This window comes from Mixophyes fleayi, chromosome 12, assembly GCF_038048845.1.
Source record: "Mixophyes fleayi isolate aMixFle1 chromosome 12, aMixFle1.hap1, whole genome shotgun sequence".
Taxonomy (NCBI): Eukaryota; Metazoa; Chordata; class Amphibia; order Anura; family Limnodynastidae; genus Mixophyes; species Mixophyes fleayi.
Window position 1 is genome coordinate 41,537,851 of NC_134413.1, and position 144,179 is coordinate 41,682,029.

Sequence of the window (144,179 nt, forward strand, 5' to 3'; positions counted from 1 at the left end):
GCCCAAAGGTACGTTCTATCACATCTCTAGTGGATGAATGCGCCTCATTATATCTGTGTGCAGGAGTCTGTGGATTCAACAGAGGTGTCATTAATCAGGATTGACAACCATATCCTGAATCACTGAGAATGATACATAAATAATAAATTACAAATGGAAAAAACATACAAAAAAATGGAAACATATATATCATACATTTTGTTACATATTATGATTGAAAGTGCATATCCAGTAGCCATCACTCTGTGATTTTCCAACTAAGTGTTTAAACACCTAGCCTGCGGGGTCCACACATTGCCACTTTAAAATAACATTGATGTGAGTCACACCGATGTGAAACTGAAGTGCCAGAGTCCTGTGTGTTCGGAATCACTGGCTGGCAGCATGGCGGTTCCATCGGAAAGCTGGAGATTCGGTTTTCAGATAAGTCTTTTTACATTGCATTCACTTTTTTCACAAATCGGTTTTCTTTTGTAGGACTGAAGGCTGTCGGATTTGTCAGGATCGTTAAAACGTACCCAACCCCTCTATGCTACAGTGCACTTCTGTGTTGCTCCCAAGCTACCTGCCTAATTCCCTGGTTATGAACTCGGTTTCTCCTGCCTTGAATTTTTGTTACTCCTTCGGGCTCTGTTTCTCATCTCCGGTATTTGATCTTTGGTTCCTGACTACTCTTCTGGTTCATCCCTGCATATCTCACTGTCCGCACAGCTTCAACTCGGCTTGTAGGACCATCCTCTACCATCCAGTTGATTTGCTGGTAACTCTTATGGAGGACAGTGACCTGCGTCTTTCTCACAGCAAAACTCAACCCTCTTCTGTTGGTATGACAGGTTTCTGTTATAACCAGCATGACTGAACAAGGGCGATCTCGCTGGCACCCCCAGAGTGAACATTAAACACAAAATAATAAAGCAGGTGGTCCATGCTGAATATGGGCACATCCTGGGAGGCACATGCCCCTCGGTCCTGCCTACCCATGTTTGCAGGACAACCTAACTTTGCCAAGGTGCAAAATTACACTGCCTACCCAGATTTACTCCTAACTCTAAATGAGGGTCTCAGTAAGGGACACTTAAAAAATAGCACCTGTTGTACAATTATGCAATACACTTGTAGAGCATGTGCAAGTCTTAACACAAATAATATGCAGCTACACTAAAATAATGCACTGCTACATGTAAAACTTCCACCTTTTTGACATTTAAAATGACAATAAGATACGACAGTCTCAACATAATATGTTATGAAATACTCAAAACATATTTTTTATTTTCCCCAATGAGCTATATTATCCTTTATTATTGAAAGGGACATTTTTAATATAAGGTGAACGTAACAAATAAAGGCTGTCTTTCAGTACACCACATGCACAATTTATGCTGCCCAGGAGGTAGCAGTTTGTTTGCCTGTGTTTTTCTCTGGTAAATTTATGAACAGACAATAGTTTGATAAAGTAGTTAAATAAGTTTAAAAAAAACCCATGCAAAGAGTGCAGTTATTATTATCATTTACAGTTGTGTTTGACCAAAGCTTCCAATGAGGACCCACAAAATGGTCTCTGGTGAAAGACAGACAGGAAAGTTCTACTTAAAAGCTAATAAGTGGTTCATAGTATTTATACTGTGCCTGTTGGATACATTATTGCACTGTATGAATTTTGATTGAATATAAAAGTTAACACAATTGTGTGATATACACTTTCATGTGTTTTTTTTTTTACAAAATTATTTTTTATTGAATTTTTTTTAAATGTGTCATGGAGGGTTGGTAACGAGGTCTCCGGGCTGGTGACAAACAGCAAAATATCGTCTGCAAAGAGACACAATTTATGCTTGGCTTTGGCTACCTCTACACCTGTGAACTGCGTATTTAGTCTAATCTGTTTAGCTAAATGTTCAAAGGCGAGTACAAAGATTAGAGGTGACAAAGGACACACCTGCTTAGTGCCATTTGTAAGTGGAAATCTATCAGAGGCAAAACCATTATTGTATACACAAGCTGAGGGTCCATTAAACAAGGCAAGAATGGAAGCCAGAATCTCGTGTTCGAACCCAAACCGGACCAAGATCTGGTGCATGTATTTCCACTGGAGTCTCTCAAAGGCCTTTTCGGCGTCTAGTGACAGTAACACTAATTCAGAACTGTGTTTATTGGCCTGCTCATCAACGTTGATTATTCTTCGGGTATTGTTGGACGCCTGTCTGCCCAAAACAAACCCGACCTGGTCGGGGTGTACAAGAGTCGGTATAAGGGGATTGAGTCTATTAGCTACTAATTTGGCATAGATTTTTACGTCCAAATTGAGAAGAGCAATAGGTCTATAGTTTTGACACACAGTTGGATCTTTACCCGGTTTGGGTATCGTCACTATACGAGACTCCAGAATTTCTACTGGAAAACACCCTAGTTGAGTTCCCTCGTTGAACACTCCTTCTAGGTTTGGGGCAAGTTTTGTCTGAAATGTGGAGTAGAAGTTGTTGATAAAGCTATCTGGCCCTGGTGCTTTATCTTTGAGCATTGATTTAATGACTGACAAAATCTCGAGTTGTGTCCATGGGGCATTGAGGGACGGTTTGGATTCATCAGGTATCATAGGGAGATGAACCTCTTTTAGAAAATTCGCTTGCAAGGTGGGGGTTGGTTGAGGAGTAAGTCTGTCCTTCTTCAGATTATAGAGTTTCTAATAATATGCCACAAAGGCATTGGCAATATCCTTGGGATTAAAGATTCTAGTACCTGAGACAGTTGTTTAATTATGTGTTTAATACAATTTTGGGCTTGCTGTCCTTGCAGCATCCTAGCGAGCAGTCTACTTGCCTTGTTACCCACCACATAAAAGTTCTGCTTCAATCTAGTCAGAGCTTGTTGGGTAAGGGTGTACAATAATTTCTGTAGTTGGGCTTTTAACAGGGCAATTTGGGATTTCAGATCTGTAGAGGGGTCTGTATTGTTAAGTGATTCAAGGGAAGACAGTTCCATCTCCAGTTCTCTCTGATGGTGGAGGGAGGCACGTTTAAGTCTTTCTCTGGTTTGAAAGCAGAGCCCCGAATCACAGCCCTAAGAGCACACCAGAAGGTGAAGACAGAAGTGTCCTCTGGGGAGTTAGTTTCAATGTAGGTGTCTAACGTTTGCTTGAGTGCACCTGTTGCTTCCAATAAAGAGAGGAGATATGGGGATAGGCGCCAGGAACCTGAGAGGACTACCGGTTTGGGAAATTGCCAGGTCCAGACTATGGGAGCATGGTCAGACCATAATATCGGGAGGATCCCAACTGATTTAGTGTTTTGTAATGACCACTTATCCGTCAGGATTAGGTAAATGCACAAATATGTATTGTAGACCATGGAGTGGTAAGTTTAATCGCGTTCCAGCGGAGCCTGGACCCTCAAGACATCATAAAGGCCGATCTCCGCAAGAGCATTATTTGCAGAGCAAGAATAGGAGGTATGGGAGCGATCTAACTTGGGGTCAGCGACTATATTGAAATCGCCAATGATAATCAATGTGCCTTGCTTATGGGCTTCAATGCCATGGAAAGCAGATCTGAGAAAGGCAACCTGATGCGAGTTAGGTGCATTGTCACGGGCACTAGGAGTCTTTACCCAGGGATCACCAGGTGATAAGCTTACCAGAGCAGTATAGGTGGTAATATGGTACTCTGGTAGCGGGGTGATCACGGAACAGGAGACAGCAGCTGATAGAGATGCTCGGGAAAGTCTATGACTAGCAGCACTGGTAATATATATGTAGTAATACACGAGGAACTGAATGGACAAAGGACACGTGAGGGTAGTCAGTGGTCTGCGGTAGCAAGTTGTACCACTGCTATAGTGAGGAGGAATGTCCAACAGAAACGAGGAGGTGATGAGAGTCAGCGGTCTGCGTTTAGCAAGTTGTACCGCTGTCTGGGTGAAGGAATGGGATCCAGGTGAAGGTATCAGGGAAGTCAGTGGTCTGCGTTAGCAAGTTGTACCACTGCTATGTGGGAGGACACTGGAACAGGTGACACTGGAAACAGGAATCAGTGGTCTGCCTCTAGCAAGTTGTACCACTGAATATATATGTGAGGAGGAGCACGGGGAGAGACTGCAATACAGAGGATACACGGGCACCTTGAACTTGATCCACAATGACATGCACAATATAGTAATGACGAACAGCACTGCAATAATATAAAGTCACAGAAACTATCCGGGCAAAAGATAACACAGTCAATGATGGCAAAAGTCTCAGCGGATAGTAAGCTCCAGAGGAGAACAACTCAGTCCAGCAAGATATGCAATACACCAACACAGTCAATGAGAAGTATGCATACCGTACATCAGGAGCAGGCTGTCAGACAGGAGTGCAGAGATACCTGAACGGCTGAAGGCCGGCAGGATGCGAAGTCCCTGGAGGGTGAAGCGGTAATCAAGTAGGTGCAGCGCACAGGTAGGTAGACCAGCAGGGGAACAAATACTCAGGAAGCAGTAGTATGTAGAACTGGACTCCTGGAGGACCCTGAAGAGTAGCGATGGTCTAGACGAGAGGAAAGCAGTGAAGCGCAGATCCGATGCAGACTGGCGAGTAGAGACCAGCAGGAACACTGAGAGGCACGGAGAGTGGATCAGCTGCTGCAGACACGAGAAGAACTGAGGAGTAGCAGCCAGCAGGACTCTGCAGGTACACGGAGGTAGCGGATAGCAACCAGCAGGTGCAGCCACGATGAACCACGGGAGAGTAGAGCTGAGCTGGAACTGTTGAGCACGGAGAGCAGCGGATAGGAATCAGTTGTAGCAGTCTCTAGGAAACACGGGAGAGTTGAGATGAGCTGAAGACTGTAGCGCACGGAGGCAGCAGATAGGAATCAGCCAAACAGTCACGATGAAACACAGGAGAGTTGAAGTGGTCAGAGGACTGTAGTGCACAGAGGCAGCGGATAGGAATCAGCAACAGTCACAATGAAACACAGCAGAGTTGAAGTGGTCTGAAGACTGTAGTGCACGGAGGCAGCGGATAGGAATCAGCTAACAGTCACGATGAAACACAGGAGAGTTGAAGTGGTCTGAAGACTGTAATGCACGGAGGCAGCGGATAGGAATCAGCAACAGTCACGATGAAACACAGCAGAGTTGAAGTGGTCTGAAGACTGTAGTGCACGGAGGCAGCGGATAGGAATCAGCTAACAGTCACGATGAAACACAGCAGAGTTGAAGTGGTCTGAAGACTGTAGTGCACGGAGGCAGCGGATAGGAATCAGCTAACAGTTACGATGAAACACAGCAGAGTTGAAGTGGTCTGAAGACTGTAGTGCACGGAGGCAGCGGATAGGAACCAGCTAACAGTCACGATGAAACATAGGAGAGTTGAAGTGGTCTGGAAACCACAGGATTAGAAGTGGTCTGGAAACCACAGGAATCAGCAGCGCTGAATACACGAGGAAACACAGGAACACCTTCAGAGGCTCATGGGGAATGAGACTCCAAGATCAGGCCACGAGGTATGGACAGCAGGTGCTTTAAATAGGGAGTGTTGCCTGATCAGCCAATTAAGTTAAAGGAACAGGTACTGAAGGTTTTGAAAGGGCTGCGCATGCGCAGACCCTCAGGATGGTGGACGGCCACGGTTCCTGAACACACGGGAAGAAGCACTCACAGTCTGGTGAGTGACAGTACCCCCCCTTTTAAAGGTGGGCACAGAACGCCTGGAACCGGGCTTGTCCGGATTTTTGGAATAAAACTTCTTAAGAAGAGCTGGGGCGTTGAGATCTTCAGCTTTGATCCATGAACGCTCCTCAGGACCAAAGCCCTTCCAATGAACGAGGAAACGGAGAACTCCTCGCGAAATTTTTGCGTCCAATACATGAGTAATCTCGAAATCTTCCTCCTGATGAACTTGAACTGGCTGAGGTGCTGAAGGAGGAGCCGAGAAACGGTTGATGATGAGAGGTTTGAGCAAGGACACATGGAAGGCATTGGAAATACGAAGGTTCTTAGGAAGTAGAGGTTTGAAACAAACTGGATTTATCACTTGAATGATCCTATATGGACCAATAAAACGGGGAGCGAATTTCATAGATGGGACCTTCAAACGAATATTTTTGGTAGATAACCAAACACGATCTCCAATTTTCAGTAGTGGAATAGCCCGCCTCTTCTTATCTGCGAAAGACTTATATTTGGCAGATGTCTTCTTTAAACAGGTTTTGGCCTGAGACCAAATATTTTTGAAGGTCTGACAAACAGTCTCTACAGCAGGAACTTGGGTGGGAGGGAGGGCAGGAAATTCCGGAAAAGACGGATGGTGACCGTAAACCACCAGCACTTGACTTTTTGAAGATGACTCCTGAGATCCATATTCAAGGTCCGAGGACGTCACGAACGCCCGGTGAGGAGGAAGGCGTTCAGACTGAACCTTATCGCACAGATCCGTAGATGAAGGATCCTGTGGAGGAGGACCTGGTGGAATAGACGACTGCTGTCTTTTGAATGGAACCACTTGAGAGAGACAACGATGATGACATTCAGCTCCCCAAGACGTAACTTGAGAAGAGTGCCAATCAATCTGGGGAGAGTGACGCTGAAGCCATGGAAGGCCTAATACAATCGGACTTGTAGTTACAGGAAGAATTAAAAACGAAATCTCTTCATGGTGTAGCACACCAATCTGAAGCGTTACTGGAGACGTACTCTGGGTGATAAGACCATTGATGAGACGTGATCCATCTATAGCAGTCACAGTAATCGGTGTCTTTAAAGTAATCACTGGTAGGGACCATTGATTCACGAGGGATTCAGAAATAAAGTTTCCCGCAGCTCCAGAGTCAATAAGTGCTTGGGACTTAAAGGATTTGGTAGCAAAGGAAACGGAAACATCAAAAGCGCAGACTTTTAATTTCGTAGAACAAGGAGCGGACTCCAGGTACCCTAACCTTATCTCCCCAGTATTGGTTAGAGCCCGGCATTTCCTGGGACATGAATTGAGCATATGCGTGGAATCAGCACAATAGATACAAAGTTTATTTTTTACTCTTCGGTCCCTCTCCTCTAAAGTTAATTTGGAGCGACCTATCTCCATGGGTATCACCGGAGATGAAGCTGGGTGAAATTGAGGTACCGAGCGAAGAGGCGCTTTGAAAGAAGTTACTTTTTCAGAATCATTCTCACGAAACCTCATGTCCACACGAAGGCAAAGGAAAATCAAATCATCCAAAGAGGAGGGTACTTCTTGTGAGGTCAGTGCGTTTTTAATTTTATCGGAGAGCCCCTGCCAGAAGGCGGCAATTAACGCTTCGGTGTTCCACTGAAGTTCAGAGGCTAGAATCCTAGATTGAATGACGTACTGGTTTACTGTACGAGAACCCTGACGTAGACGAAGAATGCTGGAAGCAGCGGAGGTCACACGACCTGGTTCATCGAACACACTTCGGAACATAGAAATGAATTTGGCACTATCTTGTAATACAGGATCGTTTCTCTCCCACAGAGGGGAAGCCCAAGCGAGAGCTTGTCCAGAAAACAATGAAATAAGATAGGCCACTCTGGAACGATGGGTAGAAAAATTTTGAGGTTGGAGCTCAAAATGAACAGAGCATTGAGTAAGAAAACCCCTACATGTTTTGGGGTCTCCATCATACTTTGACGGAGTAGGCAGGTGAAGCGTGGAAGCCGTAGACACCTGGGATGGCACTGGGGAAACGGAGGAAGGCACAGTAGCATCAACAGTAGCTGTGGCATCTTGCCCAGATGTTCTTTGGGAGCCTAACGCCTGGTAACACCGCAGTAAATGCCGTTGGCGAACTTCCTGTTGCTCAATACGGGTAACCAAATTCCGCAGCATCTCTTTAGCTGTAGGTTCCGTATCTGGGTCTGTCATGGCCTGATCTTACTGTCACGGGCACTAGGAGTCTTTACCCAGGGATCACCAGGTGATAAGCTTACCAGAGCAGTATAGGTGGTAATATGGTACTCTGGTAGCGGGGTGATCACGGAACAGGAGACAGCAGCTGATAGAGATGCTCGGGAAAGTCTATGACTAGCAGCACTGGTAATATATATGTAGTAATACACGAGGAACTGAATGGACAAAGGACACGTGAGGGTAGTCAGTGGTCTGCGGTAACAAGTTGTACCACTGCTATAGTGAGGAGGAATGTCCAACAGAAACGAGGAGGTGATGAGAGTCAGCGGTCTGCGTTTAGCAAGTTGTACCGCTGTCTGGGTGAAGGAATGGGATCCAGGTGAAGGTATCAGGGAAGTCAGTGGTCTGCGTTAGCAAGTTGTACCACTGCTATGTGGGAGGACACTGGAACAGGTGACACTGGAAACAGGAATCAGTGGTCTGCCTCTAGCAAGTTGTACCACTGAATATATATGTGAGGAGGAGCACGGGGAGAGACTGCAATACAGAGGATACACGGGCACCTTGAACTTGATCCACAATGACATGCACAATATAGTAATGACGAACAGCACTGCAATAATATAAAGTCACAGAAACTATCCGGGCAAAAGATAACACAGTCAATGATGGCAAAAGTCTCAGCGGATAGTAAGCTCCAGAGGAGAACAACTCAGTCCAGCAAGATATGCAATACACCAACACAGTCAATGAGAAGTATGCATACCGTGGTTCAGGAGCAGGCTGTCAGACAGGAGTGCAGAGATACCTGAACGGCTGAAGGCCGGCAGGATGCGAAGTCCCTGGAGGGTGAAGCGGTAATCAAGTAGGTGCAGCGCACAGGTAGGTAGACCAGCAGGGGAACAAATACTCAGGAAGCAGTAGTATGTAGAACTGGACTCCTGGAGGACCCTGAAGAGTAGCGATGGTCTAGACGGGAGGAAAGCAGTGAAGCGCAGATCCGATGCAGACTGGCGAGTAGAGACCAGCAGGAACACTGAGAAGCACGGAGAGCGGATCAGCTGCTGCAGACACGAGTAGAACTGAGGAGTAGCAGCCAGCAGGACTCTGCAGGTACACGGAGGTAGCGGATAGCAACCAGCAGGTGCAGCCACGATGAACCACGGGAGAGTAGAGCTGAGCTGGAACTGTTGAGCACGGAGAGCAGCGGATAGGAATCAGTTGTAGCAGTCTCGAGGAAACACGGGAGAGTTGAGATGAGCTGAAGACTGTAGCGCACGGAGGCAGCAGATAGGAATCAGCCAAACAGTCACGATGAAACACAGGAGAGTTGAAGTGGTCAGAGGACTGTAGTGCACGGAGGCAGCGGATAGGAATCAGCAACAGTAACGATGAAACACAGCAGAGTTGAAGTGGTCTGAAGACTGTAGTGCACGGAGGCAGCGGATAGGAATCAGCTAACAGTCACGATGAAACACAGGAGAGTTGAAGTGGTCTGAAGACTGTAATGCACGGAGGCAGCGGATAGGAATCAGCAACAGTCACGATGAAACACAGCAGAGTTGAAGTGGTCTGAAGACTGTAGTGCACGGAGGCAGCGGATAGGAATCAGCTAACAGTCACGATGAAACACAGCAGAGTTGAAGTGGTCTGAAGACTGTAGTGCACGGAGGCAGCGGATAGGAATCAGCTAACAGTTACGATGAAACACAGCAGAGTTGAAGTGGTCTGAAGACTGTAGTGCACGGAGGCAGCGGATAGGAACCAGCTAACAGTCACGATGAAGTCAGGAAAGAGTTGTAAGTCCAGTAGAATCTTCGCGGAGTCAGAAGAACTATCCGCCCTCATGATCCTCTCTTTGATGTGGTAGAAATGAACCCGCATAAGTGTGTAATGAGGCATAGTGTCCGGGCCAGACCTCTGTTTCGGAAGTCCATGTATACGGTCCAGGAGTGGGTCTTGTTCTGAGGTGGTCGGGAGCAATTCGCAGAAAAGTTCCTGAAGAAAGGTAGAAAGCTCAGAAGGAGAGACTGACTCCGGGATGGAGTGGTCCTCAATATGAGCTAGTTTGTCAGGTATGGAAAAGACTTGGGCTTCCAGCTGTTCATGTGCGGTGATGAGCTCATTTATGTGATGCCGCCAGCTCTTCCATTTTATCCTCGATGTGCATGGTGCGCCCCTCCCAGCTCAGTGACTTCCCGTAGGGAGGAGCGCATGTCAGATATCAGATCCACCTTAAACATGGTCAGCATGAGTTGCATGGTTTTGACAGAAAGCGGACCGTCGGGGTCGGTCTGTGAGAGTAAGTCAGTCTGGGGTGCTGGAATTGGAGAAGGTGGCGACCGTGCGGTATTGGATACACCAGAACCCTCGGACTTAGGTATAGCCCCTGTGGTTGATGAAGCTTGTGGTTTAAAGAATTGAACTGCAGAGGGTGATGTCACAGGCTTATTCTTTTTGGCTGCCATGGTGGTGTCAAGACCCAATTAAAAGCGATATTTTTGAAGTAGTGAACTTAATGCCACCGTCTGAAACTGAGTTAGATTAGGAGTGAGGGCTGTATCAGCTCAAGCGCCTGGAGCAGGTACATTGAGGGTAGAATCACATGTGAGCAGAAGGGTCCCTCCCCATCTATTTAGGCTTTATGTAGCATGGCTGGAGAGATGCATGGATGATATTGTAGAGGGAGGATAAAGCACCGCTACAAACGTGGAGAGGTACCAAGATGTAGGCTACATACAGATTTGAGTAAGGTGCCCCAGCATAGAATGATGTGAACTGCTGACCCAGGGACTAATTACTAGTCCTGGTATAAAGATGCCCAGAGTACTCGCTTCTCTCACTTCTATATGGGAAGGTCTCTGTCCCTGGGTATTGTCTCACAGACTCCTATGTCTCTGCTCTGAAAGGCTAGGGAGACTTGCGCTAGGCTTGGTTCAAGCTTGGTAAGAGAACAGCAGTTCCCGATATGTACATCTCAGTGGTCCTGGTCCCGTAGCCGTAAACCAGAAGTGGCCGGCCACGGTCCACTCCAGCAATCACGGCCAAAACAAGGAGCCCACACAGCCAGGTAAGTTCTCAATGGGAGCCGGGAACTCAGGGGGGGTCACCCAGAGGCACCAGGCGCCAGCGTCATGAAGGTCACTTCCACGTGGCAGACAAGGAAGGCAGCATTTGAGGTTGCAGGGGTGGTGCAAGCCACGGCGATACTTGGGTCAGTCAGTACCAGAAGCACTCACAGAAGGGTCAAAGTGTAGATGAGTCCAACAAGGTCAAAATAAGAAATTGCGACCTCAGAAGGGAGATCACTGAGAAAGCACGTCTAGTTAAAATGTCATTCAGGCCACGCCCCCCCACTTTCACGTGTTTTAAGTGGATAAATAAATAGGAAGTTTACCCATCAGTGTAGCGGCTCTTACATATATTTCTTTAATTAAGGAGTTGGGACGAAGTGCACATTTCACAGCACAGATGGAAGAGAGCTCATGGATAAATACGATTCAAGGAAGGCAAATTGGCCTCTATCTTCACCAGACTCCAAGTGGCAGATTGACCACGAGACAAATACTATTTTGACCCAGCTGTTTTTTAAACTAGTATAATTATTAGACTGATCATAATACAGAAATTATATAGACTGTGGAGCATCAATGAATCAGTTCCCAGGGTTTTTCGGATCAATTACAGTAATGGACAAAAAAATAAGAATGCATCTTTATTGAGTAATTACAAAATAACTCCCTGGAATGGCTTTGGGAATATTCAACATGTTTGGGTCCAAACCTGAGGTTTGTCATGCATGTGTATATGATGGCAAACCTGTAATAGCTAGGGATTGAGTTTAATTAATGTTTGACTGGCTCCCCTTTTCCCTGGCCCTCTGGAATTGGAAAGACTCTGCGCACAACAGTATGCTGACTAATGAATTGGTTGTGGTCCTCATGTTGTTTGTAGAAAGCACATACAGACCATTTGGATAGGAATGTAGGGAGAAGCTTTAAATTCTAGTTAAACTTTTTCGACAATATCAGTTGAATTCTTTGATTGGGACACAGATGGTCAAACAAAATTCCACTCACATAGTAGATGCAAATCCATGTAAGTTGTAATAGAGCAAATATTTAATACATTCGGTAGAAAAAATGTTATACAATACTGCTCTCTAGTGGAAAAAGTGGCAGTTAGAAACAACTATGCACTGTATAGCCTAACATAGATGAAATTGAAATGGAAATTGAAAAGTGAAACAGATGTTTCACTTACAGAGGTTAGAAAATAAATACAGACAGAGGCTATAAAGCGCTTTTCACATTTAATTGTTTTACATCCTGAAATCAAAATTGATTTATTCAAAAATTCAGATGAAAAACTATTTTTATTTCATTGTTATTTCTTAATTACAAATAAAAAAAACAGACAATAACTGATGACAAGTATTCACCCACTTGTTTTTACACTTTTTAGAAGTCACCATTACAGATGTGAGTCTATTTGGGTAAGTTTCCAAAAATTTTAAAAGAAATCTGTAAATTCTATTCCATTCTTCTTTATGCTATTGATCAAGTTCCATCATGTTGTATGGGGACTGTAGTTAACAGCAATTTTTAAATCATGAAAAATGGAAAACAGGTTCCCATGTCAAATGTCTAAATATATACTGTTGTAATGTTAGACAAATTTGGAGGTTTGAGATAAAACCACATAAAAAACAATTATTTCCAGCTTGAAATGCCATGCAGCAACAAAACACATGCAGCACATAAAAGCATAAAGTAAGCTAAGTACACTAATATTTCTAGACGTAAATGTCAGCTCAGACATATGGGGACAATATTACAATGCCAGTTTTATGTTGCTCAGGCATAGACATAGCAAGGACTATTATGCTCTCCTAGCTGCCTACAGAAAGGCTGTAGATTTCACCGACACTGTAAGGTTGACAGAGGCTGCAAATACACCAGTGGTTCCCAAACTTTTGCAGTTCACGGCACCCTTAGAGGCTCCATAATTTTTTCAAGGCACCCCTGCAAAATAATTACTGAGCAGTCCCATTTTATAAGTAATTGGGTCAAAAAAGCATAATAAGTATTTAGGTCAGGACAGAAATACTTATATAGTTGTATGCAAAAATAATACACATTAATCCAAGGGAAAATAATAATTTTATATATTTTTTTCAATTATATTTCTGTCAAAGAACAATTTACAGCTAACACACACTGTGCCACCTTCATCTCCACACACTCTGTGCCCCCTTCATCCACTCACTCTGCCCCTCTGCAAGAGCTCGCTCTGCCCCTCTGAATGCTCGTTCTGCCCCCTCTACATCCTCACTCTGCACCCTCTGCATCCTCCCTCTTCCCCTTCCTTCATTCGTTTGCCCCTCCATTGCTGTTTCCTATCACCATTCCCCTCTGTTTCTTTACTTACCATACTTCTTTCTTCTATTTCTTCTGTCTTTTCTTCTGTCTTACCAATTCGGCGGTGCCCGGGTCCCAGCATCCTCTCTTCTGCCGCTTGTCACCGAATGTCGGGTGTGATGATGCAGGGGCGGATCTAGGAAATTTTCACACCCGGGGTGATTTAGGGGGGGCAATTTAGGCCCCGCCCCCTTTCCGATATATAAGGCTGCTGGCGGCTGCACAGTATGTGCAGGTCCGCTCGGCAGTGACAGTGTGCTGCCCAGCTGCTCTGATTGTGTTTAAAACACAATCAGGGCAGCCGGGCAGCACACTGTCACTGCTGGACGGACCTGCACAGTGTGCAGCTGTCGGCAGCAAGCCCCTGCTGCCCCCCTGATCCGCCACTGTGATGATGTCACGCTCGACATTCAGTGAGAAGCGAGGAGGGAGGAGGATGCTGGGTCCCTGGTGGTGCCAGGTTGGTAAGTTTTTTTTTCTCCTCCTGGCCACGGCACCGCTGTGACAGTGCCGTGGCACCCCTGGGAGCCGCGGCGCACACTTTGGGAACCTAGGAAATACACAGTCTGTGTCAGATGTGAAGTATTAATGAGGGGAACTACATGTTCAGAATGAAATTAAACAACCAAACCAGGAATTCAATTATTTCATTAACAATTTGCTTACCATACTTAAATTAATGTGAAATTCAAGTTTGTATAAGATGTGGGCAGGATATTTTGGAGAAGCTAAAGTATTTCCCAATCATGTTTAAAGTAGAGATGCTCAGGCTCGGTACCCAAACTTAGGGAATCTGAGTAGTCGGCTCAGTACTGTCGCGCGCCCACCGAATTGAAAACGAGGCAAAACGTCATTGCGACGTTCTCGGATCTCGGATCACGCGAGTTTTGAATTCCTTTTTAAGGTCCAACATAGCAAGGGGTGGGAGGGAGGCCGGACCCCCATTTTTCTTTTCTGCCACTGCTGTGTGCCAATGTGTCCATGATGTACTATGAACTGCCGTGTGTTTAAGTCATTGCTCTGTCGCTTACAATCCAGCTAGGTCGCTGTGGTATATGTCCGAAAGTGTATGAAAATATTATTATGACCTGTGAGGTGGTCTAAATTGACTGCAAGTGACTTGAAATTAGTGCTATTGAGGTTAATAATAATGTAGGAACAAAAAAAAGAGCAAAATTATGTGATTTTAGCATATTTTAGGATTTTTTCTAAAAAATCCAAAACCAAAACCAAAACACACGAATGTGGTTTTGCCAAAACCAAAACACAAAGCTAATCCAGATCCAAAACCAAAGTCAGTTCATGGGAGTCAGTGAGCATCTCTAGTTTAAAGGAAAAGTCAAAATGTAAAATGTAATTTTGGGTGGAATTTACTAGGGGCCTGATTCATTAAAGATCTTATCTTAAGAAACTTCTTATTTCAGTCTCCTGGGCAAAAGCATGTTACAATGCAAGGGGTGCAAATTAGTATTCTGTTTTGCACATAAGTTAAATACTGACTGTTTTTTCATGTAGCACACAAATACTTGATAGCATATTTGTACACTGAAATTTAAAGTTGATATTTGTGTGCTACATGAAAAAACAGTCAGTATTTAACTTATGTGCAAAACAGAATACTAATTTGCACTCCTAGCATTGTAACATGCTTTTGTCCAGGAGACTGAAATAAGAAGTTTCTTAAGTTAAGATCCTTAATGAATCAGGCCCTAGGTTATGATGTACTACACAGTACTACATGCTTTACAACAAAGCCAGCCAAAACCATAGCCCACTCTTCCTTTGTAATTAGCATGCTGAGGCTATAAAACTGTATACAAACACACAGGGGAGATAAACTAAAGAAAGAACTCATTATTCAGATACAGGCTTATAGTGCTATCCATTCCCTCACAGATCTTATGTTAAGTTGGACATAGACCTGTTTGCTTAGCCAAAAAAAAGTTGTACACAGAGCCAGATGGAGGTGGGCATGAGTGTATTGGGCATAGAACCTACTGGGACTTATCCTGGTAGGCTGGTGTCCTCAGGAGGCTGTCTAGTGTCTTGAATTATTTTGGGGTCGGATTAAGGTTGGGGGTGGCATGTACCCTGAGCCCCGCCTCTGTCAGGGGACCGTCCAGACCAGGTGACAACGAGTCGTGAGATAGTTGGTGGCTGGCCCCCTCCTCTGGGACCACAAACCTTCCTTCTAGTGGCCGCAGATCCCTATATGTGGCTGCCTCCTCCTTTCAGTGTTAAAGACAGGAGGCACATGGGACGCGCATGGTGACGTCCCATATATGCAGAGCGGCAAGAGAGGCTGTCTGCACCTCTCACACTGTGAATGTGACAAGGTAAGTGTGAGGTAAGAGAGGTATATGTTTATATAGTGTGTGAGTGTGATTGGTGGGGGTTCTAAATATAATACGTGAGGGATAGAAGGGAGGGGAGATTCTTAATATAATGTGTGAGGGATGGAAGGGGGGTCTTAATATAATGTGTGATGAAAGTGAGTGGGGGGGTCTTAATATATTGTGGGAGGGAGAAGTGGAGGAACTACCATTGATGCAGCAGTTGTGGTGCACCAGGGCCCATAGGAGTAACGAGGCACGTTGCATGGCAGATGCAGAGGGTTGGGGGCCCCGGTTCCCTCCTCCCTGCACCGGGGCCTACAGTTTGCTAGTTCCGCCACAGGGTGGGAGGTAGGCTATCATCATCATCCACTATTTATATAGCACCACTAATTCCACAGTGCTGTACAGAGAACTCAGATCAGTCTAAATTCCCTAACATACACACACACAGACAGAGAGAGAGACTAGGGTCAATTTGATGGCAGCCAATTAACCTACTAGTATGTTTTTGAAGTGTGGGAGGAAACCGGAGCACCTGTAGGAAACCCACGCAAACACACGGAGAATATACAAACTCCACATGGTCAGAAATCAAACTCATGACCCCAGTGCTGAGAGGCAGAAGTGCTAACCACTAAGCCACAGTGCTATTAAACTAATGTAAATTAATGGTTCAGGTGAGGGCTAATTATTTAATTGGTGCTATTTTATTAATAGGATGATGGTGGGGCAATTTAATTTATTGGTGAGGCCTATTAATTTAAGATGGGGTGATGGAACCATAAATTGAATGCTACGGTGGTTTGGGGGCTATTAATTGAATGTGGGGCTGTTTGGGGAGAATGAGGTCTATATATTAAGCATGAATTATTTAATGGCAGTGATGTATGCGGGAAATAGGTATATTTATTAGACGTAAATGTCTATTTACGTCTATTTAATTTAATAGTGGAGCCTATTAATTTAAGGTGAGGTGGCGGGACCTTTAATTTAATGCTGGGGTATTTTGAGGCTATTAATTGAATGTGGGGTTGAGTTTGGGGAGGAGGGCTATTCATTAAATGTAAATATCCATTATTTAACGTCAAGATGGTTGTGGGAAATGGTTATATTTATTAAGCGTAAATGCTATTAATTTAATGTCAGGGCTGGTTGGAGGGAAATAGAGCTATTTATCAAATGTGAATACTATTATTTTAATGTTAGGGCTGGAGGGAGGCCTAATTATTAAATGTGGATGCTATTTATTTAACGCCTGAGCTGGTTGGAGTTTTCTAACTTTCATGTAGAGATTTTTTTCAAAATAGGGCCCCCAACATTCTAGGATCCAGACAAGCAGCAACTGAGCTAAAAACACCAGCAGCTACAATTAGGGAAAGCGACAAGAGCAGAACACACATATACAGGTACACATACTGGGCACAGATACTCTGATACAGACACTAGGCATACATACACTAGGCACACATACTCAGGTGGAAACACTGAGCCCATAGACACTGGTACAGACATTGGGCACACATACACTGGGCATACGAATACTGGTATAGACACTGGACACACATATATACAAGAACAGACACATTAGGCACACATATATACATGAACAGACACACTGGGCGCACAAATATACAGAAACAAACACAGTGGGCACACGCATATATACAGGTACAGACAGGGAGGGAGCTGTTATGAGAACTATAGGGAGGGGGCTGTAAAGAGAACTATAGGGAGGGAGCTGTAATGAGAACTATAGGGAGGGGTCTGTAAAGAGAACTATAGGGAGGGAGCTGACATGAGAGATATATGGAGGTCGGCAGCAATGGGAGAGATATGGAGGGGGTAATGGTAGACGTATGGAAAGGGCAATGAGAGAGATATGAGGGTAACAATAACAGAGTATTTCTCTCTCTTTTTCATGAATGACACTATGCCCTAAATTTTAGACCATAGGGACCACCCTGTATTACGTACCCCGAGACCCCCAAAGCCTTAATCCAGCTCTGAGCACACACCTACGTATGTAGGTAGATCTGACACTTGCACCTTTGTATGCTTGCATAGGCAGAACAGGGCTGTGCTAACGTAGACCGTGTTCAACATGGGGTCGTGTTCCTGTAATTGTGAACTGAGGCACGCCTACATGGAGACACATATGCGCCTGTCAGTAGTCATATCACTTAACGGTTGTCTACGGGCTGTTGCAAATACACAATGATAATAATGATGGTCACCAGAACTAGCTTGCTGCTTCTGATCGGCTGATTGCGGAATTGCCTCTGAAGTTGATAAGTAGTTTCTTTATTGCTTATGTCTATATTATTTTGTGGGTGTATTTTTTAAATATTTTTTGCTACTTCCATTTGTATAGGAGAAGCAAGATTAAATCTACGCTATTATAGGTTTTTTGTTTAAATCAAACCTAATAGCGAATAAGTTTTTTGGTATCAAACCAAATGTAAACAAACTTTTCTTGTGCTTATGACCTGGTAGGGTGCAAATGTATCCGAGTATAACTACATCTGATGTAAATCTAGTCATATTCAACGTCTGATGCATATTCTACAGGTGCAGAGCTGGATGCATCTTGAGATACGCTTTACATGCAGCTTTTTAGAGCTTACCTTTTGGACGCAATTCAGCATCAGTAGTGACACTGCAACTTGATTTTTCTGTTCCTGCTTCATATATATTCCAAACAAGACTCTAACCTGAGTTTAGTACTCTTACTAGATGATAGTGGAGACGGACAGTGCAATCAATGCAGTGAGTAATTAAACTATACACCAGCGGTGAGGACTGCGGATGCTCGCTCAATTTGGCTATTCCCAGGGGCGGATCTAGGCAACTGCTCTACCCGGGGCGATTTTAGGGGGGGGGGGGGGGGAATTTAGGCCCCGCCCCCTTTCTAATTTCTACGGCTGCTGACGGCTGCACAGTATGTGCAGGTCCATTCAGCATTGGCAGTGTGCTGTCCCGCTGCTCTGATTGTGTTTAAAACACAATCAGAGCAGCCGGGCAGCACACTGTCACTGCTGAATGGACCTGCACAGTGTGCAGCCGTCAGCAGCAAGCCCCTGCTAGGGGGAACGATCGCCCCGATCGCCACCCCCCCCTGGATCTGCCACTGGCTATTCCTAAGATCCTCCGGAAGGCATGAGTAACAGATTATTACCGGTAAGAGAAGTTTTTTTCTTGTGTATGGACCATTGATTTTTATTGTGCGAGGAGAGGAGAGACAGGAAATTAAACACTTGAAATGTCCACTGGAACACTTATATGAAATATCAACAGATTACTCATAGAGACTATCTCAGGATCAGTACTCCAATGCATTATCAATATCTTTGCAATAATTTGTTCTCTAATTTGTCAATGGAGGATTCCAGAAAAGAATTGTGTTGAAATCTTACGTGTATCAGGGACTTATATACTGAATAATATTCACCAAACGTAGCAGCGGCATTAAAAACAGGATCTTTTTTCTACTATATTGGTGTGGTTTTGTATAGGTAATTATATTTTTTTATATGCAATATCTATCTGTATGTAATAAAGTGTGTTTTATCATAAGAAACCAATCCTTTATTTTTATGTAGATTTGGTAAAGTAATTATTACAATTTATGTATATATTTCTACTCTCCACAGCGCTGTTCTTCTGTGAATACTTTCTGCAATTCAGCATCAGCTTCTCAATTTTTAAATATTTATCTTCATTAAAATGACATGCATGTATGACATAAACACAAAATGAGACGTGAATCAACTGAGGATATAAAATTAAAAGTGAATAGGACTTTTAGTTTTAACCACATTACATTCAGCTGGAAGGTAAAGCCACGTTCAGGCAAGAATCTTCATCCTTTGTAAACACTTTGTTATAAGCCTGATCCACCACTCATTCTTTGTACACTTCTCCATCATTTGCTGTGGGAATCATTCAATGTTTGTACTATTTATAAATAAACACATAACAGAATCACAAACCCAGGCATATAGTCTGAATTAGTGACTTTTTTAAAACTTAACTTATGATTGAATTTTCAGAAATTTGCAAATTGATACGGCGATTGATACAACGAAAAAAACAGCTTATTCTATAGGAAGTGCTGTTCAGCTAGTTTTGCATTGTTCACTCTCTCTGCTGTAATGTGAATTATAGGTAGTAAAGTGCTAGCATTCCCAAAAGCAAGTATCCAACCAAGTGGGAAACGTTCGCCAGCCACTGCCCCGTCCTGTCCCTGGGAGTTATCAGAGACCCCCAGAGCCCAGGGTAGAGAAGTGATGCTACAGCTGCGGGAAAACCGGTGACCTAAGGATGGACTGCCCCACAGTCCCAGCAGCCCAGACTCGTGCCCCTAATCCGAGTCTTGGTGCCTAGCTGACTTGCTTAACTGGCGAAGGTGAGCCAGTAGAGACTGTTTCCACCCCTACCAGCCCAACGGAGTGTGGCGTGTCTGAAGGTGACTTGGTGGGAAGAGTCACCTGTGAGTCCAAAAGACCACCCAAAAAATGTGGAGGAACCTGTAGCCAGTACAAGTGGGACCCCTGCAAGGAGAAGGACTTAGAGACTCAGGGGCCTCAATCACTGTAGTGAGTCCCATCTTATAGATCCTGCTGCAGTATTACAGGGTCGCACAACCATAGTTACCGTGGCAGATGGACTAGAGAAGGAAGTGCCTGTAGCAAGGGTGTATCTGGACCGGAGAGATGGCCAAGAGCTGCAAAATGTTGTCATTATGGATGGCCTCCCAACTGATGTGATCTTGGGCAACGATGTTAGGGTGAAATTGTGACCGCATTTCTCAACTCCACTACCCGGGGCCAAGCTGCCCGACAACAGTCTACAACATCTACACCTGCAAAACTCAACCCAGAGGAACAGACTCCATCTGCTATGTCTTCAGGAAACAGCCAGCTCTTTGCTCGATGTTGTCTCCTGCCATCCTGACCTTGTGGAGATGCCCAGTGATGCTCCTGTCCCAAGCAGTTTGCCAGCTGGTAGGGGGGGAGGTAGGGTTAAGCCAGAACCAGTTAAGATAGAGGCAATCCAAGACTGTCCACGGACCACAACCCAAACACAAGTACTGTCCTTCTTAGGGACTGCAGGGTATTACAGACATTTCATCCTGGACTTTAGCACTGTAGCGAAACTTCTGACAGTTCTCACTAAGAAGAAACTCCCCAAAGTAGTTGACTGGACACCTGCTTGTGAGCTGGAATTTTAGTCATTAAAGGAAGCCCTGGTTCGTGCTCCAATACTGTTGGCGCCCAATTATGACAAGGACTTTATTGTGCAAACTGAGGCGCCACAGTATGGATTGGGAGCAGTACTTAGCCAGGTGGGGCCAGATGGGCAGGAGCACCCTTTCATCTATTTGAGCAGAAAACTGCTAAACCGGGAGGTGAGGTATGCTACAATTGAGAAGGAATGTTTGCCCATTGTTTGGGCAGTGGAAAAACTTCAACCTTATTTGTATAGATGACATTTTACTGTGGTGACTGATCATAATCCTTTAAAGTGGCTACAACACACCTCAGGGGAAAATGGCAGATTGTTGTGCTGGGGTCTTGCACTTCAAATTTATGACTTTGACATAAACTGTTCCTTCTCAGTCTCTACACATGACTTCACATTCCCCCCTCTTCCCTTACCTGTTGGTGTTCCTCAAGGTTCCGTTCTTGGCCCCCTGCTTTTCTCCCTCTACACCTCCTCCCTAAGTGTCCTCATCCGCTCCTTTGGCCTTCAGTACCACCTCTATGCTGATAATACCCACGGGTGCCTTCCTATGCCAGGGAAGTCTACCCAGTACTTCTAGGATTCGTATGGTCACTCAAGCAAATGCAGTTATAAAAATACAACAGTATATTTATTGTCATACAAACAGCACTAGAATATTATGTACACACAGTAAATAAATGCCAGGCAGGTTTACCACATAATCTGTCCCTTACCCCACTAGCTTAAGGAGTTATAGTCACCTGGCTGTCCAGACTTCACGACCTATGGATCTCTCTCAGCTGCATATATAGACTCTAGTTAGAGAACGACAACTCAAATCTAAATCTTGCACCTTCATGAATGAAATCCCAGAATGACCACCCTTCCTCCCTGGAGTCGTTCCTTATATCTCAGGTCTAATATCCAGTCTTTCCCCTCCTTGGGCAAACCCCTGGGTCTATTCTTCTTAACCATTGGCCAGTGCAGGACTAGGGGGTTTGGACAGGGCAGTGAAGATGAGCTGTCCTTTCACAGAAGCCCCCTGCTAGGATGCAGACAGAACATCTGGACTAGTCCTAAGGAAAACAATTGATGCTAATTGGCTTCCCCTACTTCCAAGGATAAGGTAGCAGTGAGCCCCTCCTAAAATTAACCCCTTACACTACTTTGTGAAATCACAGGGTTCCCAGCTGTTCCATGCTTCCTGTAGAGGAAGGAGGGGGGAGAATTAATGTATTGTGGACACCACCCTCCTGGCTTCAGTTTAAGGACAATGAATAACATTACTGCAAGTCATCAATATATAATACATAATATACATATTTACATTGAACTACAATGTCCCCTTAACCACATGTAATTGGACAATGCAGTTGTAGTCTGGTGAGCTGAGGAACAAAAACAAGGGCTATAAAAAGTACTATAATCCACATTATGTGAGAAACGAGACACAGAATGGCGTATCACACTTGTTTCGTCACAGTGATACATTGCGGATATCTATTATGGGGATTCATTAAGGTTTTTACTGTGTTTTCTTAAATCTATGGACATATAATCTATGCGTATTTGATCACATGCTTTACATATGTCGATTGATTTGATTGGTGTATTTTTGTTGACATTTGTTTTTTGTTTATATTCATATTTATTTGTTTTAAATGTTGGTCTGGAATTGAGCGCTATAGTAATGTTTTCATATTGTTATTAGAGAATTGGGATATTCTCCCTAAGAGCTGCTCGTTCCAGATTCAGAGTGAGTAATTGGATTGGAGCGCTTTTTCTTTGTTTTTGTTTTCTGAGGTCCATCTTGTCACAATGCTGAACAGGATTGTACTGTATTGTACAGCTAGTCAACATAGAGAAATATCTCAATAAATCAACAACTAGTGACAAACATATGAATGCGTGCTTAACTCAAGCGACAACTTGTGATTTTTTTCAATGGCTATTTGCTAAATCTGTAGGCAAGTTAAGCTCTGCAAACACACTTGGTAATACTGTTGTAGAAACTAGCACACAATTCCTGAAACAAATACACTGTAAAATATTCATATTTACATTTGTCAAAAACAAAAGGAAAATAAAAATTGGGCCAGGATATATTTAATTAACACACATTTCTACTACTTTTAAAGTTGTCCTGTTTATTCAGTATACGTGGTGATGGTGGTGTCAGCTGTATTTAGGGTACATTTTGGGCAGCGCGGTGGCACAGTGTGTGTTTCTGTGGTTACGATTTAGACTTCAATGGGATAGGTACTGAATATTCTATCTGTAGAGCGTTGGTGATGCTATATAAATAAACGAGAATAACACAGGACCATCAGACGACAATACAAGCACTCATTAGGAAACCGCTCCTTACAGGTTTGCATTGGAACGCACAAACTTCTTGTTTCCAACTTCCAAGTAGAACGTGACGTTTCACATATTCTAATCTCAGCCAATAGCAAAAGGGAAAGTCACTTTCAGGTTTTTCGCTCAGCCAGCGAGCTCTGTGTGAGTAACTTGTCTTGTCTGCCACGTCACCGCTGGTGGCGTCACGTCGAGAGGCGGAGGCAGGGAGGCTAAGATGGCGGCCTCTATCCGGGAAAAACAGACGGGTGAGAACCGTTCTAAATAACTTAGAGGAAGAGGACGTGGTATCAAGTCGTATGCCAAGTAGATAATCCGCAGGGACCTGAGCTTGAAACGAGGACTTGGACGGGACTGGGCGAATGGATAGTTTGTTATTGAAGGCAGCTTAACCAGACAGGGACCACTTACAGAAGAGGGATGTAGTATAAGTATAATCTATGATAGGCTAATTAGAATACATTAAATGTATGAAATAGTGACAGGAGGACAGTCGCCTATAGGACAACGACAACATATTTAGGGGTTAGTAAAGAGATTTGTCTCTATAACAGGGGAGTATTTGGAGAGTGACAGGATCATTGGGGGAGTATATTGTCTGTGACATAGTGACAAGGCTTGTACAGAGATTTGTTGATATGTGATAGTGACAGGAGAAGTAGTTTTAGGGATCTATGCATTAAAATCATTCTGTACCCATCAATATGCATCACTGCAAATCGCAGTGATGCATGTTTGAGCACCAGTGAAACGTACCATTCCAGGGCTCGCCTGGGAGCCATGGCGAAGTCCCCACTCTAGCGCTAACTGTTTTTCCTATTTACTGGTAGCCTGGAAAAAGTTCTATCTGCATAGTGCTTCCATGGGCGAAGGATCCAGAGAAGCCAGAGAGGCTTCAGCTGGATCCCATAGACAATGACAGGTAAAGCCATCCTGAGATTTAATTACCTTGCTGCGAAATGCAAAGCTTGATGAATTGCAGCATTTCGCAGTCCCCATATTAATTTGCATTGATAAATATTAAGTGGGTTCTCCTGCCATAAACCCTTTATACATTTTGCGATTGCCGTTTTATGACGAAAACTGCTGTTTACTCCATTTTAATGGCTGCTCGCACTTTAATACATAGACTGCATTATGATAGGAGAAGGAGACAGTAGAGTATAAGAGAAGACCATATGGGGAATTGTAGAGGGACAGTCATGTTAAATAATTCATCCTCTTTTAAACCCGTATTTATATATTGGGGCCTATTTAATAAAGCTAATTTTCATGTCAATTGGAATAAATGCAAATTTAAGTATTTAACTAATCCACCAACAGTGCATTGCAGCAGATATTATAGATATCTGCTGATTTGCATTTTTGTTCAATGTACATAGTAGTCCCCATAGATGTCTATGGGGACTGCTGTGTACAGCAATTTAACAACAGTTGAAAATGCTTTTTCACATATGGTAATGTACGCCAGCTCAGGCTGCCGTACATTACCGTTTTTGATAGTTTTCAGTACTGTTCAGCTCTGCTCCGAAAAGCACATGATCCCTCCCTGTCACACACCGCTCTCTGCAATAGTAAAGTACAGGGATGTTTGTGCGCATGCCCGAGATTTTCAGTCGGCGCATGCCCACTGCAGTGAGAAGAGGACGCCCATGGATCGCAATCTTCTTAGAAAGTGAAGAGGCAGTGCTGAGTTTTGCACTTCACAGGAACAGCAGTTTTTTGGAACTGCTGTTCCTGTGGAGTTTTTTAAATAAATATGAAAGATAGTTCAACCCTTTTCTATGCGATGAGGTTTGAAAACTCTTTCATACAATGCGTTCACTCTTAAACATGCCCCATTATGACATAATTAACAATCATGTTATCCTCATCAAGTCCGAATTGTATTTAGAAAAATAACTTGCATCTTACATTGTGATTATTCAACAAATAATAGGCCAACATGAAATAACCATATGTGAAAAAAATACACCCCATGATTCATTTAGTCGTAGAGTCTTCTTTAGCAGTAATAATTTGAATTAATCATTTTTTGTATGCTTTTATTAGTTTCTTAGATAGCATCATTACAGAATTGTTTCAGTTCATTAATGTGTAAGGGAATTTGGTTTGTTCACAGCTCTCTTAAGGTTTTCTCACAGCATTTAAATGGGATTGAGGACTGGAATTGGATTTAGCCGTTCCAAAACCTTGATTCTTTTTCTGCCATAGATATACCAGTGTGCTTGGTTGCATTGTTCCTTTGCTTGATCCAATTTATACTATCTGACAGATAAAAGGAAGAAAAAGGAGTGCTGAAAAAAATGTATTATTACACTTTATTTAAAGATATTAAAACATAAGTTAAATACAAATATATAGTCACCAAAATCACATCTCAATATAACAGTGCCTTCAGATGATGCCAAACGATACATAAACTCCCCAGTGCTATTTAAAACCTAAAATTCCTTCTTTCAAGCAGTGTTTCTGTATCTTTAGGGTATACATTCAGTACATAGGGTTCTTAGTGATATCAATAGTGGATCATTCTTAGTGGGCCTATTTATGAAGCCCTATACAATGTGCTTTTTCCGTATGGTTTAGGCATTTTTAAGTAAAATGTTCATTTAAGAACCGCTTAACACAGGAGATATCGGAGACATCTCCTCCATTAGGCAAATTACCACACAAATCCCTATAATAGCCATTGAGGACTGCGGTTTGGGCATTTTATCAAGTTCTGAAAAGCCTAGCTTTTCGCAACCTGTTCCAAATAGCTAACGCCATCTGAAGCAGTCATTAGCCATTAAATCTTATGCGGAGAGCATTGCGGTAGATTGATCTTCGGATCCCTCGCCGCAGCTTACCTGCTCTCCTTTCTGGTTACTATAGCAAAATGTCTCTGCACATGCGTGATCTTAGGTCCCACATGCGCAAAAGCCACATTGCGATAGTGACCAGAGAGAGGAGATGGACAATAGGACTTTTAAGGTAAGTGAAGTCATCGCTGGGACAGCCTCCTATCGGGTGTGCTGTACCAGGGAGATTTTTTTTTTTTTTAATGTAAAATAAATGCTTATGAAAAATCATATTGTCACGATGACAGATGATAATTAATGTGGTTTTCCCCGTTAATGTTCCCCTTAATCCGCTTATAGTGAAAAAAAGGAGGAACCACTATATAGAGTGTTGTTTCAAGGTCTTCCTAGCTTCCACTGCTTTGATTATATATAGAAGATTATCATGTTAAAGTGAAAAATATCAGCAATTTAAAGTTATTCTGCAGGTCGTTACCCTGACACCTTTTATTGTGTGCAGAAGAAGCAAACAGTCCTTTGATTTCAAACTGCTCTCACCTTGTTACAAGAAGACTAAATCCATCAGTTCAGAATAAAATTCCACTGATTGGTCTAGCGACCACACTGAATGGTTCATCAAACATCCTCAGTCGAAGGGTATAAGAGCTTACAGGTGTTCATATAAGTACCAATAATAGCAGTATTGATTCCAAACTTAGTTTGTATGCACTTCTTTAGAATCAAATCACACTCGCACTAATGATGACTAAATCCAGCAATTTGAACATAATCCCATAATCCAATGACTGCACTGTTATAGTGCTTTGGGGTTAATAATGAAGGAACATAAAACATCCTCACTTGTTAGCACTGGGAAAGTTTCTATATCTTTTATCACTGTTATATTGAGAATGTTATTTATATTTTTGTGGTAGCTTTATATTTTTAATCGATTCATGTTTTAATATCTTTTAATCAAGTGTAGTAATTAATTTCCTTACAGTGCTCTTTTTTTTTTCTTGTCGTTTAGCGAACTCAGCAGCCTCTTATTGAAGCTGCAGATTGTTATCGTCTACTGTGTTTGTTCAGAATTTTTAGGATGATTTTTTATTAGTATTTATGTGTTTTATTATTTTTATTCAGTGCCAGGTTAATTATTGTGTTTGCTTGTGTCAAACAGATGGACTCACATTTTCCTCTAAAATACGCTAGTAGGAATAGGCAATTATGATGGACTCAATGATTGCGAGTTGTTCAGGTCCTGCAAAACTGCATCAGTTCATCACCTCTCCACCACTGTGGTATACAGCTAGTAATATGTTGTGTTTGTTTTACGCCAAATATAGCATTGTGCATGAACACTACCAATTTGGTCTTATCGGACCAGAGAGGACATTGGTCTAGGATTCTTGTATTTTGTTCGTTTGTTTTTTGTTTTGTTTTTTTAAATAAGGGGTTCCATGAAAGCCATATTTTTGAACATTAACATTTACTGTGTTGGCAGAGGTCTGTGGGTACTTGGATGTAGCTTTTAGTTACTTTGCCATCTCTCACAGCATAATACTGTTTGATATTTCAGTGATTTTGCTGAGATAGCTACTCTTGAGAAGATTGTCGACTGTCTTCACTGTTCTCCATTTGTAAATAACCTTTCTCACAGCAGAATGATGAAATTCAGATTATTTGGAAATGGCCTCATACTCTTTCTAGACTGATGAACAGCAGTAATTGTTCATCATTGCTGATGTCTTGTCTCCTTGGTATGGTGTTAACAAAGGTTCTTATATACATTATATGGACAAAAGTATTTGGCCATACCTGAATTGAGGTGTTTCAATCAGACTCGTTGCAAAAGGTGAATAAATCGAACACCTAACTATGCAGTCTCCATTGGGAAACATTTGTGATACAAAATGGGTCGTTCTGAAAAGCTCAGTTACTTCAAACGTATTTTAATAAGATGCCACATTTGCAATAAGACAGTTTGTGAAATTTCATCCTTGCTGGATATGCCATGGTCAACTGTGGAATATTATTAGAAAGTGGAAGACACCATGCAGAAGACCGCGTAAAATCACAAAGCTGGGTCAATGACTGCTAAGGCGCATGGTGCGTAAAAGTCGCCAATGCTCTGCGGATTTCATAACTGAAGAGTTCTAAACTTCCACTGGCATTAATCTAAGCGCAAAAATTGTGCAGCGGGAGCTTAATGGAATGGGTTTCCATGGCCGAGCAGCTGCATACAAGCCTCACAGCACCTAGATCAATGTCAAGCGTTGGGTGGAGTGGTGTAAAGCACACCAACACTGGACTGTGGAGTGACGATTCACGCTTCTCTGTTTGGTAGTCAGAAGGGCCAGTCTGGGTTTTGCAGATGCTGGGAGAACGTTACCTGCCTGACTGCATTATGCCAACTGTGAAGTTTGGTGGAGGAGAAATAATGCTATGGGGCTTTTTTTTCAGGGTTTAGGCTAGCCCCCTTATCTCCAGTAAAGAGCAATCTTAATACCAAGTCATTTTGTACAATGCTATGCTTCCAACTTTGTGGCAACAGTTTGGGGAAGACCCTTTTCTATTCAAACATGACTGTGCCCCAGTGCACAAAGCAAGGACTAGACATGGTTTGAAGAGATCGGTGTGAAAGAACTTGACTGACCCACACAGAGCCCTGACCTCAACCCCATCGAACACCTTTGGGATAACCTGGAACGGAGATTGCGAGCCAGGCCTTCTCGTCCAACATCACTGCCTGACCTCATAAATGCTCTGCAGAATGAATGGCCACAAATTCCCACAGAAACACTCCAACATCTTGTGGAAGCGTTCCAAGAAGAGTAGAAGCTTTTATCACTGCAAAAGGGGAAGCAACTCCATATTAAAGTATATGTATTTGAATACAATGTCATTACAGTCCCTGTTGGTGTAATGGTCAAGCATCCGAATACTTTTGTCCATATAGTGTCCCCAATTGTAAAGAGCTATGTAAATAAATGTTGATGATGATGATAGTGTAGATTTGGTAGCCCTTCCTGATGATCAAATAATGAAGTGTGCGTTATTAGCAGCACAAGACTCAAATTACCTTTTTACCTGATGTGAAAGTAGTAAGGCTGTAATTGCTTTTTCATGTCCGCTTAATTTTTTTTATGACGGAATAATGACAGTTATTTGTCCCATGTGATTAGATTTCAATTTCTTTGACTTGTTGAGGACTGGAGGATTGTTAATTATGTCCTGATATGTAAAGAGAGATTTTAAAGAGAGTGCACTTTCTTTTTTAAATGAATTTATATCATATATGCCTACTCTCCCAAAATTTCCAGGAGCTTCCCGAATTTCGAGGAGTACTCCCAGAGGAATAGGCAGTTTCCTGGAGCATGGTGGAGGTGGGGCTTAATGCATCATCAAGCCCCACTATGCAGTGCAATGGATTTAGGCATTTCATAATGGGGTGGTGCCATGGTGACACATTGGTGTTACAATGCCCCCTCATGCACTTGTCACATGACCTCCCGTCTATATCTCACAGAGTGGAGGTTTTAATAGTAGGCGAGTATGCTTTATATGCATTGTGACAGTAGAAGGCGACAGTGAAGTATGGCAGAATAACAAGTCCATGGAATATATAGAGTGATTTGTCTGTATTGGACAGACGGGAGAAGGGGCATTGAAGTATAGGAAAATTACATTGTTTGTAGGTTGTAGAGTATCTTGTATATATGACACATTGAGAGTATCACTGGCATTGAAGACTTAATGGTACATTATAGCCATAGAAGGTTGCAGTTGAGCATAGCCCAATGACTGAATCATTGGTGGATGGTGTGTATGGGACAGTAACAGAAGAGGGTAGTCAACCATAGGACAAAGACAGATTTTATTATGGGGGATTGTATAATGTGTTATGTTTATGAAATAGTAACAGGAGAAGTTGACAGTTAAGTATAGAAAAATTACAGGATCATGGTGAGGTTGTAGAGCCACTTGCCTATACTCTGTGTATGGATACACTAAGCAATATATATTGTCACGGACTAACATGTGGTCACATGCTCTCGTATAAGGAAGGTTTCAGAAATCGTTAGCTCCTCTATCTATTCTTAACCACCACCTTTGGCAGTAGAACTAATCAACAACATTATATTGCGCACAGTCCGTATATATTATTTTCCTTGTCATTAGGTTTGTGATGTAATTTATCAATTGTGTGCAGCAGGTTTTCACTTATTTTTTTTTTTTTTTTTAATTTGCTGAAAATGTAACTGCATTGTCACACTTACACACAATAAAATGCAAACGTATATAATGTATCAGCAAGCAAACTCTGTGTTTTGCATTCATACATAGAAGACAAAGTATAACAGAAGAAGCTGTCCTATTGTCAATTGCTGCTCTCTTTGTTTTGCAGTTGCCTTAAAGCGTATGCTGAATTTTAACGTTCCTGTTGTAAAGAGCAGCACAGGGGAACCAGTATGGAAGGTAAGAGCTTCCGATTTTGAACATACGGCATAAGTTGTTCATCATTCACTCCTTCTTCATTGAGATTATTTAATCCATTATTTTATATTCGGAAGTTTAAATTAAACGGAAAGATGTTTCTTCCATAACAGGTTCTTATTTACGATCGGTTTGGCCAAGACATCATCTCTCCTCTGCTATCTGTGAAAGAACTACGAGACATGGGGGTCACCTTACACCTGTGAGTTTTAATGTAATTATAAATTATATGTATAGTCGAAGTTGCTTTTCCTTCTATTGACATTAACAAATCTTTGTTAAAAAGGTTCCAGTTGCTATCAAATCATTTGTTAATGATACCATCCACTTTATACATTGTAGTTATGATATTGCTTTTGTTTCTGACAGGCTCCTGCACTCTGACCGTGATGCAATCCCAGATGTTCCTGCTGTATATTTTGTCATGCCCACAGAAGAAAACGTGGACAGGATTTGTCAGGTACACAGGAATGATGTTGTGCATTGTCATCTGCTCCACTGACTGTCATTTACTTTTATGTGAAATGTTACATTTTTCAGTGACTTCTGTGGTGCTTCGTAATGCTAAACTAAACCACAGAGTGCTCTCCTTTATTACAAATGCATGTTTCTTTCTCTGGGACCAGTTGATATAAAGATCACCCCCACATGTGTTTCCGAAACTTGTAATATTGCATAGCAAGAGCTGCACACAGAAATTAATTTATTATATGTTTACATGCACTTTTATAATACAAATGTGTTACATTGTATGTGTTACACTGTGACATTGCTTTGTGCATATTAAATTCACATGACATTTTAATACTTATGTGATAATTGTTAATGAATTGCCATTGTTGTAATGACTTTATTCTCACCTCCTACTTGTACTCACCAAGCAGCTGACAAATGGGGCAGTCACCCGCCACTCAGGAAGGTGCTTGTTGTGCTAGGATAAACTTACTCCTGCTCACTTCACTTCTGTGTGTAACTCTTGGAACCCATTACTCTAAGTCATTATCTTTCCATCTTTATCCATAATGTTCTATATAAATAGAAGGTCTGAGTTGTGTTTTGCATCCTTGCAATTTTAATAATAAAATTACTGGGCTACGTGACTAAACACCAACACAGTAAATGAATCTTCGCTACTGATCTTTGCATACGGTTTATTTTTTTAATCCCCTGAAAGCCGCTTATTCAAGTTTCTGCTTAAATAAAATAATGTGTGTGGGCAATTCTTTTGATCTAAGAGCTGGGCCCTATCCAGCAAGCCCATAGTTTACACATGAACTGCAATCGATATGACTATATACCAATGTCAGTCTTTCAGCAATATTTGTGAATCTGTAGCAGTATACATGTTATCAGACTCATGTGTGTTCCATATTTTTTTCTTATTACAGGACCTGAGAACACAGTTGTATGAGTCCTATTATCTAAACTTCATTTCTGCCATTTCCCGCAGTAAACTGGAGGACATTGCAAGTGCAGCACTTACAGCCAACACAGTGTCTCATGTCTCAAAGGTGATGTTGGCCTCAGCTTTATAATATTGGAAGTCATTAAGAACAGCCAGGTGCAGAGCAGGACATGAGAATTGTATGTTGGTGACATCATTACTACAGATTATGTGCCCATGATGGCAACTGTGGATGAATAGGACATCTTTGCAGACACAAGGGCTGTAGGTGGATTGGGGTCTTCTGTGGGCTGGATTGTCTAGGATCAATGATTGCATCGGGCACCGTGCAAGTACAAAACCAAAATGTCTGGTCACCATGACATTAGCTTTAACTAAAGGAATAGATGAGGCAAACCTTGGGTCCACCAGATTTGCCTAGTTTTTCATGAATATGAAGAAATTGTGTGTTTTTTTATGCAGGAGCAAATGTGTACGTATTGTGCCTTCATTACACTAAAAATCAATTTACTGCAAACACTAAAAATTAAGGGTCAATTAAAGCCAATTTAGGACATTATATATTAAAGGCTGTGTATTACTGAGCTGAATAATATGCATTAAATAACTGGAGTGGTCCCCTAGATAACTTTCTCTCCCCTACAGCAGGGACAGTGATGTTACAGTAACGCAACTGACTGCATTCTCTGTTTTTGAACCTATATCAAATTGCACTAGTGCACCGTTCTAAAGATGTGGGATGAACTGCAGCTTTCTGTAATGGAGTGATAATCTAATACTTTACTTGTTAACAGAGCTGCAATGAAATGTCAGCCTGACAGCAAAATATTAATTTTACTTTGTATCTGAAAAATAAAACTTGGGGGTTTAGGGATCTTAAAATACCAGACACATTAATTAAACTTGCAAAGATGGTAAGCTGTTAGAAAACACTAGATACATTTATGCACCTGTGATTATTTGATAACTGTGCTATTGCTCAACAGTTCTACACTATAAAAGGTTTTTTTATTCTGTAGCTGTTGTAGGTGCAAGTAATAAAGGTAATTGGCTTTACTAAATGGTTTAATTTCAAAACACAATTAATAGACAATTTACTAAATCGCTGAAATGGATTTTTGTTGAACCCTCTGAAGAAGCAGCCAAATGATTCGATACAAACATGAATTCTCTTTCTTCTAGGTCTTTGACCAGTACTTGAATTTTATTACATTGGAGGATGACATGTTTGTGCTTTGCAATCAAAATAAGGAGCTTGTCTCATATAGAGGTAGGAAACTGATCTTTGTGCTTTGCAATCAAAATAAGGAGCTTGTCTCATATAGAGGTAGGAAACTGATCTTTGTGCTTTGCAATCAAAATAAGGAGCTTGTCTCATATAGAGGTAGGAAACATTGCTCTATGTGCTTTGCAATACCTTTAATTTTATTCTTTACTCAGTGGTAGAGCAGTTGTTTAACATAAACTAAAGGTTGTATGGTGTTTACTAAATTTATAGATATTAATGGTTTACATATCAGAAAAAACCTGCTTCATACACGGTTAGATACATTTTATAGGATACTATGAATGTAACTGGCCGCACTTCCACTATCCCAGCTGACATTGGTAAATTGTCTCAGTATTGCAACATGTGTGGCCCCATAATGTCAGACTGTGTGCGCAGTCTTCTTGCACCTGCACTAATGAACTGCAGTGAAGTCAGAAGTGATCCATTTGCTTGGCCAGATCTCCTCTGATTTGGCCAAATATAATGATTATTCCGTCGCTGAACTCTTGCTTCGGGCTGCAGTTTCATTGGTGCGTGGCCACCTTATGTCCGCTTTAGTACATTCTTTCACACCCATAGCTACTGTAATACTATTGTCTGTTTCATTTGCCTGTTTTTTGGGGGAACATTTTATCCAGTGTCTTTAACACTTATTTGTTGCCCAGTGTAAAATATTGACCAAGATCCCGCACATTTTGTTTACTCAGCTTTGAACAGACCAGACATCACAGACACAGAGATGGAGACGATCATGGATACTATTGTTGACAGTCTGTTCTGCTTCTTTGTCACACTGGGTAAGTTTGAGCAGATGATTGAATCATATCATCCCCTATGAAATGTCTAGTATTAACTAGAGTATAAATTCATTAAAATCTAGATTATATTGGGATATAAATTTGCTTTAATCTCTAGACGGGACTACTTAGTGTTGCTGTGTATAGATGTCAAAATCACATCATCTAGAGGCTGTTAAAAGATACTGTATTCTATTAAAATTGCAAAGAAGCATGTATTGATTTTCAGTGATCTTTCAGATGATGCATCTTCCTTCGTTTTAATCAACCTTTCAGAAAAGAAACCAAATTTGTTCAAAATTATATCAATGAAAATCATGTTTGCAGTAGATTGTGCACCTCCATAAGCAGAGGTGAGAGAGATGAGATTCAGTGCATGGATTTTAGAACTCACTCTATTGCTGCAGTAACAGTGTTTCACTTACAGCACATTTAACACCTTATCAAAGTGAAGCATTACATATTTAAACTTTTAAATGATACCCTGACACTTATCATTTTCACCATTAGTAGTCTAGTAAATCTGTAGACCGGTGCATAATCCTCATGCAGTTTAGAGGCTTCTGCAGCACTGGCAACCGACATCACTCAAGATATGTCTATAAACACAAGGGCAACATGTTGGACCTTATGCATGTTATCAAACTACATTCTTATGGGAAGTTATTACTTCCTAGAATACATGTTAAAAAAAAAAACAGGGAAAAAGCTCAGTCAATCACTTTTTTTTAAGTGGTTATACTATAAATGCATAAAGAAAAAAAATAGAATGGCCATATGTATTTAAAGTGCCATGTCTTTATAAATCTTTTCTGTAAATAGATGTAATTTTGTAAAATGCTTAGATAGTTTGCTTTCATAGGATTAATGTATATTTGCCATTGATAATGTTAATGTGCGTCTCATTGATTTTCCCTGTTTCTCTCAATTAGGCGCGGTGCCCATCATAAGATGCGCAAGAGGGAATGCTGCAGAGATGGTGGCAGTGGTGAGAACGATGACATTTTTGGCTCTTTTATTCGGTTAGGTCAAAAAGGCATGGTGAGGTCAGGTGACGCCTTATTCTTTTGTCATTTTAGCAAGTAAATGTTCATAACACCGTGTTCAGTTTTCTCTGACCTGCATGCTTCTGTTTTCCTGTAAGGGTAAAATGTTACTTATGGGCTTGGCCTAAAATAATTAAAATTAAACTGTTTCCTAAACATAGCTGTGATAACCATGTTGTAGGATGATCCATTTTTTTTACAAAAATTCACAACTGGTAACATCATCGATTTGTACTGTTGGTAACTACTAGGATAGAATTGCACTCTTAGTACATCAGCGATGTCGCCAGTTCTTGGTGAATGATGGTTGTAGGTTTACACTTGTGTGTTACGAGTGGCATGGTGCCAAAGACATCAGAGAGACTGCTGGGTTTCGTTCTGTAGATGGATATATACCAATCTCACACCCTTTTCAATGCCGAAAAACTTGATTAGTCTGTGCGACTTGGTGCTCACAGCAAACTATTGAAGTTTTCTGCAAGATAATTTTCTACATTTAGTGAATATTGGTTCAGTGCACATAATGGCCTACACTACTATGTTTGAAGTGGTGTCCACTTTAAATAACTTTTGCATACACTCATCTGATGTCTGTCTGCTTCTCACTGTTGTGTTTCCTTTTAGAAACTAGATAAGAAGCTACGTGAAAATCTTCGAGATGCCAGAAACAGTCTGTTCACTGGGGATAACCTTGGTGCTGGGCAATTTAGGTAACTTACACAAGAGAGTAGATTTCCATCATGTGTTTCTGACCTGTTGATGTTGCCTCATAGGAAACACAATGTACAGAATAGAGGTTAAAGCGCTGTTGTGTATGATTTGTTGCTGCTGCAAAAAACATAGGCTGTCATATATTATTTACATTGGGAATTCAGAAACTCAGAACTGACTTTAAATGACTAGGCAAAGTTTTCCACTATAGAGCAACTGTTTCAGTGAGGGTTATTTACTAACCTTGCTCATAGATGCAAATGTGTATTGAACCAGAACAGCCAATGTGATGCGTGCTTTCATTGCCTGACTTGTGCTTGACAGATAAAAATGGATTCTCTTCTAGTGTGGCTTTTGGCCTTTGAGCAATGTTAGATCTCACCTTGCCATGTATTATATAATGAGTGTTTTTACTGTCATGTACATTTTGGGATTTGCTGGTAAGAAGCATTTTAATTGTACTGTGTTTTTTTTTTTGTTTTGTTTTTGTTTTGATCCCTGTGCTCACATTTTGCATTCAGTTTCTTTTCTTTGAGTCGGTATACTGTCAATTTCTGCCTGGAGTCAAAGTGTAAATATCACAACGAAACAATTGTATAGTACAACCAGGTTGCTGTGTGTGATCATCTTTAGAGCTTATTGCAATATTCTGGAGCTCATTTACAGAGAGCAGCCAAAGTGCACCTCAAAGTGATTTTGTACTGGGGCATCTCGAGAGCCCACCCACCACACATAGAGGTGCATGTCTGTCCTCCAAACTTGCAAGGAAGCTACACCTACTAATCTGGAAGTGTTCATCAGCATACCCTCCAGAGGCGCACTGCAAAAGTATAAATGTCACATTAAACTCTGCCTCCTGCCACTTTAGTAGCACACTTTTCCATAAAATAAAGTTTTGCATCTAAATTACTGCATATTTAAGCTTCATTTATGGCTTAAATTATGATAGTAGTTTAGGACTGTCTTTATTACATATGACAGTTGTGTGTTAATTTATTACATTGCTCAGAGTGAAATTTGATTCTCTGCAAAATTGCAACAGGTCCCATTAAAAGTATAGGACGACACTTATGTGGAGTGGAAATGGAAGGGCACCCCTCTGCATGGCAAGGAATGCCCCTAAAGATGCACCCTCTTCACTCCTTTATTTAACTTTTACTACTTTTGTTCTGCAAAGGAAATTCTTGTTTTGCACTGCTCTGCATTGGTGTGTATATTCCATACTTTACCAGGAACACCTTCACTCCGCCCAATGCCGCCAGTTTGGCTGTGCAAACAACACCACCATCTTGCTCCATGGTTAGGAAATCTGGGCACATATGTGTTAATTGAGTTGCACAGTGGGTCCATTTCTGGTTTTGCGCAGCGGACAGCTTGCGGTTTGTAAATGGTATCCATGGTGTGTATATCATTGAGACAAGTCAAACCAATATAATTATGATATGACAAAATAATGTACTCAAACAGAAAACTCAATAGCTGATGAATTTCAAACCAGCCTTTCTATATACCATTGATATAAATTCACGTAACCATAACATTGTGCACACTTGACAGTTTGCAATTTCCTAGGTAAAGTGCATTAAATCCAAAGTCCATTATAAGAATGACCAGTTCAATTCAATAAATCTGTGTACTAATTTTGTTATATACCTGTAACTGACAAGTGTTTAGTTTTACTAAAGAAGTCAAAGTAACTACTGGTTTAGGATGTCAACCACTTTTGCTAAGAAATTGCGAAATGTTGTAATTGAGATAAATGTCGACCTTTCACTTTTTCTTTTTTTTTGTGTGTGTATTCTTTTGAAATTTTAAAATTGCATCCATAAAACATTGTATTATTGTGGATATTATTATAGTCATACTTCTCCCTTTGGGGCGGTGCAGTAATAATATGCTACATGTTCATTTGAATAGCACAGCACCTTTAATTACCAACTGGCAGAACTAGCACTGTACCTGTGATTACCGACTGCCTAGAGCCAAAAATTAGCACAGATGCTGCTGCTGCAATTGTTGTTCTGCTTCCTTATGTATCAAATGTTTCCCCCACCTCTAGATTGTAAGTTTGTTATCGTTACTTCAGTTTCATGTTATTGTATGTTATTTGTTTTTATCACAATCCCCTTAATTTACAGCACTGAGTACTATGTTGGCGCTTTACAAATCTTTTATTTATAAACTGCCAACATAGTACTCAGTGCTGTAAATTAAGGGGATTGTTATAATCGTAAAAGATTTGAGAGATTTAAATTACAAATGGTTTCCTGCACTGCTTTTTTAAAGGGGAGGAAACCTTTTGTAGTTCTTTGAGATGTAAAGTAATTTATTCTGTTACTTGCAAAGATGTCAACCTTTTAGGTAGGAGATACCTAGAGTTAGGTAATTTACATGTCCTGTAACATTAGTCATATAACGCCTTACAGCAGATATGTGTTGGTTTCTTGTGAGGTTGTGGCATCACTGGCTTTCTTCATTGCCGACTCTTAATAGTTAATAGCTCTCTGTTGTTCTCTTTGCAGTTTCCAGAGGCCGTTATTAGTTCTTGTGGATAGAAACATAGACCTTGCGACTCCTCTTCACCACACATGGACATACCAGGCCCTGGTGCATGACGTTCTGGTGAGAATTTAACAGTTACAGGGAGAAACGTATTCTATAAGCTATGTTTGCGCAACGATAATCTCATAGTTTTCTGCTGTTGTAACTTTTTCTCGCTTGCGCCTCCAAGACTTACTTTACTGCACCTAAGTTATAGTATACTTTCCAACTATGTTTGCCATGTCTGGGAGTGCAGGAAGGGTGTAGGGTCGGAGGGGGCGTGGGTTTACGAATCGTGTCGTTTTGGCCCTTCACCTAGGTGACAAAACCTCGTTTTGCTGCAGGAGAGGGGGAGGGGGGGTTGTGTCATATGGTCAATACAAATTTTAAATATTGTTTTTGATTTGGTTGTTCCAGTATTTGGAAAACATTACTGTAAAATATCACCATAGATTCTGAGTCTTTAATCCTTAAATACAGACTTTGTATCACAGTGCTTGTATAAAACTATTTAGAAATGACCATCGTAAGGATGCAATATATCACCCACATAATTCATATTTGGGAGGGATCAGACTGTTGCATGAAGAATATATTATATTGTCGAAAAATTGTTCTTGGGGCAAAATGTAATATCAGGCTTAACTTTTCTTACCTTAGCTTGAGCTCTACTTAATGAATTGCTCATTAGAAAGTGCGATGTCTTAATTCCAGTATTTAAGTTCTTTATTCCCATAGGCCTCATACATTGTGCTACTCACCCCCACGCTGCTGTTTATGGCCACAGAGCTCCACTACGTACAGTAGATTTATTTTTAAATAATTGCAGACAAAGCACTAAATTGACATCCTCACTAAAAATAAACAGCCATTGATTGCATTGACAAGCTTATAAGAGAGATACGTAAACAGTCGTTCAGCAGGAACTGTCATTTTAATATTTCGTCTTGAAACCAAGGCCAACGAGCATAAATTTACAATACGTCTAAATGGGAGAAAAACTTTGTGGTATCACTGGAGGGAAAATGGGACAGGATCTAAAATCTATCAAGTGTCATAATGCTGGTACCCAGAGTCTTTCAGAATAACATTGTTTGTCCTAGCTTACTCCCTGGCATGCTTCCTAGGAAATCAGGATATTGGAAATATACTTCACATCTGGTAAAGCTGTCCAGAGGTAAAAATACTTTGGGCAAAAGTTTATGAAATTGTATTTACAGTTCTTGAACTCAATATTAAAAAAAAAAAAACACATGGAAGACCTTTTAAACTAAAAACAGCAAATAAATTTGACAAACTTGTTCCTCTATTTTCCTTGCCACAAGTCAAATCATAAAAAGATTAAAACACCTTGTGCAATTGAAGAGTAAGGGGCATGATTACAATTCCCAACTCAAGGCCTCCTCCGTGCTAAAAGACGCCCCCCCCCCACTGAATGCGTCTCCATCAATAGTGTAATGTTGGGAATACCTATTAATATCATTTCTTTAGAGCTTATCATTGAGCTCCCTGACATTGGAGAATAAGGATGCAAATGCATGGATAACAACTGTATATATAAGATATATTGGTGTGTGTAAGATTTGCTGCATTATTGCTAGTTATGTATGCTTGTAATTGGAGAAATGGGGTTGGTGTGTATTGGGAAGCAGGAAAAAAGTTTAGACATTCAAGGAGATCAAACATGGAACCTGAGTAACATTTCCCCAACTCTAGCTTGAAGAGGTTTCACTACATATAATAATACACATAATCATGTAAGATACACACTTTATCTCTAAGCAATTTCCACATGTAATTATCTATAGTTTTACAATTACATAATATAAACCTATTGATATAATTTAAGCTCCATCCTGGTGAGAATGTGTTCAGGACTGTCACTCTAATTTTGTATTGTGGAAGGCACGGTTGTTAGCGTTGCTATCTCACAGCGTTGGGGCTATGGGTTCTAGTGCGACCACGGTACTATGTGGAGTTTGTATGTCCTCTCTGTGTTTCCACTAGGTGCTCTGCGATGTTGTCCCCTGCCAGGGGGCAATGTTATAGTTCGCAATAATATTGAAAAATGTTGGAGGTTTTTTCCAATACCTGCCAGCTCTGGTCAGACTGGTGGTCAGTGGTCTAACACACACTGATGGCTATAGTGCCTGTTAAACCAGGAGAAAATATGGTTTATTGCATTATAATAGGACTCTGTTTGGCTCTGAGAGCTGGGTGGCAAGTAAAAACAGCCGGGTGGAGAACATGGGAAATAGGTGCTGGGGAGAACATGGGACGATAATATCTGCAAGCTGCAGTTCAGGATCCAACCCAGACATCTTGCTAGGATCAGGTGAACATGCTTATCTCAAATGTGTGCCTGTCCTGCTTGCAAAGTTTTCCAACCTCGTAGCTCAGTTTTTTGGGCTGTGTCATGGCAGCATATTCGAATCAGAAAACACTTGACAAACACGTTTGGCCAATCTATAAGGTAGAGTGCAAGGGATTTTCTGTATTATGGCCAGATGCATAAAACATGCGGAGTAGCAGGCAATTCTGTCTCTCTACATTGCACATGATTCCCAAAATAGACAACATTTTTCGAGTACTTCAGAACAGGAAACAAATTATAGTCATATTGGGAATGCTGAGAATATACAATGGCCAAGGTAAGGGAAAAACATAATTTGCCTTTGTGGCTATTTCAATATATTTACATTCCCTGCTTGTACAGTACCTGCAAAACCTGTCACATTTATACCTGCAGATTATTCCATTATTTAAAAAAACACTGCTTTGCAAAGAGGTTTTTTTCTTCTTTATGCTGTGAAACATTTATGAAATTTCCATGTAATTCTCAACCATATTCTGTCTAACTCCTAGAATTTAAAACAGCTGCCACACTTCTTCCACAAGAGGTCTCCAGCTGTCTTGTGTTTGAATTAATAATTTGCAAATCCTTATCTATACCTTCTTAAAGGGAAAAAACAAACAAAAGTCAGAATGATAACCTTGGGTAATTAAATATATAATATGTCCCATGACCATCTTGAATTAGGTACCGGGGCTTCGACAAGGCTTTGGCTTATATTATCAGTCTCTAAAGAAATACGAACAATGGTTGAATTAAGAATAGTTATGTATCCTTAAAATATGTAACAGGTTTTGCAGTGTTAGTATCACTATTTAGGCTGAATAATTTGAAGAAGTCCAGAATTAACTCAAAATGTTATTTAGTCCTGTCACATGAGTTTATCAAATTAAAATTCATCTATTATAAATACTCAATAAAACAAACGTTGTTATTTTTAAGTTTAGAACTTTTTTTAGCTAGTTTTTTTACTAAGTTAGCCTGAGCACTTCATTCAGGGTGGCTAAGACAGAGATGGTTGTGGCACATACCAAAGAGTCCTATATGAACTCCTCTATATTTATATCTATTCTTTTTGCATTAGGTATTTTTTTGGGGGAGTTTTGTTTATTCTATTACTTTTTAATTTTGATCCTTCTCTTCAATAGCCATATACATGCATGCTATACATACTTACTACCCAGCATTGTAGTGATTGAAAAGTATTTGTTTCAAACTGTGTAGTTGTGTAATACAGTATACCACAAACTTTAAATCTACACAATCACATTTGATCATTAATTAGTGATGTTTTCTACAAGAAGATTCTTCTGCTTGACAAAAGGTTAACTGTTTTGTTCTACTCTGCATCATGTCTGCAATATGAGTTGCAGGGGTATTGCACCAGAGCTCTGATTTTCTGTGGTTGGGTACTTGAATAAACGTTCTGAACCAGTTGCCACGTTTGGAATCTGATTGAACTTTACAGAGAGCCTATCCTCCTCAGGTGTTTATTCTCTGCATGTAAAGTAGTATTAAGATGAGAGTTACACAAAAATAGCAGATTGAGTAAAGCATGATCCAGAAGGACCACGGGGAGAAATGGAGTATATGGAATTCAGAGAAAGAATTTCTGCAGCCTTTTTTGCCAGTTATGTACTTTTGTGCATACTGCTATGAAGTTGTGTTTTTGTTACTAGCTAAATACTTGAAACAAAAAGTGTATTTATTCAACACAGGCATGCTTTGGTGTTATAATGGCACATGTTCTCTTGTAGAAGTTATAGGATCCCTTCATCATTATCCATGTTTTACCTATAAGTGCAAGACTTTGTTTCCCTTCTGCGCCCCATCCTACAGGTATAAAACCATTTCCACATTCTGTATGATGTATTATTACTTGTTTCATTTTAAGGTTACTCTACTGCTTATGTCTGCTGAATCCTAAACATTAGACTGTGCAGAGCTAAAGGAAGCAGAGACTTGAGAGAGACCTATGGTTTCATGCTAGTGGTGCCTTACCTTTCAGTCTACCAGTTTCTTAAGGTGCTACTTATCAGTCTACTCATGATCTACTGCCCTCTGCCTTTGGTGAAATGTCAACTAGCCGTGCTAAGCTGTATTAGAGGTACAAGGATAACGTGCAAATATAAGCAGGAGCTTTTGTTTCTAATGTGGAGCAGCAGATTTATGCTGGACTGATTTCTGGTCTTTATCAAGATCCTTTGTTGTTCGTCTTTCGTTCTATTGTTCTTCAAGTGTTGCATAAATGTCATCTCTGTTGCAGGATTTTCATCTTAATAGAGTCAATCTAGAGGAGTCCTCTGCAGTGGAAAGTAGTCCTTCTGGTGCCCGGCCCAAGAAGAAAAACAAGAAGTCCTATGATCTAACGGTGGCCGATAAGTTCTGGCTAAAACACAAAGGCAGGTAAGTGAGAGGAAAAACGATGGATCATGTGCTTCATCTATATCCGATGTTTCTTGCACTACCAACTCTAATTTATGCAATCATTTCATGATTTCATGCTCACCTTTGCTAATAACCTCATCTCACAGAACCCAGAATCAGAAATTGAGGGCCATTACGTGTCCTGTCTTGAATTTTCCAAGATATTGGATGACTAGTAGGAATGTGCTCTATGTAGTTTTTCCATACTCTACCTAGTGAACTGTATTTGACTGTTCACTTGATTTTGCATATTCTGAACAATATTAACATGACTCAGTACAGTTGTAGTCTGTTTTTTGTTTTGTTTTTTATCCAATTTGCCTTGGACCATCTTTGCATGGAGACTTTACTATGAACTTATCAGATTTGCAGACAAATTGTGCTTTTCACCTAGTAAATCTCTTTGCTGCTTTTTCTTCTGCCACACATAACCTGATGTTCTGTCTTCCTGGCCATACTCTTATGTATTAGGTTTTCAGTCTTTCTCATCACTTTCTTTTGCATGTTTCACAACAAAATAATTCTTACTGTTATATTTGGGAAGGGTTGCTGTACTAGATTAGGCTTTTTGATTCTCTTTAGCCCCTTTCCTGAAGTTGCTGAATCTGTTCAACAAGAGCTGGAGTCCTACCGTAACCAAGAGGATGAAGTGAAAAGACTCAAGACCATAATGGTAAGGAATATTTCTTTACCATCAGCGATGTAAATTATGGGTTGAATCTCTTTCCACTTAAGTTTTACAGACCATTTTATTACGTTTGTAGCAGCACCGAAATTGACAGTGTGTCCAACTACATAACTATAGGCTCCTCACGTTGCCCTCGTAAGGGACAATGGGGCCTTTTACATGGGACAGACACTGTAATGTCCTCTGATTGTTGGGACTAAGCTGTGTTTGGCTTGGGTATATTTAGTGAGGAACAGTTGCTATGGGCCATAGTCTGAGGTGCACCTAAGGACCAATTTGTATAGTGTGGTGGGGAGTCTAGTGCTTGATTTTTCTTGTTTTTGGGTGACTCATGGTGAGAGATAGTTGAGGAAAAGGAAAACTTGCTGGACACTGTAATAGAATATATGATACTACTGGAACAGAAACCACTGGACCTACATCTTATCTAGGGAGATTCTGCACTAGACCAACAGGCAGAATATTTACTAAGTAGGAGGCACTACTGATAATCAATGGTGGTGTAAACTGCGGGGAGACACTGGTGGTATAATTGTTATGTGTGTGTATTTCTTATATAATCAACGTGCGGCTGCGATCACAAGTAGAACTAGACCTCAAGGGATCAGGTAGACAAGTGCCACTTAGCCCCTCACCTAACCATGGCAGTCATTGACATCCTGGAAGTTTAGTGTTTGTGTCATTTGTTTTCTGGCCCTGTATTTGATATGATCGGTACACATGGTATTTATAAAATATACTGTTTGCAGAAAGCAGAAGCACTCTCAGCTGTGGGCTTTTTTCTTTTGGGGGTGGAGGGGAGGTGCATTTTTATGTTTCATGCAGGGAATCGAAAGTTAGGTTATTCCATTAAATGCCTTTGATTAATGCCATTCTGTTCCACTCAATCACTTGGTGCCAGCTAGAAAAATTAGGTATCCTGGTACTTAATAGAGGGTCTGCTACACAGCTGACCACAATGACCTGTTGCCAGTATAGTTGCTGAATAAAACCTGCTATCCCTGTAGAGCCATGCACCCTGATGATGCTGTAAGTCGAGGGTGCCACTGCAGGTTGTGTGTCTGACAGTATCCTGTCCGGTTCCCAGGCATTGAACAAACTCCATCAGACACAAGGGAAACTGGTTAGTTGTGGGGTCTTTATGCTCAGCTGGAACCCTCACTTAGCAAGTATGTAATCTTTACTATTTAGTACTGATAATTGATGCTACTAATGGTGACTAGAATGAAACTGGAAGCTACAGTGGGTTCCTCCCTGGTATACGAAGCTAATGGTTGGCTTCATTAACTGGGGACTGGCAGATGACCCAAGACATTCAGACTAGGACAGAAATAAAGGAGACTGTTGATAGCAGAAAATCAGAACTATTAAAATAGAAACGTCTGTTATAAAAAAAAAAAAAGAAGAAGCAATGACTCAAATAAAAACTGAATGCAAAATGGGGACTGCAGAGAATGAAACAGATAAAAGTGACTACTGCCAGAAAATACACTTGAATATGATTCTGAGAAATGAGCCACTAAAGTACATGTTGTACATAAGGTGGTACACCAAATAATAGTATATTTAAGTTTAATTGGTGTGTTAGCTGTGAGCATTTATACTTTCTGCACGTGGCCCCTTTACTGTCTTTGTTCTACTACGCTATGGAGCACACACAATATAAACAGAGACAGTAAATGAAGTTGGTAAGGCTGGCGCTCAGGTTTCAGAGTTAGAAGCCACATACAAGACTTGGAGCCGAGGCAGAGCTGAAAGATTTATTTAACTATGCTCCACAGCTGAAGCTTAGAGAAGCCAGTACAGAAGCTGAGCTCCATCTTCAGCTAGGTTAAACGTTTGAAATAGAATGTAATATTTATATCCCATTATCATTTGTTAGACAATTCCATAAAATCTACTACGTTTGCTTAAAATAAACATTAAGCGTTAAAAAAAACATGCAATTGATAGGTTTGGAGCTTTTTAAAAAGTAACTTGACTCAGAAGTGTGGAGCTGCTCTGGAGCAGGAGTTGCTGGAGCGGAGCGCTTGTCTTGTCCAGCCTGGACCCACAGCTCGGTTAATGACTCTAGCAAACCTGAAACACTGCCAACGTTAAAATGTAACCTAAATGTATTCAAGCACATATTGGTACAAAATTGCAGATTCAGGGGATTCGTATTGTGGTCCTTGTGTTAAATTCATTATATTCAGTGTCTACGCTTTACAATATGAGGACATTATTTCATGCAGTTTCTATCTCCTCTTAGCAAACAAATCGTATTGTTTCAGGGTTTAGAAGGTGAAGATGAAGGTGCAATCAGCATGTTGTCAGACAACACAGCCAAACTAACTTCTGCTGTAAGGTAGGTGCTGATTTCTGCGGGTAGTCAGTGTTCAAATGCTTTTGCACCTAATTTGAGCCTTGTGCTATTTTAAAATGGGTGAGTGCAACATATGTTAGATTTGAATCCTCATGAAATGACCTTGTATGTGCTTAAGGTGTCGGGTTGGTTTTTAAGTAAGCGAAACTTAACTGAGTTCAAGTAGACATTCACTACTATCTGTCGTCCTTGTTTTTTTTATTTGATTTTTTTTAAATTAAACTTGCATCACAAACAATTTATTCTAGATATCATTCTAAGTATCTAAGGCATTAACCTACTTTTACTGTGTCCATTCAGCTCACTTCCTGAGCTCCTGGAGAAGAAGAGACTCATAGATCTACACACTAATGTAGCCACTGCCGTTCTGGAGCATATCAAGGTCAGTTGTCAGTGTGAAGTGTACACATATTATAAAACATTTTGTAACTGTTATACATTGTCTCTGGCTGTGTTGCAAGTTTGTTTCCCAAATTCCTAAACTATATGTTTTTCATTTGTACTGAAAGGAATGATTTTAGCTTCTTATCATTGTCAATGCCTGACAACTAATTTATAAGAACAAAGAACGTTGGAGTTGCTCAACCATGGCCAAGGTCTAAATTCTCAAGCCAAAAATGACTGTTTATGTGCCAAGTTGAAGCGATAATCAGTGAAATAGATAAATGGTTGAAGATATATCTACATTTTGTAAATTATATTTTGGAGGTAATTAACAAAAGTACATTTATAATGGCCATTGTGACAACGATTGTTCACTGTCATCCGCCTGCTCCATTCAAAAGAGAGCATTTGAGATGAGATGAGAACATTGTTCCTTGTCCAATAGCTTAAGCAATTTAGTACTCTATTTGTTTTCTAATGCTTCTGTGCAACTAGACAATAAATTATTTAACATTGGGACAGGAGTATTGTGTTTTCGCTCAGCAGCTGCTGCTACCTGGTATTCGACCATGTGTGGATAAAATCTGGCTTAGTGTGCACCCTGTATAGTGCTAATGCATCAAAGTTGGTACTTCTTTCCTTTCTCATACGTCCAATTGGGGGACACTGCAATACATAGGGGTATAGTAGGTGATACCAGGAGTTTAGGCACTTATCATCTTGTTTGTTCCTTACACTCCTCCCCCACTATGCCCCTCCTCTCCAGCTCAGACCTCAGTTTTTTCTAAGTGCCTAGGAGATAGGTCACTTCTGTATAGGCTCCTGCCTATACTTGTATTAGTTGTAGGTTTTTCATGTTTTTATTTTAATTCCCTTTCAGATACAGTGGGGGACTCGATCCAAAGACCCAGAGGAGTGAATAAGACTCCAGCTCTGTTCAGTCTGGGTCCCAGCGCAGATAAACAGCAGCCTTGTCTCACTTCCCTCGCACCTCTGCCGGCAGTCTCCTCTAGAAACGGGGCCATACTTTTAAGTCTGCCATTAGGCAGCAGATATTATGGGCACCAGATTATTTATATTATATCGGTCAGATAGACGGCCGTGGCCACATTACTTTAAGGGCGGCTGGGAGGGAGTGAAGCTTAAGCATCAGACACACTTTAACCCTTGCGGAACTTGAGTCTGCGGCCCCATCCACACCTCCTCAGATGCTGGGCAGGGTGTCTGACCTTTGGCATTAAGCCAAATAAGCAATTATTAGACGGGACATATTCTCACCTTTTTTCCTTCTCCTGGCAGAGAAAATAGTTATATGGGAAGGTACCCCTAGGGTTAACAACTCTGTAACTCATCTATTCAATTATTCTGCTATCCTTACGCAGGGCAGGCACTGAGGGAAGGTTTTCTCTGACAGAAAGTGTAATCTATCCTCCACTCAGCTTAAGTGACGATTGGCAGTATGTTTACACCTCACAGGGTCATAGCTGGGCTTTGGATAAAGCCCATTCACCCATGGTCAGAGCAGTTAGCCAGAGGTATTCTGGAGTACATTCCAAGATCGGAGTTTCTCATTTTTGCAGAGTTACAGTGTAGTCTCCAGGGGCCACTGGAGGTAAGCATATATCTCTTCCCGTCCGCTCCACTAGACCACGTAAAGGGCCGTCTTTATCCCTTCGTCTCCTTTTTTTTTGTTTTTTTTACCCCATCACATACTCACTACTTAGCTCCCATAGGAACATATAGTACCTGCACAGGTGCAGTTAAGTGAGGAACCTATATACTTGGTGGTATTCCCGAGAGTTGGTATTTTATTCCAACCTCTTCCTGGACCACAGACCGATCCCTTTGTTACATTTAAGCTGGCAGTCCCTCAACAGGCAGGCCTGTATTCCCTTGTTTCGGATGTAATCACTACGCACAGTCATTGCAGGCAGTGAACAGAGACAGTTCCTTGCCTCAATATACATCATGAAGGTCTTCTTACATGGACCAGTCGGGAAGGGGGCATCGGTGTCTCTTTCGCTTTGACAGTACAGTAATTTCCGTTCCAGCTCAGGATCCTGCTGTTTTTATTCTGCCCATTGCACATCGTTGGTCTCCGAGGTTATGGCAGTCAAGGCAGGGCCACGGCGCCCCCGACGAGTCACGATAGTACCCTGTCCGGACGACCTCTTTCAGAGGCCTCCGTCATTCTTCTCTCACAAGCAAATCTCCATTCGGTTCCTGTAAACGCATGTCTGGGTGCAGAAACTACGTAGGTCCCCACTCTATCTGCCACAGCAGAAACCTTCCTACCGTAGGAAAGGGCCCCCCCCATTTCAGCGCCGGTAAAGGATGCTTCTAGCGCAGAGAAAAATGTTCTCTTCTCAGTTGCTTGAAGCTTCTGGAAAACAGGTCATCAGTGTTTGAGGCAGCATGCTCCTCTCTCAACATCTCCAGAGGGAAATTCCCTAGAAGGGTGCTGGTTCCCAGGTTATTGGACGTGCAGATCATCTCTTTGTCCAAGACCACACGTCTATCTCTCTCACAGTCATTAGCAAAGACAGTCAGGAGTGAGGTCAGTCGTTCTCCAGATCCTGGATCCCGGTCCTGATAGGTCTGTCGTATAATGGCGAATTAATAGGATCCTTAGGGTTCCATGGTCTTTTGGGTCATCCCAAAAACGCTGTACTTTCAAATCTGACGCCACATTCTGCAGAGGGTACAGAATGTGGCGTCAGACCCAGTAGGTCCTAATCAGGAAGCCTTTAGACAATCAGTCAGATAATGCCACGCCTGGTGCATTTCAATAGCATCACGGGGGAACACGCGACCTGTGAGCAGCGTGAGGAATGTCCATGTTTTGACCTGAGCAGTGCGTAATATTCCCATACTGTTGACCATTATCCCGACAGGAATAAGTGGGAAGACGAGTCTCAGCAAGAAGACAATTAACCAGGGGGAATAGTCTCTCCACGGGGACATCCTTTGCCCTCCTTGTGGAGTCTTGGGGAACTCCGGACTTAGTCCGCAGGGCGTCCATACTTATTTCTCAGTTCCCTCCTTAACTGTTCATAATCTAGAGTCCCGTAAGTGGAATTTTCAGATGCCAGGGTGTTCCCTGAAACTTAGATCTGGTGTACCTGTCACTTCCACGTCCCAGGTTTTCACGGGTAAAGCGCTCTCTAGGAGTGTGGCTTCCAGCTATCCTGGGGCCCTTCATGTTCTCAGACATTGGCGGCTGGAGGCTACATCTCCCTTCCGCCTACCTCTGTGGCCAGATCTGAACATTCAATGGCCTCTTTCTGCCACTCTTTATATCATCTTGCTTGGCGCTGTGGCGTTGGAGGCTCTATCCTTCGGGTCTCTTGGGTCTGAAACTGTACAGTATGAGTCCCAGGGCTTTCACTCGTCCCAGTGCTGGCTCCCTAATTTTTTTTTTTTTTCGCAAGCTGGCTCTGATATGGGGCTCCGCCTAGGTTCCCGCAAGGCGCAGCTCCTGGTGCTCTACATCAATTTCAGCACCGGTTTATAGGATCATGGTATCTTCAGTCTTTTCTTCAAGGGGTCTCTTCCAGTTCAGCCCCCCTTTGGTTGGGCAGATGAAGCCATGAAATCTAGTTGGGTGATAAGAGTGCTTGCTTTGGCCACTTTAAACTTACTGACTCTGGGAAAATGTTATTCCCAGAGTAGGGGTGTTCCCTTGCATATCTCCCCTGTTAGCAGGGGTTCGGTGGCGGTAGTGTAGATTGCACTCCCACATTTTACCTTTCCAGGAGGATAGAGAGCTGCGTCGCTCTAGCCAATATTGGCTCAGAGGATAGTATCTGCATTACACTGTTATGCACGTTTTGTCCCTATCCAATAACGATTGTCGATTTGTGTTTCCAACGCACAAAGATATTTATTATCCAAAAGTAGCAGAATAATTCAAGCAAAATAAAATAAGTGCAGCCGTTACTTATCGCAGGCGCCCTGGATCCAGTGAACAGTCATTCAGGTCTGAAGTCTGTGGTCAAAGAAGACTGGTCACTAGATCAGGAGCTCCTGCTTATATGCAGTCAGAAATACAGTAAAACAATGCAGATGATGTGGCTTGCTTCTATTGGTCCAGGTTTAAGGAAGGTCCAGGATGTTGCAGATCATAGGTCAGTTCAAACCAAAATATCCAATGGTGGGGGTCATCTCTCCAGGGGATGTGCTCCGACGTTCCCGCCAAGAATCGAGTTTCATCTAGTCTATTAGCATTTTATAGTCAGTATCACTTTAAACATTTATTCTCTAACATCGCTAACTAGAGTATGCAATGTGCGATCTCTTCGGCGAAAGAACCAGACAACTGCTGATGAATAGGGGATTAAAATGATACCAGACATGACACATTTCCTATAACCTGAACCTTTATGTTTTACTAACATGCATATAACTTATAATATTAAACATAAATACTACTATATTTTGACATAAATAACTGTGTTGCAACTACAATTAATGTGTACTAATTACAAATGTATGTGTTTGTGCGAATGTATATAAAAGTGTAAAAACTGTTATTGCCACGTGTTGCGGCTGGATATGCCCTTCTACGCCGTAGCATGCTCTACGCATCTTTTCAGACAAAGAAAACCAAGTTTGCTTGATATTAATTGAAATTACTTTATCCAATTAGCTGACTTAGACAACACTTAACTCAGGAGCTTATGGACAAGCATTCTGTTGTTCGTAGTTTTTGTGTGACACTCTTCCTTGGCATTGTGGTTGTGGTTCATGCTGTTTGGGGCCAGATTGACCACAGGGTCTCTATCCGTGAAACGAAGGTCCTCTTTGTTCTTTCGGACGCTTAGTAGCGGGCTGGTCGGTTTCCAGACATTCTCATGCCCGCTACACCTCTTCCGCCATTCGGTGGGATGTTCGCGCACCTTCTTCGGTTCTGTGGACTTTAGAGCTCACTCCCCTGGGCGGTTGGCGCTTCCTGGACGTCACATCTGGGTGCTTCGGTAAAGCAGTTGTGCAGGGTGGCAACGCCTACATTTACTGCAGGGTTTCTGGGTTGCATGGCTTTGCATCAGCTGATGTGAGCTTTGGGCACAGGATGTTGTGCGCAGTCGTTCCAGAGCAATCCCTCCCTTAGAGGCAGCTTTGGTGTGTCCCCAATGTCTTGCAGTGTCCCCCAATGGTAGGAAAGTGAAAAGAAGATTTTTACTTACCGTAAAATCGATTTTCTCTTACTCCATTGGGGGACACTGCGCACCCTCCCTTGTTCTGAATGTAGTACTGTTTTTGGTGCTTTTTTCTGTATTGCTTCTCCTTTCTTCCTGGCTTGGTTATACAAAACTGAGGGTGAGAAAGTGTGTTTTATATATATATTGGAGTTATAAACCCTAACACAAGATGCATATAATAATAGAATATAGTTCCATATTAAATAAAACATACAAAACAGCATTTAATATCCGTTAAAATCAGTGCACTGATGAAAAAACCACATAGATAAATGTGCAGTTAAAAACTTGGTATATAAAATAGCCATATATACAGGCAGATGTTACTATAGGCTGACTAATGTCAGCGGCAGAATTTCTATTTCATTCTGATATCTGTACCAAGGGGAGGAACACCCCCTTTTTTTCTGAGCAGCATTCTAGATAATTAACCCCTAGCAGCGCATATTGGTATCTTTTGTTATACAAAACTGAGGTCTGAGCTGGAGAGGAGGGGCATAGTAGGGGAGGAATGTAAGGAACAAACAAGTTGATAAGTGCCTAAACTCCTAGTCCCACCTACTATACCCCATTGTCTCACAGTGTCCCCCAGTGGAGTAAAAGAGATCAATTTTACGGTGTGTAAAAATCTTCTTTTTGGACGCAAGGCCAGCCATTTTCTAAAAAAGGAAGGGGAGGTCCTGGAACTGCTTTCTGGCGCCAGCACGGAGCTTTCAGTTCCATTTCCACACACTCTGAGAACGGAACCCTGCTGTACCCCTCATACAGGACAGGTTTTTACCTTGTTAAACTGCTCTTTATATAATTTAATTGTCCCTAAGAGTGAGTGTGTGTGTGTATATTGTACAGTTGACAGAAGTTGGTAAAAAACAGGGGGTCACCAGGTGTAATCTTAAATACATCCTGGCCCATTGTTAATAACAATAAAAACAAATGTGTGTGTGTGTGTGTATATGTATGTACATGTAAATGTGTATGTATCTGTGTGTGTGTATATATATATATATATATATATATATATATATATATATATATATATATATATATATATATATTTATTATTATTATTATTATTATTATTATTATTATTATTATTATTATTATTATTAATTTATTTATTTATTTTCACCATGAATGACAAAGGGACCTCTAGGAAGGGGACTGCTGCAGGGTCTGTTATGCATTACAATTGTGCCCAATGTAATGCAAAGTTGTCTTGTGGACAGTCTAGCCTGAAGGCCCTGTGTATAGCTTGTGATCCGGAATCACAGCCAGACCCAGTCTGCATCCAGGTCCGCAGATGAACCTGCTTGGCTGCATTTATTTACTTTGTTGTTAGCATAGCTCACAAGGGTAATATTTCACCGTGAGGTAGGTCAACTTTCTACTGTTTCTACACTACATCAGTCAGATACATAGTCCGGACAGTCGACTTCTGGGGCATCCCAAGTAGAATCATCTTTAGCACAAACTCTTGCGGTCTTGGCCCAGGGAATAGTTGCGGCTACTTCCTCACTGGAACGCTTACTGAATGCGGCTAAGAGACCATCTCGTAAGCATCAGACCTCTCAGGAAGCTAAGGATTTAATGTCCACTTCAGATGTTTCATCAGAGGAAGAAGGTGAGGTTCACCGAGATTCTGTGGAAGAGGATTCGGCCAGTGCGGAAAATTCACCCACAGTGCAGGGTGTAGAGGACCTGGTGTTGGGATTGACTTTAGGCTTCACCAACCAAGAGGTATCCTGGGAAACAGTTTTTTCTCTGTTTTAAAAGACGGATGAAACAACTTATTTTCTTTTCCTCCATCACCTCAATTAATGGAAATGATTTCAGATGCCTGGAAAAAGCCTGATTGGCGTTTTAGCAGGCCAGGAAAATGTAAATCTCTATCCTTTTCCAGCTGAAGATTGTGACAAATGGGAAGCACTTCCAAGGGTGGACCCTCCCTTAGCCAGGTTGATTAGAACAACCATTTTACCAGGTGAGGGCGTTATTTCCCTCAAAGATGCCACATACAAGAAATGTGACTTTTTGCTCTGTTCGGCTTACGAAGTAGCTGGTAGTATTTTCAGGCTGGCTGTGGCCATGGCCTGAGTCAATAAGGCAGGCTATCTAAGCATGGGCAAAGCAGTTGTCCATAGGTCTCCGGGATGGAGCCCTTAGTGACAAATTAATGCAGCATTAGTCATAGCAACCAGACGTTTTCTATGGTTGTGCTCTTTGGACGCGGATTCCAAAAGCACCTTGGAGGCTGTTCCTTTTGACGGCATTTCCCTCTTTGGAGCCAGATTAGACCAGTTTATTTCGGAAGCTATGGAAGGTAACAGCCCATTTTTGCCTGTCGTTCAAACAGACCTAAACAGCCTAGGTTTCTGTCCTTTCAGCTCTTCCACAGATCTAGAGGAACCCCAGCTAGGGGCCAATCAAATGCCCCCACTAGGGACGTGCCCAGTATGGCCCCGGGATCCCCTACGCAGGGGACATCCTAAACTGACAGAGTTGGCCTCAGCATGACGTGACCTTCATACACAGCTGTAGTGGGAGCACGTCTTCTGCTTTTTCGGAACAGGTGGCTGGACTCATCGTTAAAGCCATGGATCATAGGCATTGTCACGAGGGGGTACGTCATAGACTTACCTCGGTTTCCTCATTGCGATTTTTTTCACCACAGGGATTCAAGCCTGCGGTATTTGGCGCAAAGCCTTGCTGATAGCAATCCAGAACTTGCTGGATGCGGGAGTCAGCAAATCTTTTCCTAATCCCAAAGCCGGACTGCTCTTTCAGACCAATATTAAATTTAAAGACCTTGAATTTACAGGTCAGAGTCTAGGGATACAAGGTGGAATCTCTAAGGTCAGTGATTGTCACAGTAATTCCTTACTTGGATGACCTTCTTTTAAAAGTTCCATTGGCTGAGATCCTGTCACAGCACATTCAGTTGACCAGATCCTTCCTGGAGGAACATGGTTGGATAATCAACCTGCCAAAGTCATCTCTAATCCCATCACTGAAGATGCGGTTTCTAGGGTTAGCTTTCAACACCAGATGTTAGAGAGTGTTCCTCCCAGAAGACCAGATACTATCGCTCCAGCCCCGTATCCGAGACGTCTTAAGCAAGTGTCGGGTGTCCCTGCTGCGATGCATGAGACACCTGGAGACAATGGTAACTGTCTTTGAAGCAGTTCCTTATGCTCTGTTCCATTCGCGAGCACTGTAGTGAGAAATCCTGCACGAATGTTCACGCTCTCACATCTGGACAAGCAGATGATAATTATATCATCTCAAGTCTGCCTGTCCCTCACTTGGTGGCTGCTCAGGTCACATCTCTCCCAGGGATGATGGGAATGGACGATTGTCACCACAGTCCCAGGTTGGGGGGGATTCATTTCAACCCTCAGATTCCAGGGTCAGTGGGACCCGCTTGAGTCCTCTCTTTCCATAAATGTGTTGGAGCTACGAGCTATATACAGGGTGCTGGTACAGGCTCAGGTGTTTCTGCGTGGAAAGCCGATCAGAGTCCAGTTGGACAATGCGATGGCAGTAGCATACCTCAATCTACAGGGCGGCATGTGCAGTGCCAGGGCCATGAGTGAAGCGACCAGGATAACGTTGTGGGCAGAGAGACGCATTCCAATTATTTCGACAAAATTCATTCCAGGAGTAGACAACTGGGAGGCCGATTATCTCAGCCGAAACATAGTTCATCTGGGAGAATGGTCACTTCATCCGGAAGTCTTCGACCTAGTTCCAAGCTGGGGTTGTCCAGAAATCGATCTGATGGCCTTGTGGTTGAACTTCAAAGTTTCTCTCTCTTGCTCAAAGACCAGGGACCCTGCGGCAGGATTCGTGGATGCTCTAGTAATTCCTTCACGGTTTCACCTAGTTTACTTATTTCCTCCCCTTCCTATGATCCCAAAGGTCTTCAAGAAACTGAAGAGGGAACAAGTGAAGGCCATCTTAGTGGCTCCGGACTGACCGGGCCAAGCCAGGTACTCAGAACTGCTAGGAATGGTAATAAAACCTTCATTTAGACAACCTTTCAGGCCAGAATGAATCACTCAGGCTCCTCTTCGGTACCACTTGTTATGTCGGCTGACTTTAACGGCGTGGCTATTGAGACCATGATTCTGAAGGCCAAGGGGCTTTCAACTAAGGTAGTTAAGACCATGATCAAGGCCAGAAAGCCTTCATCGGCAACCAATTATAACAGAACATGGAAGACTTATCTACTATGGCAGTTGTTCCCAAATTGCGCCTAGGCTCCCTGGGGTGATCTCACAGGGGTGCCTTGGCCAGGGCCAGTGGTAAGCAAGGTGGGGGACTACTTGGTAATTATTTTGGCATAGGGGTGTCTTGAAAATTTTTTGGAGACCCTAATGGGTGCCTTAAACTGAAAATGTTTGGAATCCACTGTACTAGAGTTTGAATCAAATCACTTTCATATGTCCCGTTTCAAGCTCTCTAGGTTGCTGGGCTTCCTAGAAGCTGGTTTTGACAAGGGGTTGTGCCTAGCCTAGTTGAAATCGCAGGTTTCAGCATTGTCCATTTATTTCCAGCTTAAACTGGCCTCCCTGCTGGAAGTTGATACCTTCTTACAGGTGGTGCTTCACATTTTTGCCTTAATTTGTTCATCCGGTCTAAGTCCTGGGACTTGAATTTGGTTATCCAAGCTTTGATTAAAGATCCATTTGAATCTTTACAGTCTGTGAAGCTTTGTTACCTTACTTGTAATGTGGCTTTTCTTTTGTCGGTGTCTTCAGCACGCCGAGTCTCTGAGTTGGGGGCTTTATTTTGTCCCCCCACCCCTTTTTGTTTTTTCGCAAAGACAGGGCGCCCCTTTGTCCCTAAGGTTGTTTCCCGCTTTCATTTAAATCAGGAAATTGTTGTCCCTGCTCTTCCTCAAAGTTTTAGGTCACGAAATCAGTCCTTGTGGCTGCTAGATGTAGTTAGGGCTCTTAGGTGCTATTTGGGCCGCACAGCCGGATTGCGCAAAACCACAGATCTTTTTGTGCTTTATGACAACAAAGAAACAAGCTTGGCCTGCTTTTAAAGTCTCTTTAGTTTGTTGGATTACCTCCACCATCAAGCTGGCTTAGTTGATGGTGGAGGAGGTTTGTCGGCTCATTCCACTAGGGCTGTGGCTGCTTCATGGGTGGCGCATCACGGAGCTTCCGCTGAACAGCTATGCCGGGCAGCTACGCTGACATCTGTTCACACGTTTGTAAAATTCTATAGGTTGTAAGGCTTTGTATCACAGGATGTCAGCTTTGGCCGTAGGGTTCTGCGTGCAACTGTGTCAGAGCAGTCCCTCCCTTATGGGACAGCTTTGGTAGGTCTCCTATGTATCGCAGTGTCCCCCAAGTGGACGTATGAGAAAATAGGGTTTTTATACTCACCGTAAAATCCCTTTCTCGTAGTCTATTGGGGGACACTGCGCCCACCTTTCCTCTGAATGTTGTATGGTTGACTGTGTTGTTGTGGTTAATTAGCCTAGTTGGCCTCCTTCGGGTTTTGTTAGACATAAACTGAATATCCTTCCTATTGGTGGGGCATAGCAGGGGTGGAGTTACGCTCACAGAATTAACTGTTTAAGTGCTTGGACTCCTGTCACCACCTACTATACCCCTATGTATTGCAGTGTCCCCCAATAGGCTACGAAAAAGGGATTTTACAGTGAGTGCAAAAATACTATTTTTACATCATTATTGAGATATACTGAAGTAAACGAACACTTGAGAACCAGGACAGCAAAGGTAGGAAACATGGCACATTTTAAGTAGCCATAAACTTTATATAATAATTAAGGATTTTAGATAACATTGAGAAAAGCAGTGATTATAACGCAAAACCTCTGAAAATGATAGTGTTGATATTGGACTTTCTGCTGCCAGGCGGTGTATAGTGGAACTCTGTAAGGTATATGCGTTTATAAAGGTCTGCTCACTCAGGAAGTCTTAACATAGCTCTGTCTTATGTAGTGTGTCAACTTTAATTGCACATCCCTACTATTCTTGTGATTTCAGATTGAGTTTTTGGTTAAGCTTATTTGTTTGTCAAACAAATTGAGGATGATGTGTCTATGGAAAATTTTGTTCCAAAGAGGGAATGTTTTGCAGTTTCCAATTCCTAGCAAAAAAAATCATGCAAAACAAGTGAAAAAACATTCTAGCAGTTGCGTCTTACCGGTATTTAACCTTTTATCGACTGTTATTTTAAATAGAGATTTGTACCATATTTTTAGGTTGTCCTTTACGAAAAACATACACATTTTATCTGAAAATGTAAATCAACCTACTTATTTGACATACAATAAGTTCAGATATTCTGTATTTCTGGGCTGAGTAATATAAATGAAGTAACCATAGTATTTTTACTTACTTTTTGCCTAATCCTCTATCTCAACCTTCCTTTATAGCTACATAATATGGCATGGATATGTTGCTGACAGTTATCTTAACCTATGCTGACTGCAGGGCGATTTATATAAAGGCATTCCGAAGATTTCCCATAGGTCAAAAAGGCAATTTTCAAAAGATGCTGGCCATACACTATCCCTTTCACTTAGTTCTGTCCCCGTGACCGAGACTGTGGGGCGTTTCTGCATTAGAAACAGGAATACACTTTCTCAAAAAGTTCATACACTGGCAATAGCGGAGACCTGGGGGTAAATGTATGAAGCTCCAGGTTCTTCAACACCTGTGAATTCAGCGTCTTCTGCGAATAAATTTAAAGCGGCGCTGCCTTGTAAAGGGAAACTTCCCTTTACAATGCAGTGCCGCTTTAAATTTATTCGCCGAAGACGCTGAACTCGCGGGTGTTGAAGAACCCGCATGTTAATACATTTACATTGATTTACTCCAAACCTTGATGTGTGTATATTTTCTACAGGAGTGTGTGTTTGTGTAAAATCTAAGTGAATGGAATTTTATCATTTTAAAATCAAAGCAAGAAGTGGCGGTACGGTATACCACCGTATACCGACCCAATTTGATTAATATATATATATGTGTGTGTGTGTGTTTATGTATGTGTGTATATATATATATAGATATATATATATATATATATATATATATATATATATGTATATGTATGTGTATATATAATCTCTCTCACAGGAATAGATGGTGGGTGGCTGTTGTTGTTTTTTTAGTTTTTGTTCTTTACCGGTTTCCCTGTGTATAAGTGAAATGAACATATATTTCTTCCAATATGCTTACAAAATAAGCCCTCGCTGTCACAAAGAAAAATTATTTAATGTTCACTGTAGTGACAAAGCAAAAAGTCATTCCTAGTGATTCAGTTGCATTATAAATGTGTCATACTGGTACAAAATACTTCCCGGGCCTTTCCATGTTTACATGGGGAGAGGATCATTCATTCCTACTAGAGTTTCAATAATGTGTTATTGCTTGGTTATATGTCTCAGGCCGGTTACCCACTTGCCTCAAAAGCAAAATTGCAAACCATTTGTGAGAATACATATAAATGCTGCATCTTTGCATATAAAACACTTTAACAAAAACACATTTTTTAAAAACAAAGTTAAATAAAAAAAACTTGGGTATCCTCCTTTACTACTTTATTACACTACCATAAAGCAGTGGGAATTCTTTCAGTTTTTAATGGCGATCTTGCAGATTTACATTCAGAGGCAAATGGCTTTCATTTATAATTCAAAAGGGAAAGCCAACTCATATTTCTTTTTTTTTTTTTTTTTTTTCTCAAATAATAACAAAACAATATCTTCTTCATATAATCCACTGGAAAGGAAAAGCCCCACTGTAGAATGAGAATGAACTCAATTGACCAGGCCTTTCCTTAGCCGCTTAACTTGTCGCAAGCAGCTTCCACAATGTCATTGACTGGTGTCTCAAGAGACTGTCTATTGTGTTCACATATCAATAGAGATTAATGGAATCTCTATAGCTATGGGGGGAGGGAATTACCTGTGCTGTGCAGCTCCATTGATGTCTATAGTCCATTGATTTTTATAGCACTCACGCATTTCAGTTGAGTTTCTACAACAACATGTAGACCTACAGTCAAGTGCGTTGGCATGCTTTGGATGCACTGTAATGGAGTAAGTAGCTTCCAAAAAATAGTGCCCCAATGCAAACACATAGTTACAAATGTAACAGCAAATGGCTATGGATGCATTGAATAGAATGGTCTCTATTTTAACATATGGTTGCCTGATTTGCCCATGGGTAACTATTCTTAGTAATTTGGATTAGATGGCCAGGATAAAATATCTTCTGCTTTCCAAAATCCATATGCATTATCATGTCATGAACATTTTTTGTGTTCAATTATAACCCATACATATTATGCGCTACTGAAGATTTTCCAAATTTCTTTCAGTGCTACATTTCTGAAACATGAGCTAACTGTCCTATCAAGTTTTCTGTTTGTATTTTTAAAAGATGACACAGTGGTTAGCATTGCAGGCTCACAGCACTGGGGTCATGGGTTCACTTCAGACTAGGGACCTATCTGTGTGTTTATATGTTCTCCCTGTGTCTGTATGGGTTACCCCTGGGTGCTCCAGTTTCCTCCCACAATCCAGAGACAGACTTGTAGGCTTATTGGCTCCTGACAAAATGAACCCGTGTCTCAGGTAGGCAGTATAGATTGTAAACTCCACTGTGGCAGGGACTGATGTAAATGATTCATGTTATGTAGGTGCTATAAAAATAACTGTTAGTATTAATAAATAAATAAGTCCAATAACATTTAGAATAAAAATCTATCGTGACAAATGCGGAAACCTCATACATTCAACACAGAAAACATTGGGGATTGACAATCCTTGAATGAAATTCACTTCTGAAAAAAGTCCATGTGTAGCCAAACTGCATATATATGACATACAGTGTGTAATGTTCATGTTTTCACTTGTTCGGCATGCTTTTATCATTGTAAACAGTGTTATTGAGATCTGTGGCATCAGTTGTATTTAACTGCACTATGCTCCCTTTGTTAAAGTTGAGGCTGCAGTTAACCAAAGAGTTGGAGCATGGCTTATGGCTTGTTCTGATACATACTCCGTACTTTGGAGGTCGTCCAAAGTACACCATTGCACCATTTGTCCCAATGGAATTTTCTCAATCTGTATATGTTTGCATCTCTGTGTGTGACAATATATATGTATGTGTAAAATATATAATATAAACACCACTAATTTAAGGAAAACCGGAGGGTCCATCATTTTTATACATGTTGGGATGTTCTTTACAAAACGAACTTCAGCTAAGGTATATAAGGAGATGTCCGCATGGAACGCTAAAGAAAAAACATCATCAGCCCTGAGCAACAAAGGGCGAGCAGCTGCAGATCAGGTGACTGCAAATTTAATCTTAAGGTGCAAGCTTCCAGTTTAATGAAGGTTGCTTGTGGTTCTGTAATAATGTTGGGAGCGTGTTCGGGGCATTGTTTGGGTGCAGCTATTGCCTTAGAAGACAAAGTAAATGTTTTTCTTAATGGTACTGAACGATCATCTTCACCATATATTGCAGCATGTGTTTCCTGATAGGAGAGGTGTCTTCCAGGATGGCAGTGCCCCATCCACAGGGGCACTGCCAATCCCTTGAATGAATATTCAAGTGTTTGGCAGGGATCCTCATCAATATCGGTGTCATGCTCATCAATGCCTTGAATGACCACATATTCATTCAAGGGATTGATGAGCATGACACTGATGTTCTCTATTATGGCCTTCTAAGTTCTCTAGTCTGAACCCAATCGAGCATTTATAGGATGTTTTGGAACAATACTTGAGAGAGCATTTTCCATCACCATCAACAGGAGCCAGTTGTGTGACTTTCTTGTAGAGAAATGATGCTATATCTCTACTGCACAATTCCAGACATTGGTAGACTCGATGTCTTGTGGTACAATGCCCTATTAAGTGTCTTCATATTGGTGTTAAAATTGTCTTGTCCATTACCTGTATATATAACTCTTCTATTCTTTAGCTGAGGAACCATTTTCTCGTGTGCATTCTGCTCTGCTTAAAGGAACTGGTTTCTATGCAAAAAAAACTTTGCTAATCTTCCTTTTAAGGAAATATATAGGGTTTAATCTTGTCGTTTATAAAAACCTACATGTTTGTTATATTAATTTTCAGTATCTCCAGATGTTTAAAGTAGCCTGTTCGTGAACTGCACAGAAAAACGCTTTATGCCTTTACTTAAACTGATCTGTATGCAGAACTATTTTATCTGTGTCCGTGAATTTTTTTCCATAATTTGGAACTGCTGAATGGAGATATTTCTTTTAAAAAGCTTGTTAAAGGAGCCCTTGAAATATTTAATCTTACAACGAAGTTTCAAATACTGCAGTTCACATATTTGTGAACATCACGCGTTTAATTTTGTAAAGCTCGTACGTTTCTTTGCCAAAAAGTAACACCAACTGTATATTTTTTTTTTTCTCAAATCTGCTACTTTTCTATTGAGAAAAGTAGTTATTCAGATAGGAATAGATGGGAAAATGTATATAATAAAGCTAATAGAAAAATATATATACATTGATGCTAGAAAGTTTAGGAACCCTTTAGAATTTTCTGAGATTCTGCACACATGTGATCTTAAATTTGTTCAAATCTTCATCTGAGTCACTAAAATAAAAAGAACCCAATAGTTCAAATACACACAATGGTAAAAAAAAAACTTGACAAGTATGTTAACGTCTAGTATTATCAGTTCAGCAAAAGGGAAAACTAAAGTCTGGTGTCTCAGTCAATGGGATGTCAAGCAAGTGTGAGTTTGGATAGCCCTGTGTTATTTAAAAAATATCATAAACCTGAGTATTCACTACACAGGTTTCTGTACGCATGCCATGCCTGGATCACAGGAGATTTCTGAAGACCTTAGAAAAATATTCATCATTGTTCATCCTGCTAGAAAAAGTTACAGAACAATTTATCAAGACTTTGGGCTTCACCAATTTTACCTTAAGCAGATTGTGCACTAATGGAACAAATACAACACCATTGTTACTCTCTCCAGGAGTGAAAGCAAAAATAATGGAATAAACAGGTGCACCCACTGCAATTATATCAAAATAATTATATATCACTTAATGTCAAGTCATTTAAATATAAATCATTTATATGATGTTAGTCTGTCCCACTCACCCCTCATGTAGTGCACTTACACTTAGGATGACAAAGCAGTGCATTCAGGGAGTGTGGGTAGAAATATCTTTTATGTGTTATTTTATTTCCATGTAACGACAGACGTGCTGAGCTGACATCTGATTTTTACACGATCCGTTTCATTTGATCTTTCAGACAGTGTGCTTTCCTATGCTGATCACCACCAGCAGACATTACCAGCTGACATGTAATCTCGGAAAAAATAGAGAGACGAGCACACTTGTCCTAGTACATTATCCCTTTATTATTAAAAAAAATGTTTTCATCACACTTAATAAAATATGAACAAAAGCGATCCTTCAAAGATGTTGCAAGTTTAATTATCCTTATCAAAGATGCATTTGCGTGTTATCATTAGCAGTAAAGATGTAAACTGCGTTCCGTACACCGCCACAGAATTGTACTAAATGAATTGATGATGGTTGAAAGAAATTTGAATCAAAGTAAAAAAAATCCTCTATATCCAACGTGTTTCAACCGAATGCACGTTTTTTTTTCAAGGTATAAGGTGTGCACTTACTAAAGAAACCAACAAAAAATGTGCAAGAAAGATCCTGTCTTTGTTAAAATAACACCGTAGGATAAATTAATACTAATTAATATGTATTCAAATCACAACAAACAACATGTATACATAAATAGGTTAAAAGTAAACGGACTCTATATAACCCTCGCTCCGGATCAATAATGATCACAAACTTTATAAAACAAATCACCTATAGTGCACTTTAAAGAAAAAAAATCTTGTATTTGATGTCATAGCGTGATCAAGAGTTTGTTTCACATGAGATCACAGTCAATCCATAATCCAAGACACAATTCTGTCTATTGCAATCCACAAAGCTGTTAGGACTTATAAAGAACACCTTTTCTATGATTCATAAACCCTTATAAGTCACGATTATTCAAATATTTTAGCCATCTTGAGAGCAATAGAGAGATATAGATCATCAATATTACATCCGACTCCTATAGTTCTATAGATGGTTTGGGCTCCGCCTCCTAGAGCTACATACCGAGTCCATCTCCTGAAATAGAAATCGTTCTTTCTCCGTTGTAAAAATCTTAAACTGGGTACACACTACAGGTTTTTCGTCCAATAATCACCTCAACCAGCCAACACACGACCGCTCGTTCGAAAGTCGGGTCAGTGTGTGTAGCGACACGATGGTCGAAAGTCTTCCCAAATGGTCGATTGTCGCCTCTATTCGCTGGTCGTACCGTTCAATATTTTTGTTCCAATCACCTTTCCATCGTGTAGTGTGTATAAATTTACGAACGATCCACGATAATCCTCTGATACTTCCTCGAGCTGGGGCTCCCTTGTGGGCGTGTGTATGTAAATTTCAGATGCCTGTCCCATGTGGTGCGGTGTCCACACATCACTGACTTGTTAATTAGATGATTGTAACGGAATAGCTGTAGTCTATTGCATTGATGCATCTAGCAGCCAGTTTACTAAAGTAAAGGGTTATACCAACCTTTTACATCTATATTGGCAACCTATTCATATTTACCCTTTCTAAACTTATACCTGTAAAAACGATAAAACGTATAAACTAATATTAACCTTTAGTTACCTTTATTAACTAATATTTGAAACATACCCAGAATAAACCACACTGTGTTAATGCAACAGTTTTATTGCAGAAAAATTAACAAAAATATTTAGTGCAGAGTATTAAAAGTTATAAAAATAGTACTACACTATAAAGGTGCTAGTTGATTGTGGTAGAACCGTTCAAGACAGCATAGACAGTTCAACAAAATTCTTCACAAGCCGTTTCATTTTTGTTTTCTTGATTTCACTTCTCTTTTATTTCTTTAAAATAATCGTTGAGCTTTAAAACTTTTTTTTTCTCCCTCAGAACTTTCATCGGATATGACAATGGTATCTAGGAAACAAGGAAATAAAAAATGTTTAGCATTAAAATTCTGTATCTGTAATAAAGTTAACAAAAGGATTTATCAAACACCACAAATAGTCCCATTTGCTCACCTTGCACACTGCTGGAGATTGGTTTATGTTGCGGTCCCTCTAGTACAATAGCGGGCTTCACCGCCATAGGTTCTGTAAAACAGGCAACATTTTGGTTGTTATAACAGTACAGGTATGTGCCCCAAAGCATTGTGTTGCCTACACGTTTATTTAAATACCTTCTTGTATAACTTCTTTCATATGTTCATATTCAAAATCAACTTTTTCTTGTTTGATAACAGGTGTAACATTAGTGGTATCTAAGCTGCTCTTATCACCGTTAATTCTTCGTCCTGAAAAAATACACCCTATGTTACAAATCTAGCTTTTGCATTTCTTCATGTTAAATTAAATTAAAATGAAATAAACTCCTTCAAACTGGTACACTACACGTGGTACTCACTTTTTTTTTATGTTTCTACGAATTTGCACCATTCTCCAGTGGTCGAGGTACTTTTACAATCATCTTCACCTCTCTTGGGCTCATTGGCTTTACTCTTTTAGCACCATCTCTGCCTTTATTTCTCCAACCCCCACCGACACCTGGTCTTCATCCGCCATCTTCTCACGTCCCTCGGCGCCACACAGTCTCTCCTGTAATTTTATACATTCACACATGGGTGTTGGTTTCTGCTGTGGACCAATCAGCGTTGATGCCCAACATAATGTAGCATTGTGGGTGAAGAATGTTGGAGAATTTTAGCTGAATTTTGTTGTCTTCTGTTTTTTATGCGTTTTTGGGTGTTAACATAAGGGGGCAGAGCTTTCACTATAGTTAATGTCTTCGGTATATCGTTACATGACCCGCAAATATCGCTTCAGAGTGTACGAAATTTAAATAATTGTTCACGACAACATGGCTGTAAAAGTCGCTACCAGAACGGTCACTTTTCCATTTATCGACTAAAACTAGGCTAGTGTGTATACAATCTATAGACCGAGTGATTGGATGTTAAATCGATTGGCATAAAAAGTTGATGGAAAATTAGGCCGTGTGTACCCAGCTTAATCCCACTCTGGGCTCGTATAAAAGCATTTGTGCAAAGGAAGTGGTGGGATCCAACCGAACCTTTGAAATCTCTTGAAAATTAAGCGATCCAAACAGCAAGTTGGCAAGAAATTCTGTGATCACAGTAGAATGGGGTTCTCTTTGACGCGTTTCTCCACTGTTAATGTGTGGTTTCCTCAGAGATAGTTGCATGTCTCAGCAGCTTGCTTTTAAACTCACTTCAACCAATCAGGGTTAAGTGGCTATTGCAATACATGTGTTAATCATCTGCAAACTAATTAGCACATTTAACAAAGTATTCACTACGGTGATATTTTCAAAATACTTTCTATAAGTTTAATACTTAAATTCAACAACATAGAGCTATAATAATTCCATCATTAGATTCATATATAGAATCTTTAAACATCTAAAATGAAACAATATTCATTCGTTTTAAAAAAGAAAAATACTTTTTTAAATGACTCTATAAGCACTTCAAAATGATAAAATCCGCATATATAATCCTCTTATATGCATTACATTTTCTTTATAAGTTGTCTTAGTTGCAAATATTAAAAAAAAATCCTATTTAAAATAAAAATCCCCTTTCTGTATACACAAAAAAAATATATTATTATTCACATATTATTTAACAATGAGCCTTTGCCAGGCAGGTAACACATTGAGCCACTGAGTTCTTCAGTTAAATGATAGGGATTAGATAGATTTGAATAGTCTTGACAGTTTTTTTCTATTCTAATAATTCTTTTATTACCTCATCTAAAACCTCTAAAAATGTACTCTATCTCTTATCCACCATATCTTATCCACCAGACCCTATTATTAGGATATTAGACTTGCATATTGAGAATAAACTAAGGATTAAAGGTTTCCTCTTTCAAACATCAGTCATTTTAACCTAGGTAATATTCAAACACATAACTTTCAAGTCACAAAACTGATAATCGGCTCATTCAACACAGATTCTCTATTGTAACTGTGGGACAAACTTTGTCACTCAGATAAGCTTTAGATGGTAAAAGGGCTAGTTAAAACATATTAAGATCCACACAATCATTAAGACCATTGGGATAAATAGAATCCATCGCAAGTATCCAGAAGACCTCTCTTTTACAAAGGGATGCAAATCTATCACTGCCTTTTTCTGTCAGTTTAACTTGTTCAATTTCAGTAATTCCCATGCCCTCCAAAGAACCATTATGTTTTTGCAAAAAATGTCTAGCCAGGCTGTGGGTACCATTTCCTTGTAAAATATTTCTCCTATGTTCAAAGAATCTTTTCACTTTTTTTTGTTGGTTTCTCTTGTAATTTCTCTCTCTTTTGAAGTTGATATACAACAACTTCCTAAATTAAGCAGCAAACCTGATGCTTTTCTAAGTATACTTATTGGCTATTTAAATCGGTATTTTATTGATTTATTATTTACATATAACATAGACTGTGAAGTCAGCACCGGGTTTTCTTTGCTGATTGTGGGTTTAGAAATATAGAAATTGTGTACTTATTAACATGCTTAAATAGTGTTAGGTTCTAATTAAAACTGTTAAACAGGTGAATGCATTCCTTATATAAATAATAATGAAAACATTATTAAAATTGAAATATATCATTAAAACTTCAATATACAAGGCAATCCTTATTATAAATTTATCTGATATTCTTGTTTAAAGAGAACCCAATAATTCAAATAATACACACAATTCTATACCTGCTCATTCATTTATTGTTCAAAATGATCCAAGATCATTTTATTTTGTTAGACAAGTATGTGAACCTCTAGTATTATCAGTTCAGCTAAAGGGAAAATTAGTCACTAATATCAATACATGGGATGTCAATCAGGTGTGAGTTTGGATGGCCCAGCTTTATAGTATAAAAAATAAACCCATAAACCTGAGTTGAAGTGTTGGATTGGTTGTCCAACAAAAATCATTCCAAAAGCAAGGCATATAATATTCTGGGAGATCACAAAGCACCCCAGGGTGCATCAAAGGACCTGCAGGCCTGTCATGCACTGGCTAATGTCAGTGTTCATGAGCCGTGGATGAGTCTAAAATTAAACTTTTTGGTTTAAATTAGAAATAATAGGGTTGGAGAAATCCAAACACTGGATTCCAACATAAGAACCTCATCCCATCCGTGAAACACAGTGGTACCAGGATCATGGTTTGGGGCTGTTTTGCTGCCATGGGACCAGAATGGCTTTCTATCATTGCAGTCCAGAAATCATAGCTCCATCAAAGTCTACTGTAGAATGTCAGGGTATCTGTTTGTGAACTGATGCCCAACAAAAGAGGGATCTTGCAGCAAGACAATAACCAGAAGTTACGCTACAAAAAAATGGTCGAAATAGAAGAAATCAGTGTGTAAATTTTTGTCCACATTTCTGCAGGTTTTAATGTGTTTAACATGCATGAAAACAGCTGTACATTTAATTTTATTTGTGCTTTTTTTTTTCCCCACAATTCATAAGCTTTCTTTGTACCTTGTGGGAATAAAAGCCTATTAACTGCTAGATAGCAGAAAAATAGGAGAATAATTCAGTTTTCTACTATTTTGCTATGGTATATTTAATGGTTGCTTGTGCTGGAAAGGATCCCTATAAATCCATACATAAATGTCATACATAGAAGAGAGAACACACTTCTGTGTAGCCATTTTTATCCTGGGGCCCCTCAGTTTTTCTTACAACCGTAGCCAAAACAGGAGATGGGGGAGAAGCAGGAGGACCAATCTCTCCCGCACACACTATCCTCTACCACCATTTTAAAGAGGTGAATGGAATTGATTTTGCGTTACAGAACCAGTGAAGCCCTGGTAAACAGTGCTGCATGATGCAGGTCCCGGTGCTCCGGCAGAGGTAGGGAGGAGGTTAGTAAAATATGACCTGCAGGCCAAGCACTGCTTAAACAACTGGATCCATTTACAGTTTTGTCTCACAAACATATCCAGAGATTCAGGGTTCAGTCCAAGCGGGTAAACAATGCAGCCCTGTTAGTGTGGTTGGCAGATGACCACGCAGGCCAAAAGCCGTGCATATGCTTGCTGGAGTTTTGGCCAGGTACTATGAACTTGCTTGGGCTTTTAGGTCAACCTTGGACCAATTTGCTGTCATCTGTGTCAGCCTTAACATCCCTAAGTTGATCATGTATGTGTTTTTTTTTTTGTTTTGTTTTTTAAATATAGATAGGTTCTGCACAGTCAAGTAGAGTGGTTCCAATTTAAGAACTCCTGAATTTAGTAGGATGAACTGTTCACAACAGAAAGGTGATCAGACATGTTTTTATTTGTAGAACTAAAATTGAATTGTAGCTGGTATTCTTTAGGTTTAGGCAGAAAAATATTATTAGTTTTAGGGCCAATGCAGACGCTTGAAGAGGTAACGTTTTCAGATTGCATACCCGTTGTAGAATGCATACCTGTTTTTTTAAGGGGTTCGGCCATAGATGGCATGGTAACCTATAATGCCCGTGGCTGTTTTGAACTGAGGAGCAGGTTTAGTCTGTGATATCCCCTGAATGTGGCTTGCATAATAAATACTGATCAAAGCCATGTTGGCAAACAACTCTATGCTGTTATACACAGTTGTTTAAGACCTGGACAGGTACAGCTTTACACAGAATCCCAGTGCAGCTGGTGGGCTGTGTGGTGAGTACTAGTCTACTACAGGCAGTTCATAGTTAATCTCTTTATATTTAGATGGAAAACCAATTGTAAAGGGTCAGATAAACTTGACTGTGCATGGTTTTGTCCCCCTATGGAGATCATTAACTGCTTTTGAGTGTACTTTTGCTGTGCAGAAGACTGTGGGATATTGAATCTGTGAAAACTAAGTACGTGTCAGAAGACAAAGTATTCCAGATATAAGAACGCAAGAGAAAATATTTGAATTGTAGCTTGGTGATATGCTACAGCACTGTGAATAGTGCTCTGTAACAGATGAGCTTTCCATTTGTAATAATACAGATTTCTAATAACCAAACTTGTAATATCTGCTGCATAAATCAAATGTAATTGTATCGTAAACTGTGAATTAAGACGAATATCTGTGTTGCTCAAAGATTTTGAGCTGCAACACCTTCATTCAGCAATGTGTTTGTAGATTGTCTTTTGGCCAAAGGCCTGAAGTCATCATATGCTGCATGCGATCTATCCCTGCTGCTCATATTCCATCTGTATTTAGCATCATCCTAAGGAAACTGACCATCAATCAGCTCCTCTGGTGTGTACTGGCAGCTCGCTGGCACTTGGGCTGATTAAGTCAATACTTGGACTCTGTGTCTGTGTGTCTCATAACACCCCAGAAGGTTGAGAGATTTCAACAAACAGCCCCTGTTTTTATCCTTGGCTGAGACGACTGTTAGTATTCAACAGAATCCACCAAAAGCAGAGTAGTGCCAGGAAGCCTGGCCTTGTTCTGAGATAATTCTGCTTTTTAGTGTAGCCTAAGATGCCAGCCCACCGGATAGGCTGATTGCTGTGACCGATCATGGGTCTAGATCTAATCAATCTCCCCTCTGTAGATAAATTGGTTTTCATTTATGTATATGTCGCCTAAACTCACAGTGGACATTCCAAAATTTTAAGTAGAGGTGAAGGGACAAGAGGGAACTGTGTGCTACACCAGGTGCTAGTTTTCCTATAATGTCATGGGACATGTGTTTTAGGTCTATCATAGAAAAGTTGAAGGTTACTTGTAAAACTTTTTTAGCATTTTGCTGAGGGAATGTCTTCCAAGGGAATGGAAAGTAAATTGTTCAGTCTGCATATTATATCATACAACTGCAGTGTAAACTACAAGTGACTTTCTTCAGTATGTGTGCGTATACGAACTGCTGTAGGGAAAACACATTTATACGTAGGGTAAATAATTGCCTTTTCTACAAATTAGAGAAAAATCCCCCAGCACACTGCTATAGCCAGCAAAGAAGCTGCCATTTCTACTGTAAATAAAAATGCAAAGTCTCAGTTGCACAGATTTACAAATGTATGTTAAGCCACCCACCACTCCACGGCGCTAATAGGGTGGTCCTAACTCTAAACTGAGAGAGTCCCATGTATTTGGGCCATACATATGTTTTTAAATTGAGAACTAACTTACCAGGAGGTACCCCAGAAGCCTCCAAATGGCAACACAGCAACAGCACTCCCCATCAGCTACTGATACCAACATGCCTCTCAAACAAAACAAACAATACAGAAATGGAAGTTGCTCAATCAATTTATAGGCTCTTAGCAGGTGCTTGAAAGGGTGGGGTTATCCTGAAAGGAACAAACACACAGAGAGATCTCCTAGCACACTGCTATAGCCAGCAAAGGAGCTGCCATTTCTACTGTAAATAAAAATGCAAAAGTCTCAGTTGCACAGATTTGCAAATGTATGTTAAGCCATCCACCACTCCACCCTTTCAAGCACCTGCTAAGAGCCTATAAATTGATTGAACAACTTCCATTTCTGTATTATAACTTTTCTACAAATTGTCAAGAAAAGTAGTCACATGCATTATTATAGTAACCTTTTAATTTTATAAATTCACATGAGCTAGAACTGACATTCTTTGTGCTGTAACAGGTATAACAGACCAAAAGCCCTTCAAATTCAGCAACCATTCATTACTACTGGCGAATCTTCATTTGCTTATTATTCATCCAAAAAGGTGAAAATACCGCCATATGTTTACTACTTTTACCGTGAAGAGCCATTTAACTAACTTAGAGAACCTACCACAAGTTTCTCAATAGCCTTTTTATTTATTACATAGGAACTTCTTGTGCATGCCTTTATGTGTTCTCCCAGTAGTAAGCATGTAATATAGCATCCTCTCTCCCCCTCCCAGCAGGATTGCTGTAAAGTTCCCTGGTGCATACCATGTGATATGATCACCGGGTACATCAATATTTGAGTAACCCACTGGTTGTATCATCAAAATCTCAAGCACTGTCTGTACTTGATTATTAATTTTACTTCCTCATTTCTGCATTTTCTCCAATAGTATTATGCCCATTTTGTAAATTAATGACCAGAACATCTCAGCAACTGAAGTTGTGACCAGACAAATAGCCTCTTTACAGGGAAGAATATGTTCTAATCCCATGAATGTGTATATATATATATATATATGTGTGTGTGTGTGTGTGTGTGTAATTATATATATATATATATATGTGTGTGTGTGTGTGTGTGTGTGTGTGTATATATATATATATATATATATATATATATATATATATATATATATATATATATATAATCTTTTTTTTAACACTTGCTAGGTTTGATATACTACACACTTGGCATAGCTTACCATTGGACAATATGTGGTGCTCTAGTAGCCCTAACTCCTAATCTTTATAGGGTTTGCTACTTTAAGCAAAATGTAGCCAGATTGTTTGTTTTTAATATTTCCGATGCCCTAATGCATAATTCGAAATATGTTCAGGTAGATGAAATTATTTACCAGATTACTTCCAGGGTGCTCAGCATGATGTATTCAAATTTAAAAAGCTTTTGTTTTTTCTTTTTCTTTTTTTCAAAGATGGGTATTGTCCTTTTAAGTACATTTATTTATTCTCAAACTTCTGTGTTTCTGTACATGCAATTAAAGTATTTATTGGTTCTGAAAGAACAGAAGTCATGTGGTAGTTATTAAGATTTCTGCTCTCCTGAGTTCAATACATCTTTGTTTTGTTTTCATTTATTACCCACATTATTGCAGTTTTCTTAAATGTTTGTTAAGTGTTCCCGGTTAAGTTGCTGTGTGCATGCGAAGAACAGAAAGCAGTAAATGAATGGTTCTTGGTTACAACTATACAAGAATAAAGCAAAGAATGTAGGAATTATTGTAGCTCTTTTCATCCCAATGCTAAAACCTGCAACTGTTTCATCTCAGACTAAACTCTGCAGCTCTTTTAATTCCTGATTATACTCTGATGCGGATGACTTTATTTACAGATGTATAAAACATCACCTTGTGCTATTAATTCTAAATGTATTCATATTGATGTATTTTATTAGAAAAATATAGGGGGCACAACATAGTGTAGTCAATTTATTACATCGGATACTGATGTAATAAAAATAATGTGCATACTTTAAAACCAGTAGAATGAATTTATAAACACTTCCCTGGGGGATTCATTAGCAGTTCTGTATTGAGACCTCGGCTCTTTGCAGGTTTCTTCAGTTAAGATGAAGCGCGTTGGTGAGTGACATCAATCACCACTTGCGTATTGACTTGAAAACAAGGCCTTGTGGATACTTGCTGGCTTGAGGTCTGTAAACTCTGAAACATTCTAGTCCAGAGTTCTCCCCAGAAGGTTGTTAACCTTGGACATGGGTGGTAATCAACACCACCACCTCCTGTAATCTACACTGTAACACTATAAACATTCCACATTTATTTGAAAACTCGTAAATTAAAATGAAGACCAAAATTAATACAGCCAACGTTTGGGGTAGGAAACCGAGAAATTACTCGGACCCCCTAGCTTGCTGCAACCTAACCAAATTATTTTTACTTTTGGTATTTCAAAATAATGATACCCACCTTTTCCACCTTCCCCCGATGATTTCCAAGGTGAAGAAAAAGCTTCTTCCAATATAACATTAATATAATCACGCAAGCCACTCACAGTATCAAAGGTCAGTTGTTGTAACGGGAAAAAAGTGCCTGCAGTCTTCTAATTGCCCATTTGCAGTAACCAATTAGAAGCCAGCGGCACATATCCTCAAGTCACATACTGTGTGACAGCGAGTGCTACCTGGTCAGCACTGCATACATGCACCAAGGGGTAAATGTACTCTGATTTTTGCAAATTGCTGATATGCGGCGACTTTGACAGAAAATGTTTAAATCGCAATGTGTTTAAAGACAAGGTTTGCCTTTAAACACATTGCTGTTTTAAATTTTGCTATCAAAATGTCCGAAAATCAGCAATTTGCAAAATTCGGACCATAATACATATACACCTAGAAGCGTTAGATAATGGAGGAGGGGGAAGATGGTGGTGGCAGTTAATGGATTTGTGTTACTAATACTGAGTTAATGGCTAACTAACTTGACATTACTGATACTTATGGGCATCTTATTGGGCTTTCAGTACTGCTATGCATATAAATGACTGGGCTTTAGTACTATTGGCCATTTTATTGGGCATGGCTTATCCTGATAGTTATGCTATGGTAGATCATGACAACTGCTGTTCATATTACTGACCATTGATTGTATTGGACATCATTGACGGGCATCCTATTTGGCATCACTAATACGACTGTGCCAATAACTAACCTTTAGTTCGACTGGTTCTTCTATTGGGCAGTACTGATTACTGATTGGAATGTTGTGGGGCATCACTACTACGGTTATGTATATAACTGGGCAGAACATGCAATGGACATCATACTTGGGTATTACTGATCTACATCTGTAATACTGCTGTGCATCTAACTAACCAGGGCTCCCAGCAGGCATCTTATTATGTATTACCAATACAACTGGACATGTTATTGGGCATTATTGATATGTTATTAGGAATTGCTACTACTGTGTATATACTATAGCTGGGCATTATTGCCACTGCTGGACAATATAACCAGCATTTTAGGTCTAGGAGCATTATATTTGACATATTGGATCTCACTGGCAGATGTTGATCTATCGAACATTTTTTATTTTTCTTGGTATTATCTCTATACTGTATCTTGCTGGGCGTTATATCTGGTATATTTGATCTTAGTGGTCATTATCGCTGTCATATTCAATCTTGGAGCATTATCGCTAGCATTACATTTTTCTAGGCAGGATAGTTCATCCTACTGGTATAATAGTTAAAACTGGGCGTTGTCACTGTTATATTACATCTAGGATAATTCTCCCAGGATTCCTGTTAATCTAGATACACAAATACACACAATTGAAAATCTTAACTCTGGCATGCTTATTTTCTATGGTACCTATCTAAAAAGATAAGCATCTTGAGTCAGATTTCCATTGGTTGGTTTCATAAATGTGTACTCCAGTTGCACCAACAGACCCACTTTAAGTTCTGCCTAGGGCCCCATTTTGTCTGAAATCATTTCTGTATACAGCTGCTGCTTATAATTGCAATGTATATTCATACACAACTTTTACCAAATTTAAGCACATCATTTCAAGTGAGCAAAAAAGGTCAGTGTTAAAATAAGTGGAACATGTTATTTTGGATTCTGCATCAGCCCTAACGTCTCTTTACGTTGACACTTTGGATGGTTGCGTTTTCTAGATTGTCACATTGTATGTTGACTTCATTTTGCTCTGTCTCTGTTCTAGGTTCGGAAGTTGGATGTATATTTCGAGTATGAAGAGAAGTTAATGAGCAAGTCCACTTTAGACAAGTCTCTCCTAGATATCATCTCTGACCCAGATGGTGAGCTTTTTTTTTCTTTTTTCTTAGAACCTCATTGGTGATGAAGAGGTTAACCCCTCGAGGATGCCAGTGGGTGTTGTAGGCAGCTAGTTTTGTTTTTGTTCCTAATACTCGCTCTGCCCTTCAGGTCTTGGCTTTGAAGCCTGCACACTCGACACCTCATTGATTTCGAATGTCTCCGGCCTCACAGCATGTCTTAAGGAAGCTGCTGGCAGGCAGAGTACCACACATTTCTGTACATGGCACTGTCCCACAAATCTGACTTAACATATGAGTGTTTGTGGGCCAACACCTCATTACGTATTCAATATACTATTCTCAGCAAGATCTCTGCTATACAGTGAGACCTATAGAAGCTTTAGAAGTATAGATATACATGCTAATCTATAATTTATTATTTATAAAGAGCCACATACATTCCATAGTACCATACACCACATACGTGAGGGACTTGCTTGATAAACTAGTAACATGCACCGTAATTACTGTTGACCATTAATACATGTGATTGATGATGCCTGCCTTCTGATTGAATTCATAGTCATGTTTTACAAAGAGTTCTGTGTATTTTTCATGGACAAGGAATCGCACTATGAACTCTGTAAGACAACTTCTCATGGTCTAATATTACTTACCTCTGTAATTCAAACAAAAGGGAAGTAGGAAATGAAAAAGACCTTTCAAAAGAGGATATGAGGTTATGGATAATCAGGAGAACTAAATTGTTGTATAGTACATGATTGGTGTAAATACATGTTTAAACAACGGTGAAATACAGCCTTACCTTTAGTGAATAGTGATGTAAAAGTGGCAAAGACTACAATAGCTTTTATTTTGTGTTTATTTTCAATAATATAACATCTGTGTTAGTCGTTGGGGCTGATGTAGAGTTAGATGCAAAACAGGAGTAACTTACACTTAAAAAAAGAGCAGGGAAAACTAGCTTATCTTTGCCCATATGCAGAGCAGGACGCATCTCGAGATGCATCCGCCTGTGCATCAGCAGCATATGAGTCTGGTTTAGGATAATTCACCATAATCAGTGTGTACTTGCACCTGCATGTGCAAAATATACACCTTCTAACAGGAGTATATGTATGTTTCTACATGTCTGCATATGGGCATATGCTTGAGCTCACTTTCTCGGTATACGCAGAGCGATTTCACTCAAGGTGCACCCCGCAAACAGTACATACCACTCTGAGTCAGCTCTATTATGTCATATTTTGTTTAACTGTATTTATTATTTTCTGAGAGGTCTGGAATTGGTGAGCCAAAAGCAAAGAAAAAAGGATTGTTCTTGTGCTAAATCAGAGGAACTAACTAGAGGAAGTTGAAGTATGAAAGCTATTGATGTATAACTTTTCCATAATGTTATTACTTCAGCATATCTATGGAATATGGTACCGGTTGGCCACATGTACAAAAACATTGAGAGGAAAGGCTCAATCTTGATATGCACGTCTGAGCCATATATCATTTAAAGGAGAGTACCTTATTACATTTTTCATAGAGACTCATATTAATCAAGTATTTACTGAAGCATGGCCATGAGTCTTTCCAGTCTCATAGTTTGTTATGGAAACATATTGCTATGGAAAATCAATTAAAACATTTTAGATTAATTTTTATTGTGTTTTTGGATCATAGTGGTGGTTACTTAATACTGAGAACCTGGCATTGAATTACTGTGTTTAATCAATTCTAATAATTCAAGAATCTAATAATGTTTTTCATATCACAGGATGTTAACTAGTACAGAATCAGAGATAAAACAAACCCATTCTACCTCTCTTATGCACACTGCATGCATAGCGCAAATGGTGCATTTTAAGGTGAATGTCTACTTTCTGCTCTTTGGAGATGCCTCTACAAACTAGAAGTGCACCTAGGTGTATGGGCAGGCAGTGAAATCAGTAGATGTGCAGTTTGCAAAAGTTTAAAGCCACATTAAAGTCCAGCCTCCTACCCAATGGTGTAACTAGGAAAAAGGGTGCCCAAAACAAGATGTTGAAGGGGCTCCATCCTCTCTTTACCTCCCCACACACTACCACTCTGTGGAGTGAGGTTAACTGTTAGCAGAAGCGCAGCCAGTGAGTAGGCTAACAACATACAGGTGCTTTGTGTCATTAGCTGAAGCAACGCTGCCATTATATGTTGTTTTCCTGCACACAGCAGGCAAACAAGTGCCTGTGTGTCAGGGAATAGGCACCTATGCAGCCTGCTATGTTCAGAAAAATGCAGAGTTCATTAGGCTAATTTGCATGGTGGCCTGAAACTCACTAGGCCTCTTGTGCCTACAGGGCCTGTAGCAGTCACACTGATTTGACTATTGTTATGCTCCTTTCATTTAATAAAAGATTTCAAGTTTTCTGTTGAAATACTTTTTTTAAGCAAACTTGAAATCCCGTTTTTTGTACAGGTCTGCAAAGCTTGGCACAACCATTTGTAGCAAGGAATGCCTTTGCTCTGCCCAACACTTCTGCAGAAATCGAGATGCACTTGCGCAAAGATAGGCGTGTTTCCTTCAAAAATGATTTTCTACTGTGCCTTAGTAGTTTTATCCATTGTAAATTACCACCACGGACTTTGTAACTGCTGTTTGTAAATTCCAGTAACTGAATATATTGTCCAAGAAAACTTACAGTTGTTTTATACTACAGCATAACGATATAAATTGCTACAAATTTTATCATGGTAACACACAGCCCTTTAATTAGGCTGTTTCCTATCCTGTTTAAGCTTAATTCCAGGAAATGCCTGGAACTGTTCAGACATATGACACGACTTCTGAAAACACACAGTTCTTTGCTAACATCACGAACACTTCTAAACCTATCATCCCAATGTCCTTTCTCTCTGTTCATGTCCTCTCCAACTTTCTCTTCATCTTTCAAGTATTTCCAGAGAGCTCCTGCTCTACTGTGTGATCACCATGCCTCTGAGAACCGCAGTAGTAAGAGTTGATGGAACATAGAGTAGTTTGTGCCCAGCAAGCCAGTTTAAAATTCAATATTTACTCAATGGAATACATTCTTTGAAGAAAGATTGTCAGCAGCTGTTAGTTATTGGAAGCCAGTGTATTTGTAGTGAGCATCATTGCTCAGCTTTGAGTGTCCCTTATGGTAAGCTTAATGCTCTCATTTCATTATCAGGAAGGCTTGTTAACTATGGACATGTGTGCTAGCGCAGCCTCCAGTTGAGTAGGATATCCATACGTAATTGTGGTCCCAGTGTCTGTTTATTCCCAAAACTCACTTGTTTGACTCTTTGGAAATAAATGAAATAAGCATACCATGAATATCTTGTTTTTGTGACTCTGATATTGCTAAGCCCGGAATAGCATCCAAGCTCATTGCCACCCTGGGGTTAAAAGACGTTTTTACTAATTGAAGACATTTGGCTGGTAAATTAATTTCGACCTGAGGGTGAATTACTGTATAAAGATGAAAGAGGAGATAATGTCTTGTTTCCTATTTATAAAGTTATATAGATATTGGTTCAGGAAGCTGTGTTGGGATGTCTGGGTTTCTTAGGCATGTGTATCTGTTTAGGTGATTAGTACAGTTTTGGCATTGTTCATTTGTCACACGCTATGGATCTTAAACATAGCTTCTCTCAATCTTACCTTGTCAATTAAGTGTATCTGTTGACTATTTGACCGATTAAAAACAATGATAAAATCACCTACATCAATTACATTTTATGTCTCGGTCATTTTAAAGGATTTTCCCACTTGAAACTACCATTATTGTGTTATGCATTTGGAGTAGTTATTTAACATAAATGGTTATCTACAGCAGCTTTATATGTTTGGGTGTCTGGGCCAAGAGGCACTAGGGTACTATGTGGCACCTAGAAATGCACTTTCCCATTATAAAGTATGCCTGGAGATGGATATGTTGTCCTGTTGGAAATTTTGTCCACCTTTTGAAGACATGTCAAAAACAAGTTGTTCTGCAGGGTGGGGCAGCCCAGGGAACCTGAAAACACCGCTGTAATTGCTCTTTGTCTACCCCTTGAATCTAATTTGCATATGTCATCCCACAAAATGAAATAGTATTTGCATATGGGTGTAAAACGAGACACAAGTTCACCTAGCCTACATTTAGTTGTCAACACCCCAGATCTGCCCATCTCCTCCCATCAGAACATTCAAAACTTTTCACCCCCATAGACACTGGTATTATCGTACACAAGCTCTATGCGCGTTTCATCAAATAAGGTGCATTAACACCAAAGTAGCCTCCTGACATCACTGCCCTACACTCTACATAAGAAGTGCTGTTGAAAACCCATTTAAGGAAAGAAATAGGATAACTGTTTAGGTAGGTGGCAGAGTAATCGTTCTTATTTGTTTACTTTTTTTTTTATCTCCAAAGTAGTGGTGGGGAGGGGGAGATTGAGAAAGTGCACTTTCTTTTACATTATTTTATGTTTAAAACAGTATGATATCTTGCAGGGCTGTAATTAGGGCTGTGGGAGAGGGGTGCTTGCCCAGTGCGCAAACATGAAGGAGACGCAGGGAATTAATATTGTACATTAACTTGGTTAAAATTGTGGGTTTGGGTGGCGTCCCGCTTCTTTCTTGCCCCAAGCGCCAACCTTTCTTATTACAGCTCTGATGTCTTGCTTATCTTAACAAGTAATGAAACCCGAAAAAGTTTCATAAGTGAAACATGAAGTCAATATTTTGTTATATTAAAATTTAAGATTTTTTTTTATTATTTTTTTTTTTTTAAATAAATAATGTATTTAATAATGAAAACAATATTGTAGACAAATAAATGTGTAATAAAAACACTACTGGGAATGAAAACCAGTGAAATAGAAAGTCACAGTGTGAGATGTGATAGAAGCTTGTTTTCGGAAAGGAGAAATATCACTCTTATTTACCACCCCATGCTTGGGGGTTGGGGGGAGCAAAAACAACCATAATGAAGTTGCTAGATGTGCCCTGCGGTAATCTTCTGGATGACATTAGCAACCTAAGCTAAACACTCCTAGGAAAATAAATGAAACCCATCAAAAAGATTCTTACAAACTGCTCACAGTGGACCGTGCCAGCTGCATGTAAAATAACCAGGCTCAAACACTGATAAAGTAAATATGGAAAATGTTCATAGTAGAAAGAAAATGTCATAATACAGAAGTGATGGCTACTTGATATGTTATCCCTGTGGTGACAATATACTGATTATTAAAAAAAAATAAAAAATCATGGTTGCATAAAAATTACTTTACTAGCACTTGTCATATGAATTGACCTTTTAAAAGCCAAATCTTTTTTTCTCTCCCTTTTCAAATGAAACATTGATCCAGAAGGTGATCAGCTAAAAAGTTCATTAATTTTTCATCTATCACTCTCCCTTCATATATTCTTGTAATCTAAATGATTTTCCGTTAAATGTAAGCACCAATTCAGTCTTACTCCATGTAGCCACATTCCTCATAGCAAAGCATGCCTTGAATAGAATTGCATTGGTGTCATTAAAATTCTGTGTAGTTTGAGTCTTAAATATGAAGTAGCAGATATATGGTCCATATTTATTTTTAAAGTATTATAATGTCTACTTAATCTGTCTCCGATGTCTCCTCTGCATATAAAGCAAGTGACATACAGCTATATGAGTCAGTATAAAAATCACGTAGGTGAATGATAAAGAAGGAACATAGGCATTTCTGATGGAGAGCAGCTTGTGATACATTGCAGAATTAAGAATTGCTGTTTCATGTTGATTAATTGCTACCATTCCTTTATATTTAAGTTACCGTAATGGTTTATAACCCTTACATAAGGAATATGAATCGCTCAAACATGTCTTATTAATTCTAGTACAGAGTACAGAACTCCTTGCACAATTTCAAACCTGATTTGGTCTTTGGGTTTCTTTATCTAATCACATTCTTTTGTTTTTTTATTCTCTAAGGAACAGTACAATGAGGTTGCTGTATTCAGCATTTTAGGGCTCATTCACATATATGAAGCAATGAAGCCTTTTTCCTTTCCTGTGTTGTAGTTTTGCCAATATAATATATGCTGGTAGTGTGCAGCGTTCTGAAATTTTGAAGTGACATTAGGATTTTAGAAAACAATGGTGGAAATGAACCAATAAAAAGCCATATTCTATTTCGAATGTGCTTTTCAAGATTTAGTGGTTTATAAAGCACATTAAAAGCAGCTAGTTATGAATGAATCCTAAATCTGTTTAATATTTTAAATCCTTTAGTCTTATGGCCCTACAAATGTGAGTAAGAAAATGGGCATTTTAGATTCGGTTGCATACTGGTGTACTTGGATCTTTTGGCTGTCATTTGATGTTAATAATTTCTTAGCAGTGCTCCCTGGCCATGTATCAGAGGAATGAGTTAGGCTTTATTAGGTGAGAGAGATTATCACTTGGTTTGCAAACTGAAGCCAGCGATCGGGGCTTACATGTAATAAACAGATAGGTTTTAATGATTGAGGACTGTTTTAGCCAATTACTGCTTACTTACATGGACAGACCTTCAGAGTATTTGAATGTTTGAGCCTCATGTGAGCAATATGCTGTACTCTAACTGGCACAGAGCAGTAAATTGTGATATCTCTTGGCTTTAATGCACTTCACATAATTTAGGACCATCGACTCGCATGCAACTTCAGAAACGGTTAGTTGTAAGGGTAATGTTAGTTGTTTTAAAACATTGACTGTCTTATACTGACAAATAAGAAATGTGTAGGTAAATTGTAGCAAACAATCATTCACTAGCTTTTAATAATTTAATCTAGTGCAAGTTGGGCAATTAAACAGCAAATAGCCGATTGGCTGCTACGGGTGTTTCCACATTATCACAGTTGCACTTTAAGACTGCACTACCATCTATTAAAAGGTAGTAGTGTAATGCAGGTTCGCCAACCCCACCATCACTGCCCCAAACGAAGCATTGCAATTTTCCCCGTGGATCCTCCACTGCTCTTGCAGCTCCGTTGGGAATCCGTGGGGGAGTGTGAGCGGAAGGACCTATCACAATGTTGCGGCTTGTGATTGGTCTTCCTGCTCATATACCACTTTCACCACAAACTAAATTGATTTTGTTGGTTCTAACTTGTGGGGGCGGAACTTGCACTACCACCTTGTAGTTGATTATGATCTTTGGACTTAGTGGGCTATCAGTATCTTAAATGTGACATAATCGTTTTTCTAGAGAATTATGTTACAAATGGACATATTTTTTTTCTCTTTTCCCTAATATTACAATGACAGGGACCAACGTTAATTTTTTTTTCTTGATGATTCATTACCAAACTATTTATTTGTACATTGACACCAGCTTTGGGGAGATAGCGGTTGCCAATCAATACAATACAAATAGTTAAGAGTAGTCAATAATGTGACACAATACAAGTACATCGGTAAGTTTTGATCTGTCGAATCATAAAATGTATATTCATGGTGACAGGCTTGTTGAAAACTAAAAGGCATGTAGTCTGTTAGAATGTACAAATGTAATAAAGCCACATTCCAGGTTTACTTCTTTCAGGAACGAAGAGGGAAAACTAGAAAAACTATACATTTCTTTAAAAAAATAAATATTTACTACCGCTAGCCCTTTCATCTAATACTAACATACTTTGCCACACAAATGGGGATTCAGTTGTATTTATAAACACCTATTGTATTGTATACATAGCTCATTGGTTTTCACAAGATGAACTTCTCCCCTTGAATTTTTCTTGAATGCCTTTTCGAAGGTTCATGTAGGCATTTGTTTATAGGCTCTCTGCTCAAAGAACTTAATATTTCTGGTGACTTCTTGTCCTTCCTCCATCATGAAGGACAATAACACAGCATAACAAAGAACACAATATTAATCTATATTCTGTGAAACTGTTTTAATATCTTTATATGATTCAGTGTATATAGTTATAGTTCATATAGCTGAAAAAACTCAACTTTAACTATCCTTAAAAAATAATTGGAGATCAGAAACAAATGTTTGCAAAAGGCTATATCGACACATTTCAGATTAAAGTGCATATTCATATGGACACAAGTAGAAAAAAATGAAACCGATAAATTTTAATCATCAGTTAAGAGTTAACAGTTAAAATAAATTATGATTACTGCAACCTAATAATACAAATAAATTACATACAGTAATGAATAAAACCTATTCAGAAACATCTCATACTGTTGATGTGATTTTTTTTTTTTTTTATTATTATTAGTTATTTCTTACTGCTTTAATTGGCTAAAGTTTAGAAAGTGCTTTTTTTTATTTTGTTTCTTTTGGTAACATTTGTTTCTGATCTCATATGTATTAGAGATTTTCAGATTGCTTGTATGATTTGTATACTGTGTGTGTTATATAAGGCAATGTACTTGAGAATATTGGGTTTACGTAAATGTATTGCTGGCACAATTCCATCTACCTATGCTGACATAGTATAAACTGAGATATCACTAGGGAGAGACACACTGCTTTGTGCTACAGGCTCTTCTAACTGGACAGAGGTACTCTACTCGTTTTAATCTACCTATCTACCTAACTTCCATTTTAAAGAAATAAGAGCAAAGGGGGAAATGATGGCTCTCAATCATTAGTTTTATCAGTGGCTATGGAATTTAATCATGCTTCAGTGTTCTCCTCCAGCTCCTATTTCCCGGGCGCACCACCCGGCTGTTTTTACATGCCACCCGGCTCTTGGAGCCCAACATAGTCCTATTATAATAGAATAAACCATTGTTTCTCCTATTATAGCAAACACTATGTGAGCACTTCAGCCAGCAGTGTGTGTTAGACCACTGACCAGTCCTGGCAGGTGTTGGCAATAACCTTCAACATTTTTCATTATTGTTGCAAAGTATTAAAACTGTCCCCACCCAGGTACTTCTTAATGCCACATGACTGGCAAAAACTTTCTGGGGAGAACACTGTGCATAGAACTAGCATATGCTAGATTTATACCTCTACAGAGCATGTGGCTGCCTTCTATACTTAAGTCTTTTTACCGTAGTATGTACATCTTTTGCAAGCTTCTCTCTCTGCTCGAGGCTTAATCTGTCTCAGCTTCTTGATAGTTTGTGTCATTTAGCTCATTCAACATTTTCACATAATCTCAGTGGGGACCTCCTTGTTCAGTTACTGTAACTGTTAAGCTGCACTCTAAAAATAACATGTCTGCATGTTGGTGTGTTTAACAGTTATCCAGCCACTAACACTGAGTGAATCAATTACACAGAGTTTACACATACACCTTTTGAAACTACCTGGCTCACTGATAATTTATTATTCAATTTACTTGTGGTCATGCAACAAATTCTTTTATTGCGTGTTTTACATGTTTGTATCTATCCTGCTGTTTGTAGCTGGGACTCCAGAAGACAAGATGAGGTTGTTTCTGATATATTACATCACGTCTGCACAGCCCCCCTCTGAGGTACTGCCAACTACTATATTTTGCTGGGAAAAAATGTCCAAATTTCCATAAATTACGAATTAAGCTCTAAAAAGTAGTGAATTATTTTCACAGATTTTGCTGGTAAGGATGAAAAAAAAATCTTGCATGCACATTAGTTGTTGTTTTAAAATTTTATTGCTAGGGCCATAAGGTAACACATAAAGGTGTCTCCACGTAGCTTTATTTTATTGGCTTGTATATGCCATATTTTCCAAATACATTGCTAGCAGCCTTCTGTGCTTTTTAGCTACGTCTTCATTTCAGGCATAGGAGTTTGTTTTCATTGATCTAGATACAGCTGTAATAATGCAGAGCCGATTCATATCGCAGGGCTATGAAGATAAACGAGGCTGAAAAGCACAGAAGTTGGCTACAGAGGTAAAAATATGATTTGGTAAATACAAATTACAGGAGGACGTGTATAAACCAATAAATTAGTCATTTTAAGGGAGAAGGGGGAGATCCCTTTGAATTCATGTCATTTTGCTTATGCGTATCCTGTATAAAGTGGCATGTCTGAAACGTGCATTCTTAATAAGCTTTAAATTTTTTTGCTTTTTTAACCAAACAAGTATCCTTTGTGCATCGAGATTAAAGAATGTATTTTTTTTATTTATTTTTTTATATCTGTCCTCCTCTGAAGGGAAATCATGTGGCCCCATCCCAAAGAATGGCTTCTTTCTTTTTCTCACATGTGAATTGTGTTTTGTCAGAAGTGGCTTCCTGTTTGGCTTGACCATAAATACAAAGCTGTTTGGTATTCAGAGAACGATCGCTACAGTATTTCACAGACATAATGGGAATAAGCCACATGATTCTCCAAAACACACACGTTATGTTTTTGATTACTCGTAGGGCTCATTCACACCAATGCATTTATTTTTGATGTGCAGTTTTTGCATACATTTTTCATTGTATGTTTTGCCTTGAAAGTTGTTAATGATGTGCTTGTTGAGGATGTTTGATGCCTTTCTGGTGGATTTGTAAACATGTTAATGGGGTCCTGTGCTCAAAACAGGAAGTGACTTCTTTCTTCTCCCCTTTATAATGATTTTTTAAATGTGGTGCCTATTTTTTTCATTATGTTAACTCGCATTACTGCATTTAAACAGGTGCATGCAGTAATTTTTCGTATCACTGCGTTCATCCATGCTAATCAACACATGTCAGTGATAAATGGATTGGAAAGGGGAGAATTCCTGGTGTCGGGACGCATATCTTCATGTACCTATCTGGGAAGGGCACCAACCATTGCTCTGCTTCACGGTAGGAGTAGACCATTACCAATTCAGGGCGCTTCCTTTTGGCCTAGCTACAACTCCCAGAGTATTTACAAAAATCATGACAGTAATGGTTGCCCGTCTGCATTCTATGGGGGTGAGCATAGTGCCCTATCTCGACGACTTGCTTATCAAAGCCCCCTCAGATCTGTTTCTTTGTCAGCATTTATACCTCACTATAGAGACCCTGCGGTTGATAAATGTCCAGAAGACCAAGTTAATACCAGTCCAGTGGATGATTTTTTGAGGTCTCATAATGGACATCAGAAGGCAGAAAATTTTCCTTCCATAGGACAAGGCTTGTTCGGTACAAGATCTAGTGACCAGGGTCCTAGACAGTCACAAACCTTCCATGTTTCTTTGCATGAGGTTACTGGGCATGATGGTCTCAACCCTCGAGACAATCCCCTATGGAAGGTTTCACTCAAGATGTTTCCGGGGGATCTCCTAAAGAAGTGGTCGGGTTCAGCTCTCCACTTGTCCCCAGAGGCCTGTCTATCTCTCAGGTGGTGGAAGAGTCAAGAACACCTAAGCATGGTCAGAGCCTTTGCCCTGTGCTCCTGGATCATCATAACTATGGATGCCAGTCTAAAGGGCTGGGGTACAGTAGCGCTATATTTGCACCTTCAGGGTCCTTGGTCGGAATAAGAAAGCTCCCTTCCAATAAATATCCTGTAGTTGAAGACTCTAAAAAAGGCTCAGTCCCTAGTTCAGGGATTCCCAGTATGATTACAATCGGACAATGCCGCGGTGGTGGCATATATCAACAAACGGGGGGGTCAAGAAGTCCAAGGGCAATGGGCATAGCAGCCCAAATATTTGCTTGGACAGAACAGTTTGTTCCATATCTGTCAGTCATATTCATTCCAGGCATTCGAAATTGGGAAGCCGACTTTCTAAGTCGTCACACAGCAATGCCAGGGGAATGGTCACTCCATCCAGAGGTTTTTCAGATGTTAGTTCGGAAGTGGGACCCCCCGAATCTGGATCTGATGGCGCCCAGACACAATCGGCAGGTTCCCAGGTTCTGGCGGTGGACATAATGACAATGCATTGGAATTTCCGGCTAGGGTATCTTTTCCCTCCCATTCCAATGCTCGCCGGGTACTCCGGAGGGTCAAGCAGAGAGGATTCCCAGTTAAACTGGTGGCTCTCTATTGGCCCTGCAGGGTATGGTATGCAGACATCCTTTTTCATGGCAGTGGGACAAGGACTTCATCTTCGCAGCGACCTCCTTCTGCAAGGTCTATCAGGACCTGTCTCAGCTGGCTTTGACGGCATGGCTGTTGAAGCCAGCCTCTGGCGGTCAAAAGAGTTTTTTCCCAGGGTGGTGAATACCCTGTTATGGGCTAGAAAGCCAGTGTTAGCTTGCATTTACCATAGAATCTGGCGCATTTACATTAAATGGTGTGAAGACCGGGCACACAATACAAGCAAATTTCATTTACACTGGCTGCTAAGTTTTCTTCAAAACGGACTTGATGTAGGGCTCCTCCTGGGTTCCTTAAAGGTCCAGATCTCTGCCCTTTCCATCTTCTTCCAGAGGCATCTGGCGGACCTTCCGTAAGTTTGTACTTTTTTGCAGGGGGTCCTGCACATTCAAGCTCCCTTTGTTCGTCCCACGGCACCCTGGGATATGAATTTGGTACTATCTATGCTTCAGGAACCTCCTTTTGAACCCTTACAGTTAACACACCTTAGATTTCTGACATGGAAGGTGGTGTTTCTGCTGGCCTTATTGTCGGCCAGAGGAGTGTCAGATCTTTTGGGGCTCTTTCCTGCAGGGAGCCTTTCCTGGTCTTCCATGATGACAGGGCGGTGCTTCGGACTGTCCCTTCCTTTTAACCAAAAGTAGTTTTCGGATTTCACATCAATCAGGAAATAGTGATTCCAGTGTTTCAGGATGCTTCCACAGGTTCTTCCTTAGAATATTTAGATGTGGTCAGGACATTACGTATTTATGTCCAAAAAGCTGAGGATATCCGACGTACGGACTCTTTGTCCTAATTGATTCCCAAAGAAGAGGCTTTCCAGCTTTCAAGCAAACCATTGTTAGATGGCTTACCTTTGCAATAAAACAGTCATATCTTAGGCTAACCGGATTGTGCCTACCCATATCATGGTACACTCCACTAGGTCTGTGGGGGCTTCCTGAGCTGCGCGTAATGGAGCCTTAGCTGATCAGCTATGCCGAGCAGCCACATTGTCCTCGGTCCACACATTCACCACATTTTATCAGTTCAGTGGGTTCGCAACCTTGGATGCTAGCTTCGGCCGTAATGTGCTAGGTGCTGGGCGTCCAGGACGGTCCCTCCCTTAGGGGGCTGCTTTGGTACTTCCCCATGGTAGCAGTGTCCTCCAAATAGCATGAAAGAGAAAAGAGGATTTTTTTTTATTTTTTTTTTAAAGTAATTTTTATTAGGGTTTTTTTTCAAAACAAAACAATGAGTTTGAAACATACCAAGAGGAGGATTTTTATACTTATGATAAATCCCTTTCTCTGATTCCATCTGGGGGACACTGCGTTCTCTCCCTTCTGTTCTTCTGCTGTTTTGCTTCTTGATTGGTTCGACTCCCTTTCCTTGAGGGGCTTTAGAATTACACTGACTAGTTGCAGAGGGGTCTCTCAGCAGCCACAGTTTAACTAGTTAAGTGCTAACTCCACACTCCCCAGCTACAACCCCATGGTAGCAGTGTCCCCCAGATGGAATCAGAGAAAGGAATTTATCGCAAGTATAAAAATCCTCTTACCTCCAATACTGCCATTGAATATTTCTCAATCGATCTTAACAAAACGATATAACACATCCTGTATCAGTCATTGACCTCAAAGATTCTTCAGCCAACATATCACTCAACTGCATTATAGGTCTAATATGCTTTGAGCCATGTAAATGATTCCCAAAGAATTTCATCAAACATATATTTCCTCCCATAAGGCATATCAAGTTGGGCATTTAGTACTTCACACAAATATTTTTGGCAATGTACTTCTTTACTTCAAAAGATTTATGAGAGCAGACGGCCTATAATTCTCGCTGATTAAACAGAAATGTTTCATCTGTGGACAGCACGGTGGCTTAGTGGTTAGCATTTCTGCCTCACAGCACAAGGGTCATGAGTTCGATTTCTGACCATGGCTTTATCTGTGTGGAGTTTGTATGTTCGCCCGCTGTTTGAATGGGTTTCCTCCGTGTGCTCCAGTTTCCTTAATGGCATCCAATTAACCTACATACTGGTAGGTTAATTGGCTGCTATTAAATTGCCCTTAGTCTTTGTCGGTCTGTGTGTGTGTGTGTGTGTATGTTAGGGAATTTGAATGAGCTCATTGAATGAGTTCTCTGTGCAGCGCTGCGGAAATAGTGGCGCTATATAAATAAATATATAGATGATGATGAAATGTTTAGTTGATGTTTTTTTCACTTTACTTTCATTAATTTCTCCTTTCTCAGACTGACCTAGATCAGTATAAGAAGGCCCTGGAGGATGCAGGCTGTAGTTTGGCACCTTTAAACTACATTAAGCAGTGGAAGTAAGTAACACACTTTGCTCTGCAGTATTGTATTTCAATCAGGTGTGTGGAAACAAAAAACTAAACGAACATCAACGTGTCTTTGGTTGTTTATATAGAGCCTTTGCAAAGATGGCGTCCACTCCGGCGAACTATGGAATTGGTGCTACTAAATCCAAAGGGTAAGAACTTTGGAGGAGGGCTTGTACTTTTCTGTATCTCCTTAAATCTGTCAGTTATACATTGGACCAGCATTTTAAGGTTTCAATGAGAGTGTTCAGTCATTGGCTCTCTCCAGCCTGTTTAAAGTGGAGAAAACCAAAAATTTGCCTTAACACAAGTTTATATGTAAAATATATTTTTACACACACAGGCTCAATTTTAAATTATATTTGTCACAGTTTATAATCAAAAGCAGGAACACATAGGAATTCCATTGTAGAGAGAGGGCTACAATGGAATTGTATTTCTTCCATGGAAATAACCTGTGGCTCCTCACATCAGTGTTGCCTTCACTAGTTCTGGTCCTTTTCTAGGAACACTCTCACAACTCCTCCACCAACTTCCTATCTTAAACACACAGCCACATGCCATGGTTGCAAATTTCTACTCACTACACAATTCTGTGCCCACTGCGCATTTCTTTATACTAATGCTCCTAACCTTGGCTGTGTATGTGCTCCAAACCTATACATATGCTTACTCCTGGCCTGTCCTCGACCTTAATTGTCTTGTTCCCATTGTATTCTTGTCCGTTGTTTGGGGCATATTTACTGAACTGCAGGTTTGAAAAAGTGGAGATGTTGCCTATAGCAACCAATCAGGTTCTAGCTGCCATTTTGAAGAATGCACTAAGTAAATGAAAGCTAGAATCTGGTTGCTATAGGCAACATCTTCACTTTATCAAACCCGCAGTTTAGTAAATATACCATTTTGTCTTCTGCTGCTTAGTAGGGCAAAGCTGGGGGAGGCTATGACCTTTTGGTGATCAGCAAAGTTCATGACATCTTTGCAGGTATACTGATGAAGACTCATTAGACTCGGCACCCCATATAAGCCAATACTACTTTTAGCCTTTGTTAAATTTCTTTAATTCAAAGTCAAATTATTTCATTAATGGGGAGCAGAGAATACACAGGTTACATCCACATAGGGCTAAATCCACACTTGACCCTGCTCTACACACACATTATATACTTTAGTATAATTGTCTTTATTTTGTTTAGAGATCAATCTGAGTGTGCACAAATTTAACATAGGCATTAACAAAAAGACATTAGTTGTAATTTAACATGACCATAAAGCAATCCTTTTCTAGTGTTACTAGTTATAGAATACACACAACTCGCTGCAGTAGCCACTGCTGTCACAAGATTTAGCTTTCGCCTGATGTTTAATTGATGTTAATCCTAGGGTGGTTACAGTACAAAAACATCATGGTGAGAACAGATGGTTAATAGAACCTGTTGAAATTGACAGTGTAGGTTTTTTTGGCCTTACATAGGAATCTTTTGCTTGTAAGTTAACCTGATTTTTCTCTTAGCCTAAATCACAAATCGCCAGTATGTGACATATACTTTCACACATTGGATCACAGTTCTCCCAGTAGTATTGTGCTATTTAACATTCCCTCATCAATTAGGACAAGGTGGTTCTATGCCCTTTCTAGGGAGACTACAGATACTGCCAATGTTGCCATTACTCAGTTCCCTTCAACCACAGTGGGTCTCTTGTCCCCCTGCTCCCCTCCCCTGATAATGTCAGACGTACCACATAGACGCATCCACCACTCAACTGTTTAAAGTTACACACTGTTTATTTAGGTACAATGAGCCTCTTTTCTGCAGCCATTTCAGAGAGGAGAAACTGGCACCAGTGGTGCATCTCTTTATACCCTGTCTTCTTTTTTGTACTTCCAGACTGCTCTCCAGAGTCATGAATACAGGGTCACAGTTTGTCATGGAGGGGGTGAAAAACTTGGTTCTAAAGCAGCAGGTAAACAGTCTAAGGAACCAGAATTATTTTGACGTGTGTAATATCAATAGGCAGGCAACCCACCTGCTACTGATGGTTGATGAAAATGTAATTGAGCTATATATGAAAGTATAATATGATGAGTGACTGCACACAGAGTTTAGTGTACATTTAAAGCAGTCTCCATCGTGTCATTATACCGTGGTGTACCAGACATACACAGCTGTGCAAGTCTAATCCAGCACAAAGCACATAGTCTGCATTTAGATTAATGCTAATCATATTGATAGTAAGGTTGTCATTCCACTGTTCAGTGCTGTAGAGCTGAGGATCTTGTGTTCCCATCAACATACGGGTTAATCTAGCCACCTTCCCATCCTGCCCAGTTCCCCTATCCTGTTTGTTTTGGCTGCTCAAAACAAGGACCTTTGTGAATGTGCTTAGACATTTGATACAAGCACTATGCACAGGACTTTCTGTCACATCTCCCACTGAGCCCATAGTAAATGTGTCCACTCTTAGAATGTCAGCGGTAAAATGTGAATATCCCTGGCTAGAATTATGTGTGTATGGAAATGTCAGTTCTTCCTTCTCTCTGCTGTACTCAAGGAATAATAACATACATATGAGTCATAAATACAGATTCCTGCATGGCTTCTTAAGGTTGGCCAATATGAAGCCCAGAGGACAGACTCCCTATTTTTCTCTGTTATAAGACAACTTTGCTGAAACCCCTTGGAGCAGAGGAAGGCAACCTGTGGCATTTCAGTTGTTATGAAGCTACAGGTCCAAAGGCTAGTGTGGGTGCTGGGAACTGTAGTTCCACAGCAGCTGGAGAGCCACAGATTGTCTGACTTTGCATTTTTTGGATGTGTTTTGCCAAAGACAAGAAATACTTTTTGTACTTGCTTGTTTGTGCATATGTTTGTTGCAAAATGTTGCAGGCACATTGGTGAAAGAATGTATAACTGAATAAGGAAATGCACAGAGCACCTGGGTGTGACAAGATCCTCTGCAAAAATGCACATTATACTGTTTATGCTACTCAGTCCTTGAAATATGTAGGCAGTACTTTGAGAGTGGTAATTTTGAAATAAACATTAGCCATTGTTCCTTTGAATTATATAAATTTAGTCTCTGCACTTATTTTTGTCTTCCTAGAATTTGCCGGTCACTCGAGTCCTTGATAGCCTAATGGAAGTAAAATCCAATCTGGTAAGAAGAGGTCCAAGTTTTAAACTCCAGGGTAAATGGGATAAGTGGTCCCTACTTTGCATTTGGCTTCTGTCACATAATTGTATGTAATCTGAAAATCAGGAGGGTGCATAGTTTGCGAAGTGAGATTTGACATTTCGGTTTGTATGCTTGCCCTCAAAAGTGGCCTGTGATATTTTCAACACACTGAGGCTCAAAAACTGCTTTGTTACATCCAACTTCCTAGCATCATAAATATATTAAAGTGCTTCAAGATCGCTCTGTTCCTACCAGTTGTTTTTATTTTCCTCCTTGTATGTTTATGTTTTTGTTATTGATGGTTTTATTTTATTTGCTCCCAGCTGCAAGTAAAAGGGGAAGGAAAAAAAATGTGCAAATGTTTTGGAAAGAACTCTGGCCCCAGCCGGACGCCCTCCTTAAAGCTGATTTAGTTGCCAGGAGCTCGTAAACTTAAGGCTCTGGGGGCCATGTGTTTGTGTATAAAGTCTGATCTCCATGTACATGGTCCAACCTACTTCCAGAGGCAGCTTTAACCATTTGCTGATGAAGAGCCCATAGTGCATCAGAACAGATTATTTGTTTGTTTATGCTCCCTTCACGTACTCCAAAAGTGGGGAAGTACCCAATCGAGGATTTGGTTTGGGATATAAAGTTATATTTTTTGCTTAAATGGCAAGATATTATCATATAATCCCCTCCTGCTTAATTGTAATATGCAAACTAGTTTGGTATTTTGCAGACTGTTTTGTGTTCAGCTGAAGTGTAATGATTTGGTTAAATCATACCAAAAGGCCAGTAATCACTTATGTTGTGCTCTTCTGCTGGGGAAAGTATAAATATGAAAATAATAGGTTTACACTGTATCCACCATGTCTTTATATGTTGTTGTAAATGCACAGCTTGTTTTCATGTCCCATGGCTAAGCTATAGCTGGGAAAGCTGCTAATTTGATGAGTAGTGACTTTTATTTACAGCAGACATGATTGCAAGCTTGGGTTATCAAACAAGACAATCTTCTACATTCACTTTGAAGATTTACTGACAGCCATCCCAACTGTTAATCTGTCCTCACATTTTATATTTGCTGCCATGCAGCACAACATGGCTTTGCACCTTCTTTCTGAGTTTACACCGCACTCTATGGATTTAAAATGTAGTTTAGTTACAAGATCATTGTATATGTATTGTTACTGATAAATATGGGATTTAAACTTACAGACCAGTGGCAACCCTGCTTCAAGAACAGTTAGGGGGGAATTCAATTCCCCCCGAAGTACCGCCGGGTTAAAGCTATTACCGTTATAACGGTAGTTTTAACCCAGCTTTCTGGGCTGGCGTTAGAACTACCGTAATAACGGTAATTACACGCAGTATTACCGCAATAATGCGCAGGCCGCGGCCAATTGAATATGCCCCTTAGACGGTCTTATTGACCTAAATTGCAACATTTATTATTCATTTATAATACTTGTCCTTCTTTTGTCATGCTGCAGGAGACAGATGACTTCAGATATTTTGATCCCAAGATGTTACGTGGAAATGACAGGTGACACTTATTCTTCTAAACCATTTTGTAGCCTAATCCTAAACTACCTCTACCTACTGCAGGAATCTTATGACAGGAAAGGCCCCAATTAGCACAGCAAGTAAACGTCTGTGTTCTATTTTATGCATTTCAATGCCTATATTATATGGACAGCCTCTCTATATTTTTTACCCAAATCTGCCTTGTTTGCAGCCAATATGTCCCGCTTATATGCATATATTTAGTCAGTTGCTCTTATTTTCAATATATCCATCTTATGAATTATTGTGTGCTTTTTATAGAAAGCATCATTTTATGGGTTGAATCTTCCAGCTCCTTGTAGTGTAGCTTGAAACCAGATATTTTCTGATCTGACAAACATCTCTTTCTTGTTTATAAAACAGTTCTGTACCAAGGAACAAGAATCCGTTTCAGGAGGTAAGTATAGTGACACCCTTATGAATTTTGGAAAAGTTATTAAAGTTACTGATGGCTTTGCATACCATACAAGAAAATAATGCTTTCTGGTTTTTCTTTTGTAGTTGTTAATCACAACTATATTGTTTACTAGCTATGGTGTTTCCTATAAAACTGTAGTTTATTGTGTAGCAAACAGACATTTCAATACAAAATTGTGTATGTTCACACACTGCAATGTAACTAGCAAAAGCAGTCCTTTCTCCATCAGGAAGTTTTACTTGACGTATGTAAGTTAGGGACAATGGAATTATGTTATTACTAATGAGGTGAATGAGGATGCTACTGATAAAATAGAGATAGGTACAAGTTTTGACTACAGCACGAGAACAAATTATTCCATTTGAAAGTTATCAAAAATTGATGCTGGTGACGAGAGAACACATTTAAAGTATACACTAGATGGTATTTGGTGCCTACAAGACTACATACAATTTATCCTGGTACCTCAGATCTATGTTGGAGAGGTTGTGGAGAGGTGGGCTCATTTTTCCACATTTGGGGGACATGTCCTAGTATCTGTAATCGTTGTTCGTATGTTGTATGTATGTTCCTTGCAGGATAACCCCACCCTTTCAGCACCTGTTATGGCCTATAAATTGATTTGAGCAGCTTCCACTTTTGTAATCGTTGTTCGTTGGTTGCTGATCTAATAGCAAGAATTTTAGATATCGAGGTGTTGCCCGACCCAATGGTCATGCTGCTATGTTCCTGGGTTAAAGCTCTAAATAAACAGGGAGACAGACTTGTCCAACACATCTGTGCTGCTACTCGCCTGCAGATAGCAAAAGAGTGGAAATCCCCTCACCCACCTAGCCTTCAAAGTGTAGTTTCCTGTGTGTGGTACATGGCCACTATGGAATATATTACCAGTCTTCTCCATGACAAAATTCTAAATTTCCACAAGGTTTGGGACTTCTGGTACTCCTACCATCAAGCAGCAACGCCCGTCACCTGAAAATCTTTTCCTCCGATATATTTTCCCCTTCTCCCCTTTACCCTTATCCTTCCCTCTACACTTTTTCTATCTTCTTTTCCCCCTCTTTCTCTTTTTTTAATTTTATAAAACAAAAAAAAAGGGATAAACATTAAGTAATAACTTTATGGAGTTCCACGGTAGTAGAGTTCTTTATAGTTCATAGGTAGACTGGATTAACCTTCTAGTCTAATTTACATTTCTCATCTCGTTTTTATAGGTTAATTCATTGTTAAAACAGTAAAACAAATTGTCTGTAATAATTTGCTTCGTGTTTGCTAATAACTCTCTATACATTTATCGTTATATCTTGACTCCTCTACCTCAACTTATTTTTTGTATGTAATCTACTGTGTGGATCTCATGTTTTTGCAAAAATAAAGAGATTTAAAAAAAAAAAAAAAAAATGGATGCTGGTGGGAAAGACAGAGTGGATGGTTACATACTATTGTGAATGCCACCATAAAGACATTGCAGCAATTGTTACTGTTCCATCTCTTGGGTGTAAATGATCTGACCAATGTTTAAGCCAGCAATGCAATCCATCTGTCACTTACATCATGTCTAATCCGTAGTAATGAGGGGAATAGTCCATGTCCTCTTGTCAATATGAATAGTTTAGCACAGGCCTGTCCAACCTGCGGCCCTCCAGATGTTGTGAAACTACAAGTCCCACCATGCCCTTCCAGCTATCAACAGGTTGTCTACTGGCAAAGCATGCTGGGGCTTGTAGTTTCACAACACCTGGAGGGCCGCAGGTTGGACAGGCCTGGTTTAGCAGGAGTAGAGGGAGGCTAGTACAACTGACCTGTCCTAAAGCAGAATATACCGATCAACATGGTTACCGTTAGCAGACAATATTGTAAATCTCCTCTAGTGCAGGTCATCTCAAGTATCGTCTGCAGCCAAGATTTCTCTCTTAATATTTTAATGGACTCAATAAGATTTTTATTCTAGAATTACTGTTCTTGTCACATTAAAACATTGGCTCTGTATAATAAAGTATAGTACCCCATTGCTCTGCTTTTGGCGCAGAGTGGCGCTATGTGTAATTCTGAGTATAGTATAATGTGGCTCCTTTTTTGGTAGCTGTAGTACTTCTGAGTTACTCATTTTAAAGAATGGTCCTAATAATACTGTTGAAGAACACTGTGTAATGTCTAGTATTGGGTGGTGGTCTTACGCACCGTTCACCTTATCCATGCCCTCAGTCGTTCCTCTGTGTTCTAGTCCTACTGACCAGATTTATACAAGTGTTATTGATGCCCCTTACCTATATAATTCCCATTGAAGTGCACAGTAATTACACATAAGAGAATAAAATAACAGATATTAAAAATGTTTTTCACAGAAGCAGACACAGAAAGGGCTTTAGATTGGAGACTGCAGTCTGGAAATAATACCAAAGGTGTTGGTTTTGCTTTTTAGTTAGATACACGTGTGATATTTTTTGCCTTTGTGGTGACATAGAGTTTGTTGTATTTGTTTTCATAATGTTTAGGAGCACATTGTGATTCAAGGTAGAACTTCCTTTGAAATTCCATGCAACTTGTCACTTGTTCTTAGCTTGGTTTATGTGTAAATCTAGGCTCCCTACATCTTACAGTGACTGCTGTGTATCCCTGTATACAATGCTTCTTTCATCCTTTTACTTTAGAATATTTACTTAATACATTTCTCATATGCAAAGATAAATCTATATGAGATATATTCATCCATTCAAGTACTGTATTTTATTAAACAAGTATTTTTTGCAAATATTTATTTTATTTTCCCTGCAGGCCATTGTATTTGTTGTTGGAGGCGGTAACTATATTGAGTATCAGAATCTAGTGGACTATGTAAAGGTTAGTGTACATTGACCATTTTAGCCTTTTTTCTAAATTTCTGGTCTTTGTTCCTCTTTTCTTTAGTTTCATTTTCACTATTGTGATATTTAATGTGGCACACCAGAGTCTGCCTGTATCCTTACTACATTGTTAATTTTATTTTCCCTCTGTAGTATATCTGTAATGTAATTTTCTATTGTGCTTTTGTCTCTTTCCTGTTTACCTCTCCAATTTTTCTGTCCTTTGCCTGGCCTGCTGTCTCTCTGCCTTACCACTCCTACATAGTATCCTTTCTTTGGTCTTCTCTCCCCACATACAATATTTATATTTTCTATTCCCTGAACTGCCCTATCTTCCCTTACCTCTCTTACTTTCTATCTGATCCCCGGATTGTTCTCTCCTCCCTTACCCCTCCTACTTTCTATCTGTTCCCTGACTTGCTCTCTTTCCTTATCTCTCCTACTTTCTATCTGTTCCCTGACTTGCTCTCTTTCCTTATCTCTCCTACTTTCTATCTGTTCCCTGAACGTTCCTCTCTTACCTTACGTTTCATACTTTATATCTGTTCCCAGGATTGCTCTCTCCTCCTTTGCCTTTCCTACTTTATACCTGTACCCTGGACTTTCCTCTCTTACCTTACGTTTCATACTTTATATCAGTTCCCAGGATTGCTCTCTCCTCCTTTGCCCCCTTCTACTTTATACCTGTATTCTGGACTTTGCTTTTTCCTCTTTCTTACTTTATATTTGTTTACCTGAACTACTCTCTCTCCTCCCTTTCCTACTTTATGCCTGTTCCCTGGACAGCTGTCTCCTATCTTAACTCCCCTCTTTTTTTTATCTATATACTGAGCTGCCCTCTCCTTCTCTCCCCTGTCTCCCTCTCTTCAAGCAGATGCCTTTGGCTAATTGACATGCAAACAATCTTCCCCATAAAAATAAAGTTTCATGGCATGCATCTGGCTTTGGTTTTGCTTTGCTCTTGGATCTTGTCGCTGGTTGCTAAGGTCTGTCCTTCCTTTGCTGACTCTGCCATAGATTTTATTTATATGGTCTTCGCCAGCTCCCCACAACAGTTCCCAGGACCATTTTTTCTATAACCATCAGCTACTATCTGGGCATTCGTTTTAACCATTTCACTTACAGAAGTGAAACAAGGCATTTAAAAGTTCTGGTAGTATATATCATTAATTACAGTGTAGTCAGGCTTTGTAACTACTTAAATGTATCAAAAATGTATTTAATGATGGCCTCCTAAAATTCCATCTTGTCTTCTTTCAGACCAAACAAGGAAAACATGTTCTCTATGGCTGCACAGAACTGTTCAATGCTGCACAATTTGTTAAACAGGTAATAGTCTTACTGAGTGCTGTCTGTAACATGCTGAGTGCTTACTACCCCAATTTGTTCTCTCTGCCACAGTCTTGCTTAGAGCTTCATACCCGGTGGTACTCGTTACCAAGGCCACATTAAATCCGACAAGCTTGTAAACGACTTTGAAATAACAATCCCTATAAGCCCTACACTAATCGAATAACTACTTAACATATTTCAGCAATGGACTTTGTCCAGCGCTTGAAATTCACAATCCACTGTACCATCCGAAAGTGTTAAACAGCTACAGTGTGAAATTCCATCATTTTAGTATGGGCAGAGTGAAAATGACAGTTTTAAAGCGCCAATACCCGGACCCCACACCTGTATAATGAAACTAGGGGTGGGGTCCGGGAATTGCTTCTTTAAAAGCAATTCCCGGACCCTGACAAAGTGTCGGAACATTTTGTGTTTGATACATTGTAATTTTTTTTTAGAATACTTGTTTTTCAGACTTACCTACAGTGTCTTGACCAGGTTTCATTTGGTAATAATAATTAGTAGATTATGTAATTTGCCATAAATTTTATATTTCACCACTTAAATGGCTTATGTAACGAGAATAGTTCATACATATGGGTGTATTCCGGCCATACTGTCTCTGTTACTCCTCAGATGATAGGCTGTATTCACTATCAGAATGGAGCGATTTAAATGTCAACATGTAAGTATTCTAATTTTGAACACAACTATAAAGGAAATAAGGGCGCTTATTCTTTTACTACTCTCGTACTGATACTCTATGATTAAACCACATCATTAAAGTGGAGTAAGGCGTAAGAGTTTTATCATAACCTTTGTGACAAAGGTTGAAGCACTTCTCTGTTTGATCATCCACTAACAAGGACGCTGACTGCAAAAAGTTAGGGCAATAGAGTATATAAAATACAGTCTAACGACAGACCTCATACAAGCTGGAAGTTTAAAGAAATATCTCTTAAGGACTGGGAGCCCTAAGAGCTGCGAGTCAGAGCAGCTGTTGTTCGCCAGCCAGGCAATCTGCTATATACACTGGCAGCTAAAGAGATAAGATTGTGAAGAGTGCAAGTCTCGGAGTGTTGTAGGTGTGAGCTGTAGCCATCCATGTACATTATAAACGTTTACACTACAAAATAAATCTCTTGTAGCTGTATGTATATAAAGTGGATTAGACCATGTATTGGGAACAGTGCAGACTGTATAATTGGTGTCCTTCAGACAATCAGTCAGTAGTACAATTTATAATGGAGTTTATTCTTCAGAGTTATTTCAACTGGACATTCCCAGCTCCTTTGTTTAACAAATAAGCATTTAATCCGGTGTGTGCACCTCCGGTTCACTATTGAGATTTTTTAATAGAAATAGTGCTGTTTTGCTAAACAAGATGGATTGCTATATGTTATTATAATGAAGGTTTATCATGTTTTATATTAAATAAAATTGTTTTTATTACATTGTGGTTGCTTGGTGATAAAGCGTCCTTATTTTCTTTATGGGGTTTTTTTTTTTTTCTGTTACTGGATTGGTACATAGTAATCCGAAAGATTGCTGATTTTTTTCTATGTCTGTTTGATCTTTCATTGCCTCTATTATCCTTTATTGAAAAAGTGAGGGTTCTGGTAACTACTCCCTTGACCTATAGAGGACTTTTAAAGGATTTAAATGTTTTTATTGATAATATCCTTTTCTTATGATTATTAAAATCTATATCACCAGTTAAAGTGCCCAATAATTCCCCTACATACAGGTCTATGGGTGTTTTCCTTCTTTAAATTTGAACACATCTGGGCAGACAGATGTTTGACAAGTGTAATTAATGTTCACAAAACGTATTGGTTCCCACACATTGCAATCCGGTTTTGGAACCATAGCTAAAAGAAAATATAAGTGAGGAATTGAGTAACATAGCACCTTACTATATTTCCTGGCTGAATGATGCCTCCACTCATGGAGCGACGGTGGTCAGTATTACATTTTGTTTTCTCTCTTTACCTAATCAAGTCATTTTGGATTTTTATATATAAATAAATTTGGAGCCCACATGTAGAGCCACTTTTACAATTTCCTTCTTTTCTTCTAGTTGTCTCAGCTTGGACAGAAGTAGGCGATGTAGTGACCGGATTCCACGCCTCTCCCGAGTCTGTGATCTGATCATGCAAGGACAATAAGGCCCATACTTGCACCGTTCCATGAATCCTTCTGCTGGCAGAACCCTGCACCAAAATCTGCAAGTGTGAAAGAGGAGGGGTGAAACTACATTTCCCAGAAATCTAATATGCTCTGTATAGTTAATAATTTGCCAGCTCTTCTACCAACTTTAAAGGACTCCCTTACTTAACTGTGGTGGATGTATGCCAGCCCCAGTAACATTGGCATTAACACGGTCTCTGTACAAAGAGGTCATTTCTAAATAAAATCAATAGGTATTGTTTAATTTAATTAAGCGTAATGTGTTATACTAATATCTGTTATGGTAAAAGGATCTGTGAACAGCAGCGTTTACAGCTTGGCATGTGGATGCACTGTGGAAAATGTGGCTCCAATGTAGGGTGCTCTCAAAGTGGAGTCAAGAAAAAAGGTTTAAATTGCTCCAAAACGTGACTGGAAACATTTTGGTTATGACTATTTCTTTGTCCTTTTATGTCACGTCCACCAGAAATATTCTCTGAAAACTACTGGTCACAGGGAAATAGCACCATGCAGTGCCTGAAGAGTCACAGCAACATCACTATCTCTCTTCAGCAGTAGTTCCCATAATTGTTGCTCTGGAGAGTAGAGACTGTGGATCTTTTAACTACAGATAGTGCTACCTCTATTCTGCATAGCAATGTATATGGATAACCCCTCCCCCCCCAGAGAGTTGTTGTGTTTCTGAACAGTCACTGGTTGTCACACATAAGATAGTGTGTTTTCAGAAGTAGCATTTACACTGGGAGTAACTACAAGCTGCAGTCTGAATCTGGATGAATGATCACAGTGAAACTGAAAATCAGAAGGCCTATGATTGTGTGCAGAAGATTTCATCCTTGCAATGTGCCTTTCCATTATTTACTACCCCATAACACAAATCACATGCTAATTCAAGAGAATGCAATGCTATTTCATGTGATGCATCTGAAGTTTTTTAGCATCGGGAAGGGGAATATAGCTGTTGATTCCAGGTATAGTACATAGCTGCTCCAGGCATCTGCTCTTTTCCCCACACATTACCAATTATTCTTGTCTTTACTTATTTAACCCGCTCTCAGATTCTAAGATTGCCTTTGTAAATATAATGGTAACTCTTGCAGGGTGCCACCAGTAACATGAGCTATTAGTTGTCAGAGGTCTAGTGTGAAATTTAAAACAAATATACATAACACATTTAAAGCAGACACCTTTTATAAAAACACAGGTGTAGAAGCAACGTCAACTTATTTAATAGCCTACGGTAGCCCTATAAATGAATTACACAACTTCTAGTCCTTTAATTAACCTATCGGTGCTGCAAATTATGGCGCGTCAAGGAAGGTTACCAAGTAAGTGTAGTTATCAGATGTATATCAGGGGCTTTATATAGCCTTGTATTCTGCATGATCTCCCTCTGAAGGACAAACAGATTTCTATGAAACAAGAAAATTATTTGTAAGTAAAAGAAAATGACCAATCATTGATCACCTTTTAAACCCTTTCTACCTATAGTGGGGCATTGGACAGGCTTGTTTTCTTGGACTGTCAATTTAGTTCCTTGCAATCTCTGCGAATGCTTGCATCTAAACTGCTCAATTTTGTTCCGTCTCCCTGAGTTCATTTGCAACTGGCCTCTTTACTTACAGATCTGACTTTTCAGTTGTGGAAACTCTGTAATTGTTGTTGGCTGCTTGATTTATTTTCGACATATTTAAAAAAACAACTTTTCTAAATAGCCTCAAAGTTTTTCTGGTCAAATGTATATTTTAAACAACTTTAAAACAAGAGCATACTGTATTCTCATGTGTTTCCATCTTGTTGAAATAAAAAATGTTAATACTACACCCTAAGTGTTTAGGACAGATCACACAATAGCATTTTTCACCATTTTACATTTGGTGAGTACATTACAGTAGTTTGCATGATCATTAATACTAAAATTAAAGTTGTCTTCTATTACAAAAATAGTACAATTCAGATATGTATAGCAATATTTAATGGGCCTATCAGAATTGAAGATATATTAAATAAATTTGTAGTTGTAGGGGAAGATTGTTTTCTATGTTAGGACAAAGACTAGGGGTCTCATTGTCTGAAATGCCTTATGATTGAGATCAAAAGTTTACACTCATCATCAACATTTATTTATATAGCACCAGCAAATTCCGTAACGCTTTACAATTGGGAACAAACATTAATAAAATAATACTGGGTAATACATACAGACAGAGAGGAAAGAGAACCCTGCTCGCAAGCTTACAATCTATGGGACAATGGGAGTTTGAAACACAAGGGCATGTGCTACATCATATTGTACAATGCATAGGTAAAAAGTATTGAGTGGGCTTTGTGATCAGGCGCACAGCAATGTTGGTCAGAGGGTTGTTCTCTTGTGTTAGCTGTGTAGAAGGTTGTAATAGGGTAATTTAGGGAGATTAAGATGCTGGTTGAGGAATATCATAAGCTTGTTTGAAGAGCTGGGTTTTCAGTGAACGTTTGAAGACTAGAGGAAAGTCTTATTGTGCAAGGGAAGGAATTTCACAAAGTGGGTGCAGCCCAAATTAAATCCTGTAACCAGGAATGGGAGGATGTGACGAGAGTGGAATAGAGAACCAGATCTTGTGCAGAATGGAGGTGTCGAGTTGGGAGATATTTTGAGACAAGTGAGCCTTCTCACCTCTCTGTCTGTTTTACCCAGTTTGTTTATTAGTTTACTGTGTTTGTCCCCAATTGTAAAGCACTACGGAATATGTTGGCGCTATATAAATAAAAGATGATGATGAAGTGAGGAGATGTATGTCGGTGCAATTTTGTTAATGGACTTGTAGGTTAGTAGAATAATTATATATTGGATTTGTTGAAAAACAGGCAACTAATGTAGAGACTGACAGAGTGGCTAAACAGAGGAAGAACGGTTTGCAAGGAAAATCAATCTAGCCACTGTGTGCAAAATAGATAGTATGATTTTGGGAAGACCAGTAAGGAGGGAATTGCAATAGTCGATGTGGGTGATGATAAGTGCATGAATTAAGGTTTTTGCAGTGTCTTGTGTGAGATATGTGTGTATTCTGGAAATGTTATTTTAGATGTATGTAACATGATTTAGATATAGATTCGGTGGGGAATAAAGGATCGTGTGAGTCAAGGATTACACCTAGGCAGTGAGCTTGCGGGGTGGGATTTATGGTCATGTTATCAATAGAAATGTCAAGCAGGAAGCTTCTGTTTTTGGGTGGGAATATTATTAACGCAGTTTGAGTTGTTGAGAAGACATACAAGATGAAATTACAAAGACAGTCTGTAACGTGATACAGCACAGATGGTGACAGATCAGGAGTGGATAGATAGAATTGTGTATCATCCGCATAGAGATGATACTGAAATCCAAAGGAGCTTATGTTTTCCAAGAGAAGTGGTGTAGATAGAGAATAGCAGAGGACTTAGGACTGAGCCTTGAGGTACTCCAACTAATAAAGGAAGCAGAGCAGAGGTGGATCCAGATAAATTAACACTGAAAGAGTGATTATATAGGTAGGATGAGAACCAGGATAGGTCAGTGCCTTCAAGATCTAAGGATTGTAATGTTTGTATGAGGAGAAGAGAGTGGTCAACAGTGTCAAATGCAGCAGAGAGATCCAGGAGAATTAGAAGCGAGTAATGGCCTTCAGTTTTTGCTGTGATCAAAATAGTGACAACCTTGGTCAGCGCAGTCTCTGAGGAGTGTTGAGAGCAAAGCCTGACTAGAATCTTGGAGGGCATGGGAGCTGAAAGATGGGGCGGTAATTTGAGAGAGAGTATGGGTCAGAATTTTGTTTTTTCAAAATGGTAATCACTGCATGCTTGAATAGTGACGGAAAAATACCATTAGAGAGAGAGATTACAGATTTTAGTTAAGAGGTGGACTGAGCACAGGAGACAAGGACCTACCAATTTGTGATGGTATGGGATCAAGAGGAAAGGAGGTAGAGTAGAAAGATAAGAATAGAGTAGAACTCCCTCTTCGTTTGTGGGATCAAATGAAGACAAGTGTCAGAGGTGCTACAGACGAATTGAGCTGATTGCTTGTCGAGGGAGATGACACCATTTTAAGTTGTATCTTATCAATCTTGTCCTTGAAATAGGATGCAAGATCCTGGGCACTGATGGTAGTCAGAGAGTTTGGGGTGGGAGGGTTGTTATCCATTCCGAGGCATAGCAAATGTAAAGATACCACTAAACATTACAGAATTAAAACTCAGGACAAACATGACATATCCTGATCTGCCCTGGCTATGGCCCGTAATCGGCCAATCCCTCCACTCTCACTTAGGCCATGACGCTTTGCCCATCTCAAATCCGCATTGCTCTGTAAAAAAGCAGGCTGGTGGAGGGAATGTATACATTGTCTTAATATTAATGTAAGGAAATGTTTACATATATATTTGTGACTGATATTAGCAGCATTTTTATATAATGGAACTTTTGTTTTTATTTAGACGTTTCACTTCCCTGTATACAGCCCATTTTCCTGTACTAAAGGCAGGTAATTGTGTATATAATTCCTAAACAGAGGCGAGCTGATGGTCGGTATATCTTCCACTTCTGGTCCATGGCATTTTATGGTGCTAAACTGTACATTAGCAAGTAACCGAATATATGCTTAGCTACAACAATAAGGTTAGTTGCAGAAGGGGACGATTACATGTATATTAATAAATTTAGGAAAATTTTCTGATCTCCTGAAGTGTATTTTTTACAGGTGCCAGTGGACTCTGAATCCTCAAGCATGTTGGCACTTTCTTTTTATGACTGCCAGCTCTGCCACCTATGGGTCTACTGGCACTTGTAGTTCGCCAAGTGGTTTAGGCATGACAGGGCTTGCTTAGACCTGTAATTCACCAGCAGTGGTGACTAGTATTTACATCTGCTTGTTAATGAAAATATCTAATCAGTGAATCATGTTTCAGCAACTGACTGCATGAAAGCATGCAGACATTTTCAAGAGGTTCAGTTGTTGTTCTAACCAAATACCAGAATGGTGAAGAAATGTGATTGAAAGGATTTTTATCGTGGAATGATTGTTAGTGCCAGTTGAGTTGGTTAGAGTATCGCAGAACCTGCTGATCTCCATGGATATTCACACGTAACAGGCTCTAAAGTTTAGAGAATAGTGCACAAAGCAAAAAAACATCCAGTGAGCTTCAGTTCTGTGGGCGAACTGTCTTAATAAGAGAGGTCAGAGGCGAATGGCCAGACAGTTTCAAGCTGACTGGAAGGTAACAGTATATCAACAAACCATGCACTACAACAGTGGTATGCAGCAGAGCATCGCTGAAAGTATAGCAGGTTGAACCTTGAAGTGGATGTGCTACAGCAGCAGACCACACCGGGATCTGCTCCTGTAAGCTAAAGACAGGAAATTGAGGCTACAATGGACACAAGCTCAGCAAAAAGGGACAGTTGAAGGTTAGAAAAACATTGCCTGGTCTGACATCTCTATTTCTGCAGCAACGTGCATATAGCAGGGTCGATATTTGGCGTAAAGGTGGTGGTTGGACAGGTGCACATTAGGCCCCTTAATACCAATTGAGAATCATTTGACTGTCACATCTATTCATCTTCTAATGTTTTTTTTTTTCTAGCAGGATAATGTGCTATGTCACAAAGCTCATGTAATCTAATGCTGGTTCCACAATCGTGACAATGAGTTCAGTGCACTCCAATGGCCGCCACCGTCAATAGATCTCAATCCAATAGATCACTTTTCGGATGTGGTAGGATGGGAGATATGCGGCCGACAAGTGTGCAGGAAGAGCATGATGATGTCATGCCAAAATCTCAAAGGAATGTTTACAGCACTTTGTTGAATCCATTCCACCAAGCATTCAGGCTGTTATGGGAGCAAGAGAAGAGGGGGTGGTCCTACCCAGTACCAGTAAGAAATACCTAATAGTCAAAGTGAAATAAAGGTAAATAGAAAATATTAATAGAATGATCCCTATATAAAGTTGAATGATGCACTTAAAGATGAAGGGTGTAGCTTTAGAATGCGTTAACTCTTTCACACTTTAATATAAAAACTACACAAGGATCTCTTCTGTACAATAGTTACTGTATCAAGACAGTATAAAACCCATAATCTCTCTGCAGATATATATGTATGTAATGGTATATTTAGTTATACATTAATGTGACAACATATATTCAGTAACATAATCACACATACAGATGATGCAATATCTGTGTGTAGGGACATTAACTGCTATTACTGATTTCTTTTTACACATGTATAGGTATCTTCCCATATGTATGTGTGTTCCAGATTCCATCATAATTACAATTTTAGCATGAGTATCCGAATATATTCTAGTGCAGATTCCTTATGACATAAATGATCATCTCAACATATAACTTGTTCAGTACAATATTACTGCTGCAAGTATTCAACTATTTTTGTGCACAGACCTATACCTCCTTTTATCATGCACAGAACGATCTTCACTGCTTCTAGTATAAAAACACTGCTGTTCCTGTATGTAAACACACCGTAAAACATGCTGTTCTCCATGTTAAAACAAACTGTAAAATATGCTGTCCATCCTGCTAAAACACACTGTAAAACCCATTGTCCGCCATACTGAAACACTGTAAAACACGCTTCTCAGTATTATATACTCAGCAACCCTTGGGCAACCATGGCAGTATTAAACACCATGGCTTGTAGCCTTAAACCATTTGCAATTAACCCTGTTGCATAATAGTGGGAAAGAAGTACTACTGACGTGTGCAGCCACCCAAATGTAAGAGAGCAAGCACGAGTAGCATCAGGCTTTTATAGATCCCGCCACTCCCATGGCCCTCCATTGCTACATGTGCTTCGTGATATCAAACATATGTGGACGAATACAGCATATTGGGGCACGCACAAATGCACCCTGTACTTTGCAGGTCCTAGCTGTGCAGGTGCTGCTTTGCACTTTTGTGCACACAGACCCCAAGATGACATCATCACAGATGGGTAATGGGGAGCAAGAACAGTGCACTCCTTTACGTCCCCCTTGTTGTCGGAAACCTGATGCTACATGATATATTCAGGGCCGGACTGGGACTAAAAATCAGCCCTGGCATTTAAAGCACACAGGCCCACGTGGGCTCCATGCACTATATTGTTGCACACTGATGCTGGCGCAGTACAACATGATGTAGTATGAGTGTGTGGGGGGGGGGGGGGGGGGTATTTATTTCTCCTAATGACCCTCAACATTACATTATTAGCACCCCAATTACATCAATAAATACCATGACAATACATTATTAGTACCCAAATTACAGCAATAAATAACCCCCCACACACACTCATACTACATCAATCACCCCCACATTACAGCAACCGGCATCACCCCCCACATTACAGCATCACTCCCCACATTACAGCGTCCAGCATCACCCCCCCACATTACAGCGTCCAGCATCACTCCCCACATTACAGCGTCCAGCATCACCCCCCACATTACAGCGTCCAGCATCACCCCCCACATTACAGCGTCCAGCATCACCCCCCACATTACAGCAACCGGCATCACCCCCCACATTACAGCATCACTCCCCACATTACAGCGTCCAGCATCACCCCCCCACATTACAGCGTCCAGCATCACCCCCCACATTACAGAGTCCAGCATCACCCCCCACATTACAGAGTCCAGCATCACCCCCCACATTACAGAGTCCAGCATCACCCCCCACATTACAGCGTCCAGCATCACCCCCCACATTACAGCGTCCAGCATCACCCCCCACATTACAGCAACCGGCATCACCCCCCACATTACAGCGTCCAGCGTCACCCCCCACATTATAGCAATACCCTCTCCTACTTATTAGCAATACTAAGCACCAAACACACTACAACATTGCCACCAGCACGCCACCCCATACTACAGCAATACCACCAATTATACAGACGCCACTGTAGGAAACAATGTTTTGCTTTTTTCAAATCTCCCACAAAATAGCAACTACGAACAGAGTACTTACACACACATATAGGTAACAGGTACCCTTTTCCCTCAATGAAATAGTAATGGCAGAATTTTCATGAATCATTCCACATGAAATAAAACTAACATATATATATAAAAAAAACATAACTATTGAATGATCAGTTGAACCCACATGGCCGCATTAAAAGTATTTCCATCTACAGCAAAATGTCAGAGAAAAATATTTTTGTTTTACTACAGTAATTGGATATGCGTCTTTTCTATTCATTTTAAATAACACAGTATATAAATTAAGGGGGATAGAGGAGGTGGCTGAGAAATAATTGGATGTGACCCATCATGATCCATCAGTTTGATTAGATAGGAAACATTTAGATTATTTACCTGGAGACGTCTACCCCCTTGACTCACAGGCAGGGCTGACAAGAGGAATTTTGGGCCCTGATACAGCAACTTCTTTGGGCTCCCATCATATTCAACAATGAAAAACTTGCCTTTGGCAGAAGTTCATATGATGCCACACCGTAGTGTGCCCAGTTCATATTATGCCACATCGTAGTGCCCCAAGGTCATATTATGCCACATAGTATTACCCTCAATTCATATTTGGTCATGCAGAAGTGCCTACAAATCATATTATGGCATAGTAGTGCCCCCAAAACATATACCATACAGTAGTGCCCACAAATCATATTATGTCACAACAGTGCCTCCAAATCATATTATGCCACAATAGTGACCCCAAATAACATTATGCCATAGTAGTGCCCCCAAATCATTAGTAAAGCTCAGACAAAAACTCATTCACAAATAAAAATTGGTACAGCATATCAGATACTGAGTGTGAGTCCCAAGAGCAGCTTAATACATCATTTACAATGCAAACAAAAATAGATATATTGACACAATTACAGATAAAATTTATGACAAGCAATGTTTTTTCCTCTTAATTAAAAATCTCTGTACAGATAAATATGCAAAAAACCTTACAGCGCAATAATGAGCAATACATAGTGTTAAACATTATTGGATACGCTGTAGTGTTCCCAGTTCAAGAAAGGATGGTTAAAAACATATTCCACACGAGAAAATATATGAACTTACCTGATTATGGCATCCTGTGTTCTGTTCTCCTACTGGGCACGCTGGGCGAGGAGGGATCAGCAGCTGTCAGCTCACACAGGCAGTGGGGAGCAGGAATAGAGGGCAGTGGTCGAAGCAGAAATTTAGGAGTGGGGGTATAGAAAATATAAGTGAATGGAGTATGAAGGCTTGATTTTTTATTTTTTTTAACACTTGTCCCCTCTGTGCATTTCCATTCTTCATTACTACTTGTGTTTTATGATGGCTGCATCCCTGACATTCCCATTCTTAAGATGTCTCTCCCTTTACACTTTCTTTTACCTATGCCCCTGCACCATCTTCTCCTTAACCCCCTGCACCACCTTCTCCGCTGTCTCTCACACATCTTCCTGTACCACCTACTCCCCTGGCTCTCTCACACGTCTTCCTGCAACCTCTACCCCCGGCTCTCTCACTCCTCTTCCTGCACTCCCTACCACCCTGGCTCTCTCACCACCTCTCCCAGAACCCCCTTCCCCTTTGGCTCTCTCACCCCCTCTCCCAGCACCCCCTTCCCCTTTGGCTCTCTCACCCCCTCTCCCAGCACCCCCTTCCCCTTTGGCTCTCTCACCCCCTCTCCCAGAACCCCCTTCCCCTTTGGCTCTCTCACCCCCTCTCCCAGCACCCCCTGGCTCTCTCACCCCTCTCCCAGAACCCCCTTCCCCTTTGGCTCTCTCACCCCCTCTCCCAGCACCCTCTGGCTCTCTCACCCCCTCTCCCAGCACCCCCTGGCTCTCTCACCCCCTCTCCCAGCACCCCTTCCCCTTTGGCTCTCTCACCCCCTTTCCCAGCACCCCCTTCGGCTCTCTCACCCCCTCTCCCAGCACCCCCTGGCTCTCACCCCCTCTCCCAGCACCCCCTGGCTCTCTCACCCCTTCTCCTAGCACCCCCTGGCTCTCTCACAGCACCTCTTCCCCTTTGGCTCTCTCACCCCCTCTCCCAGCACCCCCTTCCCCTTTGGCTCTCTCACCCCCTCTCCCAGAACCCCCTTCCCCTTTGGCTCTCTCACCCCCTCTCCCAGCACCCCCTGGCTCTCTCACCCCCTCTCCCAGAACCCCCTTCCCCTTTGGCTCTCTCACCCCCTCTCCCAGCACCCTCTGGCTCTCTCACCCCCTCTCCCAGCACCCCCTGGCTCTCTCACCCCCTCTCCCAGCACCCCCTTCGGCTCTCTCACCCCCTCTCCCAGCACCCCCTGGCTCTCGCCCCCTCTCCCAGCACCCCCTGGCTCTCACCCCCTCTCCCAGCACCCCCTGGCTCTCACCCCCTCTCCCAGCACCCCCTGGCTCTCTCACCCCCTCTCCCAGCACCCCCTGGCTCTCTCACCCCCTTCTCCTAGCACCCCCTGGCTCTCTCACAGCACCTCTTCCCCTTTGGCTCTCTCACCCCCTTTCCCAGCACCCCCTTTGGCTCTCTCACCCCCTCTCCCAGCACCCCCTTCAGCTCTCTCTCCCCCTTTCCCAGAACCCCCTTCAGCTCTCTCCCCCTTTCCCAGCACCCCCTTCGGCTTTCACCTCCTTTCCCAGCACCCCCTTCGGCTCTCTCACCCCCTCTCCCAGCACCCCCTGGCTCTCACCCCCTCTCCTAGCACTCCCTTCGGCTCTCTCACCCCCTCTCCCAGCACCCCCTTCGGCTCTCTCACCCCCTCTCCCAGCACCCCCTTCGGCTCTCTCACCCCCTCTCCCAGCACCCCCTGGCTCTCACCCCCTCTCCCAGCACCCCTTGGCTCTCACCCCCTCTCCCAGCACCCCCTGGCTCTCTCACCCCTTCTCCTAGCACCCCCTGGCTCTCTCACCCCTCTCACAGCACCTCTTCCCCTTTGGCTCTCTCACCCCCTTTTCCAGCACCCCCTTCGGCTCTCTCACCCCCTCTCCCAGCACCCCCTGGCTCTCACCCCCTCTCCCAGCACCCCCTGGCTCTCACCCCCTCTCCCAGCACCCCCTTCAGCTCTCTCACCCCCTCTCCCAGCACCCCTTCAGCTCTCTCTCCCCCTTTCCCAGCACCCCCTTCGGCTTTCACCTCCTTTCCCAGCACCCCCTTCGGCTCTCTCACCCCCTCTCCCAGCATGCCCTGGCTCTCACCCCCTCTCCCAGCACCCCCTTCGGCTCTCTCACCCCCTCTCCCAGCACCCCCATCGGCTCTCTCACCCCCTCTCCCAGCACCCCCTTCGGCTCTCTCACCCCCTCTCCCAGCACCCCCTGGCTCTCACCCCCTCTCCCAGCACCCCTTGGCTCTCACCCCCTCTCCCAGCACCCCTTGGCTCTCACCCCCTCTCCCAGCACCCCCTGGCTCTCTCACCCCTTCTCCTAGCACCCCCTGGCTCTCTCACCCCTCTCACAGCACCTCTTCCCCTTTGGCTCTCTCACCCCCTCTTCCAGCACCCCCTTCGGCTCTCTCACCCCCTCTCCCAGCACCCCCTGGCTCTCACCCCCTCTCCCAGCACCCCCTGGCTCTCACCCCCTCTCCCAGCACCCCCTTCAGCTCTCTCACCCCCTCTCCCAGCACCCCTTCAGCACTCTCTCCCCCTTTCCCAGCACCCCCTTCGGCTTTCACCTCCTTTCCCAGCACCCCCTTCGGCTCTCTCACCCCCTCTCCCAGCATGCCCTGGCTCTCACCCCCTCTCCCAGCACCCCCTTCAGCTCTCTCACCCCCTCTCCCAGCACCCCCATCGGCTCTCTCACCCCCTCTCCCAGCACCCCCTTCGGCTCTCTCACCCCCTCTCCCAGCACCCGCTGGATCTCACCCCCTTTCCCAGCACCCCCGGCTCTCACCCCCGTGACCCCCCCCCCCAGAAAATCGCGGACCCCCCCCCTCCCCCCCCCGAAAATCGCGGCACCCCCCCCTCTTCAGTAAAAGAAAAAACAAATTAAAAAAAAAAGTAAACTCACCAGTGTAACTGGCTGCACAGCATAACGGGGGAGGGAGCTGGGGAGCGCGCAGCAGAGGTGGCTGGTCACCAAGAAGACAGGGGTAGTCGGGCCGGCCCATATAGCCATCGGCCCTTCTGGCATTTGCCAGAAGTGCCAGATGGCCAGTCCGGCCCTGGATATATTCCTAACTACTTCTACCTGTTCTCTATTGAGTGTTAATGTGTGTGTTAGAACAGGTGGTTATAATGGTAACAATTTCTTTTGACAGGTTAACAAGTTACTAAGGGAGAGAAACACAAGAGATATAAATCTATTTGTCTAAAAGAGTTCTATTCTGCATCGCTACGTGGAAATCATGAAACCTTTCATTCGTTCATGTCTGACGTCAGTAAAATCCTTCACACATTTAATATCTTAAATTATCCCTCAACACATGAACCTAAAGTCCTAGGGCTAGATTTACTAAGCTGCGGGTTTGAAAAAGTGGGGATGTTGCCTATAGCAACCAATCAGATTCTAGCTTTCATTTATTTAGTACCTTCTACAAAATTACAGCTAGAATCTGATTGGTTGCTATAGGCAACATCCCCACTTTTTCAAACCCGCAGCTTAGTAAATCTAGCCCCTAGAGTTGTTTAGCCAATCTCTATTTTGGTGTCTACGATGTCATCCTCTTTGCATCGTGTTATCGGGGTCTTCTGAGGTACAATCATCTGGTTTTCTATCATCTGTGTCCAAGTTCTGCAATTCTGTGTTCCTTCTGATCATCTGTCTGAGATATGATCTGCTAAAGCTGGGCACCCTCCTGCTATCATCACCTAGTAGGGAAGCAAAAGAAATTGGTACTTTTGAATTAGTTCCTTTTTCCTACCTATCTGCCATCTTCTCTATTAGATCTATTTGTAGAGTTCTGAAATTCTGCAGGTGTCAACTTCTTGGTTCCTAATATGAGAAGAAACACCCAGAAACTTCTGATGGTTGTTAGGATTCCTAGTGAATTCAGGACATGGCAATAGCAGTAGAAAAACCAAGTGTCTTTTTTTAGGCAAAATATGTGAAGAAGGATTGAGTTTGTGGAATATGCAGATTTTAGGTAGCAGAATAAACAGGTATACCCAATACACAATTATGAACAGGTGTGATGAATGGCAGGAATATTCCACAGAAGCAACAGGTTTCAAGCAATGACAAATACAGTTTAAATGCAGGGACAAGTACAATGAGTTAACCAATTGCCAGGAGGCAAGAGGCTCCAGACTAAGGAGGCAGGGGTCAGGATTGCAGATTCCCAGATGCACGAAACAGTCGAGGGAAGCAGACAGACTAATTGAGTCCCGTGACCAGGCAGAGGTCAGGACAACAAGAGTTCAAGCATAATCCAGTAATGAGGCAGAGGTCAGGGCAACAGGCAAACAAGCAGGGTACGGTAATCAGGCAGAGGGTCACAACAGGAGATCAAACATCAGCAAAGCAAAACTTAAACGGATAAACTATGACCTGCACAGATTGAGGCACATATTTGTAGCTTTGAGACAGGTGCAATTCTAATCAGGTAAGGAGATTAACTCCTACAGGCGTGTACAGTTCAGGGGCAGAACAGCAGCACCTCTGGTGGATTTGAGGTACTGCTGCCACATACAAAGAATAGGCAGAGTCATAACAATGGTATAGGATTTTATTCCAGGTGTGACTACTATTCTGGAATTTCTGATTTATTATTTTTATCTCAATATCCCCACTTCCCCTCCCTACAATGATCTTGGTATCAATTGGGGAGGAGAAGTCTAGGGGATAAATGTATGAAGCTCCAAATACTGCAAGTCGTCGGAAATCGGCGACTTTGCAGGGAAAACTTAAAGTGGCGATGGCTTATAAAGGCAAACATGCCTTTATAAGCCATTGCCGCTTTATATTTCCCCTGCAAAGTTGCAGATTTCCAGCAACTTGCAGAATTCGGAGTTTCATACATTTACCCCAAGGAATCTCATCTTGGTAACCAGTGGAGAGAAAAAGGAACATGAGTATACATAATACATTTATGTCAAACCATGCTTTCGCACTGAAATACATTCCGATTTCTGATTTACACATTTATTTTACGGTTTTATATGAAGGTCCCTGTAGAAATTTTTTAAACCCTAAAGTAGCAACGTTCCATTAAAATTATACATTTTAGTAATGTTATATATTACCACTTCTGCTGCGTGGCAGATATGTGTAACCACTACTCTTCTAGTTTGTCACCACCATCTGAGTCAATGGGGGGTATTCAATTGTTCCTCCGGGCGCCGCCGGAACGAGTGCTCTAAAACTATTACCATTTATACGGTAATTACTCGCTGAATTTTATCTCGCAGCTCCCTGAGCTGCGAGATGAAATTCAGCGAGTAAACTACCGTATTAACAGTTTTTGCGCGCAATATTACCGTATAAACGGTAATAGTTTTAACACGCTCGTTCCGGCGGCGCCCGGAGGAACAATTGAATACCCCCCAATATGTCAAAATAACAACACAAAAAAAAAAAAACACTTTTTTTTTTTTTTTCACTTTGTTTTTTAAATTTGTAACTTACTGATTACCAGTTTTATTTTCATCACTATCTGGTCAATAAAACGCATTATCACCCTCTGGGGTTACCTTTTAACAATTACTGATTAGACTTTTTAGTAATGAAAAAGATGTTAATTGTATAGACATGATTTTCATTACTTAACTTCTAATATTTTTAATGGGGTGGTTACTTTACTGTGATGGATTCTTAAAATACTAGCTTTACAATTTAAATACGTTGAACAGGGATTTATTATGTAGTGTCTTCCATACTTAACACACTCTAAAACACTCCTGCATATTAAGCAACCATTGTGCAGCCATTAACTCATGGCCAGCCTTAACTCCATTGTAGAATCAACTCCTTGTAGCCTTAACCCATTTGCAGTTAACACTATTGTAGCAATAATTCTACACAGCCTTAAACCAATTTGCGATTAACTCCATTGAACAATGGCGGGGAATATGGATAGTGGGGAAGAAGGAAGGAAAGGGTACTACTTGCGTGTCCAGCCATCCAGTTGTATAAGAGAAAGCACGAGCAATGCCAGGCTTTTACAGAGTCCACTACACCATGAACCTCCATGGCCACGTATGTATGATAGCATCACACACGTGGATGCAAACATTACATTGGCGCTGGTGTTGGTGAGGTGTATTCGCATGTGCATACCCTGTACACTGTTGGTTCCAGTACATGCAACAGTCACTGGGTCCAGGATCCTCACACATGCACCACTTGGCACTATTCTCATCATTAGCAATAACATAATTGAAGGAGGGAAGTGCAGTGTGCTCCTTTATAAAACCCAAAACATTAATAACTACAACAAGTAGCAAATTCATATAAGGAATTAACAAAGTGAGAAGTATCAATGCAAAACACAAATTGGCCCTAAGACCGAGAGGTAGGACCTGCCTGCAAGATTACAATCTAAGGGGCATATTCAATTAGCTTTTGGATTCGCGGTAACGCGCCGGAACAGCCGCGAAACGTAATACACGGTACCGCAATAACGTGGATTTTCGTTCGCAGCACGTAGGGTTGCGAACGAAAATCCGCGTTAATGCGGTACCGTAATACCCGCAAGAACGTGCACTTTTCGCGGTAACGCGCGTTACCGTGAATCCGAAAGCTAATTGAATATGCCCCTATATGTCATGAATCCGCTAGGATGCGTGGGATCCTGTTGGTTAGGACTGGGAGTGGCAGGACTCCTCCCAGAAGAGTCTAACAGAGCGGAAGGTTTTCACCAGGGAATCCCTCAAGGGAATTTGGGTTTCGCAGCTTCCACCCTACAGGTCGCTGGCTCTCCAGGGAAGTTCCCAGTATGAAGTGATAGAGAACCGACACAAGAGATTTGAGTTGCCCCAGGTAACCACTAAGGAGTGGATGATGATGAAGGTAGAGGCAGTACACAAAGATAGATAACACGTGGAGCACTACATAAGTTAACATCAATCGATGGAGTAGGTATAGGTGAATTACTACCACACACATGGAGATATGGGAAGTGATGATCTGCGGCAGTTATCACTACTGAGCAGAGCAGGTAAGCGGAGATCAGCAACAGTACACAGAGATGTAGAGAGCGATGATCCACGGCAGTTACCATTAACGAGTGGAGCAGGTAAGCGGAGATCAGCGGTAGTACAATGAGATGTAGAGAGCGATGATCAGCGGCAGTTACCACTAATGAGTGGAGCAGGTAAGCGGAGATCAACGGAAAAAACGGAGGATCAGGGAGCAGATAGGTGTACCAGTCCCCGAGTGGCAGCCGCGTGAGACCGGCATGTGACACTATATGAGAGTTTGATACATGAGGTTAAGTGCTCCATATTGCATATTGGTCCAGCCAGAATGCAAAGGTAAAAAGTGCTTAGTGGGCAGTATGACTCAGTCACACAGCAATGTTAGGGGTCAGAGGGTTGTTGTCCAGTGTGAATTGTTTAAAGGGTAGTATTAGGGTAACTAGGGAAGTTAAAAGTGGCTAAGGAAGTATTGGGTTTTCAGAGAACGCTTGAAAGTTTGAAAACGAGAGAAAAGTCTTATTCTATGAGGGAGGGAATTCCACAGAGTGGGTGCATCCCGAAAAAAAGTCCTCTAACCGGGAATGGGAGGATGTGACAAGAGCGGATGAGAGACGGACATCTTTTGCAGAACGGAGGTGTTGAGTTGGGAGATATTTTCAGAAAAGTGAGATGTATGTTGGTGCAGTTTTGTTGATGGCCTTGTATGTTAGTAGAAGTATTTTATATTGGATTCGGTAAAAAACAGGCAACCAGTGTAGAGACTGACAGAGTGACTCAGCAGAGGAAGAAAAATTTACAAGGAAAATCAACCTGGCCGCTACGTGCAAAATAGATCGTAGGGTTAAGAGTCTGATTCGGGGAAGACCAGTAAGGAGGGAATTGCAATAGTCGATGCGGGAGATGATGAGTGTATGAATTAAACTTTTTGCAGTGTCTTGTGTGAGATAATAATGGTTGCATAATGGTTTATCTTGTATGTATTTAGGCTATGCAAATGGCAACAGATTAAAATCAACAGTGATCTCTGATCAGACATTGAAACCAACATTTTTCATGGGTGCAAGATCACAAAGTAGTGAGAATCAATTTACAATCTAGGGAGTGTCTTTGAGTTTGCCCTCTCCATCCCATTTTAATTCCATTAGATGCCATGTTGTCACACAAAGCCAGGTATAATGTCACAACAACACTTATGGTGTTGCCTGATCTTAACCATTTATGCTTCTGCTCTATTTGCAATGTGCAATCATCTTATAAATACAACACAATTCTGTGTATAGTCATAATCATTATATAAAGTATAAACTGTTCTACAAACTTCTACTTTATTCTAAAGTGTGTAGTTGGGGGGTACTCCAATTATCGCTTTAAATTCAGATTTCTGTATGTCGCTCTTCTAAGTCATGTCAAACTGAAGTTCCGGCAACTAGGGTCTTCGGAATTAGTAGCTGTCAGCATGGCGCTCTGTTCGGAAATGTGCTGTGTCGCTTTTCAGGTAAGTGTTTATTATATAAATGTTGGTTTTATAGTAATCTCATTTTTTTTGTAGGTATTCTTGTTGTCGGGCAATTGACAGCCGGCAAACCGAGTACCACCGGGTTTGGAGCACTAAATTGCCGATGATGTGCAGCAATTTTAACCACCACCAATAAAGATTTTTATTAAATCTACCCCTTACACATTTTAAGCATGGACAAAAAGCATCCATGTAACACCACCCTTAATAGCAATAATGCAGACCTACAGAGAAAATCACATTTAGGGGTCTATGCATCATAAGAAGCGGTGCTGCTCAATATGCATCGCAGCACATCACAGTAATGCATATTTATGCACCACTAAGATGCACTATGCTGGGGCTACTCTGGGATCCCTGCCGAAGTGACCCCTCTCCTGCGATCCTATCACTGGTAGCTTAGCGCAGACACTTTCAGTGTCTGCCTATCACACTTTCACTGTATCGGATTCTGTGAAGCCAGAGAGGCTTCAGCAGAATTCCATAAGAAATGACAGGTAACGCCATCTGTGCAATGTAAAGCCTATCAAAGCTTTCTGCTTTGCAGAACATCGCAGTCCCCATATTAATCTGCTATGCTGCACGGTATTGGCCTAAATGGACGAGATTAATGCAAAGCAAACATACTTAAGAGATGCGGAAACAGACGTTTCTGCATATGCTTGATGCATAGACCCTTAATAGTGAAAATATAATTTAATATCTACAAGTAGTATTTTGTTGTTTAGGTTCTGTTTCTTAGTTTAATTCATCAGATTAGTGCAGCTTTAAGTGTTGGGAGTAATGAAAAAGTTTATTGGAATGTGCTTACATATATTACATTAATGAACATCATATGGCAGCAAGATTTTAAATAATTTACCAGTTTCCATCTTAATACTGGATTCGTTTATCATTAGTGTACTCGAAATGACCACTTAAGTTTGTCCATGTTTTATTTCCAGAACAGTTGTCATTTTAGAAGTATAATCAAGGTTTTCAGAGAATGTTTCCTGTATGGCTCAAAGCACACATTAAAACAGTTTGTTGTTTTTAATGTACACTATGTACCAGGGTAGATAATACCACTAGGAACTTACATGGACAAACGATAACAGTGGTAGGCAATCTGTATCTTTCCTGCTAATACCAGCTAGAGGCACCATTTCACCAATATTTTAGTCTGAGGTAGATAACCTGTTACTTTGAAGCCGCTAAAGAATTATAAATCTGAGAATGCCCTGCCAAACAGAGAAACAATCTCACCAAAGTCAGAGGTAGGTAACTTGTGCCCAGCTGTCAACAAACTATAAGAGAGCCACTGGATACCTTTCTTTAAACATTAGTGAAATGATGTCTCTGGCTGGCATGACAGGACTTGCAGTTCCACAACAGCTGGTAAGACACAGATTGCCTACCTTGGACATAAAGCATTGGTGATGGGATAAAGGAACATGTCATTTCACGATAGCTGTAGAGCCACATGATAACTTCCTCTGACCTATGTTTAGTGGGGGATTATAATTCACATTTTTTTCCAAATACACAGCAAAATGTATTTGCTTAAGTAATTGTTCAATAGAGAATTATGAGTGGGAGCTGTGATGTTTTCTTACCTGTAATAATTGAGATATCTTCTATATGCTCCATTGGAAAATCATTAAGGAAATAGTAGAAAATTTGGTGTTAACACATACTGTGGTTTAAACTAAGCACCTCTCAGCCATAGGAGTGTCTTAAATTTATATTAATTAATGTAGCTCTTGCATCTAATAAAAAAATAGTATTGCTTCAGTATAATAAGTCTTCAGTATCCCTGGCATCAGAATTTGTCCGCACCAGTCCTCAAGAACCCCAACCAGTTGTGTTTGGAGGACTAGTGTAAGTATAAGTAAGTGATTAATTTCCCTTGGCAGGTTGTGGATTTCAGACACAATTAGATTATCTTACACACTGAAAAACAATTGCATAGAAGGTTTCAGAAGATTAAAGTTTGGCTTATGATGTATTTTCAGATGAGAGGCAGGGTCACTGTGACTTTAGGGCAGAGTTGAATCCCTCGACAGACTGGCATTAGACTTGAGAAGCTTTAAGAGTTAAGCAAGCCTGGAAAGAACTTCATTAACCTTCAGACAAATCAAGACTGGAAAGTAAACCACTACTCCCCACCTTAAAGCCAGTTCGAACTATTTGTATCCTTGAATTAAACTCACACCTACAGTACCAGCAATGGATACACAAGGAAAGATCTTGGATGTTGTCCTGAAAGACAGCTCCTTCATACAGCTCAACAATTCCAGAGCCTCTGATGAAGGGAATACTGTGATAGGTGTTTACCTCCTGCTCCTGGGTAAGATATAATGTTAAATGTTTACACATTTCATAGCTGATCATGTTTTCAGAAGAACATAATAGTAATCGCAAAACGTTGCTGTAATGACATCAGTGGTTTTGGAGAGTAATTTAGTTTTATGATTAGTTGCAACAAAGTTTTCTCTAGAAAGTCACATACATAACTATCACCTAGTTCAGTTAGTTCCCTGGCAATATACAGTGGGTTACTTACATGTTACTTTGGAGGCAGTTGGGGTATTATCAATGTGCGGCCTATAAACACTGTAAATAAGTTCCATGATTTTATAGACTGGGAGAAAACAAGAATAAAACAGAACATTTGGTATAATTATGGTGTATCAGGTATTGTTTTTGATGTCTGCAGGTTGGCTTTCATGGTTGGGAAATGGGGCAGTAATATGCCTCATGTGTAGGCGCAGGCGGACCTTGGATTTCCAGGATCTCCTGATGTTTAACCTTGCTGTGTCGGATGCTGGAATCTCTATTTTTGGCTATTCTCGAGGAATTGTGGAGCTGTTCCATGGGTTAGGAAATGACTACTTCTTGGTCACTTCTCTCTGGACATGCAATGTAAGAGTCCTAGTATTTACATGTCATAGAACAGCCATGAAATCCAATAGTATTTTACTCATACTATGCACAGACAAATTCTTTCTTTAGGCTTCCTAATATATACCTCCTTGTAATATACATTTTAAATGCAGACCAATAAATAATATGAAAAACAATATATTTTCAATAAACATAGCAACAATGGCACATAAATGAATAAAAGTTGGTGGACATTTACTCCATTGTGTTGTCTGTGAGTCAGTTTGTATCAGGTGTGCAGGTCCCTTTATCTTGTGCTAACTAAGTGCACTCTTTAATGAAGTTAAACAATGTAAACTGTTTTCTTTTAATCCTGTAAAATCTGCCCTGATTATAATTCTCACTTTATTAGGTTGATGGCTTTCTGATCCTTCTCTTTGGCCTGATTAGTATTAACACGCTTACGGTAATCAGTCTCCTTCGTTATGTCAAGGGATGCCAGCCACATCAAGGTGTGTTATTAACACTTTCACTGTTATTAGCATGCAGCTTTCTCCATTATTATTATTATTATTATTATTACTATTGTTAATTTATGTAGTCCCATATATAACCATATTATTTAGCTCTTATATGCCTTCCAACTGTCCCTCATTTGGACCCAAATCCCTTTGTAGCTCTTTATTTCCAAACTGTCCCAGTTCTAGATGTTCAACTTGTCTTTAGGCAATTCATTTATAATAGCTTCCAGCAGTGTAGTACTAAAGGTTTTAGTTATTTTTGGTGTTTATTGCTGTGCTCTTTGATCATTTCTGAAAGTCTCTGTGTTGTCCATTTATGAGCGCAAGAAAATGTGCATCTCTTTATAATAATTCTAACGTGTCTGTTTCTTTATATCTGAAATATTGGGAGATCTATAAATCAAAAAAAGTGCAGCTGTCATCGGGAGTCCTGTAAGGTGAATACATTAGAAAAACAATTGTTTGGCTTCCATGGTCTACCATGATAGGATAAAAAAATAACAATTCTGTAAATAAAAATGCTACTACCTTTAGAAGTGAAAGTTCCACATTTTAACATAATAGTCTTATTGGAATTAAATATTTTATAAAAACAATTTTCATTTCATAGGTGTGTTTTTTAAAATAAATCACTGTGGCATGCTCTAAGAAGAATCATGGTATCTACCACTTTTCCTTTGTTTGTTTCTTCATGCTGCTAATAATGATTTATAAGCCTGTACAGTGTCATGTGACTTCCATGGCAACCACAGACACAGGGCGCATGATGTAATGAGCAGAGAGGATTTGGAACACCCCTCTGTGCTCTGTTTGCTCTGTGTACTGTAAAATCCTCCCCTCCGCTTTCACATATAGTATGCTTAAAGTTGTGAGCCTGTGTGTGTGTGTGTGTGTGTGTGTGTGTGTGTCTGGCAACCATATTTTGCGCCCTCCAGAGAGATATGAAATGGAACAATGATTTGCAGAAAGACAGCTAAGAATAATAACATGCTATTTAAAGTAAAAAACATTCTTGTTGCTTTAAGAGAGCAATTGTGAATTCAACAAAATTGGTGGGTATATGTAATTATTCTGAAAAAAATCCAATTGTATGCTTTGAGATATTAGTATTGAAATATATTAGAGGCTCAGCAGATCATAACCCTCATACTACTCTTGATGTGTGTACTATGTCTTTTTCTCAGCTTACAAAGTGGATAAACACTATGTCTCAGTGGCTATCATTGTCATCTGGATTTCTGCTATATTCTGGGCTGGTTCTCCACTCCTGGGCTGGGGTAGCTTCACAGGTAAATGTCCTGGGATTGACTAATATATAAACATTAATGTATTGGGGCTTCCTTTCAATTCATCACAGACTAACAATACCTAGCTGGTATATCGAAGTTCTCAAAGCACAAATAGATATAGGATGAACACTCATGAACATTTGAAGAGACAGGCATCTGTCTATTGTACATCCCAGGTAGTCTAATCTGTTATGTGAATCTTCTTTCAGAACGCAAATACGGTACATGTGAAATAGACTGGTCTCTGGCTACAAGTTCCACACCGTACAAATGTTATGTTATTGGTGTCTTCCTTTCGGGCTTCTTCATCCCAGTGACCATCATGTTCTTCTGCTATGTATCAATCATCCGGGCTGTACACAAAAGTCACAGAAGCTCCCAGGGAGGTGACATCAGTCAACGCCAGCTCACCATGGAAAGAGACATCACCCGGGTAATGTATAGGGATATGGTATAGAAGCTAAATAGGAATTTGTTTTTTATTTGAGAAAGTGTCTTTAAGGGTAAACATATGAAAAGTCCTTTTAACATTTAGAAGTAGACAGAAGCAAAATTTGTTGAGACCGCTTCAGAATTTGTATGAGCAGTGCTTTTTTTGTAAAAAAAAAAGGTGCCGGAACTCACGTCTTATTAATCTTTTATGAAAAAAAATAAAAAACTATATATATATATATATATATATATATATATATATATATATATACACACACATAAATTTACTCCCTTCCTTGCCCCTCACACACTTGACAATTGTAAAATAAAAATAATAACTCCTACCTCCTCCAGGTTGGCTGGCAAGGCTGCAGTCCAGATGACTGATGGAGTAAACGCAGGATATCTAGAGGGGAGGCCCCATATGTTAATTTAATAAAACTAACATAACAACTGGACATCACTCACCTGTTACACACTGACATGTCCCCTGCTGCGGCTGCCTACCAACTTTTCTCACATATGGCCGCTAGCTATTCTCACCCCTATTCTGCAACCTGGATTTTTTGTGGCCCTCTCTTTCCACCTCCCTCCTTTTTCTGTAGCCCTCTTTCTGCTCCCTTTCTTTATTCTGTAGCCCTCTTTCTGCTCCCCCTTTATTCTGTAGCCTTCTTTCTGCTCCCCCCTTATTCTGTAGCCTTCTTTCTGCTCCCCCTCTATTCTGTAGCCTTCTTTCTGCTCCCCCTCTATTCTGTAGCCCTCTTTCTGCTCCCCTTCTATTCTGTAGCCTTCTTTTTGCTCCCCCTCTATTCTGTAGCCTTTTTTCTGCTCCCCCTCTATTCTGTAGCCTTCTTTCTGCTCCCCCTCTATTCTGTAGCCTTCTTTCTGCTCCCCCTCTATTCTGTAGCCCTCTTTCTGCTCCCCCTCTATTCTGTAGCCTTCTTTCTGCTCCCCTTTGTTTTTCTGTAGCCCTCTTCTACTTCTAAATCACGTTTACTTTCTGCTATTTGGGACAGTTCATTAAGGATGCCGGCTGGGTTTGTAGCTTGGTAAAGAAAAATAAACAACAATTGTGAAATCTGATTCTGGAATTTTCTGTTAAAGCGTTTTTACCACCCTGCTGCCTTGGGTGGTACAGCTCGTTTAAAATGCAGTTTACCAGTAATATGGTAGATATTTAGATTTGTATTATAGTTTGTTGTATTTACCTTTTTTTTGTTTATTGCTGTTATCTCCCACTGGAAATCCATTATAGATATTTCTTCCTGTTGTTTTCTCTCTGCTCCATTGTTTAAATAGAAAAGACTGACACTGATCTAGTTGGAGTATCTTCAGGACAGCTAACTTGAGTTCTTCTGAGCATTTTAATCAACAGTGGGTCAGGGCCAGTATATGCCTGCTTGTATGAAGCTGATCACATATTTAGACAGTAAAATTGTATCACAGTCTTTTTGTAGCAAAGTTCTGCTGAAGTAAAGGCAGCAGCCATTGCAGTGTTTTCAGGTGAAAAGTGAATGCCTGTTCATCTCATATAGCTACTGCAGTCAGTGACTTGCTAACTTGTGGTTACAGGAGAGCAGTTAGTGTCTAATCTGTTATTCACAGAGATCTAAGGATGGAGTGGTTGAATTTGTTAGTAATACCCCATTCATACTGCACCAAAAACCCGGGTTTTTGCAGAGGCACGCTGAAAAACCCGGGTCTTGGTGCAGTATGAATAGTCCAACCACAAAATCCCGGGTCTAAAATCCCGGGACTTAGACCCGGGATTTTGCGAGGGGTAATTCCCGGGTTGGACCCCGCTCGCCTGCAGTATGAATGGTGCAACCCGTGTAATTCCCGGGTCTCACCATTCATACTGTAAAAAAAAAAAATGGGGAAGTAAAAAAAAAAAGATTTTAATTAATAAAAAATACATAACAAATGTTTACTTAAATTATTTTCAGCCAGCGGTGTCTCCGGTGCGTTGCCGGCTGTCAGAGGGACCTCTGGGTACTAAAATGACGTCATTTCAAATGGACTAGAAATTACGTCATTTTAGTACCCAGAGGTCCCTCTGACAGCCGGCAACGCACCGGAGACACCGCTGGCTGAAAATAAGTTAAGTAAACATTTGTTATGTATTTTTTTTTTTTTAAATCTTTTTTTACACTTTTTTTTTTCTAAAACCCGGGTCGGGCAGGTGCAGTATGAACCCGCCCGAACCGGGAATCTTCTTATCTATACTGCCCTGTGCCCCGGCAATATCCCGGGTTAACAACCCGGGATATTGCCGGGCGGCAGTATGAAAGTGGTATAAGTCTGTGTGTCATTGTCTCTGATAGTGCATCTACTGTGTGGTGTAATCTATTACACACTTTTATTGGCAAGGTTTAATACTGTAAATGACATCTCAGCCATAGCCATTATAAAAGTATGAGAAGGAATTAGGGTATTTGGAACTACTCATTGCCATTTCAGCCTAACAGTAGGAATAAAGATCAGATGAAACAGCAGAAAACAGGATGTAAAGTACATAAACACTTCTTTAGGAAAAAAATGTAAAATTCATAATTAGATCTTTTTTACATTTATGTATACTTAAATTATATCAACGTTTATGACAATCACACAACTAAAAGACTTGGGGGGGTCCATTTAATATAGAAAAATATTGTGATAATTTTATGTATACACCATACTAGTTATTTATAGAAATATTTACTTTCATAGCCAATATTATTTTCTCTCTCTCATTTGCTGTTCATTGAACACGACATGTAGAAGCGACAGATTCAGAAACAGGTTTAATAGTTTAGCATGAAACAAAGACAAACTAATTTTGGGTAGACATAAAAAAATAAATTACAAAAGTAATGGTTTGGATTGTCAAGTAAGAATGTAATTACAACTCTTTGTTATGTGTCAAGCTTAGGCCACTTTAGTTTAAATATAAATGTGATTCATTTGCATAGTCAACTAAATCAGAAAGTGCAATCTAGTTAAACAAAGTCTGTTTCTAGAGATTATTTGCCGACCACTAATGTATGATGTTTGTTGCCTTTATCCCTCAGGTGTCCTTTGTTATCTGTACAGCATTCCTACTAGCGTGGTCTCCATATGCTGTAATATCTATGTGGTCAGCCTGTGGTTACCATGTACCAGCTCTCACCAGTGTGGTGGCCACACTGCTGGCCAAGTCAGCCAGCTTCTACAATCCCATCATATACTTGGGTCTTAGCCCAAAGTTTCGCCATGAGCTCCAGGCCTTGCTTTGCTGTATACAACAAGAGAAAGACTCGTCACTGAATTGTGAAAAAGCGGTAAAGGCCTATGAAACAAAGACGAAACAGTCAGAGAACCTCAGTCTAAATAGTGGAAAGACAAAGGAAAAGACTTCACTGACTAATAGTTCTCTGTCACAAGACATGGTGGCACCAAGTGAAGTGCATGAAATTGAAAGAATGGGGAACGGATTTGCCAGTGATGATGTCAGTCTTGATTTTGAGATAGGACACAAAATACAAGTATAACATATAAATCACACAGACATTAATTATGGCTATTAATGAATGTACCCAGTTATAATGGACAATTGCTTGCTTGGAATTGATCTCTGGCTGTATAGTCAATGACAATGGCTTGCAAAGAAACCACTTTAATAGGTAAGCACAACTACATCATAACATAGCCCTAAACCAAACCTGGCGCCAAGAAATGACATCAGAAAACAATTGTCTTATAGGAAATTATTTGCACAGTTAGAAAAACATGTCCTTGCTCATCTGTTTAATAGAACACTTATCGCCTAAATAACAATTATGTTTTACATTACACCAAGATCAAATTTTCCAAAACTACTACTACCCTTACTGCACAAATTCTTATTTTGTGACGATAATGATAAACAAACACACTATTTTTCCTGTTTATTTAGGTTGGTTGAGTTCAGCAAGCTCCTATGAGTAGTTCATACAGGACACAACCTCCAGTGCAATATGGTATATGTTCAAATCATAACGGTGATCTCCATTCAAGATATGTTTTTCCTGAAATCATGCCCTAGCTAGCACAACTGCAGGAGTCCAATATGGGAGATAATCACCTACCACTCCCTTCAGGATTGTATTCAATGTATTATCAAGGCATTCCTTAATAAAAATAGAACTGGTAGTCGTTTCTGTACTCAACATTTTGTACAAAGATGTGTAAATCCAGAAAAATGACACATTGATAATTGGAAATAATACTTTTGTTATAGTATACATAAAGTCCAGTGATCTGCAGCCTCCTTGCTGTAAATGTTCCTCTCCTAAAACTCAGATGCAGGAATATCATCAGCAAAGTGATTGACTGTATGAGGTTTGTACATTCACGGTTACGGTGTAAAATTTGCATTCAATAATGAATGTGGAATATCTGTGTTCAGTCCCTTCTTTATGTAGTGATTGCCCTCAAAGAGTGATAGTATAATAAACTAAGTGGATGAATATCCAATTAATAAGGATGAAACTGTAACATTAAAAATCCAATGTCTCTGTCCCACACATCGTCCTCGAGCAGTAAACAAATGCGATCACATTATCATCATTATCATCAGTTATTTATATAGCGCCACTAATTCCGCAGCGCTGTACAGAGAACTCACTCACATCAGTCCCTGCCCCATTGGAGCTTACAGTCTAAATTCCCTAACAAAAACATACATACACACACACACAGACAAAGAAAATGTTTAACTGCACCAAGTGTACCATTCATAACCTCCACCACTTATATAGTTCCCCCTGACACCAACTTGGTGTAGATATTTGATGAGGAGGGGTGCACCCGGTCACATAAATGGGTAACCTTATTAAACAAAGAGAAAAGAAAATGACCTTAAGGGGCACTCATGAATGGAAATAGACAACATATATATTTGCATTATATTGATATGTTGATGATATTAAAATCATTCTTTATTGTGTACCAATTTTGAACGTACTTCTAGTAGCGAAATATTTAAAATTTGTGATTGAAAACATACATTGATATATATATAAATCAGTTAAAATAGACAATGCTTTATTGTCTAGCCGCGAGGCTACTCTGATATTCTTATATAATGATTGAGTTAATACTTTCATAAAACCGCTTAACGGTGTAACAATCAACTCCAATTGCAAACTGACACTAAATATGTATCTCCTAAGTATAATCTAGAGATTTACACCTCTATAGTGGGCTATTGATAGGTTAAATCTAGTGGGGATTAATATCCCTCTAACAAGCCCTAAAGCCCCTTATACTAAGGTATTTCTACAAATAGGAAATGTGCCTCTATTGGGAACATATGTGTGCCAGGAGTAATGCTCTTATTGACTCCTATGACCTGTAATCTAGCCTGTCTCTGATACCACTCCTAAATAGGTCTATGGAAGTAATTGCGTGGGTCTCAAATCCTCTACAGTACTGCAGTCTAACTATCTGCTGCAGCACTAAGAACTATTATGATAGTGGGCACCGCTAGCTGCTAGCTAAAGCTAAAATTAACTAGCTACCTAAAGTAATAGAGGTGTAAATAATATTGTTTCAATTGGAGCTGCAGAGTAGCGAGCGCGGCATCCGCCGACGCGCGTTTCGCTAATAGCTTTAACAAGGCAAGACGAAGTTTCAGCTCGAAAGGATATTTAAAGGGGAGAGCCCTCCCCCCTAATGACGTTTTCCCTAGCAACGTTTATAGCAACCATCAGGTTGCAAGGTTAAACTCCTGATATTTGAGTTAAAAGATACTCCCCCTTATGACAACTTCCTTGGCAACGTTATAGCAACCACTCGGTTGCTGCTTGCCATCTCATTAAGGTGATAAATCGCCAGACAGGGAATACCTTTTGCTGCACAAATACAGTAAAATTAACGGGCATAGTATATGGCACTTGGTCTAGAGAATAATTTTATTAATATAACACATCAATCGCGTATTTAATATAATAATATTAAAAATAACATATTGACTAATGTTATTAATATGTGACACCTTTTCCTCATATTCTAACTACGTAAATAACTCTTATATTCCATTCCATTATTGTTTCACTTTGTTCGTTATAAAGGCTCACTGTTGCCTTATTAATCGGTCAGGTTATTTGACCGTCTTAAACTTTTCACTTATTTACTATATGGTAAAATTAATTTAGCACAAAATTTATCAAGAGTGGACATGCTCTGATTTTATTATAATGTCGCTATGCATATTTCACTTCACATGTTACTCACTCCTATATGGAAAGGTCTATACTGTATTCAATCATATATATGTTTTCTTCCTAGAGTTTTCTCTTAGGTGCACAATTTGTGATAATGTTACATTTTCACATCTCAAAGTTTGATAAGAAATCATCAGTCACAGTTTAATTACTTATCTAGAGTAGAAAATATAGGAATGGATTATAGTTAATCTGCTCAAAGCTTAATAACCAATTTTGAGTAGGAAATATAGGAATAGGTTGCAGTCAATCTGTCCCAAGTTTAATTCAATTGATTTGATTGTTATATCCCACACTGCTGGGGTTTACACTAAGTGGTTTTGGAACAAAATTGGTGACTCTAATATTTTTTTGATTTTGAATTTGAACCAAGGACTCCTTATATCTCAAGTCCACCATGAACTTAGTATCATTATAATTAGTTGACAAATACTTACCTATTTTATTATCAGGGATTATATGAATAGTGGTTTTAATAATTAGGTACAATAGTGACTAATTCCAATAACTATATATCATTACTTACCTTCAACCTTGAACACAAAAGTTGTTATTTACCAGCCCAGCGTTATATGTATTTTTAATATTATTATATTAAATACGCGATTGATGTGTTATATTAATAAAATTATTCTCTAGACCAAGTGCCATATACTATGCCCGTTAATTTTACTGTATTTGTGCAGCAAAAGGTATTCCCTGTCTGGCGATTTATCACCTTAATGAAAGGCAAGCAGCAACCGAGTGGTTGCTATAACGTTGCCAAGGAAGTTGTCATAAGGGGGAGTATCTTTTAACTCAAATATCCGGAGTTTAACCTTGCAACCTGATGGTTGCTATAAACGTTGCTAGGGAAAACGTCATTAGGGGGGAGGGCTCTCCCCTTGAAATATTCTTTCGAGCTGAAACTTCGTCTTGCCTTGTTAAAGCTATTAGCGAAACGCGCGTCGGCGGATGCCGCGCTCGCTACTCTGCAGCTCCAATTGAAACAATATTATTTACACCTCTATTACTTTAGGTAGCTAGTTCATTTTAGCTTTAGCTAGCAGCTCGCGGTGCCCACTATCATAATAGTTCTTAGTGCTGCAGCAGATAGTTAGTCTGCAGTACTGTAGAGGATTTGAGACCCACGCAATTACTTCCATAGACCTATTTAGGAGTGGTATCAGAGACAGGCTAGATTACAGGTCATAGGAGTCAATAAGAGCATTACTCCTGGCACACATATGTTCCCAATAGAGGCACATTTCCTATTTGTAGAAATACCTTAGTATAAGGGGCTTTAGGGCTTGTTAGAGGGATATTAATCCCCATTAGATTTAACCTATCAATAGCCCACTATAGAGGTGTAAATCTCTAGATTATACTTAGGAGATACATATTTAGTGTCAGTTTGCAATTGGAGTTGATTGTTACACCGTTAAGCGGTTTTATGAAAGTATTAACTCAATCATTATATAAGAATATCAGAGTAGCCTCGCGGCTAGACAATAAAGCATTGTCTATTTTAACTGATTTATATATATGTCAATGTATGTTTTCAATCACAAATTTTAAATATTTCGCTACTAGAAGTACGTTCAAAATTGGTACACAATAAAGAATGATTTTAATATCATCAACATATCAATATAATGCAAATATATATGTTGTCTATTTCCATTCATGAGTGCCCCTTAAGGTCATTTTCTTTTCTCTTTGTTTAATAAGGTTACACACACACAGACAGTCTACAGTCTAAATTCCCTAACATACACAGACAGACAGAGAGAGACTAGGGTCAATTTTGATAGCAGTCAATTAACCTACCAGTATGTTTTTGGAGTGTGGGAGGAAACCGGAGCACCCGGAGGAAACCCACGCAAACACAGGGAGAACATACAAACTCCTCACAGATAAGGCCATGGTCGGGAATCGAACTCATGTCCCCAGCTCTGTGAGGCTGAAGTGATCACAATTACTCTAGCTCAGTTATAAGGATCCCCAACATGGCTATATACATATAACTAACTAAAATGGAATATAGTAATATGGGGAAGTATATAATATGCCGTTTTAGGGATTGAAAAACTCTATGTACAATAATATCAATGTTTTTATTAATAATTAGATAAAGTCACAACAACTCAAACAGTATACACTTTTTTGGTCATACTAATTAGTGAGTTCCAATTTGTTTGCAAACCACGATTCATTACTCCAGATCAGCCGCACTTTGCCTTTACATTTATCATTACCGGTTATGTTGTTTTTTAAATTATTTTTGTTATTGGATATATTTTTTAATATACTGTTCAAGTTGTCTGTGATTTTAACTAATTATTGATAAAAACACTGATTTTAAGCACATGCGTTTTTCTCAATTATCAGAGGCTCGAATAGCTGTTCTCAATAACGAGCTCTCATCGGAGGAGATTTCTTAAACAATGAAATCACAAAAATATGTGGCAGCCCCAAGCTCAGATGTATTAACACCATCTTATTATTAAAAAAAATTACTACTTTTGGTTCTTTGGGAAGGGCCCCACCCGGACAGATATCATTGTTCTACCCAAAGGAGGAACAGACCCAACTTTATGTACTAACTTCAGTCCAATATCTCTCCTCAACGTGGACCTTCAACTATCTAGTAAGATCCTGGTGAACAGATTAGCTATGATCTTACCATCTTTGGTCTACCCAGATCAAGCTGAATTTACTTAAGGCTATCAAGAGGCAGGTAATACCAGGAGAGCAGTGGATCTGCTCTATTCAGAAGCAAACAAAATGATTCCTGCTTTGGTGGTGTCCTTAGATGCTGAAAAGGCCTTTGGTAATGGTAGTCCTTCTGCTCCTTTCTCAATCTCCAATGGTACCAAACAAGGCTGTCGCTTGTCGCCTCTAGCAGCAAAGATTCAAAACAACCAAAACATAACAGGAGTTAGAGCTGGCCCCAAGAGTACAAACTCTCTCTATATAGGGACAACATACTGCTGACATTAACTAGTCTTCTTTTATCATTACTTTTGCTTTGTAAAGGGCTCCAAATATATGAGTAGCTATCAAATTTCAAATTAAACATGGATAAATCTAACAAATTTAACCTCTCACACACAGCATGTCCTTAAGCAAAATTATAATTTCTGGTTGCAACCCTTCAAAATTCCTGGCCAGATATTATGACCATCTATATGAAGCAAACTTCCCAGCCTTGATAGATGTATATTTAAAAAAAAAAACTGACTTGGACTAACTGTTTATCTCTTGGATTGGTAAAATAGCTGCAATAATGATGAATGTCCCCTCAATCATTTTATATCTGTTCTAAATATTACTGGTTTGGGTGAAAACATTGCATGGTATCATATTGCTAGATTCATCTGGTCTGGTAAGATAACCAGAGTACACGTTCGTCTACTCCAGAAACACTGTAAGAAAGGGGCCTGGGCCTCATGACATAACGATTCCGCTAATCCGAGCCCACCCTAACAGTGCGGATGCGACGGGATCCGAGCACTGTTCGGGTACTTCCGGCCGCCAAAGGAATCCGAAAAGAGGCTATGACATCCAAGTCTCGCGTCGGATCTCGCGATACTCGGATGTCATAAATACTCACCTTGCGGCCGCCATCTTCATTTCGCCTGACATCAGGGAAGAGAGAGGGTGTGTAGGGTAGTGGTGCTCCTTCGTGATCAGTGCTCTGTCCTTGCTGAGTCCAGTGGTGCTTTATGCCTGTGTCCAGTGCTCTGTCCTTGCTGAGTCCAGTGGTGCTTTTGTCCTGTGCTCTGTCCTGCTGAGTCCAGTGGTGCTTTGTCCTGTGCTCTGTCCTTGCTGAGTCCAGTGGTGCTTTTGTCCTGTGCTCTGTCCTGCTGAGTCCAGTGGTGCTTTGGCCAGTGTCTGTCCTGCTGAGTCCAGTGGTGCTTTAGTCCTGTGCTTTGTTGTGCTAAGTCCATACAAATTTTATAATTATTAAAATCTCTTAAAAATTACTAAAAAAAAATTATTTTAAAAATTATACAAAATTAATAAAAAAAAAAATATTTAAGCAGTTCTAAAGAATAGGTACTGCAATCTATATTACATTTACTACGTTCATTGTTTAAGCAGTTCCTGAGAATAGGTACTGCAATCTATATTACATTTAATACGTTCAATTTTTAAGCAGTTCCAGATAATAGGTACTGCAATCTATATTACATTTACTACGTTCATTCTTTAAGCAGTTCCAGAGAATAGGTACTGCAATCTATATTACATTTACTATGTCGATTTTTTAAGCAGTTCCAGAGAATAGGTACTGCAATCTATATTACATTTACTACGTTCAATTATTAAGCAGTTCCAGAGAATAGGTACTGCAATCTATATTACATTTACTACGTTGATTTTTTAAGCAGTTCCAGAGAATAGGTACTGCAATCTATATTACATTTACTACGTTCAATTTTTAAGCAGTTCCAGAGAGTAGGTACTGCAATCTATATTACATTTACTACATTCAATTTTTAAGCAGTGCAAGAGAATAGGTACTGCAATCTATATTACATTTACTACGTTGATTTTTTAAGCAGTTCCAGAGAATAGGTACTGCAATCTATATTACATTTACTACGTTCAATTTTTAAGCAGTGCAAGAGAATAGGTACTGCAATCTATATTACATTTAATACGTTCAATTTTTAAGCAGTGCAAGAGAATAGGTACTGCAATCTATATTACAAGAGAAAGTGAGGGAGGAGCTGGTAAACCACTGCGATTCCACCAAGCATGTAGCTCTTGTGGATGAAGCCCTTTGTACGCTTTGATGATATATTGTGGCCCTGGTACCAAATTGGGTACCGGGGCCACTACACTACGCAGTCCAGATAGATGCGTATCAACTACATTCAGTGTTGGGGCCAAATCCAAAATTAATGAAAATGACCTGTCATCGTCAAAAACAAGAGGTATTGACACGCTCGAACTACACCCTGTATATGCTGCAGAGGATGTAGGAGCAGGCAGCTGTGCAGTGGAATTCAGAACTGTTGAGGGTGATATATTGTGGCCCCGGTACCAAATTGGGTACCGGGGCCACTCCACTACGCAGTCCAGATAGATGCGTATCAACTACATTCAGTGTTGGGGCAAATCCAAAATTAATGAAAATGACCTGTCATCGTCAAAAACAAGAAGTATTGACGCGCTCGAACTACACCCTGTATATGCTGCAGAGGATGTAGGAGCAGGCAGCTGTGCAGTAGAATTCAGAACTGTTGAGGGTGATATATTGTGGCCCTGGTACCAAATTGGGTACCGGGCCCACTCCACTACGCAGTCCAGAAAGCTACCTCGGTGCAACGTTTTGGACTAAAAAGAATATTGTGAGGTGTGAGGTGTTCAGAATAGACTGGAAATTAGTGGAAATGATTGTTATTGAATGTTATTGAGGTTAATAATAGCGTAGGAGTGTAAAAAAAAAACAAAAAATGGATTTTAGCGCTTTTTATGCTTTTTTAAAAATAAATCAGAACCCAAAACCCTAAATCAGAACCAAAACCTTTCGTCAGGTGTTTTGGCAAAACAAATCAGAACCCAAAACCTCAAGCTAATCAGAACCCAAAACACAAAACACTAAAAGTGCCCGGTGCACACCCCTAATATTAAGTAATTTCTGCTAAATAAAAGAACATTTAATTTGTCAACCAATATACTGTTAATCCCTAAGTATCTTAAGCATTAAGCATAACCTGTTTATTCAACTTCCATTTTGTATGGATTGATTATCCATATTAGGTAGATATAGAAACAGGTTTTTTAGAAATACAATCTCTCTCTACACTGCTCCACTTACACAATTGACCCCAACGTTATGCTTCACATTAGCTTTAAAGGGCTACAGTACACCAGTTTTACCACCAGGGCAAGACCATAAATTCTTCAAATTATGGACTAAATACAACATTAAATTACAGTCAGAATTAGCTCCCATTTGCTTATGTCCAGAGTTTTCAGAACTCCAGGACCATTTTAACCGCCGTTGTTTTTTTTAGTTTTGTGAAATCAGACCCTTGTTCTACTCTATCACAGCAATGTGGGAAATGATGCAACTTTCCCGCTGGAATCCTTCTGTAGACTTTGATCAAATCCCGGAGGCCTGATACCCACATTCTACTGACTATTGATTGCTCATGGAAAACTTGAAAAAGACTCCCATGAACTAAGATGGGAGGAAGATATGGAGAAAATTCTCTATGTGGAAAAGTGAACCAGAATAAAGGAAATTCTATGTGGGTGAGGATTAAAGAGAACATTTATGAACTCTCCTATGGACAGTACTTGATATCCATCTGACTTACATTTCCCAGTTCTTTTAAGGAGTTTGGGAAAGAGTGTGGGACCATGGCAATTTGTTCCACATTTGGTGGCATTGCCTCAAAATGTTGAGCTTTTGGAGCTTATACACAAGCTTATTCAGGCAATAACAGGAAAAGTGCTTCCAACCTGCTATTCGCTCCTCCACCGTGACCTTCTGGAGAAGGCTCATAGGCATATCTTGTATGCAGAAATGTGTTCAATGGCTTCCTACTGTAAAAAGACTGACCCACCAACACTCACCACTGTAATTAATAGAGTAGGTCATGTTGAAAAAACGTAATAATTAAAAAAAAAAAAAGAAAATATGAAAAATTATGCAATTGCTACTGAGTTGAAAATGGCAGTTATGAGAATAAAATAAAACCTCAGTCTAGTTGTGATTAATATGAATTAATTATATGATTTCATGGGAAGAACAAAAGAGAACATATCTTGGGGCTGTTCACAACTGCAAACAAGCCATTGCCATAAGATCTTTAGCAAGTGCTCAATGATACAGAGGAGAACCATCATCATAATCATCATCAGTTATTTATATAGTGCCAACATATTCCGTAGCGCTTTACAATTGGGGACAAACATAGTATACTAATAAACAAACTGAGTAAAACAGACAAAGAGGTGAGAAGGCCCTGCTCGCAAGCTTACAATCTATGAACACAATGAAAGCACTTGGTCAACGCATTAGATCAAATCAATCATCATCATCATCATCATTTATGATTTTATATAGCGCCAACATATTCCGTAGCACTTTACAATCAATGTTATTTTTAAACCTTCATGACTATCAGTGGCTGCACAAGTGACATTCTGGCTAAAGCAGATGCAAACTGTTACTATTACAATGCATAATGTATGTTCTCTGGTGCTTGAAGTGCATTCCTTTTATATAGTAGGAAGATTGATCAAATTATATATTACATCAGGCAACTGTATGTTAATATAACAGCAGAGAAACAGACATCCATTCCAGCTCTGGGTTGACTGAAGTTTTAGATTCCAGAATTTAGAAATGAAAAAAAATCATGAGGGACTGGATAGTCTTCTTCCATCAAGGAGCCAAATAAAAAGTAAATACCCCTCTGAAAGGCTGTATGTCCTACAGGGAACTAGTGGATACACTTTGGGCAAACAATTTTAGCTATCAGGTCACCAGAATGTGTTCAAAACATCAAACACTCTAAAGATTCAACAGCACAAGTGGTCTGTAAAGGATACCAAAATATATTTCACACTTACCTAGAATTCAGGTAGCAATCTGAAAAATTCATAAATTCTAGCGCTTTATGGATGGAGTCATTTAGGGGCATATTCAATTGACGCCGGGATCGCCGAAAACCCTGCGCTCGAAAAATATTACCGTTAATATGGTAATCCTGCGCGTAAATACCGTTAATACGGTAATTTACTCGCTGGATTTCAGCTCGCAGCTCCCTGAGCTGCGAGCTGAAATCCAGCGAGTAAAGTACTGTATTAACGGTAATATTTTTCGAGTGCGGGGTTTTCGGCGATCCCGCCGTCAATTGAATACCCCCCTTAGTCTCTAGCTTAGAAAAATATCAGAATTGGTTTAACTAAAGATAGAGGAGGATGAGGAAAAGGAAGGTGACCAGGATGGTTATTATTATTATTATTATTATTATTATTATTATTATTATTATTATTATTATTAGTGTGCCTGTTATTTATTCATACCCACCATTTCCAAATTCCTTTGTACAAATACTACTCTTTCTAAAAAACTGGGGGGGGGGGGGGGGGTGTGTGTGTGTGTGTGTGTGTGTGTGTTTTTAATATTTCATGGTGTACAAATACATTTTTGAGTTGCATCTTATTGTTATTGGTACCTGAATAGGGCACAAGACCCAGTTTGAAACCTAAAGTATACTATTTGGAACTGCACATGCACACAAATGTGTATAGTTATGCCCTCATTACAATATTTGCATATCTCTGACTTGTGCTTTCTTACGTCTGGAAAGGTGGAACAGGGGAGTGATGGGGCGTGTTAATGCAGACTATGTACAGTAGAGACGTATTTATGTACTTGTGCTCTACTTAGAGGTAGAGACAGCCGCAGATTTGCCCATCAGGTGGTGTATCTGTTGCAGGTGCTCTTCCCAGAAACAAAGGTCTGTTCTGATGATACGCTATGTCAGGCTGGGCTGGCGACAGTCTAACAGGGAAACCCACAGCATAGGGTCCCTCTGTCTTAGGGGGGAATTCAATTATTGGCAATGCGCACATTGTCCGCCAATATGGTACAGATTTTCCACTCATTTTCTCCTCGCATCTCTGCCACAATGTGTCTCCGTGGACTGTTCCTGAGAAATATTGTGACACTCCCTATAATGTCAACCAGCCATAACCATAACTTATTCAGCATATGGTTGAATTCACCAGGTGAATTGGGCCATAAAAAATGTATACATTTTACAAATGAACTATATTGTAGTAATGTTGTTCATTGAGGTTATCCCCCATGAGGGATGTAACAATACTAACCAATACATAGCAGCTTTCCCATAATTTGACCAATCAGAGTGAAGTTTTTCTGTATTGATTAGTTATTCCCCTAATTGCTCCACATTGAGAAAGGCTTCCTTATGGATATGATTATATTTTTTGTTTCCCCAAAGCATTAAAAGCAGGAAGAAAGAAGAGGATCCCCCTAGGACAGGGGTAGGCAACCTGCGGCTCTCCAGGTGTTGTGAAACTACAAGTCCCAGCATGCTTTGCAGGTAGATAACCAGCAGATAGGTGGCAAGGCATGCTGGGATTTGTAGTTTCACAAACACCTGGAGAGCCGCAGGTTGCCTACCCCTGCCCTAGGATTTAGGTGACTAATATATTGGTAAAAGATTGTGTGTGGGGAGTGTTTGTTTTAATAAAAGATTTTGTCACAGTGTGAGTGTTTTTATTTAATAATATGTTACCGCCTAGTGCTGAAGTTGTTGCTGAATGGTGTCTCCAGTATATTGTTGTATGAGGATGTGCTTAAATCAACTCTTGTTACGCTGTAAACTAATCTTAATGCAGTTGCATTTACTTGAATATTTTGAATTGCACATATTGTAAGTAACTCAAAATAAACAAATATGCTTTTTTTTTTTAGGGCTATGATTTTATACCATTGCTTTTGCCATACTCCAACTATAAATGAATCTCTTTGTGTACAGTCTGGCATGTGATTGTACTCTAAGTAACAGAACAACCACACTAGGTATTCATTTTATTATGATAGCTTAGTGGTTAGTTCTTCTGCCTCACAGCACTGGGGTCATGTCCTATAGTGGGCTATTCTGGTCTTGGTCACTGGCAAACCTGATTTTTTTTCCTTTAAAATGTTCCTAATAGGCTTAGTCGAGTCTTGCCCCAGGCTAAAATTTGCCAGCCCTCCCCTCAGAGTACCCCTTTCTACCCATCCTTTTTTGCTCCTTGTCTTTCTAATATGTGTGTACTCTACCCAGGGGAGTAAGGGGGGAACGGTTACAAATTACCGAGGCCCAGGCTGCCTGGAGGACCCCACTGGATCACTATAAGTTAAAAAAAATAATCTTTTTTTTCTGTCGCAGGTGTGGTGCACGCAGCCACGAGCAGGGGAGGGGTGACAGTGTGTAATGACAGTGCATGTCCTCACACACTGTTCAGCCTGCAGAGCTCCAAATTTCACAAGATTGTGAAATCTCGCAAGATTACCAGTTTCTCTGCTCACTCTGCAGGACATCTTCTGCCAGCAGCTTAGGTAAGTGCAGTGGGCTACAATGTGTCTTGGGGAGGGGGAGGGTATTAATTTATTCTTTTTTATTAATTTATTCTTTCTTTTCTGTTTTTTTTTTTTTATTTTGTGTTTGTTCTTGTCTTCATTTATTTATTTACAATTTTGTTTGAACACCTTTACAACTTAGAAGCCAGGGTAGTAATGAATTTCTGTTTTCCGGGTTCACTGTATCCCTTTGTAATTGTGAAAGATAAAATATTTTATTTATTTTATTCTTATTCTTTTTTTCACATTTTTTACCTATTTGCTTTTACCTATCTACCCCTATTTAATGTAACCTAATATTTACCATTATATTTCTCATTGCTTGTCTGTACCTTCTATTCTTCCTTTTGCTACATTCTATATTCTCAATTTTATTTTGAGTTCAACCTCTATTTCTACCATTTTCATGTCCATCTTCTCTTCTTTTTTTATTTTCATTTTTACTCTTGTTTCATTAGTCCTAATAGTATAATGTTCATATTTTAATCCTATTAACAATATCATTTACCTGTATATCCACCCACCTACATTGTCCTAATTTTAGGCTTCTAAAGTCTGTTCTATATTTATCACACCCCACCCCACCTCACATTCTCAATTCTGTCCCATTCTCCTGCCACTCACCATCTGGCCTACCTCAATCCGATCCCTAATTCATATCCATGCACTAATTCCTGCTCCTATATCTACCTTACAATATACACACTTACACCTACACTTATACCTCCACTACACCTCCTCTCCACCCTCACCCCCACTGCACACCTGTTTCCACCTAAACCCCAAATCCCCAACCACCAACTCACCACTTTCTCCATTTCTACCTTTTCCTACACCGTATTCTCCATCTATATGTTTATTAATCTCTAACACTTATTGAGTACTGCACCACCACATGCATCCAAAACCAACATCCACTCCACACTATACTTACACCGCTATCATTACTTTTTTCAATACCCCTATTTATAGACCCTTTTTCAGCACCTATATCCTATTCTATTCACTGCCATTTGCTATTCTAATTGATATTATAGTTTTCAATTATCCTCTAACCCTCTCTCCATCTCCCATACCCTACACCATCTCATCCTGAATAGCCATCTGGGACTACCATCCCAAACACAACGCCTCCAGTACCGTCCAGTTCCACGAACCTCAACCGCATCACAGCGAACACCCCTCACGGACAAAAGCTGCAAAACCACACCAGATCAGCCTACCACGTCCTGCGCTCCCCGACTACGGAAAGTATTTACTACTAGTACTACACACTTCTAGTTCTGAACTTCTACTAGGTGGAAGAACCTGTGTCAGTATCGTACACACACCTACACCCACATTAGCCTAGCGCAATAGTATATCCTTTACTTTATTGGGGGATATAATGTGTCTGGGGGGGATTTAATGTGTCTTGGAGGGGTTGTAATATGTCTTGGAAAGGTTATAATGTGTCTTAGGGGTTATAATATGTTTTGGGGGTGCATTAATGAGTCTGAGGGATGGCGTATGTGTCAGGGGGTGGCGTTATACGTGACGTGGCAGGGGATGGCGTGATGTGGCACGGGGGTGGCATGATGCGTGATGTAGCTGGGGAGGGTGTGATAAATGTAATATTTTATTATAATGTATGTATTATATACTGCGTGATCTGTCATGTACAGTGTTCACTTATTGCTTGCTTTTCCATATTTACATTTTCCAACAGGTACATTTCAGGGTCCATGCAAGACCAGGTTGTGAAAGCTGCAATAACAGGTAGGTGAGAGTAGCATCATTTTAATACATAATGAGGAAATTCAATTAGCCGCGAAGTGTCTCCGTAACGTCCGCAAGACACTTTACGACAGAGATCAGACAGAAATCTCCTCCCATTTTTCCTTTTTTCCTCCAGGGCTTTCTACTGTAACATCGGCGACAATCGAATATCCCACAATATGTCATGGACGCAGCCATGCCCCATGTTTACCATGCCCCCGATATTATGTGACCACACCCCTTTGGTGGCACCACTGCTGCGCTGTGACATACAGCACCTTCCCTGCTCGCCTGTGGAGGGGCACCCCAAATAGTTGCTGTACCGGTGCCCCAAGTTCCTCTTGGCGGCTCTGACTACCAAGCAAAAACAATGGCATCAACATTTTGTCCACTCCACATCATGGGCCTGAGTCATTAAGGAAAGTAAGGCAAAAAAAGGAGTACATCTTCTCTGGGAAAAGCCATGTTACAATGCAAGGGGTGCAAATCAGTTTATTATTTTGCACAAAAGTTAAATACTGGCTATTTTTTCATCTAGCACACAAACACTTTATAGCTTTATTTTTACTATGAAATTCAAAGTTAATCTAGGACATGCCCTACCCAAACTATATAAATCTGTCCCCACATTTTAAATTTACCTCCCCCTCCAATGCAACATGGTTTTGCCCAGGGGAAATTTACTCCTTTGTTATGCTTTACTTTCCTTAATAACTCAGGCCCCACATGTGCAGGTCATTACAGTGGTGGTGGGACTGTCAATCAGCGTAACACCACTGTCTGACTCAAATCAAGTGAGAAATCTGGCAGCCATTTATTGCATCGCACAAGTGTATCAGGAACATAGATAAATTAGTTGGAATTAAAAAGCGTAACCATATTATTCTAATAATAAGAGTCTTATGATTTAATCTTCCGAAAGCAAGAACAAATCCTTATGGTGCTCCTCCTTCCTCTTACTCCTTTCTCTTCCTGTCACACACAAAACAACATTTAGTCATATTGCAATTTTTATTTTATAGCAATCATTCAAGCCTACGCCTACTAAACATTAGTAACACCTACGTGTTTAAGCTTTCTGCCCATAAGACAAATACAATACTGCTACTGAAAAATAAAAATAAATATAATGGAAATAATGCATTACAAACTGTGTGATATTTTCCTAGATAACTTTTTCAGTATAGCACAGTTCACATTACAAAGTCAGATAAGCCTGAATTTGTAGTAGGCTCATTTTAATTAATTCCAGATTTCTGTACAGAATTACATTTGGTCATGAAGATCAATGACCAAAAAAGCAAGATAAATGTGCTGTAATGATAAGGCTAATAAATTGGTCAAAATGTGGCTGTGCAGCCTAGTTTCTTTATTTCTTGAGGCATTCTTGGAATTGCAGGCTAGACATATCCATAGAGCATGCATAGTTTAGCGAATGTGTGCTGAAATAAATAGGAATAGCAGGCTTTATTCACTCCTCATTCTTCATGTCCTCAAGAGTGATCTCTACACTGAAGTCTGCACAACCTAGGAGGCCATGTAGTTACATTTTGCCATATTCAAAATCCCTAAAGGAGGGATAATGGGAGAGATATACTAATTGAAAAATGTAGGTAAACTGCATAAGCAATCTGATAAGCATTATGAAAGTGAATGAGGTGCACTAAGCCCCACAAAAATGAGAGGCCAGTAAAGTAGCTGAACAGTCGTTCCATATGTGGGTCATAAAAAGTTGAACTATTGTCCAAGTTGATCATCTTGTTGAGGAGTTTAGCTGCTGAAATCTATACTTTTGGTGGCAAATTCCATGTCTGTGTTGGAAACTAGGAATTTTCCATTTCCCAACAGTGATATCTATGATAGTCCAGTGAATAGTTAAAATGAGATTCTTCAGACATTTGTAGGATTATTTTTCCTTTTCTTTTCTTGGTTATCCTAATACTATTACTGTATAGTATTTCACAAAAAATTAATCTCTTCAAATTATAATGCATAAGATTCCTGCCAAACAGGGTAATTCAGTTGAATGATAAATAAGATAACTCCTCTTAATTACAGAAGGATGTTAACAAAATTGAAAACAGGGTACACAGCTAACATATCAAGATTATTCATAGCCCTTACTATGCATGGCTTAGATGACCAAAAGCCTATGTATTCTGCGTTAATGTAATATACCTAAAATAAATGTTTATATTTAACTAAATCTGTCCGATATTGAGAGATAGGTTCTTTTTTAATAAACATATTTATAAAGTACCAACAAACATTGTATACATACAGCATAAAGAGCCAATATAGGCCAGAATAGGTGACCGTGTATACGTCTAGGTGGGAAAGGGGGGGTTGTGTGACAGCCCAAGCTTTTACACAGAAGAACGTACAATAAGGATAACAAGAAGACAAATAAGATACACATTCATTTAGATGGCCTGAATTGTATCAAAGTAATAA

The 144,179-nt window shown here is 40.3% G+C and overlaps 2 protein-coding genes across 4 annotated transcripts; both read left to right on the top strand.

The window, feature by feature from the left end:
- The first annotated feature begins 23,321 nt into the window (after positions 1 to 23,321).
- SCFD1 (sec1 family domain containing 1) lies at positions 23,322 to 101,226 on the top strand. Of its 3 annotated transcripts, XM_075192294.1 has the most exons (25): positions 23,322 to 23,427; positions 30,371 to 30,441; positions 30,573 to 30,661; positions 30,829 to 30,919; positions 31,848 to 31,970; positions 33,047 to 33,134; positions 33,842 to 33,931; positions 34,864 to 34,919; positions 35,602 to 35,687; positions 38,211 to 38,310; positions 42,849 to 42,988; positions 43,592 to 43,682; positions 45,971 to 46,044; positions 46,363 to 46,444; positions 75,107 to 75,203; positions 84,557 to 84,627; positions 89,381 to 89,460; positions 89,559 to 89,621; positions 91,359 to 91,434; positions 92,575 to 92,628; positions 94,122 to 94,174; positions 94,558 to 94,591; positions 97,388 to 97,453; positions 98,716 to 98,784; positions 100,868 to 101,226. In XM_075192294.1, the coding sequence occupies exons 1-25, from the start codon at positions 23,397 to 23,399 to the stop codon at positions 100,889 to 100,891; spliced, it is 1,899 nt and encodes a 632-aa protein (XP_075048395.1). In that variant the 5' UTR covers positions 23,322 to 23,396; the 3' UTR covers positions 100,892 to 101,226. The 3 variants fall into 3 exon arrangements, with proteins under 3 accessions (XP_075048395.1, XP_075048396.1, XP_075048397.1); XM_075192295.1 differs by lacking the exons at positions 23,322 to 23,427; positions 30,371 to 30,441 and having other exon boundaries at positions 31,910 to 31,970; XM_075192296.1 differs by lacking the exons at positions 23,322 to 23,427; positions 30,371 to 30,441; positions 30,573 to 30,661; ... (1 more) ...; positions 31,848 to 31,970; positions 33,047 to 33,134 and adding an exon at positions 33,209 to 33,248.
- Positions 101,227 to 121,233: 20,007 nt separating this feature from the next.
- LOC142108220 (visual pigment-like receptor peropsin) lies at positions 121,234 to 128,333 on the top strand. The gene is made up of 5 exons (XM_075191848.1): positions 121,234 to 121,432; positions 121,806 to 121,905; positions 123,099 to 123,203; positions 123,413 to 123,636; positions 126,689 to 128,333. Exons 1-5 carry the CDS (start codon positions 121,268 to 121,270, stop codon positions 127,145 to 127,147), a joined length of 1,053 nt encoding a protein of 350 aa, XP_075047949.1. The 5' UTR covers positions 121,234 to 121,267; the 3' UTR covers positions 127,148 to 128,333.
- Positions 128,334 to 144,179: the final 15,846 nt, after the last annotated feature.

Coding starts and splice junctions, on each gene's coding strand:
- LOC142108220 (XM_075191848.1), top strand. CDS start 121,268: ATGTGTAGGCGCAGGCGGACCTTGGATTTCCAGGATCTCCTGATGTTT. Junction 121,433..121,805: donor CTTCTCTCTGGACATGCAAT/GTAAGAGTCCTA, acceptor TCACTTTATTAG/GTTGATGGCTTTCTGATCCT. Junction 123,204..123,412: donor GGGCTGGGGTAGCTTCACAG/GTAAATGTCCTG, acceptor ATCTTCTTTCAG/AACGCAAATACGGTACATGT.
- SCFD1 (XM_075192294.1), top strand. CDS start 23,397: ATGGCGGCCTCTATCCGGGAAAAACAGACGG. Junction 94,592..97,387: donor ACAAGAATCCGTTTCAGGAG/GTAAGTATAGTG, acceptor TTTTCCCTGCAG/GCCATTGTATTTGTTGTTGG. Junction 98,785..100,867: donor CTGCACAATTTGTTAAACAG/GTAATAGTCTTA, acceptor CTTTTCTTCTAG/TTGTCTCAGCTTGGACAGAA.